The 144,179-nt window shown below is 41.0% G+C and overlaps 2 protein-coding genes and 1 long non-coding RNA gene across 5 annotated transcripts in view; 2 read left to right on the top strand and 1 right to left on the bottom strand.

Annotated features, from left to right (window-relative positions):
* F3 (coagulation factor III, tissue factor) overlaps positions 1-1,687 on the top strand; it is a 10,747-nt gene extending 9,060 nt beyond the window's left edge. Inside the window, exons 6-7 of one of the 2 annotated variants that reach the window (XR_013959910.1) lie at positions 47-294; positions 687-1,687. Coding sequence is in view for 1 of the 2 variants with exons in the window: in XM_080655670.1 (XP_080511796.1) it covers positions 687-823 (137 nt within the window). In the remaining variant the exon portion in view is untranslated. The remainder of the gene's footprint in view (positions 1-46; positions 295-686) is intronic. The other variant, XM_080655670.1, reaches the window with a different exon arrangement.
* A 36,426-nt stretch (positions 1,688-38,113) lies between these two features.
* ABCD3 (ATP binding cassette subfamily D member 3) lies at positions 38,114-124,336 on the bottom strand. Of its 2 annotated transcripts, XM_080655668.1 has the most exons (23): positions 123,907-124,336; positions 102,299-102,335; positions 92,343-92,441; positions 87,237-87,325; positions 79,573-79,642; positions 77,815-77,912; positions 77,346-77,469; positions 74,956-75,012; positions 70,319-70,461; positions 67,191-67,260; positions 64,401-64,470; positions 64,222-64,319; positions 63,745-63,836; positions 61,353-61,444; positions 61,189-61,261; positions 60,998-61,061; positions 54,467-54,544; positions 54,301-54,366; positions 54,117-54,206; positions 53,599-53,718; positions 45,278-45,382; positions 42,647-42,703; positions 38,114-39,683 (listed from the first exon to the last, which is right to left on the bottom strand). In XM_080655668.1, exons 1-23 carry the CDS (start codon positions 124,014-124,016, stop codon positions 39,606-39,608), a joined length of 1,980 nt encoding a protein of 659 aa, XP_080511794.1. In that variant the 5' UTR covers positions 124,017-124,336; the 3' UTR covers positions 38,114-39,605. The 2 variants fall into 2 exon arrangements, with proteins under 2 accessions (XP_080511794.1, XP_080511795.1); XM_080655669.1 differs by lacking the exons at positions 102,299-102,335; positions 123,907-124,336 and adding an exon at positions 95,655-95,739.
* Positions 124,337-132,155: 7,819 nt separating this feature from the next.
* On the top strand, positions 132,156-141,715 carry LOC308241963. Its single transcript, XR_013959909.1, has 3 exons — positions 132,156-132,306; positions 135,247-135,354; positions 139,002-141,715. It is a non-coding gene; the product is annotated as an uncharacterized lncRNA (long non-coding RNA).
* The last annotated feature ends 2,464 nt before the right edge of the window (positions 141,716-144,179 follow it).

Raw genomic sequence — 144,179 nt, 5'->3', positions numbered from 1 at the left:
AAAAACACTTTAAAATAAATTCTCCTCCATTTATTGACACTGACAGAAGGAAAGGACTCTCCTTCTCTCTGGTCCTGCACCCTCTGGGCCATCGTACCCACAGCCCTCACATCCATCTTCCTAAAGCCAACTCGAGTTCCGCTGCCTATGTCTTGGTGCACATCCCGATCGCTGCTTCCCAGGTCTCTTCTGTATCTGCTGAAATGCATCCTTTGAGAACCATTGTAATCGCCACCTCCACCCGGAAGCCTTCTCATTGCCCAGCCAGTTATCATCTTTCTCAGCTGAATTCTGGTAGCCCTTTTTGTGTCTCTTTGCACTGATAGTTCATCTTCTACTGTAATCATTGCCACCAAACTCAGCATTATGCACTATTTTTAGCCAATTGTTTCTAACAGTGGTTCTTACTTCAATCTATATGTACCTTCTCTAGACTATGAACATTATCCAGTTTACTAAATGGCCTACTTAAAGCTTTTGGCCTTTGTCAATTGCCCTACAACGTCTAGGGTTTGACAAATTCTTTCCTAACCAAAATGCGTTGTGGTGGAAAGAGTAGAGTAAAGAAATTTCAAATTACGCAAAAGCAGGATGGTGTAATTTGGAGTTAAGCCCTCAGTTCTGTCCACTGATAGATGGGATTCAAGCTCTCTCTACACATTGACTTGGTAACTTCTATTTTTCAGACATGTTCTTCATCATCGGAGCAGTGGTGTTCGTGGCCATCATCTTCATCATCACCCTGTCCCTGTGTCTGTACAAGTGCAGGAAGGCCAAGACAAGGCGACGTGGCAAGGAGAGCTCCCCGCTCAGTGTTGCATAAAGCACGTGACATTGGAGCTGCCAACTTCTGCAGAGTTTATACTGCACTGTGACAGAGAACTTTTAAAAGAATGGAATATATGGAAACAAAAATGAATATTTTGGAGCATGGAGACCCTTGGGCCCAAAGAAAGTTCTTTATCTGACTGTTCTCATGATTAGCATTCTGGTTTTGAGACCAGCACTAGTCACTTTGGAATGTAATGAATGGTACGGCCAATTCCAAGTTTTTTAAATTTATTTTTTAACACTATGGCACCTTTTGCACATATCATGCTTTAGACTGTATTTTCTACACTCAAGACGAAACCAGGCCATCTAAGCAAAAACAAATGAACAAATGCCTTAAAACGTCCTGGGTGGACTTTTGGAGTACTTTCAACGCGCTGACTTCAAACTATGTGGGAGAGTAAAATGGAAATTGGGTGGACTTTTCTAACATGTGTCTGTCCTTTTAAAATGTGGAGTTTAGATGTTTGTTTTTTTCTTAAGAGTTCTTTTGGAGGTTCAAAACAGTTGGCAAAACATATGCATGTGTTAAATGCAGAAGGCTTCTACTTTGCCTGACCAAGCCTGACAACTTTGGGCATATGCATTACAGTTTAGCACTTTAACTGACTTAAATGCTATTGATTAAACACTTGACAGCTAGCTATATTTTTATAAGACTACTATACAAACAAACTAAAGTTTATGATTTAAGGTACTTCAAGTTTATATGGTCAACATTGTGTATATTTGTATAATTTTTTAAAGGTTTTATATATGGGGATTTTCTATTTATAGAGGTAATATTCTGTTTGTATATATTGAGATAATTTATTTAATATAGTTTTATATAAATAAAGGTGACTGGGAATTGTGACTATTTCATTTATTATATCTTCCATTTACTATTTTTTTTTATTCTTTATTGTTTAAGTATTACATGAGTCTCCTTTTTCCCCCATTGACCTCTCCCCAGCCTCTCCCACCCCCCAACACATGCCCTCACCCCCCTAGTGTCTGTGTCCATTGGTTATGCTTATATGCATACATACAAGTCCTTTGGTTGATCTCTTACCCCCTGAGCCCCCGCCTTCCCTCATAGGTTGGACCATCTGCTCAATGCTTCTATGTCTCTGGTTCTATTTTTGTTCATCAGTTTATGTTGTTCATTCTATTCCACAAATGAGATCATGTGATATTTATCTTTCTCTGACTGGCTCGCTTGGTATAATGCTCTCCAGGTCCATCCATGCTGTTGCAAATGGTAATAATTCCTTCTTTTTTACAGCAGTGTAGTAAGAATTGTGTAGATGTACCATAGTTTTCTGATCCACTCGTCTGCTGATGGGCACTTAGGCTGTTTCCAAATCTTAGCTATTGTAAATTGTGCTGCTATGAGCATAGGAGTGCATATATCCTTTCTGATTGGTGTTTCTGTTTTCTTGGGATATATTCCTAGAAGTGGGATTACTGAGTCAAATAGAAGTTCCATTTTTAATTTTTTGAGGAAACACCATACTGTTTTTCCACAGTGGCTGCAACAGTCTGCAGTCCTACCAGCAATGCAAGAGGGTTCCTTTTTCTCCACATCCTCGCCAGCACTTGTAGTTTGTTGATTTGTTGATGATAGTCATTCTGACAGGTGTGAGATGGTACCTCATTGTTGTTTTGATTTGCATCTCCCAGATGATTAGTGACTTTGAGCATGTTTTCATATGTCTCTTGGCCTTCTGTATGTCCTCTTTCAAAAACTGTCTATTTAGGTCCATTTATTGTTTTTGATTTGGTTTTTGTATTGTCTCGACTGCAGAAACAAAGGGTCCTAAAATTCTCAATGGATTATGAAAACATTATTTTTTATATTATTTTTATTTCTCACATCAGTTTGGTGGCTGTGGGTTAACTGCAGCTCTTCTTTTTTTTTTTTAATCCTCCCCAAGGATATGTTTTTATTAACTTTAGAGAGAGAGGAAAAGAGAGTGAGAGAGAAAGAGAAACATCAATGAGAAAGAAACATTGATTGGTTGCCTCCCATACTCTCCTGGACCGAGGATCGAACCCAAAACCTAGGCATGTGCCCTGACCGGGAATCGAATTTGTTGCCCTTCAGTGCATAGGATGATGCTTCAACCAACTGAGCCACACTGGCCAGGGCTGCAGCTCTTCTTTAAAAAATTTTTTTAAATATATATATATATATATATATATTTGAGGCCCGTTGCACAAAATTCGTGCATGGAGGCGGGGCATGTCCCTCAGCCCAGCCTGCACACTCTCCAATCTGGGACCCCTCGAGGGATGTCCACAGGATTGGGCCTAAACGGGCAGTCAGACATCTCACAATCCAGGACTGCTAGCTCCCAACCGCTTGCTTGCCTGCCTGCCTGATTGCCCCTAACTGCTTCTGCCTGCCAGCCTGATCATCCCCTAACCACTCCCCTGCCAGCCTGATCAATGCCTAACTGCTCCCCTGCCGGCCTGATTGCCCCTAACTGCCCTCCCCTGCTGGCCCAATTGTCCCTAACTGCCCTCCCCTGCCAGCCTGGTCACCCCCAACTGCCCTCCCCTGCAGGCCCGGTACCCCCAACTTCCCTCCCCTGCTGGCCTGATCATCCACAATTGCCCTCCCCTGCTGGCTATCTTGTGTTCACATGGGGGTGGCCATCTTGTGTGTTGGAGTGACGGTCAATTTGTATATTACCTCTTTATTAGATAGGATATATATATATATATATATATATATATATATACACACACACACACACATATATGTATATATATTATTTCAGAGAGCAAGGATGAGGGAGAGAGAGCTAGAAACATCAATGATGAGAGAGAATCATTGATCGACTGCCTCCTGCACACCCTCTACTGAGGATTGAGCCTTGACCAGGAATCGTACCAAGACCTTCTGGTTCATAGGTCGATGCTCAACCACTGAGCCACAGTGGCCAGCTGCAGCTCCTCTTAATGTCTTGTCATTCTAAGACCCAAACTAAAGTGTAGGCTATATTTGGATCAAGGCAGAGGAAAGGCAAAAAAGCTGGTAGAAACAGGCAACCATGTCTTCAAGTTTTAAGCCGCCTCTAAAAACTTGTGCTCCAGACTGGCCCACTGCCACTTCAGCTCCCATGACACGGGCCCAAGCAGGACACATGACTACACCTGACAACACTGCCCACAGGCTCCACAAGTCACGCAACAATGGGCAGGGACGTATAGTGTTACAGGGAAGGAGAACTCAGATAATCTGCTGCAGACTTAGCGGGCGAGATTTGTTGCCATATGCATTAGTTTGAGTTGCAGATGAAGGTTGGAGAAGAGAAAGGGGAAAAAGTTCTTTGGATTATTGTCTTGAAAGAAAACTGGATAAAAAGACTATGTAAGATAGGGAGAGAGAGAAGTAGAGTGGAGTCTCTAGAATTAACTAAAAGCTCTCTGTGGGCAGGACTGGGTCAGGCTCATGTTTACTGCTCCTTGAGGGTGGCCATGCCAATGGGCTCTTAGTCATTGTGGAGTCGGGGTCATCACCGCCATCTAGAATGAAGAGACAGTGAGTCCTCCATTCAAATACAAATAAAACATAGCAGAACAGTCTTGCTCTCTCAACTCTATTGAAAGAGGATTCTAACCAGAGATGAAGAAGAGGTCCCTGGCACCTACTCGGGCCACAATGACATTTGCCTCCTGCCGGGGAAGGCCGGGCCAGCGGAGTCTAGGAAAAGCATCCAGATGGCACACCTACCTGGACGTGGTCCCACATGGAGACACTGAGCAAGCATTGAAATAAGCAAAGACTGCGTTCACTGTCCAACCATTCATAAATTTTAACTCTGTTTTGTTCCTTTGCTCTAAAGAACTAAGAGTTGGCAACAAAACTCTAAACATGATATGTTTGATATCATATGTTCTAAGGAAGAATGGGCAAAACAAACCTTTCTTTGAGGTTCCCTAAAAATGGTAGCCCAAAAGGAAAAAAAAAAAAAGGTAGACATTTTGGAGAAATTAAGGGAAACAGGCCAGTGGTTGTTCAATCGAGCTGGTTTTGTTGGTTGGTTTGCCATACTCAGTTTGTGTTAATGCTGGAGAGGATGAATCTTACACCCTTGGGCAGGGTGGGGAGGGGTGTGTGTTGTGCCAAAAAAAGAGGGGGTACATTTGCAGCAGAATCAATAGCAGAGAAGTTGGATGGGACGTGTCCTGAAAGAAGTGTGCTTTGGCCATTATCTTGAATTCTTGCTCATGTGGGGCTACCTGGGACAAAGAGCTCAGCACTTCCCCGGGGGTAGAACAAGCTCCCAGAGCCGGAGTCTGACTTGGCTTTTCCATCAGACTGCGCTTTCCCTGCCAGGAATCAGTACAGCGTTATGCAATTCTGAGGCCTCACAATCTAAGGAATTTTAATGGTCCCGCTAAAGAAAGTTCTGGCAGAGTGAAAGCAGGTCTGGGTAGTAATGAGAGGTGTCTGGCTGTTCATAGGGAAGGAATCCATTACAGGCCCGAATGAGGCCGCACTGCAATGGACGGGAAGCGTCAATGCTGCAAATGTTACCTGTCTCAGGTTACTACACCTCTGCTTATCGCTGAGAGGAAGCAGGGCCTGCTGAAATCTACACCGTACTATCAGTTGCTAGTTGGTACCCAGAAACCACCGCCATCCTGTGGGCCAAATCCTGCTGCATTACTTACCCCAGCCCTTGAAGGATCCCATAGATCTAATTGTTACCAAACTAAACTTTCATGTTTTGAACAGAGATTTTTTTTTACCATCTTAAATTATTGACCAATTTTGACTTACATATAAGAAACTAATACTTGTGGAATCCAAAGACGTTTTACCTTAGTTATAGCTGATGGCTTACAATCTAAGTACCTGTCTTGAATAAACAAAAGAACAATGATCTCTATCCATCTAATAGTAAATAAACTCATTCCTAAATGCAATTTTTACCCTTCTTAGAATATGCACATTTAGCATGTGTTATTATTCTCCAGAGGTTGCTTGAGGAGGTTTATTACTGTTATGACACGACCCTCATTCAGATGTATACAGTGGAGATTATTTTTTCCCATAGCCCATGCTTTTCAGCCGGATGTCTAGATGACTCTGGCTTTGCATTCAGCACGTTCCTTTCTCAAGGCTGTGGAAATTGGCTTAGGGGTTGGCACATGACCTAACCTCATCTAGGAAGTGTGACTCTCCGGGCTTTGTCTGGGAATATTGGAATAGTCTCTTTCTTGATGAACATAATGAAAAAACGTAGCCCCAAGAGCTGCTGGCAGTTATCTTGAGACCATAAAGAGAGCAGCCTTAACTAGAGCTGGCGCACTGGAGACCAATGCAGAGTGATTGAAAGAAACTAAGTCACCAAACTGCTGGATCAAGCCCTGCCTGAGGTTATCACTACCCATGGACTTTTCACAGGATAAAAGCCAATAATTGTTTACTCAAGCTTGATTCAGGTTTTCTTGACCTTTCTGACTTGCAATCCAAAGCACCCTAACTGATGCTGTGTAAGCATTGGCCATGGACAATAAACATAGAGGGAAAAGGTGCCTATACTAGTAATGTCAGCTTATAATATAAAGAGCTTATGTTGTAAAGTAACATTCCATTCTCAACTACTCAAAGACTTTACATGGAAGTTATTCCCTTTCCAGCATCATCAGGTTCTTCTTTTCTATTGGGTCATTCCTACAGAACACAACATACCATGTTATTTTCCCTCTTTAAAAAATTATCTTCCTTTGACCTGTAAAAGCCCTCGTCTGGGTTTTCTTCTCACCCCCTACTCCTTGGATACCATCCTCTTCTTTCTAACTCTGAATGTTGGATTACCTTAGTGCACTAACCTATTCTCTATCAATAATCCCTCTCCAGGTGATATATCCCAGCCCAGCTCTGTCACCCAGCTCTGTCATGCCACCTGTCCATACCATCTCTATGCTGATGACTCCCAAATGTCTCAGCCCCCGCCTCTTCCCTACACTCCAGGCTTACACTGTAGATCCCATTGTTTACACACTTTATGAGAATGTCTAACAGGCATCTCGGTTTTATTTTATTTTATATATATATATATATATATATATATATATATATATATATATATATATTGATTTCAGAGAGAGAGGGAGAGAGAGAAACATAAATGATGAGAGAGAATCATTGCTTGACTGCCTCCTGCACGCCTCCTACTGGAGATTGAGCCCAAGCCTGTGCCTTGACTGGGAATCAAACTGTGACCTCCTGGTTCATAGGTCGTCACTCAACCACTGAGTCACATGGCTGGGCAAGCATCTCAATTTTAAAATGACTGAAGAGAATGTATTTCTCCCAACCCCAAAACCTGTTTCTCCCCTAATGTTTCCCATTTCAAGAAAGGTTACCAGCATTGGCTCAGGCTAGCACCCTTGGTGTCATCATTGACCTCTTTTCTTCTCCATGCCACATTCAGCCCATCAGCAAATCCTGTCAGCTCTACCTTTAAAATAGATCCCAGTTCCAAAGGTCACCTCCTTCTCTGCCATTCTCAGTCAAGCTACTCTCATCTCCTACTGGATTATTGCAATAGCATCCTAGCTGGCTTCCCTATGTCTTCATTTGGTCCCTTGCAGTCTATTTTCCTTACTGCAATCAGAGTAATTCTTTGAAAATATGTAAATTATGTTTTTATGGGTACTGTTTTCAACCCTTCAAAAGGATTCCACAGGGGGGTTTATAGTGTGTCAATTTGGTTAATCTGGACCACGATTCCCAGACTCTTTTCCCTGTGTGGTTCTAGAATACAGACCAAAAGAGAAATGTGCACCAGATTTAAACAGAGTGAAGCAGCAACATTGGAAGGTTGGCATGGTTAAAGGTGAAGCTAGACTGATGCAAAGGTCCCAGCCGATTCTAGGGTGCTCTCACTCTCCCCTAATCAGTAACGGCTTTTCTTCCTGATGTCTAGCCCTGCCGACCAGTGACCCCTGCACCAGATGCAGACAGAACAGTTTTACATGGCTTTTCCACCAGGTCTTTCTCTGGGAGTCCAATGAGGGAATGACCACATTCTTCTGTGGGGATCCACCAAGGATTTGAGGAAGAGGGGGGTGGAACTGACACTGTTCTTCCTTCCATAGTCTCCCCAGCTTTCAGAGCAGAGTGCTCAGGTCCTTGGTGGCTGCCCTGGCAGTACAAGGACCAAAGACTGTTGAGCAGAGGCCAGTCCATGCATTGGAGCCACCTGCCCAGCCCTTCACCATCTGGCTCTCACTCCGTACCCCTGAGCCAAGAATCCTGATGCCCTCCCACACACAAGGCCCCTTTCTATATATATAAAAGGCTGATATGCTAAGTGTCCGTCCGACTGGTAGCTATGATGCGCACTGACCACCAGGGGGCAGATGCTCAATGCAGGATCTGCTGAGCTGCAGTGACTTGGCAGTGGCGGTTCTCAGATGATGCACCCCAAAACCAGAGAGAAGGGAGCTTGATTTCTCATGGACCACACGATTCCACCTTCGGCCATGGGTTATGTTGTTGCTGGGGCACTGTTGGCTCCAAATCTGGTTTACTGCACACTTGCATTTGTGTTCCACACCCTGTACAACAGCAACTTTGCCGAGTGCCCTCTCGCACTCAGGGACCCCTCGGGGGATGTCAGAGAGCTGGTTTCAGTCCGATCCCTATAGGCCAGGCTGAGGGACCCCACCTGCCGGAGGAAACCCGCTCACTCCGCAGACACCCTTCCAGCCACAGTGCCACCCCAGGTGAGGCCGGTCTGGGAGGGACTGCAGGAGGTTAGCTCCAGGGCGTGTCCAGCCAGTCTCACCCAGTCCCACCCCGCCAGCACCTTCTAATTAATTTCCTTTCAATATGCACAAATCTGTGCATCGGGTCACTAGTATGGAATAAGTAACAGTACATAGCCCATGAGCACAATAATTGTAACTTCCTTCATTTTTCTAACACTTGATTTAATTTTTTAAATTTAGGATCCCTTTCTACCAGGGGATAGAAACTATCCCAAGTAATTTGGAGATTCCCCTGAACATCCACTTTTTCCCTGGAGTGGTGCTCAAGTCCACCACCTCACTGCCACTGTTCCTGCACTCTATGTCCCTCCACTTCCCCTCTAACTAGACTCTCCCACCAGCTTGGGAAGTCCTTTTCTAGTCGGAGGGTGGTGGGCTGAGGTAGGAAAGCCTCACTCTTTACTTGTTGCCATTTTCTCTTTTTTCATTATTTTTATTTATTATTAAATTTTTAAATCCTTACCTGAGAATATGTTTCTCATTGATTCGAGAGAAAGAGGAAGGGAGAGGGAAGAGAAAGAGAGAAACATTGATGTCAAAGAGAAACATTGGTCACTTGCCTCCTTTATGCACCAACTGGGATCAAACCTGCAACCTGAGTGTGTGCCCTGATTGGAATCGAACTCAAGATCCTTCGGTGCATCGGATGACCAGCTGAGCCACATTGGCCAGGACTCTTTTTATTATTTTATACTAGAGGTCCGGTGCACAAAATTCGTGCAAAGGGGGGGTGTCCCTCAGCTGAGCCTGCACCCTCTCCAATCTGGGACCCCTCAAAGGATGTCCGACTGCCCGTTTAGGCCCGATCCCAGCAGTCAGACATCCCTCTCACAATCCAGGACTGCTGGCTCACAACTGCTCACCTGCCTACCTTCCTGATTGCCCCTAATCGCTTCTGCCTGCCAGCCTGATCACACCCTAACCAATCCCCTGCCAGCCTGATTGACACCTAATTGCTCCCCTCCTGGTCCAATTGCCCCTAACTGCCCTCCCCTGCCAGCCTGGTTGCTCCTAACTCTCCTCCCCTGAAGGCCTGGTCACCCCAACTGCCCTCCCCTGCTGGTGCAGTAACCCCTAACTGCCCTCCCTTGCCAGCCTGGTCACTCCCAACTGCCCTCCCCTGCCAGCCTGGTCACCCCTAACTGCTCTCCCCTGCAGGTCTGATCCTTTCCAACTGCCCTCCCCAGCTGGCCTGGTCTCCCCTAACTGCCCTTCCCTGCTGCCCTGGTCCCCCCCAACTGCCCTACCCTGCAGGCCTGTTCCCCCCCAACTGCCCTCCCCTGCAGGCCTGGGTCCCCCCCAACTGTCCTCCCCTGCAGGCCTGGTCCCCCCCAACTGTCCTCCCCTGCTGGCCTGATCACCCACAAATGCCCTCCCCTGCTGGCCATCTAGTAGCAGATATCTTGTGACCACATGGGGGTGGCCATCTTTGACCACATAGGGTCAGCAATTTTGTGTGTTGGAGTGATGGTCACTTTGCATATTACTCTTTTATTAGATAGGACTAGAGGCCCGGTGCACGAAATTTGTGCAAGGGGCGGGGGTGTCCCTCAGCCCGGCCTGCATCCTCTCCAATCTGGGACCCCTGTGGGATCGGGCCTAAACCGGCAGTCAGACAACCCCCTTGCAATCTGGGACTGCTGGCTCCTAACTGCTCACCTGCCTGCCTGCTTGATCGCCCCTAACCACTCTGCATGCTGGCCTGCTTGCCCCCAACTGCCCCCCACCCCCGCCAGCCTGATCACCCCCAACTGCCCTCCCCTCCTGGCCTGATCACCCCTAACTGCCTCTGCCTCAGCCCGGCCACCATGGCTTTGTCCGGAAGGACATCTGGAAGATCTCATGGTCTAATTAGCATATTACCCTTTTATTAATATAGATAGGATATGACATACTGCCATAACTATCACATATCTACCAGTATTACTCTATGAGAATATGTACTTCATGCGATAGGAAGGCATCTAATACATTACATTGTATACACATTGTATATGTTGTAAGAAGTAGGAAATACTGTATTCATAGCAATAATATACACCCTGTGACTTCCCTTCCTGATTTGGGAATGGTTCCCCAGATCTTTGAACGTTTCCTGGCCCCTAATGTATTTTTGTTGTCATTCAGTGTAACTTTATTTACTGTTTATTGCACATGATTTGAGGTCTTTAATTTCTAACCACCAAAGATTCAAAGGACTATTTTTTCCATGAAGTTTAACATTAACATTAGTGAATTCATGTACTCATGTGTTTTTATTGTAAACATCTGAATTATTCACATTGTCATAGATCCTGAACTCATAAGCATGGACCATGCACAGGCTGGCAGCAAGCCAGGAAGCCACTCTGCAAGCAAACAGATACTCTGCATAAGGAGAAAAGTCATAGCACAACATTTAATGTCCAACCTGAGTCACCTCAGAATGTTATATGTATTGACTTCTTAATTCATATAGTATCGGGAACTCAACTGCTTGGTTGGTGATGGGGTTGACCTGGTTTCAGGAGGATTATTCCTGAAATAATTAAGGAAAGGGGGCTCAATCTTTCTTCTTGGTTGCTTGCTCCTCCCCATCACCTTCACCTTTCTTCTTGTCCTCAGCTTCTTGGGCATCTTCTCCTTCACTTTCACCTCCTTCTTCCTCCTTTGCATCCTCAAATTCTTCCTTGGCACCTTCTTCCTCTTCCTCTCCTTCCTCTTCCTCAGACACTTCCTTCTCCTTCTCCTCCTCTTCAGCTTCTCCTTCAGAGGGGGGGTTCATTCTTAGCTTCATCTGCTTTTGCAGCCTCAATGGTCTCCTCCACCTCGATCTGTGATCTTACCACCATACTGGTGTTGTTTCTGCTCAGGCGAATTCTTCTCCAAATGTCCATGTCTCAGGCACCAATTAATGCTGGTGGTCTTAATACAGCATCTAGAAGGGTTCAGGATTCTGGAGAAGGTACTGTGTGTAAATTAATCAAGAGTCCAGAGACGAAACATAATTTTGAAAGGCATTTTGGGGGGCCAGAGGAGACTTATCTAAAGAAACCAAGTTCTCCTATCTCTCTAGACCCCTTGCTCTTTATTAACACAAATTGTCCTAAGGCAAGGTAGATATACACATCAAAGGCAAGGTTTAGTATACAGAATCCATTGTCAGAATAGGGAAACTGCCTATGGCTGTTCAGGTGTTTGGCCAGCAGGAGGCAATAACATGTAGATTGAAATGTCCTCAGGTGTCTGGCAGCAAGCAATCATTTATGCATCCTTTTCAGGTTTGGGGAAATGCCCTCAGCCATTTCCAACAGGCAATAACATATGTAATTCAGCCCTTGCTGAGTCCCCAAGTTCCATCAACCTTTTTAAAAATATATATTTTATTGATTTTTACAGAGAGGAAGAGAGAGGGATAGAGAGTTAGAAACATTGATGAGAGAGAAACATCGATCAGCTGCCCTTGACCGGAACCAAACCCGGGACCCCCCAGTCCACAGGCCAATGCTCTATCCACTGAGCCAAACCTGTTAGGGCTCCATCAACCTTTTGATGAAACTCTTGCACTTATGATGCTGGAATTAGCTTTCGGCACTCTATATCTTCTGATTGAAGCATTTAATCCATTTACAGTTATAGTGATTATTGATAGGTACATATTTATCGCCACTTCATTATTTATAACTATGTTCCTCTCTTTTTCTTTCTTTCTTTCTTTCTTTCTTTCTTTCTTTCTTTCTTTCTTTCTTTCTTTCTTTTTTTCTTTTCCTAAGAAAACCCTTTAATATTTCTTGTAATACTGGTTTGGTAGTAATGAACTCCTTTTGCTTTTTCTTGTCTGAAAAGCTGTTTATTTCACCTTCAATTTTAAAGGATAGCCTTGCCGGGTAGAGTAGTCTTGGTTGTAGGTCCTTGCTTTGCATCACTTTAAATATTACCTGCCAATTCCTTCTGCCCTTAAAAGTTTCTGTTGAAAAATTTAGCTGTTAGTCTTATGGGAGCACCCTTGTAGGCTACTATCTTTCTTTGATGCTTTTAAGATTTTCTCTTTGTATTCAACCTTTGCCATTTTAATTATGTGTCTTGGTTTGGGCCTCTTTGGGTTCATCTTGTGTGGCACTCTCTGCAATTCCGGGACTTGTATGTCTATTTTCTTTGCCAGGTCTGGAAAGGTTTTAGCCATTATTATTTTCAAATAGGTTCTTGATCCCTTATTCTTTCTTTTCTTTTTCTGGTACTCTAATGATGCAGATGTTGTTATACTTTATGTTGTCCCAGAGGTCATTTAGGCTATCCTCATTTTAAAAAAAATTTTTGTTGTTGTTTTGATTAGGTGTTTTCTTCTATTTTATCTTATAGAACGTTGATTTGATGCTCTGCTTCATCTAATCTGCTGTTGATTCCTTCTAGTGTATTCTTCGTTTCAGTTGTTGTAGGCTTCATTTCTTACAGGTTCTTTTTTTATACTGTGGGAACAATGCCAGGTCCCTGGATAGTCAAGGCCGGTGGGAGTACAGAGGCCTTGTTATAAATACACCAGAATGGCCAAAGGCGGCTCTGGGCATGTGCCTAAACGGGATGTTTAAGGACTCTGAGCCTAATAATCCTAATCAGGCCAAGATACCATGAGCAGGTGCAAAGACACACAGTGTACTGTGCCCTTCAGTAGCTAATATGATTGATGGAACTATTGGCACAAAGCCTTCTTTGTCTAAATAGTGTAAAAGTAGGTTACTGGCCAGCTAGTAGGCTGGAGTCTGGAGAGAGAGCAGCTAGGTTGGAGTATGTGAAGAAGTCTGTTAGAGAGAGCAGCTGGGCAGGGGAGACAAGAGAAGCTGCTGAGCTGGAGAGCTCAGGCATGGTTACGATGTGAGGCATTGAGTCTAGGAGACAGCATACAGCTGCTCAGATAATAGCTGCAGGTATGGAGACTGATGCTGCTTTATGGGAAACATATGTATTCATCAGCCAGTGTCCGGCTGCCTGACTGTATGGACTTAGCTGTGAGGACTGTTCTTGTCTGATGGCTATGTGGTCACTGGCTTCTGCAATAAAGATTCATTCTTATATACCCACAACCTCTCATGGCTTCTCCATCTGCCCCCCCCCCGCCGCCCCACCGAGAATTGACCTGTGTCTAGTGAGCAGAAGATAAAGGAGGAACTTGAACTAAGTTCCCAACAGTTAGTACAGTGGGCAGGGTTTGAGAAGGACCTGCCCTGGCATAGTCAGATAGGAGAATTTAGAAGAATATATGGACTCTGAGCCAGTCAGACCAGCAGAGCTGTGCAGGGCTCCTGATGGCTGCTCTGACATATGGTTTCTCTGTCCTTTTTTTATGCTTACTATCTTTTTTTGTTGAAGTTCTAAGTTCCTTGAGCACATTTATAACCAGTGTTTTGGACTCTGTATCTGGTAGGCTTGTTGCCATCATTTCATTTAGTTCTTTTTCTGGATATTTTTCCTGTTCTTTCATTTGGGACATACTTTTTGTCTCCTCGTTTTGGCTGTCTCTCTCTGTGTGTTTCTATTTATTAGATAGACCTGCTAATTCCCCAGTTTTGGTAAGGTGGCCTATATAGTAGAGACCCAGTGACCTGATCACATGAGCTGGGTACTCTAGGAGTGTCCTTTGTGTGGGTTATGTGTGCCCTCCTAGTGCAGTTGAGGCTTGATTGCTGCTTGCTTGTCAGTGGGTAGTGTTAACCCTCAGGCTAACTTACTGTGAGGATTGGCCACCACTACAGTTACACCTGCATTCACCCCAGCATGAGCTGTTGCCTGCTGAGATCCCCCTTTGGGTGTGCCACTTGTGGAGTTAATTGGGTGGTGTTCTGTTGTGGTCTGAAGCTGGCCATTGAGTGTGTTGGTTCTGAGGCCTCTTGGGATAGACTCTGTTTCAGGTCAATGTCAGACACTGCCTGTGACCACCTGAGGCTACTTATTAGGAGCTACAAAGTAATCAGTGGTTTATAGCTGCCTGTTCTCGGCAGTGATGTGTGCAATGATGTGTGATGTGTATGGGAGGGGCCATGCTGCAAACTGAGGTCAGCTGCCACCAGTACTAGGCCTTGGGCAGGTCAATAAATGACCCAAGGCACCTGAGACTTGCCACCACCTGCTAGCTACTCATAAGGCTTAGTTGCTGACAGATCCTCGAGGCAAATGCAAGTTGGGTAAGGCAAGATGTCAGGGAGCCATTAGGGTGGAGCTAATGGAACTCACCAGGCTAATACAGAATTTGGTTTGTCTATATAAGTGGATGGCTCAGCCCAGAGCTGGTAGCTGTCACTCCAGCCCTCATCCTGAAGACATACAATTAAGTTTTCCCTTTATGTTTCCAGCACCCTCCAAGCTTGACCAGAGGTTTTTTTTAAAAAAAAAGACTGCAATGCAGGCCGAGGCTGGTTGTCCCCAGAAGAGCCTTGGGTCATAAAGGAGCTGGGTAGGGTGGGGTCCCAGAGATTCACCAGACTAATGCAGGTTCAGATTTGGCCACTGGGGGAGGCCTCTACACAAGAAAAATGGCACCCTTCTGCCACACTGAGAGAGGGCTCAACCCAGGGACAATGGCAGCCATCCCTCCAACCCCTACCCGGAAGTCATGCAACTCAGCCATTCCCTGAAGGTTTCCAGCACTCTCAAGTTTAACCGGAATTTCTCTCAAGTTTTTAAAGAAAGACTAGGCTGATAACTGGTAAGTTGGGTGGGGTGGTGTCTCAGGGAGTCATCATGGAGGTCGAGTTCACCAGACTACTGTACATTCAGATTTGGCGAGTGGGGGCGGGGGGGGGGGGGGGGGGTGGTGGTGCCTGACCTAGGAAAGATGGCACCTGCCAGCCAAACAGGAGGACAGTGTTGACAGGCAGCCTTCCCTCCAGCCCCTGCACTGAAGCCACACAACTCAGTCTCTCCTTGCATGTCTCTGGTGCTCCTCTCCCATCCCTGAGCCACTGTCCCCTCCAGAGCCCAAGGTGAGTACCTGTGAGGGAGAGTTGGAGCACTGGCCTTTTAAGAAGGTGACTGGGTTTCCAGCAGCCTTCTGTCTCACCAGGACAGAGAGAGGAATCCCTGCTGATTTTCACAGCCAGATGTTATGGGGCCTTCTCTTCCCCGCACTGATGTTCCAGGCTGGGGAGCCCAGTGTGGGGTTGAGACCCCGCTCCTCAGGGGAAACCTCTGCAGGTGAGATGTCCCCCTAGATTTTCAACCTCCACACGTGGGTGTGGGGCCAGCCCGTTTTGTGTCTCTGACCCTCCTACCAGCCTCTTTGTGGTTCCCTCTTTATATGCTTAGTTATAGAACTTCTGTTCAGCTCGTCTTCAGATGGTTATCCAGGTTGACTGTTCCATAACATAGTTGTAATTTTGGTGGGGGAGACAAGTACAGCATCCACCTAGTCTGCCACCTTGACGGAAACCTCTATAAATATTTTCTCTCCATGTTCTCTTTTAAGTCTGTTATCTGTGCTCTAATCCTATCCTGAACCAGAGGAGATTCTACTTTTCTCTGCTTTCACCTGCTGTTTCTCTTCCTGAGACAACAATCACAGAACTGTGACTGACTGAATCAGAAGGATCAAGGGGAAAGAACACACCCGGGAAAAGCATAGGCAGATATTTCAAAGGATGTCATTTCACCATTCCAACTAAAGAAAAGATTTAAAATTCACTCACATTAATATGTCAATGGCTCATAATAATGAAACTCAGAAACCAAACTGAAATGTGTGGTTTCTTCTTTGGGCAGGATGCAAAGGTGGTTTCTTTCCTGCTTCTTGTCCAGGTGGATTTGAAGAATGAAGCCATGGACAAAAGGTGGTATATGGAAAGGTGGAAATTTATTGGAAACAAGTACAGACTCCCACATGGGGAGGGGGTCCCAAAGGGGTAGACCCTAAGCCCCTTTTTCCCAAGATTTATAAAGGCTGCAGTTCTTGGTCTTTTGATACTCCCTTCTTATTGGTCACTATAGCAGCTTCAAAGCTCAAACCCCACGGGGGCTCCTCTCTTTTCCTCCCCCTTCTGTGGCAGAATTCTCCATTCCCTGTGAAAATCTGTTTTCCCCTTTCTCCCTTTTGTTTCTCTGTTCCCTGTGGCTTTCCCCTGTCTTCTATGAATGGGTGTCTTCCTCTCCCCATAGGCTGTGGCACCTTTAGTTCTTTGTGAATGTATGCCTTTTGCCAGCTCCAAGTCCCCTGCCAACTGTCTCCCTCCCCCATGGACCCTCTTTATTTTGAAAACTCCCTAAACCTGCCTATTTTACCCCTAAAACTCCTTTCAATAATATTTAACCAAGAGTCATACTCTTTAAATAAAAAGAAAGAGAGAGTAATGGTGGAATTTCACTCAGCAGTTGTTGTGAGAGGGTTTGGTGGGAAGACAGAAAAGGGGTCTTCTCTTTCCTGAATCTGACCTCATGCTGTAGGGTAGGCCCCATGCCTTCCTGACACACCCACTGATCCTTCCTACACTTCACGCCATGCTTGGGTTCCCACTTGTCCACATTTTCAGTAGCCTCTTACTTTCCCTCTATGAACGGCTAAGTCATGCTCTTTCTTTGAAAGGGAAACTGTCTGCATGGTGGCAAAGATTAAATCTTGTGTGCATATCTGATTCCCTGAAGAAATTTGTTCATTTCCCTGGATACTTCCAAACCATTGCTTGGTTACATTGTTAGCTTTATCCACTGGTTCTTCGTGTGGTCCCCAGATTAGCAGCATTAGCATCACCTTAGAGCTTCTTACAGAAGCGAATTTGTGACCCTGACCTCAGACCCACTGAATTAGCAATTTGTGTGGTTTTTTCCAAGATGATTTTTTTTAGACATAATTGACATACATCACTGTCTAAGGTGTGCACATGATGGTTTGATTTACACATATTGTCAAATGATTGCCACAATAGGTTAATTTAACATCCATCATCTCATATAGATACAATAAAAAGAAAAGAACTCAGGATCTTTGATGAGAACTCAGGATCTACTCTCTCTTTCTTAACACCTTTCCTATATCATAGAGCAGTGTTCGCTATAGTCAACATGTTGTACATGGCATCCCTACTTACTTATCTTCTAACTGGAAGTTTGTACCTTTTTTTAAAAATATGTTTTTATTGATTTCAGAGAGGGAGAGATAGAAATGTCTATGATGGTAGGAGATTTTAACATCCCATTGGCATCAATGCATAGATCTTCCAGACAGGAAATGGATGAGGAAACAGCAGCCTTAAATAACACACTAGACCAGATGAATTTAATACTTTCAGAGCATGTCACCTTGAAACAGCAGAATATACATTATTTTAAAGTATCCATGGAACATATCTAGGATAGACCACATGCCCCACACTGGGAATTGAGCCAGAAACTTGGGCATGTGCCCAACCAGGAAATGAACCATGACCTCCTGGTTCATAGGTCAACATCAAACCACTGAGCCACACAGGCCGGGCAGTTTGTACCTTTTGACCATCTTCTTTCAATCTTACTTCCTACCTGCGGTAACCGCAAATCTGGTTTCTTTTTTCTTTTCTTTCTTTTTTTTTGGGGGGGGGGGTGTTTTTCACATATAAGTGAGATCATACATTATTTGTCTTTTTGTGTCTGACTTATTTCACTTACTGCTTTCAAGGTCCATCCATGTTCTTGAAAATGGTAGAATTTCCATTCCTCATCTGGAATGGATAAAGAAGATATATGAATGGCCAACAGGTACATAAAAATGTGCTGTTAGAATGGCTGTTATCAAAAAGGCAAAAGATAACAAATGCTGGTGTGGGATGTGGAGAAAAGGAAATCCTTGTGGTCTGAATCCATTCATCTTCTTTATCCATGCAGCTATCCATGGACACTTAGGTTGTTTCCATGAGTGGGTATTGTAAATAAAGCTGTTATGAATATGAGTGTGTAGTTTTCTGAGTTTGTGCTTGCATTTCCTTTCGATATATTCTGAGAAGTTGAATTGCTGGATCATATGCTAGTTCTATTTTAAATTTTCTGAGGAACCGCCATGCTGTTTTCCCAAGTGGCTGTGCCAACTTACAATCCCACCAACAGACCACAAGGATTTCCTTTTCTCCACATCCACACCAGCATTTGTTATCTTTTGCCTTTTTGATAACAGCCATTCTATCATGTGCTAGATCAGTGGTCAGCAAACTGCGGTTCGTGAGCCACATGCGGCTCTTTGGCCCCTTGAGTGTGGCTCTTCCACAATATACCACATGCGGGTGCGCACGTACAATGCGATTGAAACTTCGTGGCCCATGCACAGAAGTCGGTTTTCGGCTCTCAAAAGAAATTTCAATTGTTGTACTGTTGATATTTGGCTTTGTTGACTAATGAGTTTGCCGACCACTGTGCTAGGTGATATCTCATTGTGGTTTTAGTATGCCTTTCCTTAATCACTAGTGATATTAAGCACCTGTTTATGAATCTGTTAGCCATTCGTATATCTTTAGAAAAACATCTATTTGGATCCCTTACACATGCACATTTTTAACTGTATTTTTTTTCTTTTTTTTTTTTTTTTTTTTTGCTATTGGGTTGTATGAGTTCTTTATATATTTTGGATGTTAATCCCTTGTTGGATATATGGTTGGCAAATATTTTTTCCCATTCCATAGATTGACTTTTCAATTTGTTGATGATTTCTTTTGTTCTGCAGAAGCCTATTATTTTGATGTAGCCCCACTTATTTTTTTATCTTGTTGCTTGTGTTTTAGGTATGCTTTCCAAAAACTCATGACTAAGACCCACGTCAAGGGGCTTTTAGGAGTTTCCTTTTAGAAGTTTCATGGTTTCAGGTCTTACATTTAAGTCTTTAATCCATTTCAAGCTAATTTTTTGAGTGGTGTAAGATGGGGATCAGCCACCTGTGTCTAACAATAAGCCCTTCAAGTGATTCTAGTGTACAATAAAGTTGGAGAACCACTGGCTTAATCTATTATTTACTGCAGTCAGAGGCTGGGAGTAGCTATAGACCCAAATTCCTAGACCTTGGAGGGTCAGAATGCAGCCTTCTGTGAAATCAAAATCAAATTCAGAATACATAAAGCACAGACAAGATCTCCATCTTAGACTGCACACTCTCCAGAGGTTTGTCACATTAGGGTCTGTTAGAATTAGTCCTATTGCGAGGAACAGAAACGCAAGAGAACTTAAGCAATATTAAAGACTGTTTTCTCAGTTGTCAAGTGCACTAATTGTTCTAAAGCTCTTCAATCCCTTTTAGCCTAAATTCCACAATTATACATTATTGGAGCATCAATAATGAACAATTACAAATAACTAGTGGCCCAGTGCATAAATTTGTTCATGCACATTGAAAGGAAATTAATTAGAAGAAATATTTTAATATCGCTATTGGCCCTTTCTCTATAATAGAAGTGTCAATCAAATTCACAATCGACAATAACAGATGGAAACACACGTGTGCGATTGGCACCAGAGAGAGCATTATATGTATCATGCATGCGCAAGTCAACTTAGCCTTTTATAGATATAGAATAAATTTGCTTAATTAGACCTGCTTTCTGATTTAGCTAAACTTTTTCCAGCCCAGTGAAGCACCCCAACTTCTCTTTCAGATAATTGTCAGCAACACAGCAGTAAATATCAACACAAAGCAGATTATTATTGTAGATCACGCAGGGAGAACAAAGGGTAAAATATTTAACTGTAGCAGTGTTTGACTGTATTCTGTGCAATGAGAAAACCTGAAGTCATTTTCAAGGTCCACCATTTCTTACTTCTTTTCAGTCGGGTCAAGTTTCTAAACTTTCTAAATCTACATTTTCTGGCTAATGAAAAGAAAATAGGATTCTATTGAGTCTCCTATGTACCTACTCCAGAACTTCTGTGGGGATCAAATGAGATTAGGCAGATGCAAAGGCTTCACAGACATTTGGTTAAAGTGTGAAATGTTTGCACCTGGCTATAAAGATAGTCATGTTCCTGGGCTGAAGAAACTCCAACGAGGCTAGTCACTAGGGAGAGGAAGCCAGGTGTTGCTATGTGACATCATTACCCAGTGCCCACAGCCACCATTTCAGGGCTGGGCTGGGCTGCGGGCTGCATTTTGCGCCATGGGGTCTCGGCAGCATCAGCTGTGATTTGGTGGGATGTTGCTCTGGGGTGGTGGCGGGGCCTGTGTCTCACTTGGGGGAAGCCAAGTGTTGCTTTGTCAGTGCCAGGTCCACAGTGCCATTTCTCTGTAAATGGCCAGTGCGTGTCACCACAGTTCCTGTGTTGAGCATCTGCCCTCTGGTGGTCAGTGCATGTCATAGCGACCAGTTGGACAGTCAGACACAGCATATTAGCCTTTTATATATATACTAGAGGCCCGGTGCATGAAATTCGTGCACAGGGGGTGTGTCCCTCAGCCCAGCCTGCACTCTCTCTAATCTGGGACCCCTCAAGGGATGTCCAACTGCCCGTTTAGTAGGATCGGGCCTAAACGGGCAGTCGGAAATACCTCTCACAATCCAGGACTGCTGGCTCCCAACTGCTCGCCTGCTTGCCTTCCTGATTGCCCCTAACCACTTCTGCCTGCCAGCCTGATCACCCCCTAACCATTCCCCTGAAAGCCTGATTGATGCCTAACTGCTCCCCTGCCAGCCTGTTTGCCCCTAACTGCCCTCCCCTGCAGGCCTGGTCCCCCCCAACTGCTCTCCCCTGCAGGCCTGGGTCTCCCCCAACTGCCCTTCCCTGTAGGCCCGGTCGCCTCCAACTTCCCTCCTCTGCCAGCCTGGTCCCCCCTAACTGCCCTCTTCTGCAGGCTTGATCGCCCTCAACTGCCCTCCCTTGCAAGCCTGGTCCCTCCCAACTGCCCTCCCCTGCTGGCCATCTTGTGGTGGCCATCTTGTGTCCACATGAGGGCAGCCATCTTTGACCACATGGGGGCAGCCATCTTGTGTGTTGGAGTGATGGTCAATTTGCATATTACTCTTTTATTAGATAGGATAGAGGCCTGGTGCACAGGTGGGGGCCAGCTGGTTTACCCTGAAAGGTGTCCCGGATCAGGGTGGGGGTTCCTTTGGGGTGTGGGGTGGCCTGGGCAAGGGGCCTGTGATGGTTTGCAGGCCTGCCACGCCTCCCAGCAACCTAAGCAGAGGCCCTGGGATCTAGGATTTATTTATCTTCTATAATTGAAACTTTGTAGCCTTGAGCGGAGCCAAGCCTCCTGCTTGCTTGGTGGCCACAGCCATTTTTGTTGGGATTTATTTATCTTCTATAATTGAAACTTTGTAGCAGAGGCCAAGGCAGGCCAGGGCTATGGGAGCTTGGCTTCCTCCATCGCCGGGGGCACCCAAGCCTCCTGTTCTCTCCAGCTCCGTGGCTGCTGCCATTTTTGTTGGGATTTATTTATCTTCCATAACTAAAACTTTGTAGCCTTGAGTGGAGGCCTGGGTCCGCCAGGGTGTGCGGAAAGCTTGGCTTCCTCCATTGCCGGGAAAACCCAAGCCTCCTGCTTGCTCCGTGGCTGCAGCCATCTTGGTTGGGTTAATTTGCATACTTGCTCCTGATTGGCTGGTGGGTGTGGCTTGTGGTTGTAGCAGAGTGATAGTTAATTTGCCTATTACTCTTTTATTAGATAGGAGGACTAGTAGCCCTGCGCACGAATCCGTGAGCCAGTAGCTCTCTGCTGTCCTCCTGTAGCTCCCCCTGCCCCCAACCCGCCTCTCCCCCCTCATAGCTTGCTGCCCTGCCCCCTCCTGTAGTTTTTCACTGCCCACTTGTAGTTCGCTGCCCCACCCTTCTGCAGATCCATGATCTGGTCATTACGCCTCAAGGCATAGTGGATAATTAGCATATTCCTCTCTTATTATATAGGATAGATACATTCCCTAGGGAAAATAAAAAAAATTTAATTCAAGAATTTTGAAACTGAGAAGTTGTGATTCATCTTGAATACACAAAATTTAATAAACTTTAAAATAGGGTTCTAAAATTCCATTGCATATATGTATCACAATTATTTTACTCAATTATCTATTGATGGCCATTTGGGTTGCTTCCATATCTTGGCTACTGTAAATAATACTGCAGTGAACATAGGTATGCATATATTCTTTTGAATCAGTGTTTGGATCCTTCAAATATATACCCAAAAGTGGAATTGCTGGGTTATAAGGCAGTTCCATTTTTAACTTTTTGAAAACCCTCCATACTCAGCCACTAAGAAAAAATGAAATCTTACCATTTACAACAACATGAATGGACCTAGAGGGTATTATGCTAAGTGAAAGACAAATACCATATGATTTCACTTATCTGTGAAATCTAAAGAACAAAATAAATGAACAAATAAAATTAAAACAGACCCATAGATACAGACCAGAGGGAGGAGCTTTGGGGGGCTGGGTGAAAAAGGTGAAGGGATTAAGAAGTACATATTGGTAGCTACAAAAAAGTCACAGGGATGTGAAGTACAGCACAGGGAATATAGCCAATAATATTGTAATAACTATGTCTGGTGCCAGGTGGGTACTAGAGATATTGGGTGATCACTTTGTAAAGTATGATTGTCTAACTACTGTGCTGTACACCTGAAACTAATACAAAGTAATATTGAATTTAAACTGTAATTAAAAAATAAAATTAAAAAGAAATTTAAAAAATTTAAAGTTCTTTTTTAAAAACACAGGGTTCTAAAAAACCTTTTAAAAAGTTTCTTGACATAAATTTTTTTCAGCCATATTTTTAAAGACCACCAAACAACTATGCTCTATCTGCAAAGTAACATGTTTTCTTTGAGCATATATCAGTCCAGAGAATAAGAAATGTAACACTCAGAGGGTTAGGAAAATGTTTTTCCTTTCTTTGCATATTAACATTTGAGACTGGGAGTGTCCTTTATAACTAAGACTGTGGCGCCATCTTCAGTTCCTGCAGAGGATCCAAAACTTGACCAGAATGCTTAGCCTGGAATCACTGAACCAGAAAACCTTCTCCAAGTTGCTGCAAGGCCGCCTGTGATGGTCTCTTTAGTCCCCAGCTAGAACTCCCACCCCAGATCCTGCTTCTTAAAAGGTGTGGTCTGGGGGCTTAGCATGATGAGAGCTCGTTAGAGATGGAAATTCTCAGGCCGCACCAAGACCGCTGGAGCAGAATCGCACTGGCCAGCTGATGTGTGTGCTCAATGTGTGTGCTCACGGAGACTGGAGACACTTTGCTCTCTGTGCTTTCCCCAACCATTTAGCCCACTGGTCCTGACTTTACAAAAGCAGGGTGGGGGTTGGGGAGTGGAGAAGGAACACAGACACCAATGGATAGAACTGCACAGCCTTGATGAGAAGATGCTGGTTATTAGACTGAACTATCAGCCCGTTAATAATTCAAAACAAAGGTGAGAGAGAGCCATGGCCCTTTTGTAAATACTACACATTTCCCACAGACAATTATTTGACAACCTCTCCTCAATCCACAGCTTTGCAAAGACCAAAAGCTTTGGTGCCTCAATTCCACTGAGTCATGTGTGCTGTTTCTACCTGCCCATCTTTCCAGACTGTTCGTCATGCCTCCTGGACCTCAACTAGGAGCCTGCCTCTCTCGGATTCCCAGTGTCCTCTCCCTGCCTCATTACTGCACTCTCACAAGTCCTGCTTAAGGTCCTTAATATTGTGCAGAATAGTTCTTTACCTGCCGTGGCCCCTTTACTAGATCATAAATTCCTTAGTAAGAACAATGCTTATGCATTTGGATTCACTCATTTATTCATTAATTTATTCTAATACTTAGCAAGTACTATGTGCCAGGCATTATGGATTTGATTAAAATGCAACAGGCATAATCCCAGCTCTCTATTTGAGCTTATGCATTTATAGGGTAAAATGACAAATAAGTAATGATGATAGGAGATAAATATTATGACAGAGAAAGTAGAGGGTGTTTGGGGGAACTCATGTAGGGCCATCTAGCTTGGACTTGGAGAGGCTATCTAAAATGCCAGCTAAAGGACACAGAGTTAATCGGGCAGAGGGGGGAAAGGAAGAGGAGAGAGTACAGGAAGTGTTCAGGAAACAGGAATGCTTGCCTCATTAAACTCATGTCTTGGGCATACAATAATGCCAAAAATATGTGTGTTTGGCAAAGTTTGGCATTTTGTGTTGCCTCAAGCATCCAAAACTGAAAGCTATTTGGCAAAATGCCTTTGGCTAAAAGGAGAGTTTGGCCAATTAATTTACCTTATTTTTAAGAAAAGACACCATTTAAAATATGGGCAATATCTATATTTTTATTTAGGTTGATTGTTAATTTTTTAAAAGCATTTTCAGAGAACCAGGATGACCATATTACTGAGCTTCCCCTTCCACTCTAAGAACTAGCAAGAGAAGCTTTACCCGAGTCAACAGAGAGCTCTAAGAAAGTAAACTTCGTGAGTCTACTTTACAAAATCACTGTGAAATTGGTGCTCTAACGAATATCTCAGAATCATGGCCCAATACTTCATTTTGAGTTTTCTTAAATACATTATCCTCTTTAATGCTAAAATATGCAATCTTATGTGAAAAAATATATAAATATAGACTTCAAAAAGTCTATATGGACTTCCAGTTAAAGATGAAACATATGTTTTTTTCACTCCTTTCCAAGACCCCACTAACATGATACTAAGTAAACTTAAAAGGTTTCAATCCATAGGGACAAAGAGAAAAGGAGTGAGTAAATTAATGGACTAGAGATTTCAGTAACTAATGGACAAAGACATATAAATGTGTACATAGAAAAGGGAGCCATACTCTGTGTGCAGAGGAGGAAAGGGAGGAAGAAAGTTAATCTGCCTTCTTGGAGATTAAGGACCTGCCAGATACAGCAAAGGAGATACTCTAGAGAGACAGAGAGTCATAGGCCATGCATAGGAACAGGAATCAGAATACTGAACTTTTCAACAACAAACTGGATATAAGAGAACAAATAGAAGAGGAAAAGAACTATAAAAAACTAGTATGTGTGTATATATATGGCCCAGTGCACGGATTCGTGCACTGGGTGCACTGGTGGGGTCCCTTGGCCTAGCCTGCATCCTCTTGCAATCCGGGACCCCTCGAGGGATGTTGGAGAGCTGGTTTCACTCCAATCCCTGCAGGCCAGGCTGAGGGATCCCACTGGTGCACCAGGCCTCTAGTATGCATATAAGATCTTTGGTTAATCTCTTTGGGCCCTCCCACCTCCCCCCTTCCCTCTGAGATTCATGAGTCTGTTCCATGTTTCCATACCTGAGCATTGAGGTCTGTCCCCTAGTGGTCAGTGCATGTCATAGCTACTGGTCAAACAGTCGAACAGTCGCTTAGGCTTTTATATATATATATATATAGACTAGTCCCTCAGCCCAGCCTGCACCCTCTCCAATCTGGGACCCCACAAGGGATGTCCGAATGCCAGTTTAGGCCTGATCCCACCAGGATCGGGCCTAAACGGGCAGTCGGACATCCCTCTCACAATCCAGGACTGCCTGCCTTCCTGATTGCCCCTAACCACTTCTGCCTGCCAGCCTGATCACCCCCTAACCACTCCCCTGCCAGCCTGATTGATGCCTAACTGCTCTCCTGCCAGCCTGTTTTCCCCTAACTGCCCTCCCCTGCAGGCCTGGTCACCCCTAACTGCCCTCCCCTGCAGGCCTGGTCCCCCCCAACTGCCCTCCCCTGCAGGCCTGGTCCCCCCCAACTGCTCTCCCCTGCAGGCCTGGGTCCCCCCCAACTGCCTTTCCCTGCAGGCCTGGTCACACCCAACTTCCCTCCTCTGCTGGCTTGGTCAACCCTAACTGCCCTCCCCTGCAGGCTTGATCGCCCCCAACTGCCCTCCCTTGCAGGCCTGGTCCCTCCAAACTGCCCTCCCCTGCTGGCCATCTTGTGGTGGCCATCTTGAGTCCACATGGGGACAGGATCTTTGACCACAAGGGGGCAGACATCTTGTGTGTTGGGGTGATGGTCAATCTGCATATTACTCTTTTATTAGATAGGATAGAGGCCTAGTGCACAGGTGGGGGCCAGCTGGTTTGCCCTGAAGTGTGTCCCGGATCAGGGTGGGGGTTCCCTTGGGGCGTGGGGTGGCCTGGGCGAGGGGCCTGTGATGGTTTGCAGGCCGGCCACTCCCCCCGGCGACCCAAGCGGAGGCCCTGGTATCTGGGGTTTATTTATCTTCTACAATTGAAACTTTGTAGCCTGGAGTGGAGCCAAGCCTTCTGCTTGCTCCGAGGTGGCAGCCATTTCTGTTGGGATTCATGTATCTTCTATAATTGAAACTTTGTAGCCTTAAGCGGAGGCCTGGGCTGGCCAGGGTGTGTGGAAAGCTTGGCTTCCTCCATCGCCACGGGCAACCCTAGCCTCCTGCTCTTTCCAGCTCCATGGCTGCCGCCATTTCTGTTTGGGTTTATGTATCTTCTATCATTGAAACTTTGTAGCCTTGAGTGGAGGCCTAGGCCGGCAAGGGCAGGCGGAAAGCTTGGCTTCCTCCATTGCCAGGGAAACCCAAGCCTCCCTCCTGCTCTCTGTGGCCGTAGCCATCTTGGTTGGGTTTATTTGCATATTCTCTCCTGATTGGCTGGTGGGTGTGGCTTGTGGTGTAGCGGAGTGATGGTTAATTTGCATATTACTCTTTTATTAGATAGGATGTTAAGGGAAAATTATCTTCAGGTTAAATTCAGCATTCCAGCTAAACTCCCCACCAGGCATAACAGAATAAGGACATTTTCAGACATACAAGATTTCAAAGAATTTCCCTGCCATGTCCCCTTTCCCAGGAAGCTCTGTAGGACATGTTCCAGTAAATAAAGAAGTAAACCCCAGCAGAGGAATACATGGGGTCCAACACAAGAGAGCTCAGTGTCAGACTGATAGCTCACCTACAGAGCCCGAGTGGAGGAGGCGGACAGAAGACTGGGAAGAACATCTCTGGAAGGGAAAAGGACATGGATGTGATGGCACAACTGAAAATAATTAGGGACTTATCTGTTAAGAGATTTCTGGCAGACAGAGCAAAGTTTAGGAAAAAAAGGAAGGCAATCTGAGACTAAAGGGAAAAGATAGTAAGAATTCATACTTCTTGCCTGGCAGGTGTGGCTCAGTGGTTGAGCATCAACCTATGAATGAGGAGGTCCAGTTTGTCAGGGCACATACGTGGGTTATGGGCTCAATCTGCAGTGTGGGGCATGCAGGAGTCAGCTGATCAGTGATTCTCTCTCATCGTTGATGTTTCTCTCTCTCTTTCCCTCTCCCTTCCTCTCAGAAATCAATAAAAATATTTTTTTTAAAAGAATTCACACTTCTCTACTTGGCTGTGCAGTGAAAAATACTATTTACAGTCCCCCCTTATCCCCAGGGCATACCTTCCAGGATTCCTCCGGGGATGCCTAAAAGCACGTATAGTACCATATCATATGCAATATACGCTATATGTTTTCCTCAAGATGCATACCTTTTCCCTTAAAGGAAGGACTTGATGGCTTCTTTTTGGTATATCTGAATTGCCAGCATCGCTACTCTTGCACTTTGGGGCCATTATCAAGTAAAATAAGGGTTACTTGAATACCCCCACAATCGGTCTGATAACTGAGATAGCTACTAATTGACTAACAGTTAGATAGTTTAGAGCAGGGGTCCTCAAACTACGGCCTGCGGGCCACATGCGGCCCGCTGAGGACATTTATCTGGCCCGCCGGGTGTTTTTGCCGCCGCTGCCTGTCCTGCTTAGCAGCTGACTCGTCCCGGGCCCGCAGTGCGCATGTGTGGAATGTGCACCGCACTCTCCGACTCCCCTCCTTCTCTCTGTCTCTCGACTCCTCCTCTCAGTCTCGGGTGTGATCGGACAAGTCACGAGCTTGCCTGTGCAGAGCCTGCTGCTGCCTGCGGACTGAGGTAAGAACAAGTTAGGATTTATTTTTTTTGAAGTTAGGAGGTCTATTTTTTTTTTTATTTTGCAGTTAGTAGGGCCTTTTTTTGTGGTTAAGGGGGGGCCTTTTTTTTCTGAAGTTAGGAGGTCTCTTTTTTTTGCAGATAGGGGGCGCCTTTTTTGAAGTTAGGAGAGCCTTTTTTTTAAGTTAGGAGAGCCTTTTTTTTTAAGTTGGTTGGTTGGGGATGGTTTCTAGGGGGGTTGCATCACAGTGATAACACAAATAGTCAGCGCTCAGTGCTAATGCAAATTGTCAGTGCTCAGAGGTAATGCAAATGGTCAGCGCTCAGAGGTAATGCAAATAGTCAGTGCTCAGTGGTAATGATAATTGTAAGTGCTCAGTGTTAACACAAATGGTCAGCGCTCAGTATCAATGCAAATTGTCAGCGGTCAGTGTTATCACAAATTGTCAGCAGTCAGTGTTATCGCAAATGGTCAGTGCTCAGTGTTACCGCATGGGGGCCCCAAACTGGTAATCTGCCTAGAGCCCCATGGGAACTTAATCCAGCTCTGCAGACAGCCGAGGAGTAGGAAACCCAATTTAATTGACAGTAAGTGCATTTATATTTTGATTGCTATTCAGTTGTGTATGATGTTGTATGTTGTGTGCTGTGTAAGCCCCGGTTCACACTGTTGTGATCTCTGAGCAGTGCGAGTTCAGCCATATGCTTGTATAGCTGAACTTGCATTAGATTCGGAAGAAAAAAGGCATACGTGCCTTCTTTTTTCCTGCAGTAGAATCTGATTACATGGGTCTTCTCACCCATGCGATCAGATTCCTGTGCGAGTTCACAGATCGCGGTGCAGTTCACACAGGGTAGTGTGAACTAGAAAGGTGGTGGAGGAACCGGCTCTGTAATCGTGCTGGTTCCCGCACCGCACCAGTGTGAGCCTGAGGTAAAAGCGGAGTTCCACCATTATGGGCACTGGTGAGGCTGAAATGATGTGGACTGGCAAGGCTGCATTGATGGACACTGATCCGATTGCATTGATGGGCACTGATCAGACTGCATTGATGGGCAGTGCAGTCTATATGTCTCTATGTGAGCAAAGTTATTGCTGGTATATTGTTTTTGTAGCGCTGTATATATATATTGGTATTTTACTAATAGCAATTTGGAATTCCTAGGAAACAATGATATCAAGAAAGAGAAAAATTGACTCGGAGTGTAGGATATTCAAAGAACAGTGGACTTATGATTACTTTTTCATGCAGTACAAGGAAAGAACTGTGTGTTTGATATGCCAGAATATAGTGTCTGTGTTCAAAGAATGCAATTTGCGTCAACACTATCAAACTCAACATAAAGATAAATATGATTGTTTGGTCGGAGAAGTGAGAAAAGATAAAATATTAAAACTGAAAAATACATTGACAACTCAGCAAAATACTTTTGTGACGCAGAAGCAGCTAAATAGTTCATCACTGCAAGCGAGTTTTCAAGTTGCCAAGCTAATAGCGTGCACTGGCAGACCATTCGTGGAGGGAGAATTTGTTAAAGAATGCCTTCTTTCTGTTGCCAAAGAGATGTGTCCAGAGAAGACTGATTTATTTAGTACAGTGAGTCTTTCAGGACCTACAATTACACAAAGGATTGAAGAAATGGAAGACAATTTGCATCAGCATTTGCAAAACTCCACAAAAAAAACTTTACTATTTTTCCTTGGCACTCGACGAAAGTAATGATGTTCATGATTCTACACAACTTCTAATTTTTATTCAAGGGACGAATGACTATTTCAAAGTCACAGAATAGCTTGCTGCACTGCAAAGCATCAAAGGAACAACTACAGGAGAGGATATCTATGAAAAGGTTTGCCAAACTGTGAATGGTTTGGAGCTGGACTGGGCTAAACTAGCCAGTGTGACAACTGATGGTGCTCCTAGCATGGTGGGGTCTAAGAAAGGAGTAATTGCTTGCATTAACCAAGAGATGGACAAACATAACCATTCTCATCCAATAGCCATACACTGCCTCATCCAACAACAAGCGCTGTGTAGTAAATCACTGAAGTGGGACTCTGTTATGAAAATTGTGGTATCTTATGTTAACTTCATTAGAGCTAATGCACTAAACCACAGACAATTTCAGGAATTTCTGTCTGAGCTAAATGTTGCCTGTGAAGATGTTCTGTACCACACAGAAGTCCGTTGGCTGAGTTGAGGGAGAGTTTTGAAACATTTCTATGACTTACTTCCACAGATTACAGCTTTTCTGCTTTCAAAAAACAAAGAAGTACCAGAGCTCAATGATGCAGAATGGAAATGGCACCTTGCCTTTCTGACAGATGAAACAGAGCTACTCAACAGTTTCAATGTGCAACTTCAAGGAAAGGGGAAGCTCATCTGTGATATGCAATCACATGTGAAAGCATTTGAAGTAAAATTAGGCCTCCTCATCAAACAAGTGAAGGATGAAAATTTCTGCCATCTCCCCACAACTCAAAATCTGTTAGCGGAAAAACCATTGGTTGCATTCCCAAACAAAACGTGTGGATTCACTGGAAAAGTTGCAAAAGGAGTTCCAATTTAGATTTAAAGAGCTTCATCTCCATGAACAGGACATACAGCTTTTCCATAACCCATTTTCTATTGACATTGAAAATGTGGATACAATTTACCAAATGGAACTGGCTGAACTGCAGAATTGTGACTCTCTGAAAGACACGTTCAAGTCAAGCAGCCTTCCTAATTTCTATGCACCTCTCCCCTCTGAGACATATCCTAATCTCAGGAACCATGCACTCAAAATGGCAACCATCTTTTGCAGTACTTATGACTGTGAACAGACTTTTTCCAGAATGAAACATCTGAAATCTCCAACCAGATCTAGACTAACTGATGCACACTTGCATCACTTGTTATGACTAGCAGTGACAAATATGGAACCGGACATTGACCATCTTATTAGCCAAAAGCAGGCCCATAGTTCCCATTGAAATACTGGTAACTTCGTTGATTTAACTTTACTTGTTCTTCATTTTAAATATTGTATTTGTTCCCGTTTTGTTTTTTTACTTCAAAATAAGATATGTGCAGTGTGCATAGGAATTTGTTCATAGTTGTTGTTTTTTTAACTATAGTCCGGCCCTCCAATGGTCTGAGGGACAGTGAATTGGCCCCCTGTTTAAAAAGTTTGAGGACCCCTGGTTTAGAGTGTGAAGATGCCTGACAAACAAATGATTCAGTCCTGGGTGGGATGGAGCAGGATGGTGCAAAATTTTACCACACTATTTAGAATGACTTATGAATTGTTTATTTCTGGAACATTCCATTTACTATTTTGGACTGCTGCGGACAGTGATAACTGAAACTGTAAAAGGTGAAATGGGATAAGGGGGAACTACTGCACATTCATCAAAAAGCAAACACTTGATTGTTAATTTAAAATGATTTAACTAGAACTTATGCTGCATTCTACTGGTCGCAGAACTATGCTATAGATGGCCCAGAGATGCCCCCTCTGTATTAACCTATAATGACCCCCATGGTGTTGACTTCTTCAGTGGGCTAGGACCATTAGCCCAAAGCTTGCCAGTGCCAAACCCAAATCCTCACATACCCAACTACTTTATAGTCCAACAAAGCTTTATTTTTAGCAAATCAGAGCCCACCTGCTTTACATAGCCCACAAAATTGAATCTGACATCTGCTAACCATAGACAACCACAGCTACCCTTTGGAACAATTGCTGCTGAGCAACATTCCCTAGACACAAGCCCCTCGGATATCTCCTTTCCCCCTGGGAGTCACCTTGCCCTATTCCGCTAATGGGTAGTGTCCCATGTCACCATCTCCTTAGTTCTGTCCTGAGCCGATGACTGGGACTTCCCCTCTGATGCAGTCCTGTCCAAGTACCACCCAAATAAAGTTTGTGTTACTGCCTCTCATGATCCCAGCTCCTCCTTCTTTAAACCCCAGATCCCTGAACCTACCACAAGAAATGACAGGGGTTGCAGGTGCAAGGGGAGGAAATGTAGACCTCCCCTCCCCACAGAGGATGCTGACACCACACTATAAAGAGCATGTGGGTGGGCTATTCACAGGACTGTCCTTGGCAAACACACTTGTCACGAAGATCAATCTATATATATAAAAAGCCAGCGACCAGACCACTGAAACGACCAGAAAGAACAGTCGCTATGATGCCCACTGCGGCCAGCCAACCGGCCCGATCAGGGGTGCGGCTGGCCAGCCAACCTCCCGTGGCCCCTACCCCTGGTTGGCTTTGGCCCCAATGGGTCCCCACCCTGATTGGCCTGCAGCCCTTCCCCCCAGCCAGCCCTGCCCCTGATCACCCCCCCCACCCCAATAGGGGGCGGGGCCAGCCGGCCAACTGCCTTCAGCCCCTCCCCCTGGCTGGCCCCACCCCCAATGGGCCCCCATCACCCTGATAGGCCCTCAGCCCCTCCCCCAGCCAGCTCCACCCCCTGATTGGCCCCCCCATTCCAATCAAGGGCAGGGCCGGCCAGCCAACCACCCATGGTGCCTCCCCTAGGCTGCTGGCCCCCAATCAGTCCCCCACCCCATTTGTGGGTAGGGCTGGCTGGCCCACTGCCCATAGCCCCTCCCCATGGCCAGACCCACCCCCAACCATCCCCCACCACCCTGATCAACCTGGCCCCTTCCCCCAGCCAGCTCTGCCCCCAATCGGCCTCCCCCACACTAATCGGGGGTGGGGCTGGCCGGCCAACCTCCCCCAACCCCTCCCCTGACTGCTGACCCCTGCTTGCCCCCCCCACCCCATTTGGGGGTGGGGCCAGCCGACCCACCACCCACAGCCCCTCCCCACGGCCGGCCCTGCCCCCAATCAGCCTCCCTACCCCAATCGGGGGTGGGGCTTGCCAGCCAATTGCCCGCAGCCCCTCCCCCCAGCTGGCCCAGCCCTGATAGGGTCCCAATCAGGGTGGGCCAGCCGGCCAACCTGCCGCCATCTCCTCCTCCCGAAAGGCCCAGCCTCAATCTGCCCCGATTGGGGCCGGGCCGCTGGACCCCACCTGTGCATGAATTTGTGCACTGGGCCTTTAGACACAATAATTAACTACATTTCTATTCAGTAGCAACCATTAGAAAATGAAATGTTAAATAGATACAACTTATACTAGAATCAACAAATAGCCTAGCAATAGAGCTAATGAAAGATGCGTAAAACCTCTATACAGAACACGACAAAACATTACTGATAGAAATTAAATAAGTCTTAACTAAACAGAGGGACCTATCATGTTCAGGAATTGGAAGAATTCTGCAGTCACAAGGCACTTACGTCAATTAAATCAAGTTGGTTACTGTGTTGAAGTATTTATGTGGGTTTTTGCTATTTTTGTGTGTAATTGTTGGATCGATCTTTTTTATTATTGTCTGACTCTAGAACATTTATCTAACAAAGGATTCATATCCAGAATATATAAAAATGTTGATATCATGAGACAATTTATAAAGGGGGCTCAAAGATTTAAATAGCCACTTCAAAAAAGAGAATATACAGCCCTGGTCAGTGTGGTTCAGTTGGTTGAGCGTGGTCCCATGCATTTGAGATTGCTGGTTCAATTTCCAGTCAGGGCACATGCCTGGGTTTTGGGATTGATCCCCAGTAGGAGGTGTGCAGGAGGCAGCCAATGAATGATGTTTCTCATTATCGATGTTTCTCCCTCTCCTTCCTCTCTAAAATGGATACAAATGTTAAAAAATTTTAAATTATTTTTTAAATCTTTATTGTTGAAAGTATTACATATGTCCTTTTTCCCCCATTGAGCCCTTCTAGGCCACCCTGACCCCTGCCCCAGGACTTCACCATCCTATTGTCTATGTCCATGGGTTATGCATATATGCATACAAGCTCTTTGGTTGACCTCTTCCCGCCCACTCCTGACCTCCCTCTGAGATTTCACAGTCTGTTCCATGTTTCTATGTCTCTGGATCTATTTTGTTCAAGTTTGTTTTGTTCATTAGATTCCACATATGAGATCATGTGATATTTGTCTTTCTCTGACTGGCTTATTTCACTTAGCATAATATTCTCCAGGTCCTTCCATGCTGTCTCAAAGGGTAAGAGATCCTTCTTTTTTACTGCTGCAAAGTATTACATGGTGTAAATGTACCATAGCTTTTTTATCTACTCATCTACTGATGGGCACTTGGGCTGTTTCCATATCTTAACTATTGTAAACTGCACTGCTATGAACATAGAGGTGCATACATTCTTTCTAATTGGTATTTCGGGTTTCTTAGGATATATTCCTAGAAGTGGGATCACTGGGTCACATGGCAGTTCCACATTTAATTTTTTGAGGAAACTCCATACTCTTTTCCATAATGGCTGCACCAGTCTTTTATTCACACTAGTAGTGTACTAGGGTTCCTTTTCTCCACATAATCACCAGCACTGGTCATTTGTTGATGGTAGCCATTCTGACAGGTGTGAGGAGATACCTCATTGTCATTTTAATTTGTATCTCTCTGATGATCAGTGACTTTGAGCATTTTTTCATATGTCTCTTGGCCATCTGTATGTCCACTTTGGAGAAGTGTCTATTTAGGTCTTTCGTCCATTTTTTAACTGGATTGTCTTCTTTTTGTTAAGTTGTATGAGTTCCTTATATATTTTGGAGACTAACCCTTTATCAGATGTATCATTGGCAAATATGTTCTCTCATACAGTGGGCTCCCTTTTCATTTTGTTGATGGTTTCTTTTGCTGTGCAACAGCTTTTTGTTTTGATGTAGTCCCATTTGTTTTTCTCCTTAAGTTTCCCAACCTTTTTTTAAGAGGATATACAAATGACCAATAAACATGAAATGAGTTCAAGCTCATTACTGATCAGGGAAATGCAAAATGAAGCCAATAACTTACTGTTGATAGCTAAAAATACATGTTAAAATAAAATAAAATAAAATAAAATAAAATAAACCCACTCACAATACCAAGCATTGGCAAGGACTAGGAAGACTGGAATTCTCATGAATTTATGGTAGAGTGTAGAAACAGTACTACTTTGGAGGACAATTAGACAGTACATAACAAAGCTGAACATGTTTCATTTAAAAAATGCATGTGTGTGCACCAAAGACGTGCATAAGAACGTTTATATGGCTATTCATAATCGCTTCAAACAGAAAACCCAATATCCATCATTGGTAAGATGAATCCTGTATGGATTATCATATGATAGAGCAATAAAAGTGAAGGAACACTTGCCACATCTACCATGGATCAGTCTCAGTAAGTTGAGGGTAAGTCAAGGAAAGAAGCCATACACAAAAGTGTGTCCAGTACACATGGAGTTCAAAAATAGGCAAACTAATTTATGTGATAAAAGTCAGAATGGCTTTTAGGGGCTAATAATTGGAAAACTATCAGAGGGAGGCCTTTGAGTTGACACAGTGACTTCTTGATTTGGGGGGAGGGGTGGTAATGAGAATGTGCACTTTCTAAAAACTTATTTAGCTTAAGATTTATGGGCTTTTCAGCATAAGTATTATCCTATATAATAAAACCCTAATATGCAAATCGACTGAATGGTGAAATGACCAGTCGCTATGAAGCGCACTGACCATCAGGTGGCAGACGCTCAACGCTGGAGCTGCCCCCATCCCGCAGGCCCTTACTGGCAGTGGCGGCGGGGGATGGGGCCAGTGAGCAGGCTGTGCTAGGCCAGCCAAGGTGGGTGCCAGTGGATGCCCCCCAATTGCCCCGCTGGTCGCCCCGCAGATTGGCCCTGATCGCTGGCCAGGCCTAGGGCCCCTACCTGTGCACAAATTTCATGCACCGGGCCTCTAGTAGTACAATAAAGTGTTTGCAAATTTTGCCCGGCCAGCATGGCTCAGTGGTTGTGCGTCGACCTATGAACCAGGAGGTCACAGTTCGATTCCTGGTCAGGGCTGATGCCTGGGTTGCGGACTTGATCTCCAATGTGGGGTGTGCAGGAGGCAGCTGATGAATGATTCTCTGTCATCATTGATGTTTCTATCTCTCTCTCTCCCTCTCCCTCTCCCTTCCTCTCTGAAATCAATAAAAAATACTTATTTTTTAAAAAGTGTTTGCAAATTTTTACAAATGACTTAACTATATGTGGGGGATGAGGCAGAAATATGGGTAATAGGCATGTCTAAACTGGTTAATCAAGAAATAGCTAGCATAGTGTTTAAAAATAAAAAGTAATCACCACAAAACAATTAAAAGTTAAGAATGGTTATCCTGGTGAGTGGGAAAGGACTGCTTTTCAGTAATTTTTGGTGTTAGATATTTTTTTAAGTGACATGCATATGACATGTTTATAGGTCAACCCATTTCAATTCTTCACAAAGGAAAAATTACTGATGTAGGTAAAAATGTAAATAGTTTCCTACAACTAATGATGCTAAAGTCTGTCTGATAGAAGAAAATTGCTTTTAGGCAAATTACAGATCTAAATACTAAGTTTAAAAGTTAAAAAAATATATAAGAAAATGATAGATGCTATATCTCCAGTTTAAAGCCAAATGCTAATCATTTAGAGAGGAGGAAGGAGGTGAAGGGTGGCAGAATATGCCACCCCAAAATATGCCATCTTGGCTTGAGTTAAAGGCCCTTAAAATAAAATAAAAACAGCAGGTGAAAGAGGAGCACTCGGACTTTCCTTTTTCTTCCTGAAAACAAGAGATAAAACCCCGACAGGGAAGATGCCCTCCTGCACCAGAAGTAACATTCTTAACACCAAGGACAGGATGTTGACACTCAGAGAATTCTACACAAACCTGATTAAAAGAATTCTTACCTTTCTTTAGCATCCTCAGTTTATTTCCCACAACTGCCTTTGTTCAACCTAGTATAAAAAAAGCCTTTAGGTTCTGCCACTTCTTTGGATCTTCATATCCTCATAAGGGCTCGTTTCACATAAAACTTAAAACTTCCATGATTTTTTCCTGTTAATCTGTTTTATTTCCATTTAATTCTCAGACCCAGGAAAAACCCTGAGGGTAGAAGTAAACTTTTGCCTCCTCTGCAGCAGCAAACCCTAGGCACATTTATTCCGCTAATGCATAGCAAACAATCTTAGTTGCTTACATCCCTATTTTCTCATTATATAAAAAAGTAGAAGCTTGGTATGCAACACAGAATGATACTTAATATGCAGTGTGTAGCTCATGGATGGAAGGTTTTATTCTTTAGTTTATTCTTCAAATTAAACTTCCATTTTCCTGTGCAATTTATAAAAAATGCTCACAGGAATTACGGGAAGACAATGCTCCGTGGTCCATCACTTGGGGAACGCGATTGAAACACCTTCTGTTACTGTGCACTGTGACTCTCCAGGAGGCGCCTCCCCATGACTCAGGTGGTGAGGTGCTTTAAAATTTGTTAAATTAAAAAAGAAAGAAAATAATTTAATAGTAAGAATCCACTATAGAGGGAATTGGGAGGCAGCTATTACAAGGTTTGGGGCAATCTAGAAATCTGAACATCTCAAACTTCCCGAATGCCTTAAAATCTTTCCCAGGACTAGTAATATATTTTAAGGTCTCCTGGCTATTTGGTAGCATCTGTCAGGTACACTAAAGGTTTTAACTGGCTTTTCTAAAGGACAGATTCATTTCATTAAAATCACATCTGACACAACTTTTCAAAAAAAGAGACATTGGGTGCAAAAAGGGCTTTCTGAATGTTAATTTATTTTTGTGTTTTTTAAGTCAAGGCTGTATGAACTACCCATTATTTAGATACCAGAATAAAAAGAACAAGCAAAGGGTGTATAGAATATCTGATTTTTTAAAAAATCTGAACAGAAATTAAGTATACAAGTTTGTTAAAGAGAGTGGTAAAAACTGAATGTTATGTTTTATGGAATCAGTACATCAAGTTTTACTTTAGTAGCTGATAATTCTTATAATTAATTCTCCAACAAAACAAAACCAGTTATGGAGAAACAAGAATAAAGAATGTCCCTTTCTGAACCCCCATTTGATAAGACTGATTTAATGTCTAGCTTATTTATAATATTCAGTTTCAGGTCTCCCTGTGCAAATAACATATGTGGTCATTAATGGTGGTCTGGTAAGGTGAAATCGATTTCTCTTAGGGTAGTTCAATATAATAACCCAAATATTAAAAAGCTATGAAAAATTCATGGAAATAAAACAGTACCTAGGGAACATATTTCAACCATGTGCATAATATTTTTAAAACATTTTTTAAACATAAAATCACAGTCAAAGGCAGTGATAATGTTGCAGATAATGTTGCATATTCAGTGCGTTCGTTCATGTAGTGCATTCCTATGACTCATTTGGAGTTTCACACCATGTAACCACCACACTTCTAATGAATGGGCTTTAATGTACACAAATTCGTCCAATTCTTTTAAAAAATCTAAACATCTTTTAAGACCTTAAACTTGACATTTAAAGACTTTGTGTTTTAATATCCCAAACACACGGAAGAGTAAGTGTGAAACATAGTAACCACCTTTTGTAAGCAAGACTGGGTATACTTTTTGTAAAAACCCTTAAAACAACTCAACACTGAAGATTGAGAGGGACACATTTATGATTTGGCCAAAGGAAATTTAAATGGCTTTCCTGGAGTCAAATGTACCCCAGGACATATGCAAGGAATGAGTATAACTGTGGCAGCTAAAGAATCTGCCGCTGTATAATAAATGCTCTTATGCAATGATGCTGTACATTTTAATACACTATGATTTGTTTGCTTCCCCCCATCAGGGGCACAAGAAAATTAAACTCAAAACTATCTTGTTAGAACAGGACATGTGATGACCCCAGTTTTAAACAGGGTTCTTCATTCGAGGAAAAGACAAAGCCATGAGTCAAATTAGCTGACTTTCAATGGCTTATATCCCAAGATGAATCAGGTGACACTGATTTAAGCCCAAGTTAATTTAGGCAGTTTTTCAACCACAAGAATAAGGTCATTCTTAGTACATATTAATAATTAAACCAACATATACACAATTAGCAATATCCTACATAATATTAAATGTTTTAACAACTTGTTCTCGATTATTTTATATTTAGTTAATTTGCTGCTTGGTTTTAAAAAAGCTCAACTTTATTTTACAATGTACTTTGCATTTCTAAGTGTGTTCTGTAATTATTTCATCAAAGCAGGTACAGTTCTCTGGATTCTAAGAGCCAAACTCAACTGTATCTTCTGTTATCTGTTTAAATTCATAATTGCCTCTGCCATCCATATGCAGGTAGTACTGTGGGAAAGAAGGGGGGAAAATCCATAACTAAGAGAATTTCCTTCTTGTCAAGAATTTATGTAGTGATAATTATACAAGTAAATGATTAGAAATGATTATTTTAAGCAACTAAGCTTAAATTCTTAAAAGTTGATACACAGAAACGCATACAGCTCTCAAGGTAAGACTAAACAAGGAAGTCTATTCTTTTAAAAAATAGCAACAATATAACTCTGCTTGTAATTAAAACACTAGACTTCCTCACTATTTAAAGGAACCAAATCTATAAGCATCCCACAAATTAGAATGTTTCTACAACTCTACAACCAAGGGCCTGAGCTACCATAGGTCAAACTGCAGCAAGTGCAAGTCTGTTCAATCCGACAGCCTTTCATGCTTCTGGAATAATGTTTCCTAGGGCAGCTTGGAACCTCTAACTAAAGGCTTTCTGTTTATTTTTTATTTGCCACAGGAAGAAAAGAGTTGTCCCTATATTTCCCATCCAATGAAGAGACTCAGGACAATGGTTAATAAAACCTTCTGGTTAGTGGCTTTTTTATTGACAGAAGAGACTTCTGTTTTCCATACTTATTTCTTAGCTATTCTGGCTCTAACTTTGCTGTTCTTCCTGTCACCCCTCCTTCACATGGTACTGGCCTGATGGTTATTTTGCTACTTATCTATACATATATCCAGAAGACAAGGAGAGGTAAAACCCAAGACCTTTCATTGTCCTATTAGTTTATGAACTTCTAAGAATACACAAAGACTTGCCCTCGCTGAGTGGCTCATTTGATTGAAGCATCATACCATATACCAAAAGGTTGTGAGTTCGATTACCGATCAGGGCACATACCTAGGTTGTGGATCCAATCCCCAGTTGGAGCACATATGAAAGGCAACACATTGTCGTTTCTCTCTTTCTCTCCCCCACCCCACCCCCATCCTCTCTAACGTCAATAAACATATCCTCTGGTGAAAATAAAAAAAACAAACACAAAGGCTTGGATATATTTTAAATTGCTTTGATTTCTAGTTATTCAATCTCTCATTCAATTCATGAAAATATGGACAAATTATAATGCCATAAGATAAAAACTACCTTTTGTTGTTGTTAATCCTCACCTGAGGATATTTTTTTCCATTGATTTTTAAAAAGAGAGGGAAAAAGAGAAGGAAAGAGAGGGAGAGAGAGGAAAAGAGGGGGAGAGAGAAGAGAGAAAAACATTGATGTGAGAGAGACATTTTGATAGGTTGCCTCCCACACAAACCGACTAGGGCAAAGGATCGAACCTGTAACCCAGGTACATGCCCTTGACAGGGAATTGAACCCGGGAACCTTAGGTGCCAGGGCCAATGCTCCAACTACTGAGATACACCAGCTAGGGCAAAACTATCTTTAAAAGTCACACAGCTATACAGAATTTCACTACGCCTTATGAAGTACTTTCATATAGGCTGTTTCTTTGATCCTCAAGGTAATCTATGAGACAGGCAGGTAAGAGTCAATAACTTTATTACACAAAGGAAGCAATTGATGCCAGAAACAGTGGTGTCTGAACCCAGGTTTTCTGACTTCAGTCCCATGCTCATTTTATCATTTGTACACTGTCATCTAAACCAGTGGTCGCCAACCTTTCGGACCTCACGGTTGGCGACCACTGATCTAAACTACAGGTTCTTGCAGATAAAGATAGTATTCAGTATCCCTCGGACACTAAGCCCAGTACTTAACAACAAAAGGTGCTCAAACAGCGGTGTACTTCATAGGTTTAGATATGCTTACCATTGTCCCAACTTTTCTCAGACCCTTTCTTTTACCTAAATTTTCTGTATTTTTAGGAAGGAAAAATAAGGAAAGCAGGGAGGGGAAAGAAAAAAAAGAAGGAAATAAAATGAGCTTGGCTGGTATGGCTCAGTGGTTGAACATTACATGAACCAGGAGATCACGGTCAGGACACATGCCCCGGGTGCCAGCTCAATCCCCAGTAGTGCAGGAGGCAGCCAATCAATGATTCTCTCTCATCACTATGTTTCTATCTCTCTCTTCTTCTCCCTTCCTCTGTTAAATCAATAAAAACATATATTAAATAATAATAATAGAATGAGTTAAACTGGGTTTATTTTTAGGGTTTGATCATTTTATACTAAGAGTTGGAAAGAACTGCCTACCATCCTGAGAGTGGCACTGCTGGAATGGCAAGAATAAGATATCTGCACAGTGTAAACCTCACTAGAATATCTTACAAATTGTGGTGACTACCTAATGAATGCTACTTTATCACAGTGCAATGATACACATAGCTGACAACACTCAGTTTCCTGTTATGCTGATCTCCACTAAAAGTGTCCCTAGACTTTTTGGGATCTAATCCTTCTGAAGACTCTTTCCCCTTCTGCTAATACTGGATGGTAAGAAAAAGTTTACTTGGCCACAGCTGTGATAAAATTATGCAAATTTTAGTCAGTTATTATATAATAGTGATATCTAAAACTGGAGAACCACTAACTGGTTTTCAAATATTCATCATATATAACAAGGGATTGTTTATATATATTGTAGCTTTCAAAACTGACAATTAATTACAGTAATATTTAAGGAAATCATCTTTCATTTTATGACTGAAACGGAATCAACCTTTTCCCTTAAGGTTTATATATATAAGGGAATATACTCCAAGAAATCTCAAAGCGCCCTGACCCGTGTGGCCCGATGGTTAGAGCATCGGTCTGTGCACCGAAGGGTTTTGGGTTTGATCTCCAGTCAAGGGCATGTACCTAGGTTGCAGATTTGATTCCCGGTCCTGGTCAGGGTGCATGGGGGAGACAAGAAATTGATGTGTCTCTCTCACATTGATGTTTCTCTCTCTCTGTCTCTCTCTCTCTCCCCCTCCCTCACTTTCACTCTCTAAAAATCAATGGAAAGAATATCCTCGGGTGAGGATAAAAAGAAAAAGGAAGAAAATGTAAGAAATACAAACCTCATGGTGTTTCCAAAGAGACTTCCTATGAGACACAGTGAAGAGGGTGATGCCAACCTATTACAAGGAAATGACTTATGTTTATACCAATAACATAGATTACAATTTAAACCACTCTGTATAGTTTAAGACAGCGGTCGCCAACCTTTCGGACCTCGCGGACCACCAGTTGGCGACCGCTGGTTTAAGATATTAAGATGATGGTCTTTAGTAGCTATAGTTAAAAAATCAATGTCAAAGAGAAAATAATTACAATTGATGCCAAATGTTCAAGGTAATACAAAGCATAGGCCATCAACCACATAATAAAAATGAACAGATATCAGTAAAGTTCTTTATGGAAAAAAACAAAAACAAACTAACAGGTATTAGCATTATGTATTATTTTGTTTGGGGCAGAAAAATATATATCCTAGCACATTTTCTATTTATTGTGAAAAATACATGGAAAAAGTATAAGAATGATAGAAATCGCAAAAGGTCAAGATCAGGAAAATTAAAGCAATATAGTACTATCCAAAGTCAATTTGCTTTTTCAATACAGAGTCATCATCGTTTTTGGAAAACCCTGTTTTGGAATGTGTCTTGGAATTCATATTTTGGAAATGCAGTATTTACCAGCCCCAGAGGGTTCTGGGACAAATTCTATAATTAAACACATGAATGTTTTTATTGCAATACATGTGACAGTGACAGTGCGATAGTTAAAGGAGTTTAAGTGTCTTTTGTTAGTTCAGGCCAGGTTTGGCTACCCAGTGAGCTTGCCAGAAAATAATGAAAAATCTTTTGGTTTTAAAAAACTTACTGGATTTAGATTGCAAATAAGCTTCCACATATCTGAACTTCAGATTTAAAAAACAATACTAATTTAACTAATTGCTTTGGATCAGTGGTTTTCAACTAGGTGTTGGTGTCTGCATGTGATTTTGTCTCTTAGAGGACACTTGGCAATGTCCATAAACATTTCTGATCGTCACAACTGAGAGTGCTATTGACATTTAACAGGCAGAGGCAAAAGACACCACCAAACTGCCTATGGTGATTCCCACAACTAAGAAATTATCCAGCCCAAATTGTCAATAGAGCTTAGACTAAGAAATCATTGTTTGTATCCAGAAACTTTCCATCATGAGTTCTAAATCTTATTGTCATGTGATAAAAATCAGCGTTAAGTATATTCTGGATCACTTCAATCATGAGATTTAAGTGACTAACGTATTTACACATCTGCTGTATGAAGTGATGATATAAAGTAATATCACTTAAAACTTTAAACGTCCTAAGTTTAGCTGCCACATGGAAGGGTTCTCAAATTGGTTAGGAACTGTAGGACAAAATAAGCATATTATATATCAGTTGTCAATAAGCATTAATTTCAACAGTACAACCATTATCTGACTTCTGAAAGCTCATTTATCATTTCTCTTTTCATACTACAATAATTAAATTAGAACCTGACTTAGTGAGGCACTGTTTATAATAGAATTACTAAAGTCAAGATACAAAACAGGAGAACTGCATCTTATGTGGGAACTTAGAGGCTATGGCTAGATAAAGAAAATCACATGACAAAGTTACCAGTGAAGCACCTCTATATCACTGATCAAATAGAGACTATCTGGTTTTATGTGTAAGAGAATACCACCAACACCTCTAATACCTATGAATCTGAAAATCTACATAGACAAATGCATAAAAAATTATAAATGACCAAAACTTACTCAAAAATAGAAAACAAATCATTAAAGAAACAAAAATCAGTAGTTAAAAATCTCCCTATAAAGATGAATGTAACATATATTCTTTCATCAGTATGTCAATCGATGAAGCAAGCATTCCACCAGGCCGCTCATGGTGTCCACTCTCAGCAGCTGCCCCCCAGGACTGGGAGACTCCGGCGGGGCTGAGAGGACTGGGCGTCACTATCTTGTGGCTATGTGTGCCGCCATCTTTGTGACGCAGTGACAATTAATTTGCATATTACCCTTTTATTAGATAGGCTAAACTCCCAAAGAACAGTTACAAAATGTTAAAAGACTCTGTACTTCATTTACTTATGTAAATGCTTGTTGGATTTTGCTCCAAATTTTGTATAGATGTTCGTGATAATTTCTCACAGGAAAAAAACAACTGAGACTACTGAATAGAATGGAACCAATGTAGATAGCCCCAGAAAAGGCTTTGGTAAAATACTGCCTAGGCCAGAGGGAAAAAAATAGATAAATTAAAGTTGCCAAATGATTACTGTTACATTTTCTTGATTAAAAAACAACAACAACAACAACAAAAAAACACCACAAATCATATTTAGGTAAAGTTCATGGAACAAATTAAAAATATACCAGTTTATTAACTCTTAATATAGGGAATGAGGTAAAAGAAAAAGAAGTTTAAATATATTTTTGGTGTCATATCTAAGATGTGGCTAAAGAGAATTATATACAGAATTCATTTACTTTTTCTTGTATCTATAATCACCTTAAAATCCTTGCTATAGAGAGATATCTTCCTTTGATAGTAATTTTGTTACTTAATGACTTAGAATCTTCTCTTTGGGTAGCTATTTGGTTGGACACAGAGTAAAGCAGGAAGGAGGACATGGACCCTCACACTGCAAACCTGTCCACTTACCTCTCGACAGTGATTGTAGATGTAGCCTTCCACGTCCACACTCACTGCACTGGTGCACTCATCCAAGATGGCAAACTGGGGTTTATGATAAAATAATCTTGCCATCTGAAGCAAAAGAAATATTTTGCATAATCACCTGCAGAAGTTAATAAGCTAAAATAGATTTACTTTAAATTAAGTACACACTTACAGTCTTATAAAACAAGTATGAAAGTTATTCTAACTCAAAAAATCTATTTCCCAGAAATGAAAGCTATATAAATAAACTTAATTGTTTCTATTGTCTTCCTGAACAAAGACAGAAATGTAATGCATGGAAAATATTGTTCAGAGTAAAACAAAACTTTCAGGACTGATATGAGGTGAAGTAGAGTTTCAACTAATATTAAAGAAAGTTCTGTACACAAGATTAAAGGATACCTATTGTAATCAAATCTTAGAATTCAGACTTATAAATGGCTCAGGTACAAAAATATGTCTATCTTTAAATGTTCTGTTGCTTAAGTAATGCCCATTAATATTACATTATCAACATTAATTATTAATATTCCCACCAATAATTTTTTGTGCACCTGTTTCATCGGCTTGTTCATTTTTTAAAGCCTTTGCTAATTTTGTAAGTACAAATTAACATCAAGATTGTTATAGCTTACATTTCTTTGATTAGCAGAAATGCTGAACATTTTCTCATGTTTACTTTAGATATGTGTTTTATTTTCTGGGAATTATTTATTCTGATCCTTTGTCTAATAGATATTCCAATTCGCCATCTGCCCCTAACAATGATCTCCATGTTGCTGGACCAATGGACACTTTTCTATCCTTGCCCAATTTATCTTCTCTGCAAAAGTCAACTCAGGTAATCACTCCCTCTTTCTTAAGAAAGTGACAGTGAAACCATGACCTTAAGTTTTTTCACACTTCTTTGGCTGCTCTCTCAGTTTCTTTTCCAGCATTTCATCTTCCACTTAAGCATTATAATAGCTAAGATTTGGAAAAAGCCTAAGTGCCCATCAGCAGATGAATGGATTAAAAAACTATGGTACATCTACACAATGGAATACCAGGCTGCTGTAAAAACGAACTCTTACCATTTGCAACAGCATGGATCGACATGGAGAGCATTACACTAAGTGAAATAAGCCAGTCGGAGAAAGATAAATATCACATGATCTCACTCATTTGTGGAATATAATGAACAACATAAACTGATGAACAAAAATAGAGCCAGAGACAGAGAACCATCGAACAGACCATCAAACTTCAGAGGGAAGGCAGGGGAGGGTGGGGGTAAGAGATCAACCAAAGGACTTGTATACATGCATATAAGAGGGGAGAGTTCAAAAGGGGGGAAAGGAGACATATGTAATACTACATGTAATACTTTAAACCAATGGTCGGCAAACTCATTAGTCAACAGAGCCAAATATCAACAGTACAACGATTGAAATTTCTTTTGGGAGCCAAATTTTTTAAACTTAAACTTCTTCTAACGCCACTTCTTCAAAATAGACTCGCCCAGGCCGTGGTATTTTGTGGAAGAGCCACACTCAAGGGGCCAAAGAGCCGCATGTGGCTCACGAGCCGCAGTTTGCTGACCACTGCTTTAAACAATAAATAATTTAAAATTTAAAAAAATGTTGGGGTTCCTCCAGGCTAACTCTCTTTTTCCTATATTGTATCTCCCTAAGTGTTCTCATCAAATCTCATGATTTCAAATATTATGTACATTTGTAAACTCCCAATACATATCTCTCATTCATACTTCATCTTCTAATTTCCCGACTGATATATAAAAATTCCTATTTGATCTTTCCACTTGGATATCTCCCAGGACTCTTAGACTTTAAAAATCTAAAACTCAGATAGATTTCCTAGATTTTCCCCTTAAAATCCATTCATCCATCACTCCCAATCTTAAACATTTCAGAAAATGACACCATCAGATAGTTGCTCAAGCCAGAAAGCCGTGAGTTCTTCCTGTCCTATCTCTCCTCCTCCCTTTCACCTCCTTACACCCCTCAGTTTTAGTCTACTTGAGTAAATCCTAGTGCATGTATGGTCCCCCATCTCCACAATCATGCCTTTAGCCCAGAACACAATCATCTGACCACAAATAAATCTCCAATCCATTCTCCAGGTCACCAGAGAGGATCTCAGAAATGCAAAACAAGAATTTCACTTCTGCTTAAAACCATTTAACAATTTCCATGTCACTTAAAATAAAACTCAAATTCCTTACCGTGGCCTACATGGCCCTGCACAATCTTATTCCTACTCACTGTCTAACCTCCACATTCCAGCCAACACTGACTCCTCTTGACTATCAGAACACAAGGTCTAGTCTCAGGCTTTAGACTTAGAGGCTTAGCACCATGTCTCTTTCCTTATGTCTCAAACGTCTTACTTAGCTTTTGGCATCCTTCAAATTTCTGCTAATGTCGCCTCCTCTAACAACCCACCCTGAACCCCTCCCTGTCAACCCACATGGGTCTCTTCTATAACATCTCCGTAACGCTTCATAGATTCTGACTTGTATGTTATCTGTTTCTTTGTCTACTTCCCTAAGCTAGAATATTCACATAAGCAGAGACCCCATTTTATTTAATACTGTACACCAAACACTTTATATATAAGAAACATTAAAATAGTGGATAAATGAATGATTAAAACATATAAAACAGATTTCTTGGGGTTTATACCTATTTGTATGAGGTAAGGAAGGGGAAACAGCAAGTATAAATTATCAAGTTCAGATGTACAGAGAAAGAAAAGTTTGCTTTTTATTTATTTAATATATTTTTACTAGTGGCCTGGTGCATGAAAATTCATGCACTGGAGTGGGGGGTCCCTTAGCCCCGCCTGCCCCTTCTCACAGTCCGGGAGCCCTCAGGGGCGGGAGGCGACCTGGCAATCAGGGGAAGGCAACACCCCATCACACCTCTGCTGCTGCCACTGCCAGCAGTGTAAGCCTTGGGCGGCCCTGGTTACCTGAGCCTCGGGCGGCCCTGGGTGTCTGGGCGGCCACCATCCGAAGCTTGCCTGGGGTGGCTGGGCAGCCGCCATCCAAGGCTTGCTTGCGTCTCGGGCTGGCCCTGGGTGGCTGGGGGCCTGAGGGAACTGGGGGACTCCAGAGGCAGGCATATAGAGCAGCCAGGTGCTGCCATCTTGTGGCTGTGGGTGCCACCATTTTTGAGGGTGTGGCAGTCAATTAGCATATTCCCTCCTTGGCTGTGGGTGCCATTTTTGAGGGTTTTGCAATCAATTAGCATAATCCCTCCTTATTGGCTGTGGGCGCCGCCATTTTTGAGGGCAGGGCAGTCAATTAGCATATTCCTTCCTATTGGCTGTGGGCACCGCCATCTTTGCAACTGTGTGAGGTCAATTAGCATATTCTCTCTTTATTAGATAGGATTGTTGATAATATTATAGTACAAGTTTGCTTTTTAGATCAAAGAGACCTGAAAATTTCTTTTTGAAAGAGAAAGTTACATAACTGAAAAAAAGGGATGTGATAAAGTCAGAGGAGAAAAGGTCCAAAAACACAGATAAAGGCATTTAGCTTTTTTCAAGATGAAGGATGGCATACTCTCCATTGACAGTAGAAGTAGGAAGGTCAGGACAGCCCAGTGCAAAGTTAATTAAGAGGAGTGATTATTTGAAGGCATTGCACACCAATGCCCCTCCTCTGTGTTCTCATGGAACTTTTTGCATTCCTTCCTCACCACACTTACCACATTATGAGGAAATTTTCTCATTTATCTCTCTGCTACTATACTGTCAGCTACTTGATACCACAATACAAGACTGTAAAGTGAATAAATACAGGGTTGGGCAAAAGTAGGTTTACAGTTGTGAGTACGTGAATCACAGAGTTTATTCCTGTATTATTATTTATTATTGTATTATTTTTCCATACAAACAACTGTAAATGTACTTTTGCCCCATCCTTATGAATACTGCAGTCACACTGCTGCCTGAGCTTGATAAGCCACCCCCACCCCCACCAGCTTTAGTTTTTATTAGCTGTCTTTGCTTGGCAACCTACTTAATTGTACTACAGTTCAATTTCTTCTTCTTATCTCGCAGGACTTCTTGTGGGAATTAAATGAGATAATCTGTGTAAAGTGCTTAGCATGTTGCCTATCATCTATTAAGCATTCAATAAGAGTTAGCTGTCATTTCACTGAGCAGCTTCTCTTTTTTTTCTTTAAGAAGCAGGAGGAGCCCTAACTGGTTTGGCTCAGTGGATAGAGCAGAGCGTTGGCCTGTGGACTGAAAGGTCCCAGGTTCGATTCTGGTCAAGGGCATGTACCTTGGTTGCGGGCACATCCCCAATAGGAGGTGTGCAGGAAGCAGCTGATCGATGTTTCTCTCTCATTGATGTTTCTAACTCTCAATCCCTCTCCCTTCCTCCTGTAAGAAGCAGGAGGAGCATTATCTTGCCCAGAGTGGTGGAGTAAGGTAATAGTGTAGGAAGCCAGAGGTTGGTGGTTTTTAAACAATTACCATAAAAAATAAGAGAGGGGGCAAAAAAGGGTAAAATGATTGCCAAGCCATGCTGTGAGCCTCTGTGGGCCTGGAAACCATGGCAGTGTGGTGGCACCAATCCATACCACTCTGATTGTTTCTGCTGTGCTCAGAAGCCTATGCACAGAAATGCCAAGGCAGATGACCACTCTTGGGTTGGGATTCATGTAATATGAGGAAACAACAAGTGGGGAAGGAAGTTAAGGGGAAGAGATCATTTGTTTATTCCTTTAAGAAACACCTCCTGAATACCTATGTGCTAGGCCCCATGCCAGGCCCTGGATTATTAGGTCTGTACCAGGCAGGAAAGGAAACAGTCAAGAGAGAACTGATCAATTGTAAGAAGAGGGAGTGGTCAATATTTAAGAAATCACAGTGAGTTTGAAGGGGGATAGTTTACAATTAGGCAAAAGAAAATATTTTGTAATTAAATGGATTAAAAAGTCACTAAAATTTTTATGACAGTGGTATTGCTCGTAAGGAGATTTGGCCCTTCATAATTTTATAAATGTTCCAACTTTTCTATCATATGCATATTTTTCATAATTCACAGTAAGAAAACCCATTACTAAACAAGAACAAAAATAGTAGAGTGGGAAGGTTAACTATCAGTCAGAGAAATAAGATACGTCAACTTATAATATTAGGTGGAACAATGCTGGCTGATGCTGGCTGGGCCCAAATGGGTGCAATGAAGGGAAATGTCACTTCATTGAAAGGAAATGTCACTTGAGACATTTCTCTCAATGTCAAGGGGCAATGAGAGAAGAGAACTGGAAAGACACCCACCTGCACAACGAAGACTACAATATGTTGGTTAAGAGCAAAAGTGCTGGTGTCAGAGTCACCTGCACCTGAATCTCCGTTCTCCATTCATGAGCTATATGGGTGCTTAGGCTGGCCAAGTCTTACCCTTGCCTGTACCTTACTTCACAGGGCTGCTGGAAGGATTAAACAGGATCTGCCATTCACAATCTACTTTTCCTCATCATTTTCCCAGTGCACTTTGTTGGTAGCTATATACTGCCTTGTATTACAGTTAGCTGAGAAAATTTGGATCTCCTAACATAGGAGTGGGGAGTCTTTTTTCTGCCAAAGGCCATTTGGATATTTATAACATCATTTTCAGGTCATACAAAAGTATCGACTTAACCCTTTGTACACCATAAGTGTCTATAGACAAAATTAAATTCAAAATATCATGGCTTGTGGGGATGGTTTTGGTTAAAAATTAGCCTACTCGCCTTAGCCAGTTTGGCTCAGTGGATAGAATGTTGGCCTGCGGACTGAAGGGCCTCAGGTTCAATTCCAATTAAGGGAAAGCCCAGGTTGTGGGCTCGATCCCCAGTAGGGGATGTACAGAGGGCAACCAATCAATGATTCTCTCTTATCATTGATGTTTCTCTCTCTCTCTCTCTCTCTCTCTCACTTTCCCTTCCTCTCTGAAGTCAATAAAAATATATTTTAAAAAGCCTGCTATGTTTGGTCAAATATTTAATTAACTCACCTCTAATGCCTTGGCAGGGCCAGACCAAATGATTTCACAGGTCTTATACAGCCTGAGGGCCACACGTTCCCCACCCAAGTGCTAACTAGATTATAAAGGCAGACACTTGGCTAATACCGAGCTCTGTGGAAATTATACCATAATTAGGTTTCTTACTATTAAAATAATGGGATAATAATCTCATTTCCCTACATTTATACTAAAGTAACTTTTAGAAGTTTGTCACCAGACCTTCTATTATTCAATAATATTATTCCATTCCCTCAAATTCAAACCCTAACTCTCCTTGCCCAAAATTCCTTTGGTTCATTTGTTTTACACAAACCTTCACACTTACAAATTCGCTATTTTATCTTAGGTGGTTAAACTTTTCAAGTCTGTTCTTCCTAAAAATTATAATTTTTATAATTTATGAATGTAAATTTTTATAATTTATAAAAACTGTCTCGTCTTCACTCAACTTTTTACTTTGAAAATTTTTAATCCTACCAAATAAATGAAAGACTAGTAAAATGAATATACATACTTCACCTAACTTCATCAATGTTAATATTTGTTACATTTGCCTTTTCTTTCTCTCCACAAACCCTTTGAAAGTAGCAAAACAATATGCTCTTTTAAACTTCCGATCAATTCTCCAGACATTGGCCCCCACAGAACATACCGTGAATGGCACGGTCATACAGCAGTGCCATGGGTGAGTTTTCTCCGTTTTCCTAACAACTCTATCACTGTGAACAGGCTTTACAGGATTCCTTCCCCACACCCTTACTTGTTTGTTTTGTTTTGTTAATCCTCACCCAAGGATATTTTTCCATTGATTTTTAGAGTATGTGGAAGAGAGAAGGAAAGACAGAAATATCGATGTGAGAGAAACACATCTATTGGTTGCCTCCTGCACGTGCCCTGACCAGGGCCCAGGCCTGGGCAACGGAGGTATGTGCCCTTGATCGGAATCGAACCTGGGACCCTTCGGTCCGCAGGCTGATGCTCTATCCACTGAATCAAACTGGCTAAGGCCCCATTCCCTTACTCTGTAAGATATCCTCTCACTCGAGGCCTTGCATTCTTGTCTTCAAATAAAAACTATCCCTTCTGTACCTTTATACCACACACACAGGATTCATTAGTTATGCACATTTTTCTTTCCCTGAATTTCCATTGTGTCCATTTATAAATCTTGACTATCCTCCCAATTTCTTTGAAGTCATAGTACAGAAATTTAAATTTGTTGTTTTGACTTGTAGTTATTCCTATAGCCATCCTCTAAATTGATTCAAGAAATGCCCAATCACTTCAAATTTTCACTCCTTCAGCCCAATTTCCATTCTGAATATGGCTGGCATCTCCCTTTTCTTTTGTTTATGGTTCATTCTTCACTCTAAATTATACTCATATAGCACTAGCCAAACAAATCACAACATTAGGTTGATATTACGTTTGCATAGGATGGGTATGATTTTGGAAAAAACAACATGCAAAATCAGGGGGTAGGAGACAACAAGAAGGTAGAATATAACCTGAAGATACTGAATAAGAAATTCTGCAATAAGCCATTTCTTTTGTTGTCTTTCCTTGGCTGCACTTTTCTCTAACTTCCACAAGACTAATATTCTGGAAAGAAAAATTCCTCTGGATCTGCTCAAACTGTGATATATTCCATTAGAAAATGACTCTTTAAAAGTGATCCCTCTTAACAGAGTACTCAAAGTATCACTTTTAATATGTACTGTTCTATAGTGACGTTTGATTAGGGGTAACTTCCTTTCAAATGCTTTTTTATAGTAAGAAAACTTTAAAATCTAAATAATTTTAGGTAGTAGATACTGAGCCCTGACACAAGGATATATATAATGACCGAGGGAAAGGGCAAGAACAGAATAAAGAATAAAATTAGGGTTGATCACCTCTAATACCTTCAACTACTTCAGAGAATAGCCTGAGTAAGACGAAGAGATGTCTGTAGGGAAAAGATACTGAACGAGATCTCATAACCCAACCATAATTATTGTATATCCCAAGACCAACATCGTACAAAGTTTCCTCAACTTCTACAAAAAATGGATTAATGGTATATAATTGCATCTGCAGTTTTTTCTTTCACAGGAAAACTCAAAATTTTTCAGAATTTCAAATTTACATGCAAGTTACTTTCGAGCACCTTTATTATTATTTAAACTAATCTATACTATGAAAATTGCCATTAAAAATATAAAAGTAAAAATGTGTGCCTTGATTAATCAAACAGGTGCATTTTTGTGCAATGTCTTCAGAGTATACTTACTGCCATTCTTTGCTTCTCTCCACCACTGAGCACATCCATCCAATCCTGAACACTGTCCCAGCCTCCTTCGCGTTCAAGGATATGACCCAGCTGGACATTATCTAAGTATTCCTTCAGTACCTTTCAGAAAAATGATTAAAGATGAAATCAAGAGTAATTAATATACCAACATTCTCTATCTTGCTTTATTTTTTAAACTAAAATCGCTATAATCCTATCTATACTAATCTTGACAAAATATATCTAGCAGCTTAAGGAGGATACTATTGTACATAATTAAAGGACAAGGACAATGAGAAAATAAACAATATTGTAAACAAAGTTAAACACTCAAGAGTCAGATTTACGCAAAGTGATTAACATTTTACCTCAAGTTGAAAAGTACAATTACTATCAAAGATTTAAAAGCTCTACAGGTTGGGATTAAACTGCCTGGCATTAAAAGTACGTAACTGGTTAAGAAAAAGAACTTTCAACAGAGTATTTTCAGCAGGTCTGGGATATAAACCGTTACATACTAGGTCAGATATCCCCTTCCTTTTTTGATCTTCTCTTCCATCTGGATATATAACTTGGTCTCGAAGGGTCCCAAGGGTCATATAAGGTCTCTGATAACAGATCAAAATTCATTAGAAGTGAATTTTTAAGCAATAAGTAAAAGTATCTTTAAATTAAAGGTTACAAAATAATTCAAGGTCTTACCTGAGGAACATAAAATAACTTTCCTCTCTCAGGTTTAGTTAGACGTCCTCCAAAAAGAGGCCATAACTATAAAAGGAAAAGTGGGATGAGCAATAGTAAATTTCACAATGTGGTAGATCATATGGCAAAATAAAACTGCAAAATCTTGAGGCCAATTTGTACTTACTTCACCAAGAACACGGAAAAGTGAACTCTTCCCACATCCATTTGGACCACAAATTAGAACGTTGGCCCCAGATCGTACCTGAAAGAAAATTATGAATTTATGAATAATTTTAACAGATTTAATTTAATTAAATTAAGTAAATGAACTAGAGTGAATCTGTAAACAATGAACATTTCCTCAGAGTCCAAACGTTCTTTGCTAATGATAAGCTTTCTGTTTTATCTACAAATGTAATATCAGATAGAAGCAGTGGAGGGTATGGTTGAAAGGACCCTTCATTTTTGTTTACTTTCAAATTTTACTCACTTTTTAATTTAAAAATCATTATTGATATTATCAACTTAATCTCAACCAAATACAAAGAGCTAAAGCTTAAAAATTTGAGAATTCTTGAAAACAATCAATATGTATGTTTTTTTCTAATTTTTATTTTTCAATTATAGTTTACATTAAATATTATTTTGTATTAATTTCAGGTGTATAGCATAGTAGTTAGATAATCATATACTTTACAATGTTATTCCCCAATATTTCCAGTACCCACCTGGCACATAATTATTACAATATCATTGACTATATTTCCTATGCTATCCAATCTTTCTTAAAAAAACAATGGAATTGTACTATATATGTCCTACATTTGTTATCATTTAACAATATACAATAAATATTCTTCCAGGTCAGTATATTCAGATTCCTTCCATTCTTTTTTCTAATGCTTGCAGTGTATCCTATATTAACGATGTGTTATAATTTATTTAAATACTTAGGTTATCTGCATTTTATTTTGCTCTTTTAGGTAATAGTGCAATGAACCTCCAAGACAGTGAGCAAATTTATGCACTAGTGAAATATGTTTCTATATATCAGATTCTTAGAAATGTGTTGGATCAAAGTATATATGCATTATAACTATTTGTAAGTGCCACCAAACTGGTCTACAACAACATAAAGTTAAACAGGAATATGTAAAAAAACTGGCTAAATTCTAAGCTTGCAGTCTTGTGTTAATCAACCCTGTGAAGATTCAGAAAACCTGGGTTATAATCTAGCATATAACATTACACAGCAATGTACACAGGAGGAAGGGAGACAACTAAGGTGAAGAGAAAGGCGTTACCCGAGCTGTGGCACCTACCTTAGACATTTTTTTTTAACTGTTGAGCTTCAGGTTCCTATTATTTAATTCAATAAATATTTACTAAATTCTGTGTCAGGCTCTGTTCTAGGCAATGGAGCTACATTTAAAAAGAGAGACCAAAACCATCCCCCCAAAACAATCAAACAAAAAGCCCAAACCCTACCCTTACCAGCCTAGATTCTAGTGGGAGAGACATACAATAAGTGTGCATAATAAATAAGCTAATTAAATAATGTTAAAAAATAAGTGCTATGGAGAAAAAAATAGATCATAAGAAAATTTGGGAGTGGTGAGGGAGGTTGCATTTTTAAAGGGGTCAGGGCAGGCAACTGGGCAAATACTGAAAGAAGGAATGAATTAGGAATTTATCTAGAGGAAGATTGTTCTAGTACTGACCCTACCACAAAAGGCTGATTCAAAGGCACTGAAGCAGGAATGTACCTGTTCTATTAAAAAAGAAGAAGCGAGGCTGATTTGGCTGAAGAAAAATGAGCAGAATAGTAGTAGGAAATGAGCTCAGAGATAAGCAGTGGGGACAGGATAGTGGCAGGCAAATCCTACAGGGCATTGTAAGCCATTGAGAGGATTTTTGAAGGCTTTTGCTCTGATGGAATGGAGAACCGTTTGTATTCATAACTAGAGGCCCAGTGTACAAAATTCGTGCACTGGGGGAATAAGGGGGGGCGGGGTCCCCTCAGCCCGGCCTGTGCCTTCTTGCAGTTCAGGAGCCGGCAGGTGATCATCCCTCTCACAGTCCTGGACCCCCACACTCCTTACTGCCCGCCTGCTCACTGCTCCTTACCGCTCGGCTCACTGCTCCTTAGCGCTGCCATGGAGGTGGGAAAGGCTCCCGCCACCACCCCTGCGCTCCCCACCATGAGCCCGGCTTCTGGCTGAGCAGGATTCTCCCTGTGAGAACGCACTGACTACCAGGGGGCAGCTCCTGAGATGAGCATCTGCCCCACACCCCCGTGGTCAATGTGCATCATAGTGACTGGTCGTTCTTATCATTCCGCCATAATGGTCACTTAGGCTTTTATTATAGCAAAAAAAAAGTGACCCGAGAGAATGAATGAACAAAATGCAGCATATATATACAATAAAATATTATTTAGCCTTAAAAAGGAGTGAAATTCTGAAACATGCTCCAACTTGGATGAACTCTGAAGACATTATGAAGTGAAATAAACCAGTAACAAAAGGATCAATATTGTATTATTCTGCTTATATTAAGTACCCAAAGTAGTCTGATTCATTGAGACAGAAAGTAGAACAAAGATTACCAGGAAATGGGAGGAGTAAGAAAATGAGAAGCTAATGTTTAATGGGTAAACAGTTTCTGTCTGTTATGATGAAAAAGTTCTACAGATAGTGGTGATGATTGCATAACACTAAATGTACTGAATGCCACTGAATTGTACCCTAAAAAATGGTAAAAGCAGTTAAATTTTATGTTATGTATATTTTACCACAACAAAAACAGAGAAAGAATGAGCGTCTAAAAAAAAGGCTGAGAATTACTGGTCTACCACATAGCTGACCAAATCTTTTGCAATCAATATTAAAGAATAAACTATTCTGAATGACTTTTTCAGAGGAATGAACTGAGAAATTATTTTTAAGTAGCATTTTGATGAACTTCTTTATGTGCAATTTATTTCCTTTTCCTATAAAATGGAATATAATGACTATTCCTGACAGTACAAGGTTATTATATATAGTAATTTTACTCTTCTAGGACAATGATGCCCTCATGAGCCCCCCCGCAGTTCAGAGAGCTGTTACTTACATGATTCCCTACTACTATGCTCTGAGTAATGTCATATCTTTTTTCTACTCCTCACTGCTTATAATCTTCACTGGTATCTAATACTTCTCCATACTATTTGTTTCAATATGTCAGGAAACTATAAGACCAAGTTTGTAATTATGTAAATAATAGCTAGACTTACGGACATTCTTCAGTTACTCCTATGCTCAACTGTCTTAGATTCAGCATTAACTTTTCTTTATTCATTGGCTTTTAGTAATGTTGGGATAAAACTTCCCCTTATGACATCAGTCATGATAAGACAGTGGTAATTTTTCCATATTAAAGATTTATAAAAATGTATTTTTTTTCCTGGATTGAATTAAGACTAAAAGCTACCCTGGCTGGTGTGGCTAAATAGATAGAGGGTCAGCCCGCCCACCTAAGGGTCTTGGGCTCAATTCCCAGTCAAGGGCACATACCTGGGTTGCTGGTTCTATCCCCAGCCCCCATCAGGGTGAATGCAGGAGGCAACCAAACAATGTGTCCCTCTCACATCAATGTTTCTCTCCCTCTCTCTCTTCCACTCTCTCTAAAAATCAATGGGGGGGAGAAGAATCCTCCAGTGAGGATTAACAACAACAACAGAAAAAGACTAAAAGCCAATAATAACTTTCACTGAAAATTGAATTTGTAATAATACTTTATTAGTGAGGCTACTGGATTGACTTAATGGAGCAACAAATGCTTTGAATATTTTAATATTCCCTGAAAAATAAAACTTCTTTATAAATCCTTTCTATTAATTTACCATAATAAATCATGAAAAATATCTACCCATAAATGATTTTGGGGATTTATAGGCTTCTTATACATTATAAATGTACCTCACTGAAAGGTAAAAATTTGAGTAAGTTACAAAGTACTGCTTTAACGTCCATATTATAATTTATAAGCTATCTTAGGGTCTCTTCAATCTACATCTAGATAGATAAATATGCCTGTGCTGAGTTTTTATAGGAATAAGCTACACAATCTCTTATGTCAAATAATCTTATGTTATTTGCTTTGTGATTTGACAAACTAATCATAAAGTATAAGACATTTACTTTTGGTGGTCAAGTCTGTTTAATTTATTTTTTTATGAATAAGTCTTGTATTTTATTTAAAATATCTCTTTAAAATGTGAATATATTGCTAATCTAAGAAATGTTAATTACTTACATATCACCTAAAAATTAAGGTTTCTAAGGGTTAAGAATTCTAATTGGAAAGAAATTATGGTTTTCGTGTCATTTTGAAGGGGGAAAAAAGTGGGTTCTGAAAGTTGTAAGGTTTGTGAGGAAGGGTAATGTTTGTAAAGAGAAATGTTGAAAGGAAGTTATATAAATGACACATGCCAATAAGCCAGGATAAGTAGAATAGGGGCCAAGTCCGTTTTATTATACCTCTAACCAGGACAAAAGGAATCCTTATTTCAAGTAAGCTAGACGGGTAGAAAATAACTGGAGGTAAAAAAGAACTGAAGGATAGTTTGTTGAATAAAGGAAGGCCATGTTAAGAATAACAATGAGCCCTAGCCGGTTTGGCTCAGTGGATAGAGCGTCGGCCTGCGGACTGAAGGGTCCCAGTTTCGATTCTGGTCAAGGGCATGCACCTTGGTTGCGGGCACATCCCCAGTAGGGGGTGTGCAGGAGGCAACTGATTGATGTTTCTAACTCTCTCTCTCCCTCTCCCTTCCTCTTTGTAAAAAATCAATAAAATGTATTTTTTTTAAAAAAAAGAATAACAGTGAAAAGAATACATGGAACAGACTGACATATCTCAGAGGGGAAAAGTGAGAGGAGAATGAGAAGAGACCAACCAAACAATATATATGCATATATGCATAACCCATGGACATGGACAATAAAGTGATAAAGGTCTGGTGGGAGGCAGGGTGGAAGGGCAGGAGGGATGGGAGACATCTGCAATAGAGTCAACAATTAAGAAAACCAAATAGACAAACAAAAAGAATAAAATGGAAACACAAAAATAAAGAAGAAAAGCAAATTAAAATTCCTCTAACTTAAAATTCCTTAAGTCAGAGATGGAAGAGAAAAGAGGAATTCATTACAGTAGCTCAAAAGGACAGAAGTCAAAGAAACAGTGGAGGAGAAAAAAAAGAATCACAGAATAGATAACAGGGGGTATGAAATATAGTCACAAAGTAAAAAACTTGAACAAGTAGGGGCATAACTGGGTACTCCATTAGGATTTGCCAAATGAAACCAATATAAGAGCAAGAAAGTAGCAGCCTTTCTGAGAGTATAAAAGTGAAGTTATAAGAACTGGCTGGAAGTATATTAAATCCAAACATAAAGGCCTTAAAGGGAAGGGCTTTTGGACTAAAAGGCAAATGAGAGCTTTCGTGTGGTACTTTATGACAAAAGTGAGTAACATTACAGACCTTAATCATACTCTTACCTACTATCTGTACCTGTGCATACATAGAGTCCCAAATCCCACCCCACATGCTTAAGCCATGTGTGCATCTGTATTGTTGGATTAATTATTTCTGCATAAAGACAGAGTGAGGGAAAGTGGAAGAAAGGGCCAAGAGGATTCTTTAATGAAGAAATTGGATGACCCTTTTGATCCTTGGGGTGTGGCAGTAATGGGGCTACTGAAATCTAACAAAGATGGGGTTCTGATCTGTTTTATACCTGAAATCAAGCCTGACTAAAGTGCCTACAGCTAAATGAGAAAACACTTCTGTAATACTTGCAGGCATTCAATATTTACTAACTATATTTACATTTTCTCTATTTCCACTTGTGTTTCCTGGCTTTAAAAAATATAGTATACAATGCTCATTGTTATTTAAATAAGTTAAATTACTTAGCATAACTAACATTTTTCATTTAAAAAAGGAAGTAGAGATGTAATTAATAAATATACATTACTAAGTATAGGAAAATTGAAGACATGTAAGATTATAACAATTTAAAAACAAATCCAGTGGGTGAGCGTCAACCTATGAACCAGGAGATCACAGTTGATTCCCAGTCAGGGCACATGCCTGGCTTGTGGGCTCGAACCCCAGTGTGGGGCGTGAAAGAGGCAGCCAATCAATGATTCTTTCTCATTATTAATATTTCTATCTCTCTCACTCTTCCTTTCTCACTGAAATCAATAAAATTATCTTTAAAAGTAAAAAATAAAAACAAATACAATAATTACATACCTTATTTTGTAAATTATCAGAAAGCAGTTGAAAAGAATCCCTACACATAACACAAATTACAAAAGGCCACATACAAAGGCATATAGAGAGGAATTCTAGAGCTATGCTGTCTACTAGTTATGTGGCTACTTAAGATCAAATTTATTAAAATTAAATACAATTTAAAATTCAGTTCCTCAGTTACACTAGCCAAGGACTTAATTTGCAAAAGATTTTTTATAGTAATATCTGAAACTCTAAAGTCATCAATTAAGAAAAATAGATTTCTTGAGTATTTCAAGCACTTACTTGTTAAAGCTATGTTGTGGATTCAGAGATTAAGTCAAGCCTTAAAATTACTTTAAATATTCAACCCTTATGCATTTCACATTTTAAAGATAAGTTAAGTTTTTATACAACAATTTTAAAACTTACTTCAAAATTAAGATCTCGGATCAAGATATCTCCATTTGGCGTTGCTAAAGGAACATGATCAAATCTACAGAAGAAATTAATAAAAAAAAGGATAATTTTACATTAAACACTAAACAAGTGTAGCTGAAAGAAAAGGTACTATGTAGTTTAACAAATATTTATGGTCCTAAAAAGACTTTTTCTGTATGTACTTTATAATGTTATCAGCATTGATGATTTCTCCAGCTCCAGGTATCAAGGGAATGCTTTGTGCTCCTTCAATACCTTAAATAGAAAATAAGTATTAAAGTATCATAATCACATTGTGTATTAAAGCAAAAACTTAAATTATAAGACCTAGAACATTCATATTTACCCCTTTCTTGCTGAGAGATCATTGTGCGTTCATATTTTCCATTTTTTAAATCCTTTAATACTTGCATTAATTCTGAAATCCGAGCAGTAAAACTGAAATTAAAAAAAAAAGTTATGGTCAAATCTCCAGAGGCTATCATATCTTTTATATTATTTATTTAAGATAAAATTGACATATAACATTGTATAAGTTCCTATCTTGTTTTATTTTTTAATTCTCACCCAAGGATTTGTTTTTATTTATTTACGAGAGGCCCGGTGCACGAAAATTCATGCACTGGATGGCGGGGCGGGGGGGGGGGGGGGGCGGGGGGCGGTTGTCCCTCAGCCCGGCCTGCCCCTTCTCATAGTCTTTGAGCCCTCAGGGGATGTCCTACTGATGGCTTAGGCCCACTCCCCATGGGCCTAAGCCACAGTCTGGCCTCCCTCAGTGGGAGGCGACCAGGCCGGTCAGGGGAAGCCACCGCCCCCATCACCCCGCTGCTGCTGTCACTGCTGGCCCTCACAGCTACAGTGGCTGCCTGCCCTCCTCGGCCCTTGCAGTCACTGCGGCTTTGTCCAGAAGGATGTCTGGTCTATCCAGTCTAATTAGCATATTACCCTTTTATTAGTATAGGTTTTTTTAGAGAAAGAGGAGTGGAGGAAGGAAGGGAGGAAGAAAGGGAGGGAGGGAAACATCAATTGGTTGCCTCCCATGCATGCCCACACCCAGGATCAAACCAGCAACATTGGCAAGTGCCCTGTCTGGGAATCAAACCTGCAACCTTTTGGTGTATGGGACAATGCTCCAACCAACTGAGTCACCCATCCTGAACCACATCTTTTATTTTAAACAAACTTAACTGAAGTTTAAAATTATTATCTAGTGTAAATAAAATAACCTAAAAGAAGTCTCATTAACATAAAGTATTAGTGATAGTATGCATGTTTTACTATTATATTTCAGCAGGAAAGCAGAAACATGGGATAAAGGGAGAGGTTTCATAGGATTCCTACCTCAACAGATACTTCTTTAGTAGGTAAGTCAAGAGAGTTGTTTGCTGCTAGAAGTTTAAGGAAGTTTCTAGTAGATACTATAGAAGGACTAGTACTAGGGCATTCCCTAGGCCCTGAGTTCCTGCTATAGTGAGCTATAAAGCCTGGTATAAAGATGCCTTCTATCTGATGAAGGTATTTATTATACACTAGATGCCTGGTGCACAAAACTCATGCACTTGGGGAGGGGGGGCTGTCCTTCAGCCAGGATTGCAAGAGGGCGCAGGCCAGGCCGAGACCACAGGAGGGCTCCAGGGCGTGTCTGGCCCATCCCGATTGGCCAGACCCTAGCAGCAAGCTAACCTACCAGTTGGAGCGTCTGCCCCCTGGTGGTCAGTGCACGTCATAGCAACTGGTCAACTGGCCAACTATCTGCCCCCTGGTGGTCAGTGCACGTCATAGTGAGTGGTTGAGCAGCATTAGCATATTACGCTTTAATTGGTTGAGTGGCCAACCAGACACTTAGCATATTAGGCTTTTAGTATATAGGATATCCCAAATGGCTGCTACCAACCTGCAAACAGAAGATTTGGAAGATTCCTCTCTTATTCTAAAAGAGGGGAAAAGAGCCCAGTTGGTGTGGCTCAGTGGTTGAGCGTCGACCCAGGAATCAAGAGGTCACCAGTTCAATTCCTGCACATGCCCAGATTGCAGGCTCAATCCTCAGTATGGGGCGTGCAGGAGGCAACCAATCAGTGATTCTCTCTTATCCCTGATATTTCTATCTCCCTCTCCCTTCCTCTCTGAAATCAATAAAAAATATATATATTAAAAAATAATTAAAAGGTGTTTTAAAAAATAAAGAGGGGAAAAGATAAAATGTTCTTAATATTAGCCCTAACCGGTTTGGCTCAATGGATAGAGCATCGGCCTGTGGACTGAAGGGTCCCAGGTTCGATTCTGGTCAAGGGCATGTGCCTTGGTTGCGGGCATATCCCCAGTGGGAATGGTCTTAGGCGACCCTGCTAGCGGTTCTCAACCTGTGGGTTGCGACCCACAGGTTGAGAATCGCTGTTATAGAGCCTAAGACCATCGGAAAACACAGATATTTACATTATGATTCATAACAGTAGCAAAATTACAGTTATGAAGTAGCAACGAAAATAATTTTATGGTTGGGGGTCACCACAACATGAGGAACTGGATTAAAGGGTTGCGGCATTAGAAAGGTTGAGAACCACTGATCTAAGAGAAAACATAAAGACTTCACTATCAGAGATAAATCTTACTTAATTCTTTATCAAAACCAGGAGTAGCAGCTTCAGTTATCACTGATCTTAACCTCAACAGAGCACAATCACTAAGGATAACATATTTTTAAAAATTCTCTGCAACTGCTCAATACTAATCTTACTTACCCAGCCAATCTAGTCATTTCACGGCCAGCCAAAACTATTCGACCCAGAGCTTGAGACATCCGCAAAAGCATCCTTCCACTTTGGTAGTAATCCTTAAATAGAAATAAATATTAGTTTTCACTTACATTTCTAGGATTAAAAACTAGGTTTTCTTTTCTTCTTTTTTTAAACCTTAACCAAGGATATTTTTTCCATTCATTTTTAGAGAGAGTGGAAGGGCAGGGGAGAGACAGGTAGAGAGAAACATCGATGCGAGAGAAACACATAGATTGGCTGCCTCCTGCTCATGCCCTGACAGGGACCAGGGATCGAGCCTACAACCAAGGTATGTGCCCTTGAATTGAATCAAACCTGGGACCCTTCTGTCCAAAAGCTGACGCTCTATCCACTGAGCGAAACCGACTAGGGCAAAAACTAGGTTTTCCTTATTTTTAAATTTAAATTTTCAATGTACCATTATTATTATTACTACTTTACCTCCAGAAGTTCTGAATGTGTACTCTTGAGATGTCGAGGATGAGACAAATCTAGGAAAGGGCGGCTGACAACTAGGTAACCAACTACAGTGGCAAGATCTGAAACAAAGCAATTAAGATTTAAAATACTCCACTTTTTCCACAAATCTCATTCCACTATCTCTTTTATAGCATACGTACATTTGGCAATTATGCTATCGATGAAGCCCATAGAAAACCGAAACAAAATGAAATTATGCAGGTGCTCCACCTGGCAGAAAGCAAAAGCAAAAATATAATTATTTTCTATGTTTAAAAAACACACAAATTTACCATAAGGATAAAAGAAACTGTATAATATATTTATTCAACAAATATTTACTGAGTACAAATGATTTCTGATTATATTGTATATCACATTTCATCAAGCACAATGATGATCTCAGAGCAGGTGCCGAACGAACACTTCATGAAACCATTTCTTTACAAACAGAATGAAAATTACATAAAGGATGTTAATGTGGGATCCTTTACATGTAATAGTACAATGATATTTATTCACAAAACTATCAGATACATATATGCTTCGCTTTGTTTTGATTATTGGTTGTTAATAATCAAAACAAAAAGAACAGAAGGATGAGAGCATTTAGGTTGAACACTAGCAGTCCAGATTGGCACTCAATGCTTTACTTTAGTTGGAGACATCTGGTTTGTGATGAATGATATCACTACTCTATCTAAATTAAGACCACAAAGTCCGAGTGTGTAGCTTTAATCTGAGCATGCATTATCTCAAAATTACAATTCTAAAAATATTTTTTATCCTGCATCTTTAGTGTTCTCACATTTTTCATCTATCGGATTATTCAAGGTCCTGCATGATCTGTCACTGGGCTCTATCTTAAACCTCATCTGCTATTACTTTGCTCCTTCGACTGAGTTCCAGAAATGCAGCTTTCAAAAACATGCTCCGCCTAAGGCTTTCTTCTTGCCGTGCTCGCTGCCAGGAATAAGTCTTCCTAGATACTGATATTTTGAAACTAACACCCCCCACTTCAAATGGGTTTCTGATGAAATGCCACCTCCTCAAAAAAGATCTTGCCTTCCTAGCTAAAATACCTAATAAGCAGCCTCCATCATACTCTACCACTTTATTATATCTTTGGTCACAGAGTTCATTACCATCTGAAATCATAGAAAATATCCAGTTGTTTACATATTTATTGACTCCTCCACTAAAATGTGGCTTTCCTAAGTACTGGCTAGCTTGCTCTTACTACCTTCTGCAAAAGAACAATGGCTGGAACATTTATTCAATGAATGCTGTGTGCTACATCCAGTGCTCAATACGGAAGATACAACAATGAATAGAACAGATAAAGTTCCTGAGCTCATGGAGTTTACATTCTAATGAAACAGACAAACTAATAAACAAACCAGGTAATTATAAATTGCAATATATGCATTTAAGGACACAGATCATTAAAATGGAAAGTAAGTGGTGGAAGCCATTTCAGACAGACTAATCAGAGCAGGCAAGGCATCAATAAGATGTAAACTTTTGGGCTGAAAGGTAAAGGATAAGTATAAACAAGCCATGTGAAGAGTGGGCTGGTGAACAACAATGTCCTGGAAAATTACCTTAAATGCAATTTAGTGAGCACTATCAAAGTTGTCATGTTAAATATACATAAGGCAAAAATCCAATTTATGAAATAATTTTAAATGACAACCATTTTAATCTTCTTAAGTCACTTCAAATATGTATTAAATTTCACCAGCTTCCACTAAAATGTAAGCTCCATAAAGGCAGGATTTTGCCATCACATTCACCACTGTTAACACACTAGCACCTAGAACAGGTTCAGGCAACTAGATGGCATTCAATATCTTTTGAATAAATAATAAATAAAATTACTTGAATTCAAATTTTCCAAGTAGCAAGTAAATAAAAACTGAAATATAGTTTCCACAAGAAACAATGTTTATATTCTAAATCAAGGGCCAACAAACTATGGCCCACAGTCCAAATCCAGCCTTTATTAGAACACAGCCACACTCATTCATGTATATATAGTACCAGAGGCCCGGTGCATGAAATTCATGCACTTGGTGGGGGAGGGGGAGGGGGTTTCTCAGCCCAGCCTGCACTCTCTCTCAGTCTGGGAGCCCTCGAGGGATGTCCGACTGATGGATGTCCGACTGATGGATGTCCAACCGAAGTCAGCCGGCAGATGGACATCCCTAGGGGTCCTTAGTACTGCTGCGGAGCCCGGCTTTTGGCTAAGCGGTGCTGCCCCTGGGGGAACGCACTGACTACCAGGGGGCAGCTCCTGGGTTGAGTGTCTGCCCCTTGGTGGTCAGTGAGCATCATAGTGACCAGCCGTTCTGCCGTTTGGTCAATTTGCATGTTAGCCTTTTATTATATAGGATACTAGAGGCCCAATACACAAAATTCATGCAAGAGTAGGCCTTCCTTCCCCCAGCTGCCAGCACCGGCTTCCCTCTGGCACCCGGGACCTGGGCTTCCCTCGCAGCCCCGGCTTTGTCCAGAAGGTCATCTGGCCTAATTAGCATATTACGCTTTTATTATTATAGATTATAGATGGCTACATTTGAGTGGCAGAGTTGAATACCTTTAATAGAGACCATAAGACCTGAAAAGCCTAAACTATGTATGTATTATCTTGTTCTTTACAGAAAAAGTTTGCTGGCACCTGCTCTAAATAATCTTCACAGTATTTTCATGAATGCTAGTGAAACAAATTTTCTGTAGAAATCACTAAATAAGACTCCTATGCAACCTCTGTAAAAATATGCTGACAATTATTTTAATAAATCTACCATTTTATAATTAGGCAACTTAATAGATTGATATGATAGTTTTTATTCTCACATTGTTTAATGAAAACAATATATTTGTATTTTTACATAAGCAAAAAAAAAAAACCTTTCCCAAATACATGAGCCTCAAGCATGTTTTCTTACCAGTTTTTTGAAGACTGCATGGATTGTCTGCTTTTCTCTTTTATTCCCATCATAAAAGGCAATTTCTTCACTATTAAAAAAATAATTTAGCAATTAATTTTTATGTTAACCAAGCCTGAAAAATTGCAAAACAGTATTTTATGACTGAATATTTTTATTTAAATGAGCATTTTTGTGACTAAGAGCTTACCAAGTACATCTCAAGTAGTGGTCTGCACTTGAGACCCAGCTCCGGGCTCAGTTGATCCGAGCATAGGAATACATACCTGACTAGATCCTAGACTGGACTGCAACCATGTGTTGTATGTGCCATATGTAACTGGCTGGGAAAAGTGTGTTGAGCTAACCCTCAGAAATCAAAATGAAGAAATAAGAAATAAGAAGGAAGCTGCCATGATATACAGAAGGCAGGGCAGGGACAGCCATCATAAACTACAAATTGAGTACAGACCAAGACAGGAAGGAAAGGGGAAAACAACAGCTGGAGAAAGACAGGTAGTGATGCCATGACATACAGCCTTTGAAAGACAGAAAGGCAAACTCAGATTTCATGGCCTCACAGTGCCAGCTCCCAGGGAGCCTAGCTGCATCATTGTTCTTATTCTTGAAACCCCAACATATCCTCACAACTTGTGTTTTCTTGAGCTGGTTGGAATGGGCCCACAGGGCCACAAGGGTCTTGATTAGAAATAAAAGGGTGTGTTTACAGATGAAGAAAGGTTCAGTGTAATTAAGTAAATTTGCTAAAGTCATACAGCTAGCAAGTCAAGCAGCTGAGATTAAAAATGACCATATCTGACCCTCGTGTTTCAGTCTTTCCATTTATTCAGTATGATATAAACTTTCCCAGCAAAGCACCTCTTACAGCAAAGGGCCTCTTACAGCAAAGGAAAGTAAATATTTACATAGGAGTCCTGAAGGCACAGTTAAAACAGCCTTTAATGAACACCTAACAATTATTTCAAGTTTCTTTTCTCCCTTAATAATTTATGTGAATTACATATTCTATTCCAAAATATGCCTGTATTTCTCCATCATAAGAATAAGGCAACTTCTATTTCAACTCCTTCAAGTAAAATTAACTTTCCATAAAGACTCATCATATTTGACCTGTTTCATGGTTCCCTTGATACAATGATAGAGCCCCAACGCATCAGAAACAGAAATATAATTCTGCACCTATAGTTAGTTTTCTTACTTCCTTCAATCTCCTCTTCACATTTAAGCTGATAGAAGAAGATGGGGTAAGAATTCTACTTCCCCTGAACTGAGTCAGCTTAGACCCCCTCTAAAACCTGAAAGGATAAGACATCCTAGAGTACTGATGGCTGCCTTTCCAACATCTATTCTCATCCTCATCCTTTTTCCTAAGAGAACCCTAATTTTCTTAAAGTTACCTAACCTTTTCAGGTTATCTAAAAGGTTTGGTAATGGCCTCAACACCATCTACAGGGGGGATGAGTTTCTATGTTCTAAGCCAATCATTTTGCTGTAAATGCTTGAGGCATGACTGGCCAATGAGATGTGAAAGAAGGTCTGTAGTAGGGCTTCTGGGGAAGTTTCCTTGCTCTCATACAGCAGAAGAGATGGCTCCATTTTTGTTTCCAGACTTTTTGCAAGGGAAGAAGCTTAATGAGATTTGGAACTACTTTTGAAATCTTGTTATCACAAGAACAACCAGGCTGAAGAAAGGGGCAACATAAAAGGAGGCAGAGCAAAGAGAACATCAAGAGTCAGGAACTGCTCTACCTTACGAGTTCTTATGTGCAGTAGTAAATGTCCTTAGGTTAGAGCCCTCTGAGTCAGGGTTTTCTGTTTCTTACAATAGAAAGAATCCTAGCTGATACCATCTTTCAGTCACTTGGCAAATCACCTCTCTATGCAACCATCTATTCTCTGCCTCCCTGGAGCATAAAACCTTATTTAAAACCAGTACCATTTTAGCAATCTAAGGAAGTAAAGAAGAGGGAACTATTAAAAGAGTAATTTTGTAAATGCCTATAGGGTAATAATAAATGTTAGTACCCTAAAAATAACATAATGTTGACAGGTTATGAGAAAATTTACTGAGCACCGCTACATATCAAAAACTGTCCTGTAAACAGACTGAGGAATCTCAGAGCAAAGGGGGGAAGAGATTAACCAAAGAACTTATATGCATATATGCATTACCCATGGACACAGATAATAGAGTGGTATAGAGTGGTGGGAGAGGATTGGGATCTGGGTAAACGGGGAAAAGGGGGGGGGGGGTAGATATCTATAATGCTCTCAATAATAAATATTAAAAAATAAAATTTTAAAAAACTGTCCTATAGCCCTGGCTTGTTTGGCTCAGTGGATAGAGCATCGGTCTTCGGACTGAAGAGACCCAGGTTTGGTTCTGGTCAATGCCCTGGTTGCGGGTTCGATCCCAGAGGGGGCATGCAGGAGGCAGCTTATCAGTGATTCTCTTTCATCAATAATGTTTCTATCTCTCCCTCTCCCTTCCTCTCTGAAATCAATAAAAATGTGTTTTTTTGGGGGGAAAAACTGTCCTGTAAGCTATATATATTTCATATTTAATCTTCAAAATAGGTCTATGTTATCTACCTATTATAAACAAAAAAAAGTGAAGCTATAAACAACTTGCCAAAAGTCATTGAATATGTATAATGGATGAGTAGAAGAGGTAGATTTTGAAACTAATCAGGCTGGCTCCAAAGCTCAATACTTTTTCTCCCTATTTTGGATTTTTGTGGAAAATAGGTAGAGGCATATGCAATAAGACTGAATTACTGAGTATTACAAACACAGTCTTAAAAACATTTTGGGATAAATTGAGACAAAATTTTCTTTGAAGTATTATACGTAAATTTGAATTGTATTTTGACTATGTTTAAAGTAAAATTAACAGAAAATTAGTCAATAACATAAAGAGATGAATCAGAAGTAATACATAGTTAACTAGAAAAAAGGTTATAAAACTGATATCCTTCAAAATGTATATTTTCAAAAGAGGTAAATACACACACACCCCTAATTTCAATAACAGTGTTACTGATTTTTGAAGTCAACTTACATGATATCAATATCCATAAAAATAAATTTTTAGTACAGCTAAATACATTTAATACATTTCTCCTTACCTGTTTGTGATGAGCCGGGAATTAACATATCTATACTCTCCTTCATACTTTTGCTCAGTTATTGTCATCTTACCAATGGGTCTTCTAAGTCGAGTTAGGAACAGCCCAGAAACAAGCAAATAGGCCATCATGCTCGCTGGGCCCTATTATTATTGCAAGAGAAAGATACAAAGTTCAAGGATATCTAATAAATTTACTGAACACAACATATACAATTTCTATAATTAAGTTCTGACTTTGAAAGAAGTTGAACTTTTGATTAATTTTTTTCCTTCTTTTCTGAATAAATAAATAAATAAACACTGGACCTCTAAGCTTTTACTACTCATCTACTCCTCCTCCCACCTCTGGCAGCTCATCCCTAGCTCTCCCAAATATGCTCACCTAAGAACTCCTAATTGCAGTCAGTCATCATCACTCTTTATGGCATCTAAAACTTCCAGTGGAACTCTTCTTGATATTTACTCAAGATTCCACAATAATTCAGATCTCCTTTTTACCTTCTCTTTGAATGTTAATATTCTCTAAGGTTTCTTTCTTAGCTTTCTTCTCCCAAATTTATATCTCTAGTCCCATCACTCCTAAAAATCCAAGACATTATTTCCAAGTACTACTCATCTTCACCTCACTGCTCTATAGCGCCTCAAGCTTAGCTCCTCCAAAGAAGCTCCATCTGCCTTTCCATTCTCATACACCTTGCTTCCAGCTCTACATTTTCTAACGTGATAAGGGACCTCATCGCCCACTGACCATTCCAAGACAGAGTCTTCAAGCTGACCTTTCCAAGCTCATCACGACACTTCCCTCATTCCCATACATATATGCTATGTTCTGCCATTCTAAAATAACTGTTTCCTGAACATGCCATTCAATGAAGTTGTTCTTATGTCTGGCAAGCCTGACATTTAGGGATGTCTACTCATCCTCTTCAAAGCAGCTCAAATATCACCTCCAATTCTTCCAAGAGTAAATACTTTATTCAAACTTCTATTATTGGACTATCACTCCGCATTATAATTGCTTGAATACCTCTTTTACCAGATCATAATCCCTCCTCAGTAGTTCCTGTCTTACTCATCTTTTGATTCCTACTGCCCAGTACAATATGTGTAGAATACAGTGTATATTCAAGATTTTTAAAATTAAATACAACTGATTCAATGCATTGCAACAAATATGGGCAAAAATATAACTAAAACATAGTTTCTACCTTCAAAAAATACAGAATCAGATAAAATGTAAAAAGAACCATAAAAAATATTACAGCATAGAGACAAGAGGGAAAACATGCTATAAGAATAATTAAGTCTGGATCATGAAATAGCAAAAAGTAAGAAAAGTAGACAATAAAACTCAAATAGAAAACTGCTTTTCCCAGCTTTTTGGAAAGGAACAAAAACCACTATATAAATTATTTATGAATCAACTACAAAATATCCTAGCTAATAAAAAGGGTAATATGCAAATTAACCGTCACTCCATCACAAAGATGACAGCGACCATTGCCACAAGATGGCGGCACCCAGTCCCCTCAGCCTCGCCAGAGTCCCCCAGTCCTGGGGGGGGGCTGCCGCTGAGAGCAGGCAACGTGAGCAGCCTGGCGGAATGCTTGCTTTGTTGCCACAGCGACGGAGGGCCTCTGGGCAGCGGGCACGGAGTGGCTGGGGTGGGACGCTTGCTTCGTCACTGTGGTGATGCCCCAGCCGCGGAGGGCCTCTGGGGCACAAGGGTGCCAGCCCGCAGCCTCCATGGCTGAGTGCAGGCCCGGAGAGGAGATGGCGGGCCTGCTTCCCACGGAAGCAGTGCAGCTCCCGCGGAAGTGGCAGGCAGCCTACTGTGCGTGATATCACGCGATGGGCTACTAGTATATATATATATATATATAAAAACAGGGAATATGCTAATTAGCTGGGTGTCACAACCACTCAGGAGGCGGCTGCATCACGACCACTCAGGAGGAGCTGCGCATGCAGATGGGTGGGAGGGGACTGTGTGCCACCCCCAGCCCCAGCGACCGTGGGGAGGCTGGGGCTGGGGGCGGGCCAGAGCAGAGGCACAACACACAGGAGCACCTGCCCCCACCCCAGCAGACACAATGCAGTGGCCGGTGCTATACAGGTCAGGCGCGGGTCCCGGCCCCCCGTGGGGTGCCTCCTCGCACGGGAGTGGAGACACAACACACGGAGAGGCTGGGGCTGGGGGCTGACCAGAGTGGAGACACAACACACAGGAGCGCCTGCCCCCACCCAAGCAGACACAATGCAGCGGCTGGTGCTATACAGGTCAGGCGCAGGTCCCGGCCCCCCGTGGGGTGCCTCCTCGCATGGGAGTGGAGACACAACACACGGAGAGGCTGGGGCTGGGGGCTGACCAGAGTGAGACACAACACACAGGAGCGCCTGCCCCCACCCCAGCAGACACAACACGGTGGCCGGGGGCATGCTCTCAGCGGCTGCTGTGTGGCTTGGAGCACGCCCCCACCCCAGCCAACACAACACGGCAGCTGGTGCTACACAGGTCAGGCACGGATCCCAGCCCCCTGCAGGGTGCCTCCTCGCACGGTGGGAGGTGGGGTGCCTCCTTGCGCGATTTCAATCAGTGCTGGGCCTCTAGTATATACACATACATACATACATACATACATACATATACATACACACATACACACACACCAACTACATTATTATATGGTTACTAGAGGCCCGGTGCACAAAATCATGCACAGGTGGGGTCCCTCAGCCTGGCCAGTGATCGGGGCCAGCCAGCCAGGGGGAAGAAACATGGGATATTGGCTAGCTGCAGGACGTTGGCTGTGGGAGCACACTGACCACCAGGGGACAGCTCCTGCGTTGAGTGTCTGCCCCCTGGTGATCAGTGCACGTCATAGTAACCAGATGACTGGTCGTTCAGTTGCTTAGGCTTTTATAATATATCCTATATAATAAAAGCCTACTATGCTAAGTGTCTGGTGGTCTGTTCAACCAATCAAAGCATAATACACTAATGATATGCTAAGGCCGCTCAACCGCTCACTATGACATGCACTGACCACCAGGGGGCAGATGGTAGATCAGTCGACCAGTCACTATGACATGCACTGACCACCAGGGGGAAGATGCTCCAACTAGTAGGATAGCTTGCTGCTGGGGTCTGGCTGATCGGGACTGAGCGAGATGGGCCTGACATACCCTGGAGCCCTCCCACGGCCCATCCCAGATTGGCCAACCTCCGCATCCCTCCCCAGCCCCAATTGTGCACAGCAGGGGTTCCTCGGCCTGGCCTGCACCCTCTCACAATCTGGGACCTCTCGGGGGACGTTGGAGAGCTGGTTTCAGCCCAATACCACAGGCCAAGCTGAGGGACCCCACCAATGCACTGGTCCTCTAGTATGCATATAAGATCTTTGGTTAATCTCTTCCTGCCCTCCCCTCTTCCCTCTGAGATTCATCAGTCTGTTCCAGTTGCCATGCCTGTGTGTTGAGCATCTGCTCACTGGTGGTCAGTGCGTGTCATAGCGACTGGTCGGCTGAGGGGTGTCCCTCAGACCGGCCTGCACCCTCTCCAATCTGGGACCTCTCAGGGATCGTGCTTAAACCAGCAGTTGGATATCCCCCTTGCAATGTGGGACGACTGGCTCCTAACCACTCACCTGCCTGCCTGCCTGATCGCCCCTAACCACTCTGCCTGCCAGCCTGCTTGCCCCCAACTGCCCCCCCTTGCCAGCCTGATTGCCCCCAACTGCCCCCTCTGTCAGCATGCTCACCCTCAACAGCCCCCACTGCCAGCCTGATCGCCCCCAAATGCCCCCCCCGCCAGCCTGCTTGCTCCCAACTGCCCCCACCTGCCAGCCTCCAACTCTCCCCCCCGCCAGCTTATTTGCCTCCAACTGCCCCCCCTGCCGACCTGCTTGCCCCAACTGCCCCCCCTGCCGGCCCGATTGCCCCCAGCTGCCCCCTCCGCCAGCCTGATCACCTCCAGCTGCCCTCCCCTCCTGGCCTGATCGTCCCTAACTGCCTCTGCCTCAGCCCCGCCACCATGGCTTTGTCCGGAAGGACGTCCGGAAGGTCTCCCATAAGGTCTCCCTTTCTAATTAGCATATTACCCTTTTATTAGTATAGATAACAATAACATTACATATTAAATGACTGAAGTTAAACTTTAATAAGAATACTCAGGAAAAAATTAAAGGTCATTTTTACCAACACAAATATCAGAGACAGGGTAATTAGGCTCATGGAACAACCATTTATATTATCATAAAATATCCTTGAAAATGGTATAGCCATTCTAAAAGTATTCTTGATATTTTAACATTCAGATTTCTTATTTAAATTATTGTCTCCAAGTCTCTTTTTAGACATTACTTTGCAACAATAAGTACATGTATGTTCAATGTTAAACACTGCACTTATGGTTATCAATACCACAAAAGTTTTCCAAGCATCTGATTTAAGGAAAATTTAAGTCATATTAGGGAAAATTTTAAAGCTCTAGTATAGCATTATTTTATAATTAGACTTTATAGGTAAATCTTATAAAAACATGTTCTTGAGATATAAAATATATTCTTACAAACCATCCAGCTATTCACAATACAGCATTATAGTAATTTAAAAAAAGAATAAAAGTAAACTCACCTGAGCTCCTATTGCACTCGTTAACTTGAAGATATACAAAACTATGTCTAAAAATGGCTGTAAAATAAATTATAAGAAGGTATACATTAAAAAGAACTAGGTTACCTAGATTGATAGCTAATACAACATTAAATACAAAATGCTATTTAATATATAACATGTAATTGTTAACATGTAGAGTTCCTACTGTGTATAATGTACTGTAACAATATGTTATCAATTATTAGATAAAAGGCAGTTCTTATTTTCAAAAAATAGAAAATGGAAAAGCCTGACCAATGTCTACTGACTGGTGGGAAAAACTTTATCACTTTTCATCAACTAAGATAGCTCTACTATGGTAACTGACCATTAGTAACTAAGAAATTTCTCAAGGTAGTGCAAAGACATAAATAAAATGATCCAAGTTGTAACCCCAAATGTGCTACCAGCTTTTCTGGTTTCTATATATCTTCACCTATAAAATGAGGGGCTCTTCCTGCTCTTATTACTGTTTGATTCTATTATTTTGTCAGAACATCTATATGTTGAAATAACATAGTAAGCCTATTTATGAATATAATCTTCCGATATAAAATTAAAATTTCTAGAACTAAAACAATACATTAAGAACCTCACATAGAGACAGCTCAACTGACATGCTAAAAGTGTTTTTTGAAGTGTTTCTCAAGAAATCCAAATTGTGTTCATTCACTTAAGTTTATAGCTACCCCTTTTTAACTAATATATATATTACAAGGATCAGGGACTTGGTTTATTAATTGGCTTGTACTAATTTCTTTTTGCCTTATAAATTATCATACTTGTGAAATTCAGGTACATTTAAAAGTTGATAAAAATGACTCATAATTTAAGTCAGAGTTCAAACAATAAAATAATATTAAAAGCAGATATATTGTAATGCATAGCAATTAATTTGGTATTTTATTCTACTGCAGATGTGACAACACCTGAGCTATAGACTTGCTCAAGTGCCAAGATGTAAAGACTAGAAGTCGAAAAACTTTACATATTACCCCACACACACATATAGAACAAACTTTAAGTATGGTAATGGACTGATAAATCTCAGAGGGAAGGGGGAGACAGGAAAAGATTAACCAAAGAACTTACATGCATATATGCATAACCCATGGTCCCAGACCATAGTGTGGTAGGCCAGGGGGAGAGGGGTGGGATGGGGGTGGCGAGCAGGCGGGGAAAGAGGGGACATCTGTAATACTTCCAACAATAAAGATAAATTTAAACAATAAATAAATAAATGTGGTAATGGGTGAAAAGAAAGCTGAATTACTGAACAACATAGTTTTGTCAGAGTTCCTAGAGTCTGGAGTCAGTTAGCAAAGGCTTCTAGAGAGCAGAATAAAGACAAGGTTTGGCATGAAGTGAAAAGGTATCTTAGCAATGGGCCTATCATGAGGAGTGAATCGCTTGTGAATACATATTACTTTTCTAAGAATTGCCCATCCTCCCTCCATCCACGTGGTTGAAGCACAGCATTCCTGTTCTTACACTGTGACCAAGCCCCTTGCATATGGATATCTGGATCAACTGTTGCCAGAGGCAAAGGTACTATAGATGGTCCAGTCTGAGACAAGCTCCCACCCCAGACCAAGAGCTGTCATGTGCATCCAAGTGGGAAATGGAGCATCATCTAAAATGAAGAGGGGAGAAAATGCTGTGTAGATAGTCTCACAGGTACCCACTACATGTCCAAGTCCACAAGAGGTAATGGCCAAGAAGAGAGCTTCACGAGAAGACTAGAGCAAAAGCTAAGGGTGGTGAGATAATATGAATGAGATAAGAACTGAGGAATTAGAAGGAAAAATTGGTTAAGGCCTATCATCTGAAAGAACTTTGGCAATATTCTGGGAAGGGGGAGAAACAGTAATTAGAAAACTGAAATAAATTAGTATCTTATGAAAGTTTTTTGACTATTATTTAAATAATTTCAATTTAAATAATTCCAATTAGTATCTCCAATAGAATTAGAGATACTGAAGGAGAGAAGTAGGCAGAAGGAAGTGCTAGCCTAATGGTAATGGATGTAGAACTAGAAGCATAAATTGACTGCAGATCTCTTAACAATTGCAGAAAATAGACAGGTCAAAAGATAAAAATGTAAATTTTTGTTGTTTTACTGAAATCAGCCTGAATATTCTTATGAAATCTTTATAAGACACTAAATTCTCAGTTCTTAGCTAAAGCACATTATAAAAATAACATAAAAAATTAAATAATTATAGTTAAAACTATAACTCAAATTTTCTTATAAAAGTATTAAATATTTACAGGATGCTCTTATATGAATCAAAACAATCCTACGTAAACTTGCTGAGATTCAAAATTTAATAAATTAACAAGTAATAATAAAAAATTAAGAAACTTACCTTACTAAGATTTGAATACAGATCAACTACACTGTTACAAAACTTTTCTACATCTTGTGTAAGCAGCTGGTCTGGGTTAGCTATTCTGTTGTCCAGATTTCCCATTTTATAATATGTGAAAGCTCTAAAATAGCAATAAGAAAATGACTTTAAAACAAATGATATTTAAAAACTCACATTATACTACTTAGTTCATATTAATAGAAACAGAAAAGTTTGGAGCTGGACGAGACCCCAGAGATTGTCCTAATTTACTTTAAAGATGAAGAAACAAGTCTAGAGAAGGATGACTTGCCAATTAATGGAAGAGCCAGAATTATAGATTCTAAATACTGAGTCTTTCCCTATATGTTTCTGGGTCTATGAGCAATGTTCTTGAAAACATAGCCAACAAAAAAGAAAATCTACATCTCAACATCATAAGTATTACCGTTCAATTTAAGTATTTTAATATAAAAATATTACTTACTGGAGATACTCCTCATAGAGGTATTTAGTTAGCCTTACTCGGAAGCACAGTTTGAGCTCATTTAACCCAAACTTCAAGAAGTTATTAACCAGAGAGATCTAAAACAAACAAACACATATTACTGATTTTGCTTAATTTCTACTTACTAAATCATAATGTATTTCTCTGTCATTGGCTATGTCCCCAAATCCTATGATTTTTATAAATTAATAGTCCAAATTTATATAATTCAGTTGTTTTACTTAAAATTTACAAAGATACAAAAAGAACATGCTAAACCAAAGGCTCTATTATCCTGATATGTTAAACTTTACTTGGAACTTAAATTTTAGAGTATGTTAATATCATTAATTCTGAGAAGTCTCTTGCTACCTTTTATTTTGGTAGAAAAAAAAAGCTAAATGTGTCACTTTCCTATCTAATGTAAAGGTCTTGCTTTTAGAAGTACTGACATTTATGTGTATACTTTCTTCTTCCTACTACTAGTGTTACAACCCCAGGTAATGGAATTCTATACATGTTGCATCTGCATTTGTTTTAAAAAGTAGTATAGACCGACCAGCATGGATCAGTGGTTGAGCATCAACCTATAAACCAGGAGATCATAGTTTGATTTCCAGTCGGGGTACATGTCCAAGTTGCAAGCTTGATCCCCAGTGTGGGGCATGTAGGAGGCACCCAATAACGATTCTCTCTCATCACTGGTGTTTTCTCTCTCTCTCTCTCCTTTCCCTTCCTTTCTAAAATCAATAAAAAATATATAATTTTAAAAAAGTCTTATACCTACAGATTATTTCTAGAGTCATATTTACTACTTTTTTCCATCATTATATTAAAAGTAGAGGCCCAGTGCATGAAATTCATGCATGGGTAAGGTCCCTAGGCCTGCTGGTGATCAAGGCCAATTGGGGCCTTTGGCTGATGGCTGGGGCCTTCCTTCGTTCCATGGTAGTCAGCACACGTCATAGCAAACGATAGAACTCCCGGTTTCCCAGTGGAACTCCCGAGGGGACACTCTGCATATTAGCCTTTTATATATATAGATTAATTTTTCCATAGTTCGAGCCATATTTACATAAAATTTTTATCCAAAAAAACCCGATTTTATGCGGAATCTGTTTTTGACTGATAGCTAAGCTACTTCTCTCAGCTTTATTAAATCTGGCATATAATATAATTAATGCATTTTACAATCAAGTTCCTCCTTTTAACTCCTACATTTAAAATACTAAAATTCTTATAGTGCCAATAAAATGGAACAAAAACCAAAGCTAAGAAAATCACTTATAATATAGAATAAATACTCACCTTTATTTTTAATAAATTCAGATAATAAATTCCAGTTTAACTTAAACTATATCAGTGGTTTAAGTTACTCTAATATTGTGGCCTGAAGCAATAAATCTAAATCAGGATGACTCTGTGCCCCCCCCAACCTCAGCCCTGTGGGACATTTTTGATTCTCACACTGGGGGGATGGGGGGGGGAGGGCGATACTACTGCCATTTAGTGGGATGCTATAAATATTCAAGAAACCTTGGCTTAAAGGTTAAAAAAATCCACATATGTAGACATTCTTTTAATTTTTCAATCTAGTGTAAAGGTTTACATTGAAATGTTCTACAACAGTTATAAAACTAAATTCAAAATAGGAACTTAGTATCATAAATCTTTAAAGAAGTTAATAAGTAAATATACTTAAAGATTTTTGGAAGATGCAATTTTTTTCCCTGTATAAATTTAAAGAATTCCACTTACGAGAGGCATGGCAGCGATGAAGTTGAATAAGTATCTCTTGAAATCTTTTCTGCTACGACCAATGATACCACTGCAAACCACCACATGCAATGCATTAGTTGCAAAAGAAGCAATATTTTACATTAAGAAAACTTCTGAAAACAGCTGTAAAATTACTCTTGCAAATTTGTATTGAATCAAAAGAATAAGAAAAAAATATGCTAAATATTTTCTTACAAAAACATGTTTCCAACTTTTGAAATTTTATCATTTTAAACAGCTTTCTTGAAAATCACTCTATATAAAAGTCAACATTAAATAAGAGTAACTAGTTCTTTCCTTAGTAAAAATTTTAATTTTTTAAAAAGACTTAGGCGCCTTTAGGGTTTAGATGGCAAAACAATTAACTCTACAGACTCAGGAATGGGTTACTATGGATAAAACAAACTAATATTTGTTTTTAAAATGTTTTAACTTTCTGATTCTGCCTTGTATGAACACATAGACTAATGAGAGATCAGCAAACTCTTACTATAAAACTCTTTATTTTAAACTTTATGGGCCATAGGGTCTCTGTTGCAAACACTCACTTTTCCTATTATAAAACAAAAAATTCCAAGAATGAACTGGCGCTGTCCAAATAAAATGTTACCAGAACAGACGGCACTGGACTTTGACCTACACGTCTACTTTGCTGACCCTGAGACTAAATAACTCAGTAAATCAATACGGTTCCTCAGTCTCAAGGTCTGTTAACATACTTCAACTAAACCAGCTCCTCTTTTTTAAATCTGTTTTTGATCAATTTTACATACTTATTTGTTTGAAAGTATCCATTAAGAACTTTTAATGTAAGGGTTCCACTACTTTTTTAAAAAGTTTGAAAGCCATTAATATCATGGAAGTAAAGAATATTTGAATACTGTACATCTATGATCCAGTAAAGAGACAGAATTTATTTGATCACACACTTTCATCAAATAACATTAATACTTCAAGTATAAATAAATTTTGAAAAATACTGCACTAAATTATTTAAACCTAACTACACCCACACACACACAGACACACACACACACACAATGGGTATATGATAGAGAAATAATTTGCTTTTAATGAAGGATTAGGTGAATAATGCCAAGTTACATTAGCTGATCTTTTAGAGGGAAAAAATAATAATTCCATGGTCAAATAAATTCAGAAAACCCTGGGTTAAACAAAGCTAACAAATCTTTACCGAAGACCTTCTCAAAGCACTTAATGTATATGTGCATTGTAACTCTCTGAGAGGACTTTGTAGCATGTAGCATTTCCTCTGTCAAAACTAGCATTCCACAGAACATACTTTGGGAAATGTTACTTTAGACTGGTATAAAAATCAATAGTCCAATTTTGATACAACTACTAAAAAGTTAAAAAACTTAAGTTGAGCTAGAAAAAAGTTAAAATAGAACCACACTAAAGTGTTGTTTATAGCAATAAGAATATTAGAGACACGAAGCAATTAAGACAGAACAAAAGGTTTAGAGATTTAAAATTGTTTGAACCAAACTTTACATAAAAGCAAGTGCTTTAGTGCTGCCCAAGCTGCGAAACACACAAAATTATAAAACTTGGTAAAACACATGCCATCACTCAGCAATTGTTTACCACTGGAATAGCAGCTATAAATTTAAAAAATGGTTCCTTGAATAAAGCTTTATTTCTGCTTATTATTCCACTGCAAAAAAAAATAATAATGAACAATAATTTTATAGTAGCCCCAGTCATTATTACTTTCCATACATATAAGAATCTTATAAATAAAAAGGTAAAGATGCTACTTGTAGCCAAATGGGTGAAAGTAAAATATATGTCGATGATTACGTATAACAGCAACAAGATAAAAAGATTCACCTCCATATCATGTAATTACCACAGTTTCTTAAAGAAAAGGTGTGTCCTATTTAAAATGTGCCCACACTCCAAAGTAATTAGCCACTGCTAACAAGCCTAAAAGGTATAAAAGGATATTAAAATGAAGTACACTAAGGACCAAAACAGAAACAGATGAATCTAAACCTAATTTGGAAGACAAAGGGAAACAATAGATAAATCCATTTACAATGTAGCTTTAGTAGCAAGTTAGAGAAATGTGTAAATTTCTCAAATAATGTTCCATTTTATGAACTCACAATATTTTAAAACTTGTAATTTGACCAAATATAAAATAGTTCATATTTCTGCAACAGCAGAAACTCAAAAATATTTATTGAGGAGAAAATTAACTTTAAAATGATCATTTCACAATTGGTAAATTTGGATTAAAAGTACTGTATAAGGAAGTTCCTTATACTATTCTTGCAACATTTTTGTAAGTTTAAATTGTATCAAAATAAGCTTTTTAGAAACTCCTAAATTTTTTAAAAAAAAATTTTACAACTCATAACTAAAATTGCAACAAGATGATTACTCTACAATTAAAGGCTGGCTCAAGATACATAATAACTTTCCTCTAGCCACAATCACCAATTAATTTAATGCATCACATACTCTTAGTAAGGCATTTTCTACAGGACAGTAAGGCTTTGAGAAAATATGTATTGGCATCTATTCAATTAAAGTTGGAAATCTCTAGTTTAGAAGAGTAAATATGGATTACAAAAACCTGAAATCAAAATCTGAATAAAAGGGAAAAACTTTTAAAAATAAACTAATCTCCTGTATTATACCATGATTCTGCAGGGTTTTAATATGTAATATATGATGAATTCTACAGATATTTAATACTAGAAGCCCGGTGCATGAAATTCGTGCACGGAGTGGGGGGGTGAGTGGGGAGGGGTGTCCCTCAGCCCAGCCTGCACCCTCTTGCAATCTGGGACCCCTCAGGTAAGGTCCCTAGGCCTAGCCGGCGATCAGGGCCTATCGGGGCTTTCCTTTCCCTGGCTGTGTGGGATGCGATTGCTTGGTTGGCCAGGGCCTCCCTCTGCGGGGCGATCGCTAGCCAACCCCACACACCCGCCACAGCGTCGCTGGTCGGTGGCCTGGGCCTCCCTCTGTGGGGCGATCGATCACGGGGCTCCATGATCGATCACTATGCAGAGTAAGGACCCACCTACCCGGCCAGGTAGCCTGGGCCTCCCGCTTTGGGGCGATCGATCGCCCAGCAGAGGGAGACCCTGCCCACCTGGCCAGGGCTCTGCAATCAATCGCCGCACAGAGGGTGGCCTGGGCCTCCCTCTTTGGGATGATCACAGAGGGCCCTCCCATCGATCGTCCCGCCAGCCAGTGGCCTAGGCCTCCCTCTTTGGGGCAATCGATCGCCCTGCAGAGGGTGGCCTGGGGGGATGGCAGGGCCTCCCAACCAATCGCATTGCACTCGCCTTGGCTGGCCTGGCACAAGTGTGTGTCATAGCGTGGTCATCCAGAAGGTCGTTCTGCTGTTCAATCGTTCGGTTGATTTGCATATTACGCTTTTATTATTATAATGTTACTCAGAGTGGATGTAAGCTATATATTTTTGCCACAGGTAATAGTTGGGGAGTCTATTTTTATTAACAGATATGGCATCTAAATAATACAGCCATCAAAGAAAAGGCATAAAATTATATGTAAAAGAACATCAGTTTTCTCTACATTAAATATATAAAGAATTCCAATAAAACCGATCCTGAACATATGAACTATATTTAGGTTGAAATTCTTAGATTTGTTAGAGACACACAGACACAAAACTGACCAGACTCTGCCCACAGACACCTACAAACCTTGGAGACCAGACACTCAACAAGCCCTCAAATTAGCTTCTAACAAGATTTTTAGGCCTTCACTTTTAAATATGAATACACAGCCAAGAGTAGCAAACTGCTTGAGAAAGCCTCTAAAAAGATCAGAACAACAATCAAAGAATCATGAAGGAAACAAACAAAAAACAATGCTATAAAAATGAACATCCAAACAAAAAGATAACTCTTGGAAATAAAAATATAATGAAAATGCTCTGGATGATAAAGTTAAAAGAAACTTCCTAGAATATAGAATAAATATCCTAATATATAAAAACCCAGGATCCGTAATGTCCAAAACGACCGAAGGCTCAACCAAATGCCAGGCTGCACGTGCAGCAGGCTCAGTGGGTGGGGACTGGTGACCGGGCTAAACTGCTGACCTCTCCGGGAGAGAGAGAGGTGGGGCTGATCAGTGGCTACCACGGCTTCTGGCAAGGCCCAGAGAGAGAGAGAAGCCGCGCCTCTCTCTCTCTCTGACAGATCAGCAGTTCATCCCACTCACTAACAGCCTGGGGTGGCTACTGATCAGCCCCGGCCTCTCTGATCAGGCCTGGAGACACTGACTGGCATAGAAACCCACCAATCAGAACCAAATCTGAATGAAGTGTGAGAAGTCAATGACTGCCTAGGAGGCAGAGCTCTTGACTCTGACTGGCATAGAAACCAACCAATCAGAACCAAATCTGGGTGAAGTGTGAGGAGCCAATGGCTGCCTAGGAGGCGGAGCTTCTGACACTGACTGGCATAGAAACCGACCAATCAGAACCTAATCTGAGTGAACTGCAAAGGCAGAACCTAAGGTGGGGGCTGAGGAGGGGTTTTAAGGGTAACAGCTGTTTGGTGTAAGGTGTAAGAAAGCGGTTCAATTTTTTAATGACCAGTTTGGCAGTACAGTGCATATGGCTGGTTACCAGTCCAGATATAGGGATTATGTATTTCTGTCTGCCAAGAGCATCTCCTCCTGCTGAAAAAGGCTTTCCCCCACCTCCCCTTTTAAGCAATCCTATCCAATATAATCTATCTATACTAATAAAAGGGTAATATTCTAATTAGACTGGGCCGACCGGCCATCTTCTGGAGGTCTGACTTCCTTCCGGACAAAGCCATGGTGGTAGGGGCCAGGCAGAGGCAGTTAGGGGCGCTCAGGCCAGCAGAGGAGGGCAGTTGGGGGTGAGATCAGGCCGGCAGGGGATTAGGGGCAATCAGGCTGGCAGAGGAGGGCAGTTGGGGGCAACCAGGCCAGCAGGGTAGGGCAGTTGGGGCAAGATCAGGCTGGCAGGCGAGGGCAGTTGGGAGGGAGATCAGGCCGGCAGGGGAGGGCAGTTAGGGGCAATCAGGCAGGCAGAGGCAGTTAGGGGCGACCAGACAGGCAGAGGGGTTAGGGGCAATCAGGCAGGTGAGCAGTTAAGAGCCAGATTGCAAGAGGGATGTCCAGTTGGAGAGGGTGCAGGGTGGGCACAAATTTCGTGCACCAGGTCACTTGTTAGTAATAAAAACAGTATAGAGCCCAACCGGTGTGGCTCAGTGGTTGAGTGTCAACCCATGAACCAGGAGGTCACAGTTCAATTCCCTGGTCAAGGCACATGCCTGGGTTGCAGGCTCAGTCCCCAGTAAGGGTTGTGCAGGAGGCAGCCAATCAATGATTCTCTTATCATTGATGTTTCTCTCTCTCTCTCTTTACCTTTCCTTCCTCTCTCTGAAATCAATAAAAACATTTTAACAAAACAAACAGTATAGAAATTATAACATAATCAGATGATCAATCCAGGATGCCCAACACTCAACTAATAAGGATTCCAGAAAAGGTATAGATAAAAATGGAGAGGAAGAATGATGGAAAAGAGCCCACCTCATACCCAGTGCAATGAGGTAAAAAACAAAAACAAAACAAACAAATCATATCAATATTCAGTAAAATTCCCAAACACCAGCAGTACATCAGTAACAAATAATCATAAAAACTTCCTAAGGTTAAGAAACAGTGAGTTCTATAGAAGATAACAGGCAATACTTTCCAAATTCTGACAAAAAGTAATTTCCAACTGGGAATGTATAAATATAGCTATATTACCAATCAAGTGTTAGAGAAGATTTTATCAGATCTAAAAGGTCTCAAAAATTTATTTCCCTTGTACCTTTTCTCAGAAAAAGACTGAATTTGCCAAAATGAGAACATAAACTGAGGAAGAAGAAAACAAAAGATACAGAAAACAGGTTATTTAATGCAACAGAGAAATATGAAAGAAACTCCCAAGATCATGATAAAAGCAAATTTCAAACAAGACTGCTATTTAGTGGGCCTAAAATGTAATCCATCCTGGTTAGAGCAGGAAGACAGGAAACTAACAAGAAGCATAGGGTGGGTAGTAATAGACATAAAATCAATAGATTATGTGGTATATTTGACCATATTACAATACTGAGACGATTTTACAGTGTTGTCAATAAGCTTAAGTTGAATTAGTAAGAAATAGGCAAAAACCTAAAGCACACAAAACCTTGCAATTTCTAAATGCTAGGAAAAACAAAAAATTGTACATAAAAAAAAAAACTACCAAAATATATGCTATGTGGCTCGGCTATAAACAATAGTCAAAATCAGGTAAACAATAAATTCCAATTTAATAAAATTTTATAACGTAACAACACTGAGAGGGAAAGGATGAGCATGGGCATGGGTAACAGTGTAAAAAGCTGATTCTCATCTTCTAAAGTAGGAAATAAACACATACTTTAAAACTGAAAAATCTAGAAACAGTAACACAAGTATGACACACTGTAGGTCCAGAGATTTTTTAAAAAAAGAGATGAAACAGTAAAAAGAACAGAAAATGACTGGCTCCAGGAATGACAGTTATGACTGGGAGAAATGGTGCACAGGATTGATACGTTTGTGACTAATTCCTGCAAGGCTATCTGACATTAAGTTACGTTCACATATCATTTTTAAGTTGTTCATATATTACTTTGATTAAAACCTTTTAAAAGGCCTGGGACTGACCACAGGTTTCAGAGAGACTTGTGTTGAATATAGGAGCCTACACAATTTACACATATTTAGAGGCATGTGATTAGGGCTTTAAGCTTATGCAAAAAACCTTTATTCTCTGAGACAGCTGAGTCAGAAAACATGTACATAAAGAAGGCATTCTTCCTCTTCCAACAAATCCTCTAAGTAGTAAATCAAGGATATGAGGAGAAAAATATTTATTTCAAACTTTGGGAGCATTTAAAAAGTCTAAGTACTATCATTCCAAAAGTTATCTTAGGTTAAGTATTTAAGACATTTTCTGATAAAATATTACATACCAGCAAACAAATTATAAGAAAAGTTTTATTCTGATATTCAAATTGGTATTATGAGGAATAAATTCTTTATCAACGTATGTTTTGTTTTTAGATCCAAAATTATCAATTGCAGTAATAATTAATATGTAAAAGACTATAGTAATAAAATGTATAAACACTAACTTCAAAAACTGAAAGAAATGCCTAAGAATTGTTTTTCCTTTTAATCAACATTTTCAATGTGATTCCATAAAATGCTTTGATATTTTCCTCCAAATTATCTCATTAATTTTAGTAATCCAACGTGATGACTTTTTAAAATCCCCAATAAAGCATTTATTATACTGCATTTTAATTTTCCTCTTATTTGTCTCTAACCCTCTATAAATTGACAGCTCTGCAGGCCTGGATACAGGGAGGGTCTCTCCCGTTCATTAGTATATCCCTCTCATAGAGTTCCTGGCACATAGGAGACAATCAATAAATATCGAAGTAAATGAACAGAGACATAACTTGACTTAAGTATTTACCTAATGTAGAATATATTTCTTGCTCATTAAGATATTATTTAAATATGACTCAGATTAGTATTTCATACATATGGGAGGAAGGTGAATAGAAAAGTACCTTTCAATGAGTGTCCCATTTTGAATCATCCAAACATCACAATATGTTCGAGACACCAGCATAACAGCAATAAGCAACAAGTAACCTGTCTAAAATAAATCAGAAACAGTAAATTAAATAAATGCATTTTAGAAAGTTTAAAAAACGAACAAATATTACCTTGGTAAAGATTTTTTATTTCTAAATTCAAGGCTTTATTTTAGCTTTAATACAATTGGGAATATTTTACCTATAGGCAATTTAAAAAAAATTTTTTTAAATAAATGGAAAAGGCCTTATAGATCATTTAATTTAACTTTCTTATTCAGAATTCAAAAGTGAGTCCCAGGCAGGTTAAATGACTTGCCTTCATACAACTGGTCAGTGTCAGAAATTAGCAGTATTTCTTAAATTACCTGAATCACATGTATTATGATTATCTTGTATTTTTAATATATTACTAATAAAGAAAAATGATAATAACCGTCAATATACAATTAAACAACAAATATGGAAGACTATAATTTTACCTAAGTAGAATAAGTTTGGTTCCGTTTTTTAGGAAAATCTCTAAGAGTACTTCTGCCCTCACAGGACTTTCAATTTAGTTATTAAGGCAAAATTTACACTAAAGAAAAAGGAAGAAAACAGACCAATGTAGGTATATTTGCATCACTTCATGTGCTAAGTAACAGGATGGGAAGGCCTGGGGTAGCAAAAGAGAGTAAAGGCATTAGAAATACATTAACCATACCAAGTAAACAAAGGAAAGAATGAGGATTATGAGTAAAAAAAGATGAATGACTTAATGGAAAATAAGTGGATTAAAACCATATGAATTACAGTATAGCATATCCAGCAGAGTTTAGACAATATAACTACTGAAAGCTTGTAGGTAGAACAAAATGTTAAAGGTACTGTTTAGAAAACATTACTGAAGCAATGCTGTACAAGACAGATTATCAAGGGGGAAGAGATGAGATACCAAGTGGCTGTCTAGTAATCAATTATCTCTGTGTAAGATGAGAATCTACCCTCCAACCTCCAACACACATTCAAAGCTGACCTTAAACCTTCTAAACAGGAAGAATATGACAGTAACACAGAAGCTAAAGTCAGGGAAGCTGGTGTGTGGCAGGGGGGGACATTTGTTGAATAATGTGCTTAATTTCAAAGTTATTAAATTGAGGGGCAACTGCATCTAATATTTATGTAATTTTTGCAAAACAAATACGTACTTTAAAAGATGAAGGTACTAAAAATATAGCCCTTTAAGTGAAAGACAAGGCAGGGAGTCATACACAGAACTAGTGAATGAAGCCATAAGAAGGTGTGAAATAAAGTCTGTGATTGAGCTATGACAAATGCTACCCCAATGTTTGCTAGAAAGAAACATACCATCTTTCTACCCTATCTTACCATCTCAAAGTTGGATATTCAATTGACAGTACAACCTATTGATTTTAATAAATGTTGTCTGTACAGTTAACATTACATTTTAACTGTAATGTTAACATTTAATTCAGACCTTTCATACAGTATCAATCCTAAATTAATCACTTCAGTTATATAAAGGTAACATTAGACAAAGATAGTTTATTTATTCCTTCATTTTATGCTATGGGCTTAATTTATCCTTAAAGTAAGTATCAAGTTTACTTGTGTCACTTTAGCAAAATCTGGCTAACTTTAATTATTGACAGTCTTTATATAAAAGACTAGAGGCCCGGTGCATGAAATTCGTGCACAGGAGGGGGGTGTGTCCCTCAACCCAGCCTTCACCCTCTTCAATCTGGGACCCTTCGAGGGATGTCAAACTGCCCGTTTAAATGGGCAGTCGGACATCCCTCTCACAATCCACAACTGCTGGCTCCCAACTGCTCACCTGCCTGCCAGCCTGATCACCCCCTAACCACTCCCCTGCCAGCCTGATCAATGCCAAACTGCTCCCCTGCCGGCCCGATTGCCCCTAACTGCCCTCCCCTGCTGGCCTGGTCGCCCCTAACTGTCCTCCCCTGCAGGCCTGGTAGCCCTCAACTACCCTCCCCTGCTGGCCCGGTCACCCCTAAATGCCCTCTCTTGCCAGCCTGGTTGCCCCAAACTGACCTCCCCTGCCGACCTGATCGCCCCCAACTGCCCTCCCCTGCAGGCCTGATCGCCCACAAATGCCCTCCCCTGCAGGCCTGATCGCCCACAAATGCCCTCCCCTGCAGGCCTGATCGCCCCCAACTGCCCTCCCATGCTGGCCATCTTGTGTCCACATAAGGGCGGCCATCTTTGACCACATGAGGGCAACCATCTTGCGTGTTGGAGAGATGGTCAATTTGCATATTACCTCTTTTTATATATGATATAGTTAAAATCACCACTATTCCCATTATTAATGGGTTTGCAAACTATGACAGCAATTGAAAATCTGCACTGATATAGAATTTCTCTCACCTTCTGATATATATGAATTTCCATATATTCACATGTAGTATTTTCATTTCTCTTTTCATAAGTCAGTTAATCTATCCCTACCTCCAATCTTTTGTGATTTCTATAGGAGTTTATTTCACTTTCTTGAACTAGGGTTAAATTTGGATTTTCATAGCCTTCAAAAATGGTTCATAAAATAACTCTAGAAAAAACTGGCAGGTTGGCCAAGTTAGGCTCTTCTACCTCCTTACTAACTCGCAGAGATCTATCCAATGTCTCACAGTCATTTTGTAGTCAACAAACCCCTACTAAGTAGTTAAATAAATATATACTGTTAACTAATGAGGGGGAAAATATAAGAATCTTTCCAGAGAAGCTTGTATTTTAAATAAGAACTCTCCAAAGTCAGGTAGGTTGTAGAATAAGAAAAAAACTAACTATGCCTGAAGAGTCCTGGGAAACCTTCACAAGAAATTGAGCATTAAGCTATTTTTTTTACAACGTATTCGTTACATTTAAAAAATAACTTAATTTTTTGTTGGGGTGGGGGCCCGGGATGTCACAGAAATGAAGCCATGACAGCACACAGCCTGACTAAAACATGGCAAAGAATTTCTAAGCAGATGATATTGAAAGAAAGGTCAAAGTCAGGTTATAATTTATCCTATAAGAATAAATACCTATTTTTCAAATTAGGATTTTAACTAGTTAGGAAAGGAGAAGCAAAAAGACCAATTAAAAGATTATAATAAGCCAGTAGAAATGGAAAGAGACTAAGTTAAGAGAAACTCAAGGATTCTTGGAAAAACATTTAAAATACAAGGGAGGAAGTATATTTTAAAAGTTTCAGTGTGATCTCATTTTTATTATGTGCTCACACCAAAATAATAATAGAAGTTCTCTCTGACTGGGAAGCTAACAGGCACCAAGAAGAAAAAAATATCTATCTGCATTTTCTAATTTTTCTTCAAGGAACACATTATCTCTATCTAATAAAAAATAAACAAATGTTTTTCTTTTTTGAGTTTCATAAGGGTGGAATCACCACGACATGGAAGTGAGGGGGAAGGAGAGCTAGTCCAGTGTGATGGAGGAATGTTTGTTCTCCTTGGGAATCACAGTGTTTTTGGAGCATCTTATTATTTTCTTGCTATTAATAGATTATAAGGCAAATGCTTTTTAAAATTTGAACAATGGGACACATCGTAAGATAAATTTGGCAGAAAAGATTAAAAGGGGAGATTCTCTGAATGAAGTGAGACTAATTAAAGAACACTATGACATACAGATAAGAATATTTAGAAGAAAAATCGTCAGATCCCAGTGACAGAAAGGATTAGGTATGAGGAGAAGAAGAGTTAAAGGTGATGGTACTGATGCAGCCACTGTGGAAAACAGTATGGAGTTTCATCAAAAAATTTAAAATGGACCTCCCATTTGACCCAGTAATCCCATTTCTAGGAATATATCCCAAGGAATCAGAAATATCAATCAGAAAGGATATATGCACCCCTATGTTCATAGCAGCACAATTTACCATAGCTAAGATTTGGAAACAGCCTAAGTGCCCATCAGCAGATGAGTGGATTAAAAAACTTCAGTACATCTACACAATGGAACACTATGCTGCTGTAAAAAAGAAAGAACTCTTACCATTTGCAACAACATGGATAGACCTGGAGAGCATTATGCTAAGAGAGATAAGCCAGTCAGAGAAAGACAAATATCACATGATCTCACAAGCATCTAACAGACTGTCAAATCTCAGAGGAAAAGCAGAGGAGGGTGAGAGGGGGGGATAAGAGATCAACCAAAGGACTTGTATGCATGCATATAAGCAAAACCAAAAGACACAGACAGTAGAGGGATGAGGGCATGTGCTGGGGGTGGAAGTAGCCGGGAGAGGTCAATGGGGGAACAATGAAACAGATGTAATACTTCAAACAATAAAGAATTTAATTTTTTTTTTTTAAAGGTGATGGTATTTTTAGTTATATAAAAGGAAAATACTGGAGTGATTAAAGATGGAAAACACAGCAATATTTTATTTTTTAATCATTAAAAACACTTATCTGTAATACTTTAAACAATAAAAAAAAAATTTCAGGCCAGTAAAAAAAAAAGATACATCAAATAAAGATAATCTTGATAAAAGGGCAAAGAAAGGGATAATAAAACTTTATTCCTACAACCAGCTCACTGAAAATATTTAAAATTTCAGATATCATTTTGGTATCTTTTTAAAAAACTTGTTTAATAATTTTACTAAACAATGTCACCCCAATAAATTAAATAATTTAAAAATATATAAATAAAACATATTTAGTCAAATATGAAGCAGTAACCCTCAAACATATCCCATATCAATGTGGCTTGCTAATACCTTAATGAAATAAAATGATTTGTCTTTCTAAATTTAATCTTGTTTTCATTATAATAGAGCACCACAACTTAGGGTAGCTGCACTAATGTACTCTAGAATGTTAGATAAAATATAATAAAATAGTATTTCATAAATAAGAGAAAACTATTTTAAAACTGGCACTGAACAATAAGGATACTTATGTGACAATGATTTAAAGACAAAAATTTAGTAGTCATCATAACCCATATGGAAAACATTTCACCTGTAGTATAACAAAAGCTTTATAATCTTATTGTTCTAATTTCATGTAACCTTTAAAGTTATAATTTAGTAAGACTTACCTCTTTACAAAATGTTCTAGGGACCATGATTTTCAGAATCCGTGAGAGCCTTGAAAAAAACACTTTGTCCACCATAGCGCGCTCTTTTTTTCCTTCTTTCTATATTAAAAACAAAAACAAAAAACAAAAAACTTTTAATATAGCTATAACAAATCTACAACAAATAAGATTAAAGAACCATGTATCATCTAAGTCAATATAAACAACTATCAAGACATTAATTTGAGAAAATACAGAATTGTACTGCTCTTCATATTCAAACATGCTTTCAAGAAAATAAGATGTTACCCAAAACAATAAGCTGTGTTTGTTTTTTTATCTTGAACATGAATTTCCCTGATATCAATTGCAAGAAACTTTTAGATTCCTAAATTTATCATTTAGCATTTCTAATATGCAATTTGCCAATTCACTCTCTCTTCCTCATAAATTCAATGACAGACAAAGTTTCTTCACTCACACAGCTCATAGAGCAGGGGAAACATAAAAGTTAATAAGTAAATTGTTACAGATAGACTAGGCAGGGTCATGAGAAAATGAAGAATGATTCAGACATGATGATGAGAAAGGTCTCTTTGGGAAGGTGGCATTTAGGCTGAGATATAAACAAAGTGAAGCTATGTGATCAGCTTGGAGGGAAGAGGGTAGTGAAGCACAGGAAATACCAAGCAGAAAAACCTAGTGGTGGGAATAAAATTGGAGCAAGATGATAGTATTGCTAGAGCAAAGGAAACAAAAATGAGAAAGCTGAAGGTAGGCAAAGACCTAAAAAGGACAGAGGTTATTGTCAGTGTAGAGGGAAACCACTAAAGATACTTAAGAATAGTAATTAATCTTATTACCCTCAGACATTTATTCATTTTGACTGGTTTGCAATAATAAGGACAAAGTGATATAAACTGGGTATGGTGGAGGCTATTTATTTTATTACCCTTGGACTGTCTGGAAGAATAGGCTGGAGGAACTTCTTGGGATAAGTAAGGCAGTCCAGAAGGAACCCATCCCCTACCTAGACCCTTCCCCCATCTCCCATAATCACAGCTCAATTATTTGTTAATGACTATACTATTAATACCCAAGATACAGTAAATTCTATTAGTTAGACAAACTTTAGTATAAATAAGCTATAGTTAAATGAGCAACTATCTTGATACCCTATAGGAGGCGTCCTCAAACTACGGCCTGCGGGCCACATGCGGCCCGCCAAGGACATTTATCCGGCCAGCCGGGTGCCGCTGCCTGTCCTGCTTAGCAGCCGACTCGTCCCGGGCCCGCAGTGCGCATAGGAATTTGTTCATAGTTTTTTTTTAAAACTATAGTCCAGCCCTCCAACGGTCTGAGGGATAGTGAACTGGCCCCGTTTAAAAAGTTTGAGGACCCCTGCCCTATAGTGAATAGTTTTTGTACTAAATTAGACTAGTAATAAGCTACCATCTAAATGTCAGACACTGTGCTAAGTGCTTTATAATCCTACTAGAGGCCCGGTGCAGGAAAATTCATGCACTGGACGGGGGGGGGGGGGGGGGGGGGGGGGTGTCCCTCAGGCAGGCCTGTCCCCTCACAGTCTGAGAGCCCTCAGGAGGGGGAGGCAACCCAGTGATCAGGGGAAGGCGACGACGCCCCATCACACCTTTGCTGCTGCCACTGTTACCTGAGCCTCGGGTGGCCCTGGGTGGCTGGGCAGCTGCCATGGAGGCTTGCCTGCTCCTTGGGCCGGCCCTGGGCAGCTGAGAGTCTGAGGGGACTGGGGGACTCCGGAAGCAGGCGTGCACCTGCCATCCCGGCAGGGCTGAGGGGACTGGGCGCTGCCATCTTTGAGGGTATGGCAGTCAATTAGCATATTCCCTCCTTATTGGCTGTGGGTGTCGCCATCTTTGAGAGTGGGGCAGTCAATCAGCATATTCCCTCCTTATTGGCTGTGGGCACCGCCATCTTTGAGGGCGGGGCAATCAATTAGCATATTCCCTCCTTATTGGCTGTGGGTGCTGCCATCTTTGCGACAGCATGAGGGTCAATTAGCATATTCCCTCTTTATTAGATAGGATTAGGCACAGAATATAGTACAAAATTATAGACCAAGAAAGGAAGTCTTAAGTTTATGTTTGTAGAATTAGATCAGGAAGACTGATAAAAAGAATTGGATAAAAATCAGCCTAGAGGAGGAGAATAGGCTAGCTAAGTAAGTAGAGTAGGGCTTTTTTGTCTGTTTTATTTACTGCTGTGTCTGCATCATTTAGAACAGTGCCTTGGGCCAAGTAAATACTGAATCAATGAATGCATGTATGTGTAAGTGAAGTAGACTGGGCCTATAACTCAATAGGATGAGGTTTGCAGTCTTCAGTAAGGTTTGAAAGACCTGAACTCTATTCCAACAATTGCAGGATAGGCTGATTTTTATCCAATTCGTTTTATCAGTCTTCCTGATCTAATTCTACAAACATAAACTTAAGACTTCCTTTCTTGGTCTATAATTTTGTACTATATTCTGTGCCTAATCCTATCTAATAAAGAGGGAATATGCTAATTGACCCTCATGCTGTCGCAAAGATGGCAGCACCCACAGCCAATAAGGAGGGAATATGCTAATTGATTGCCCCGCCCTCAAAGATGGCGGTGCCCACAGCCAATAAGGAGGGAATATGCTGATTGACTGCCCCACTCTCAAAGATGGCGACACCCACAGCCAATAAGGAGGGAATATGCTAATTGACTGCCATACCCTCAAAGATGGCAGCGCCCAGTCCCCTCAGCCCTGCCGGGATGGCAGGTGCACGCCTGCTTCCGGAGTCCCCCAGTCCCCTCAGACCCTCAGCTGCCCAGGGCCGGCCCAAGGAGCAGGCAAGCCTCCATGGCAGCTGCCCAGCCACCCAGGGCCACCCGAGGCTCAGGTAACAGTGGCAGCAGCAAAGGTGTGATGGGGCGTCGCCTATTCTCCTCCTTCAACCTAAATCTTCCCTTTTACTTCACCAAACTGAAGAAAAGCACAAAGAAAAGGCAATATACACCAACTACCTTAAAAAAAAAAAAGTTAAACTTCTACTCTCAAATTTTTTCTGCTGTCACTGCCTCCCTGCTTCACCTCATCCCATCAATAACCAGTTCTCCATTGCTAACTTGAAGTGAGATAGAGTAATTCCAAAGTGAAATGGCCATCTTCTGACTTAAACAGAGCACTACCTATTTCTACATGGGTTCACAAAAATTAAATAAATAAGTAAATAAATAAATAAATATCTAGGGCAAACAATGAGGAAGGTTTAAAAAAAAATTATAAGATAGTAACACTGAAGCATTAAAACAAAAAACAGCTACCTGGTAAATAATTCCTCCTCTCTTTTTCTGTTCCTGTTGTCACTGCTCCTATTTCTTAAGCTGTCTGAAAGCCTGCCTTGATTTTCATTACATTTCAATCCATGAAGGGAACTATATACTTCTTAAAGTCCTCATAGGGTTTTCTGCAAAAAAAAAAACAAAAAACAAAAAACACCACCTGGACTGGAGGGCTGGCTCAGAAGAGCTCAAGAAATAGAGATGCTCTACCATTCTTGAACCTTAATAAAATTCATACGTGAAACCAATCTAAATGATAATACCTACAGAGACGGTACATTTTGTAAACAGTAAGCATGTGTTTTAAAGTTATAATTGACTTTCCCCACCTCTAAATTTCCCAGTATTTTTTTAAAAATACAAAAACCACTTTGATGCTATAAATTTAACATGTAAATTATAGAAAAAGCACACAAGCCATTAGATAAAGACCAGTTAAGAAGTTGAAGTAATAATGTAACCAGAAAAAAATGTATCTAATATTCAGGAGGCAACAAGGGCGTTGAGAAGTTCCTATTTATGTGTCAATCACTTGGAAAGGAGAGATGAACTAAAACTGAGTTAAAAAGACAGATGTTTGAAATAGCAAATAAAATAAAAGGCCATACAGTGCTGACAAGAGTGTAAGCATTCCTGTATGTTGCTTGGGAAAGTGTAAACCAGTGCAACTATTATGTAGCACCTATCGAATGTAAAATGTACACTGACTATAAAATGTAAAACCACCCATCAAATTTACTTTTAGGGACTTATCCTACAGATATTCCTGCACATATTCCTAAACACATAAATGAAAAACAAACCTTCACAATGTTTATAATACCGTAAAATAAAAATACCTACATGTACATCAATGAGATATTACAAACATTTTGATAAATTTATGCAATAAAAATCTACACAATTATAAAAATGGAAGCAGCTCCTATTCAGATAGCAGAATACTATAGAGCAGTTAAATTAATCTATAGCTATCAACGTAGATCTAAAAATGTGCTGGAAAAAAGGTAGAATAATACGTATAATGACTCAATTTATAAAATGTTTCAAAATGCAAAATAATTTTACCTATATTGTTTATGGAGTTATACATATCTATACCTCAAAAGTATAAAAATATACATGGGAATGCTAAATACCAATCCCAGCACACTGTTTACCTTATGTGTTTTGAATTTAACAGCATGTAAATTACAACAAAATTAAATAAAAAAGTATTTTAAAATCAAGTCACTTATCTCTATATACTATTTTCTAACTAAATTCAATCTTTTTCTCCTTCTTAAATCTTGTGTCTTACAAAAATTGTTTCAATCCACCCCATCCTACCAGATTATAACAAACTAGAGGCCTGGTGCACAAAATTCGTGCACGGAGGTGGGGGGGGGGGGGGCGTCCCTCAGCCCAGCCTGCACCCTCTCTAATCTGGGACCCCTTGAGGGATGTCCGGCAGCCCGTTTAGGGATGTCCAGTGGGATCGGGCCTAAACAGGCAGTTGGACATCCCTTTCACAATCCAGGACTGCTGGCGCCCAACTGCTCGCCTGCCTCTGCCTAATTGCCCCAACCACTTCTGCCTGCCAGCCTGATCACCCCCTAACTACTCCCCTGCCAGCCTGATCAACGCCTAACTGCTCCCCGGCTGGCCCAATTGCCCGTAACTGCCCTCACCTGCTGGCCTGGTCACCCCTAACTGCCCTCCCCTGCCAGTCTAGTTGCCCCTAACTGTCCTCCCCTGCAGGCCTGGTTGCCTCCAACTGCCCTCCCCTGCTGGCCCGGTCACCCCTAACTGCCCTCCCCTGGAGGCCTGGTCACCCCCAAATGCCCTCCCCTGCAGGTCTGGGCCCCCCCCCCAACTGTCCTCCCCTGCAGGCCTGGTCCTCCCCCAACATCCCTCCCCTGCAGGCCTGGTCCCCTCCCCCCTCAACTGCCCTCCCCTGGTGGCCTGGTCTCCCCCAACAGCCCTCCTCTGCTGGACCGGTCACCTAACTGCCCTCCCTGCTGGCCTGATTGCCCACAACTGCCCTCCCCTGCAGACCTGGTCTCCCTTAACTGCCCTCCTCTACCAGCCCGGTCACCACTAACTGCCCTCCCTGCTGGCCTGATCGCCCACAACTGCCCTCCCCTACAGGCCTGGTCCCCCCCTCAACTACCCTCTCCTGCAGGCCTGGTCCCCCCCAACTGCCCTCCCCTGCCGGCCTGGGTCCCCCCAACTGTCCTTCCCTGCAGGCCTGGTCCCCCCCAACTACTCTCCCCTGCAGGCCTGGTCAACCCCAACTGCCCTCTTCTGCTGGCCTGGTCACCCCTAACTGCCCTCCCCTGCAGGCCTGGTCCCCCCAAACTGCCCTCCCCTGCAGGCCTGGTCCTCTGCAACTGCCCTCCCCTGCAGACCTGTGTTTCCCCCCAACTGTCCTCCACTGCAGGCCTGGTCCCCCCCCCCGCCAACTGCCCTCCACTGCAGGCTTGGTCCCCCGCAACTGCCCTCCCCTGCAGGCCTGGGTCCCCCACAACTGCCCTCCCTTGTTGGCCTGGTCTCCCCCAACTGCCCTCCTCTGCCGGCCTGGTCACCCCCAACTGCCCTCCTCTGCTGACCTGGTCACCCCTAACTGCCCACAACTACCCTCCCCTGCAGGCCATCTTGTGGTGGCCATCTTGTGTCCACATGGGGGCAGCCATCTTGTGTCTTGGAGTGTCGGTCAATTTGCATATTACTCTTTTATTAGATAGGATTTCAATGAAAAAAAATCCCTTAATTGCTTTCCCTCATAAGTAACATATTCACTAAAAAAAAATTTAGAAAATTCTGATTAGCAAAAATAAGGGGCTTAGACCTACCATTTAGAGATATCAACTTAAAATTTGGCATATATACCAGATTTCATTTTAGTATATATATGTATAATGTGCATGTGTGTGCACATCCTCAATAAGTTTTACAAGTGTGGTATCAGTGTGCACAACAATTTAATCTAACCTGAATTTATCTTGCTCACACAGTACGATCAGCAAATAAGTATATGATAAAAACATTGTACAAAAAAAGAAAATTTTAAAACAAGTGAATGAATTTAGCTGTACTAACTAGTTTCGATGATGTCCTAGAACTTGCAGATATAATATGCAGGTAGTAGATATAAATAACTAAGGTTTGATATAAATCAACCATGGTTTGATTATTTAGATATAACTTAGATATGAGAGATTATGAAGATGGAGATATACCAGACCACTAGAGATAAACACATCTTGTCCCATTTTTTCAAAGCCTAGGGAAAAGATTATGTAAACTAAAGAAGAGCAATTTTGATGTCAATCTCCAGGATTTAGGAATACTTAAGAAACTCTAAGCCAGTGTGAGTTTACTAAGAATAAGTCATGTTAAACTCTTCTGATTTTCTTCTTTTTGAGGATATTATACTAGTATTTAGCTGACATATACAATGTAAACTCCATAAGGATAGGGACCTACTTTTATAACTGCTATACACCCAGAGCCAAGAACAATGTCACACATATATAAGAGAGTCAATATTTGTTGAAAGATTAATAAATTAATAAAGGAATTTGGTGTTTCTTATAAAATTATTGTGGCCTTAATGGAGAAATAAAAAACAGATTTTGCTAGTTAAATAAAGTTACAGCTGAATAAAACATAACCATAAAAAAAATTAAGAAATGTCACAGAGTAATCTCATTAGTCCTTACCTAGTCAATTCTATCAGCAATTTTTATGATGAAAGAGAAGGCCAATTAAATTTGTAGATAATACCTGCTATCTAATAGACTAGATGTTAGAATTACATTCAAAATTATACTAATAGACATATTATCTATATATATACATATATATATAATAGCCTAAGCCAGTGGTCGGCAAACTGTGGTTCATGAGCCACATGAGGCTCGTGAGCCGCGGTTTGCCGCTCTGTTGACTAATGAGTTTGCTGACCACTGTGTAAGGCATTATCCTTACCCAGAAGTTTTGACTTCAGGTTAAAGACATTAGTACATTATTAAAATGTTTTTTTAAGTGTTTTTCCCTAAGGCAGTGGTCGGCAAACTCATTAGTCAACAGAGCCGCAGTTTGCCAACCACTGGCCTAAGTGATCTTTATGACGGGACAACTGGAATGACCGGAACGATGCACACTGAGCAGGTAGTCAGGTGAGAGCAGACAGGCAGCTGAGCAGTTAGGAGCGAGCGGTCCCAGATTGCGAGAGGGATGTCCCAGATTGCAAGAGGGCGCAGGCCAGGCTGAAGGATCCCCCATCCTGCCCTGTGCGTGAATTTAGTGCACCGAGCCTCCAGTAATATATATAACAGTACATAGTGTAATATGTATAATAGTATAGATATCATATAGACAGACTAATATTATAAACCAAATAAGCTGACATTTGCAGGAAAAATTAATGTTTATTTCAAATAAATTAACTGAGTTACCATATGACCCAGCAATTCTACTCCTAGGTACTTACCCAAGAGAAATGAAAACATATGTCCACACAAAAACTTGCATATGAATGTTCATGATAGCATTATTAATCGTAGCCCAAAAATAGAAACAATCTAAATTACCCTCAACTGATAAAATGTGGTATGTCTACACAATAGAACTATTCATCAATAAAAAGGAATGAAGGACTGATACATGCAACAACACAGATGAAACTTAAAAACATCATGCTAAGTGAAAGAAGCCAGTCACAAATAGCCACATTTTTATGAAATGTCCAAAATGGGCAAATCAGTAGAAACAATAGATTAGTGGCTCTCAGGGCCCAGGAGGAGAGGATAATGAGGAGTGACTCCTAATGAGTACAGGATTTCTTTTTGGGGAGATGAAAATTTTCCAAATTTAGTGGTGATGGTATCACAACTAAAACTACTGAACTGTACACTTACATAGATGAATTTTATGGCATATAAATCATATATCAATAAAGCTGTTATTAAAAAAAAGAAATGAAGACATCAACTGACAAATACAGATGTTGAGAATCTGTCAAATGACCAGTTCATCAGAATGATACCTGAAGGTTATAATAAACTTGTAAATTCTGCCCACTGAGTATGATTTTGGCTGTGGGTTTGTCATATACGGCCTTTATTACATTGAGGTATGTTCCCTCTATTCCCAGTTTACTGAGAGTTTTTATCAGAAATGGATGCTGGATTTACCAAATGCATTTTTCTGCAACTATTGCTATGATCATGTGGTTTTTATCCTTCATTTTGTTTATGTGGTGCATTTGTTGTTCTGTGGATATTGTACCAACCTTACATCCCTGGAATAAATCTCATTTAATCATGGTGTATGATTTTTTTTTAATGTATTGCTAGAGGCAGTTCCCTAATATTTTGTTGAGGACTTTAGCATCTATGTTCATCAGGGATATTGACCTATAACTTTCTTTCTTTGTAGTGTCTTTATCTGGTTTTGGAATTAGGATGATACTGAAAACTCATAAAATGAGCATGTGAGTCTTCCCTCCTCTGTTTTATGGAATAGTTTGAGAAGGATAGGTGTTAGTTCTTCTTTTAGTGTTTGGTAAAATTCAACTGTGAAGCCATGTAGTCCAGGACTTTTGTTGGTTGGGAGTTTTTTTTATTACTGCTTCAATTTCACTAGTTGTAATCTGTCTATTCAGATTCTCTGATTCTTCCTGATTTAGTTTTGGAAGATTGTATGTTTCCAGGAATTTAACCAGTTCTTCCAGATTGTCCAATTTGTTGGCATATAGTTGTTCATAACATTTTCTTACAATCCTTTGTATTTCATTGGTGTCAGTTCTTACTTCTGCTTTTTCATTTCTGGTTTTATTTATTTGGGTCCTTTGTTTTTCTTGATGAGTCAAGTTAAATGTCTTTCAATCTTGTTTATCTTTTCAAAGAACCAGTTCTTGGTTTCATTGATCTTCTGTATTGTTTTTTTAAGAACTCTATTTCATTATTTCTGCTCTCATCTTTATTATTTATTTCCTTCTACTCACTTTCCACTGAATGTAAACAGCAGTTATGGTTAAAGAAGTAAAAGCAATTTTTGGCTAACTTTTAGCAATACATATCAAGAGATATAATAGTGCTGATATATTCCATGCTAGTCAGACCATGTCTAGTCACATTCTATTCTAAGTACAATGTCTAGAGAAACTAATCAGTATAGGTCCAGAGGAATGAATATAGAATTGAAAAAGGATCAGAAACACTTGAAAAAAATGAAGGTTGCTTAGCATGGGAGAAAAAAAGACTCAAAGGATATAACTATCTTCAAACAATATGAGAGCCTATCAGAGAAAACAGAGTAGACTTGTCCTATGTTTCTGCAAAGACAAAATAGTCCATCACTAAGTGCCCAGAGGGGGAGATTAATCTCATCATGGGCTAGAACTAATGCAGTTATGTTTGCCTCCTAGGTACTCTCCAACAAATGAACAGATTCAAGTAAGTACCAGAAGTCTATCAAGGACTCCTATTTCAGGAAGAATTCCTATAATATGTAGCAGATTGGAGGTGATATTTAACTTCTCCAATTGTAAAATGCTATGATTTTTATCTTAATTCAAAATTATATAACAAATAAGTAAATGCATAAAATTCCAAAGAGTTGATGATTTAATATTTTACCTCATTTTTCTGTAATGGTGGTTTTCCATTTTTCTTACTGCAGAGAAAAAAAAAGAAAGCACTTTATTTGCAAACTGTTCCCATCATAAAATTTGTTTTAAGATATCAAAAGAACGTACTAAATTCTCCAAATGGCTCTTCTTTCACAATATCATACATAGAATATATTAGGCATAATAGTACAGCTGCATCTTATTAAGTACTAGAGGCCTGGTGCACGAAATTCGTGCACATTGGGGGGGGAGAGGGCGCAGGGATCCCTCAGCCCGGTCTTCACCCTCTCCAATCCAGGACCCCTAGGGGAAGGTCCGACTGCCTCTTGCAATCCGGGACTACTGGCTCCTAACCACTCACCTGCCTGCCTGCCTGATCACCCCTAACCCCTCTGCCTGTCTGCCTAATAGCACCTAACCACCTCTGCCTGCCTGATTGCCCCTAACCACCTCTGCCTGTATGCCTGCCTGCCCCTAATTGCTCCCCTGCTGGCCTGATTGCCCCTAACTGCCTCTGCCTCACCCAGCACCCGGGACCCAGGATTCCCTCCTCCGGCCGACCACAGGCACCCGGGACCCAGGTTTCCCTCCCTCTGGCTGGCCACAGGCACCCAGGACCCAGGCCAGCTTCGCCCAGGCCAGCCGCAGCCACAAGGGACCGTGGGTGGGTGGCTTTGCCTAGGCCGAAGGCGCCCGGGACCACAGGGCAGGTGGCTTGTCCTTCTCCAGGGCCACAGCTGCTGGCACCCAGGACCACGGGGCAGGCGGCTTGTACCTCTCCCAGGCCAAAGCCCCATCTGCTGGCGCCTGAGACCGCGGAGCATGCGGCTTGTCCCTCTCCCAGGCTGGGCCGCAGGCGCAGCTGCTGGTGCCCGAGACCACAGGGCGTGCGGCTTGTCCCTCTCCTGGGCCGCAGGCGCAGCCGCTGGCACCCGGTTCCACGGGGCATGAGGCTTGTCCCTCTCCCAGGCCGCAGCCTGGCTGGTCCCCATTCCTCTCTCGCGAGCTCATTTGTGCCTGGCCTGTCCCCATTCCTCTCAGTGTTGAGTGTCTGAGCCATTACGGCCTGTGACGACCATTTGCATATTAGCTCTTTATTATATAGGACTAGTGGCCTGATACATGAATGAAGATTCATGCACGAATGGGCCTTCATTCCCCTGGCTGCCGGCACCACCTTCACTCTGGCCGGAGCCACCTTTCTGCCTTCCAACGCTGCCCAGAGGCCCCGAGCGGCTGGGGTGGTGCAGAACACCTGCGTCGTCACCATGGCGACGATGAAAGCATCCCACCCCGTCCCCAGCCACTCAGCGCCTGTGTATGCAAATCAACCCTCCATCTTTGTTGGGTTAATGTGCATACTCACTCCTGATTGGCTGGTGGGCGTCATGAAGGTATGGTCAATTAGCATGTTACTCTTTTATTAGGTAGATCATTTACTGAAAGTGTTTAATAAATGTTAACTACTACTATCAGATAATATATGTTGGTAAATTTACACACATGCACATATACACCTGTTTTTCAAATTCTCCCATAGAGAGGTGAAGTCTATTCTTCCATCCTTGAATCAAGACTTGGCCATGTAAACTGCTTTGGCTATGGGACATTAGCAAGTTGATGCAAGCAAGGCCGGAAAATGTCTGTGCATTGGACACTCTCTCTTGATGCTAGGAACCTTTTCCCAGCCATGTGAACAATCCCAGGTTAGTTACCTACAGGATGAGAGACCATGTGTCATTCCCATGTTACAAATGAAAAAACTGGCTTGGAAAGGAGGAAGTAGTATATCTAAGTTTCATGCTACTCAAAGTAGTTAGTCAGGCACTAACCCAGATCTAGGCCACCACCCTGAACAATATCATGACCAGGCTTAGGTTCTTTTTATAACATACTATCATAGCACCCTATGCTACGATCACATTTTAAATCTCTTGTTTAATATCTATTTCCTCCCAGTACATTAGTTCTATGAGATCAGGAGCTATTGCAGATTGGCTTCTCCAAAATATAGGTAAGGTGGTGTTTGGGGTACAATATGTTTATTGGGGCTCAACATCTGTGAAAGGAAGATGAAGAAAGCAAGTTTAGGCATAATTTAAACTGGGATGCAGGCCCAACAAAATTTCACCTAACTGGTGGGAAACTTTGACTGGCTGAAATGATCAGGTCTTTATACCTCTTCCTTGCTCAGTGTACAAATGCATGCTGCTCCAGGGAGGTCATGACCTTAGGAAGGTGGCTCTGCAACTAATGCAGATCCTAAAAAGTGGGCTGAAAAGGTTACCTGGTCTGCACTTGTCACGGCTGGACTAGACCTTCTTGAAGGGGAATCTGGGTAGCATATCTCCACACCTAATATAGGGGTCATATATTACTCAGCCCTCTATTCAACATCTAGTTGAGCTCCAAGAATCTGTAGAATAAACATTTTCAGTAATAAGATACCAGGTCACACTGAACAAGGCTAGAAAGCCAAACTTAACTACAATTTAGTAAGAGTAGATGCTCATATTTTAAAAGTGCTTAAGCTTATTATTGTTTCTAATCTCAATTGTATTACAGGATTATCTGTTTTTAAATTTTTATGAGATTGCAAACCTGTTTCAGAAATGCCATATATACATATATATTCATGCATACTCAGTTAATTATGAGCCCTCTTTTATAAGATTTTCTAAAATCCACTTTTTAAGGAATTCTTTAAATGTTTTCCATAGATGTTCTCAATTTTGAAGATACTAGCTATATAAACATATAGAGATCTAGGATAAATTAGAGCAGTACACTAGAATCCCATTTAACTGGTTATATTGTTTTCACTTGAAATGTTATGCTAAAGACTGGAGAGAATTTAATTCTAGAAACATGATCTACTGGTAGGCAGATTCAAGTCTAACAAAAATTCAGTATTTTCCTTTTCTTGATTTTTATCCTATGGAACTAAAAAGGCTCTACAACAAATAGGCATGTCTTCTACCTTTGTGTATTCCTTTTGCCTAAAGAAAAAGATCAATTTATCAGCTAAATAGATTAAAATAAAGGTATTCAACATGTTCAAAATATATGCATAGTAATGGTAAGATATCCATAATATCTGTAACAATTACTGAATATCAGTTGTCTTGTTATATTTCATGGTATAACCAATTGTAAGTATTTTAAAATCTAATTTTGGGACCATTTATATATCCAGTCTATATCAATAGCGATGCCATGTTCAGTGAGGAGCTGATAATCTATTTTCTTCTGATTCAGTAAATCACCAGACTTTCCAAAATAGAATGGCAGTCCCTGAATCAATCCTTTTCACTGTTTGCACAGCAGCCCTGCCTGAGCAGAGGCAAGGAAAAGAGAATCACTGTACCAAGACAAGATATGAAAAAACTTGGTGGATAAAGTATGAAAGAAAGGTACATAAAAAAGATACACATCAATTACATGTATTCCTGGAAAGATACGTTAATTATAAAAGTGACATGGTCAAGAACCATTCAAATGTTTATGAACTGCTTACTGTATACAAGGCATTATTCTAGATCAGTATCTTTCAAACCTTGTGGTCTCAGGTTTTTTTTCACTTGTATTATATCTAGGGCTATTTATCATATGGAAATTAAACCTCAATAATGTTTAAAGTATTTATTTCCTCATTTAAAGAAAACAGACACCTTACATATTAAGTAAAAATTTATAAAAATAGCTATTATTTTCCCAAATGAAATAATTTCGTAAGAAAAGTAGCTAGCATCTATATATATATAGCGACCAAAACACCAGAATGACCAGAATGACCAGTAGCTGACTTTATATAGATGCTACTTTTCTTATGAACAGCGAAATGGCCTGATGGGGCGCAGGCCAGCAGCCAACCTCCTGCAGCTCCTCCCCCTACCCAGCCCCACCCCAGATTGGCCTCCCCACCCCGATCAGGGGCAGGGCCAGCCAGCCAACCACTGTAGCCCCTCCTCCCAGCAGGCCCCGTCCCCAATGGGCCCCCAACACACCGATTGGCCCTCGACCCCTCCCCCCAGGCAGCTCTGCCCCTGATCGGCCCCCCCTCTGATCAGGGGTAGGGCCGACCGGCCAACCACCCATGGCCCCTCCCCCAGGCTGCTGGCCCCCAATCGGCTCCCCCACCCCAATCAGGGGCAGGGCTTACTGGCCAAATGCCTGAGGCCAATCACCCCAGCCAGCCCGACCCTGACCGGGCCCGATCAGGGAAGGCCAGCCAGCCAACCTCCGCTGTCTCCTCCTCCTGACAGGCCTGGCCCCAATCTGCCCCGATTGGGGCTGGGCCTGCCAGAACCCACCCATGCACAAATTCGTGCAATGGGCCTCTAGTTTTATATTGTGGCAAATCTCATTAATGCCTGGCTTGATAGAAGACAATGGATTCTCCTATCTGATTCTGCATTCTTTCTAGCTATTAGAATACACATAGGTATTAAAAAAACAGGAATCCTATATAATAAAGAGGTAATATGCAAATTGACCCTCACGCCATAACACTGTCAAAAGATGGCGGCATGCACAGCGGGGGCGGGGCAGTGGGGCGGGGCTGGTGGCCACTAGTGCCGCATGGCTTCTGCCAGGGTTCCTGCGGCCCTGCGGAGGCGTGGGGGTCCCAGCAGCTGCTTCGCGCAGCTTCTGCCAGGGTTTCTGTGGCCCCGCATGCATGCCGCGGGGGCGAAGCCCAGCGCCACTCTGCGCTTCCCGGACACAGGGCATCGTGGTGGCACTCCAGGACGCAGGGCCGTCCCGCAGCGTGCTGGCCACGCGGGATGGGACTCTGGGACTGGGGGTGGTCCCATGTTGTGGATATTCTTCCGTGATACTAAAATGTTGCGATGCAATCTGAAACCATATCAATGAACTTTTGTACTCTGCTACAATTAAATCCATTAGCTTATGTTACACTTTCAATGAATCTTTTACTCATGAAAAATTTTGTAACATCATGCATTAGTCACTTGGCAAATATTGATTGAATAAGCTATGAAGTAGACTTTCCCAATGTAATACATTTGTTATACAGTATTTTATAAAATTATATTTTTTAATATTGCCACTAATCTCATGAGAAAAGTCTTAAGCACTGGGAAGCTATTAAGCTCACAGTGGCAGAGAAAAGTTGTCCAAATTCTAAATTTCAACTGAAAGCCTAAATGGTAGCATTAGCAACAAATATTACCAGTTGTTTTTCCTTGAAGGCCTTAAAAGAAAATATCTGTACTATTCAAGGCTGAATAAGCACAGTGATTCAGTCATTCTCAAGTAAAAATGATGTTCCACAAAAAGGGTGGCCGAGTTCAGTTCACAGCTCAAACAACTGCACAAGTGCTTTCCCTCGAGATAACCTCTGTACTTTAGTATGCTTCAAGAACTGCTTTGTGAAAACTTATTTTTCTTTGGCAAAGACATTACAAAAAAAGTTAAAGACAAGACCAATAACAAACTATTTATAAAACATATAGGAGAGTTTTATCCAAGAAATGGAAGCTTATGTTAACATTTTTTTAAAAAATCAATTTAATTCATCATATTAACAGTCTAAAAAAGAAAGAACATATGATCATATCAACAGATACATAAAAGATCTTTGATAAAAATCCAATACCTATTCATCATAAAAACTCTCATCAAATTAGGAATAAAAAGGAACTTCCTCAATCTGGTAAAGGACATCAACAAAAACCTATAACTATCATATTAATGAAAGACTGAGACTGTAACATCTGGAATATGACAAAGATGCCGACTCTCAACACTTCTATTCAATATTGGTATTGGAGGACACATACACTACAGTAAGGTAAGTAAAAGAAATAAAAGGCATATAGAGTAGAAAGGAAGAAGCAAAACTATCTTTTTTCCCCCTTCACCTAAGGATATGTTTATTGATTTTAGAGAGGGAGAGGGAGAGGAAGGGGAGGAGAGGAGAAGGGAGGGGTAAGGGAGGGGGAGAGGTAGAAACATTATCGCAGACTTTATAAACATCTATATAGAAAATCCTAAGGAATATACAGAAAAGCTGAGTTCAATCAGGTTCCAGGATACAACATCTATACATAAATATCAACTGCATTTCTACATAAGAGCAAAGAACAATTAGTAATTGAAATTTTAAACTTACCCTTTCCAAAAGCATCAAAAATAGAATTTAGGGATAAATTCGGAGGGGGAAAAAAGATGTGCAAGATCTGCATGCTGAAAACTAAAATACATTGGCGATAAATTAAAGATTAGACAGAGATATATCATGCTCATGGATCAGAAGATTCGATATTGTTAAGATGTCAATTCTCCCCAAATTTATTTAGAAATAAAGTAAATATTTACACCCTAGCTCAGTGGTCGGCAAACTGCGGCTCACGAGCTGCAGTTTGCCACTCTGTTGACTAATGAGTTTGCCGACCACTGACCTAGACTCTCGATTCAAATAATTACAGGCTGTTGTTGTTCCTTGTGATTAAGCCCCTATCCCAGTGGTCGGCAAACTCATTAGTCAACAGAGCAGCAAACTGCCCTAGCTGGTTTTGCTCAGTGGATAGAGCGCTGGCTTGCGGACTGAAGAGTCCCGGGTTCAATTCTGGTCAAGGGCACATGACCAGGCTGTGGGCTCAATCCCCCGGAGGGGGGCGTGCAGGAGGCAGCCAATCAATGATTCTCTCTCATCGTTGATATTTCTCTCTCTCCCTCTACTTTCCTCTCTGAAATCAATAAAAAACAAATTTATTTTGTTATGTTTGACACACATGAGCATATATGTTACTTACATACATACACACACGCACACACACACACACACAACTGGGCCACAGGATGAGTCAGATCTCCTACCAATTTTCTCTCTTCAGGCTTCCATGAAATACCCCATTCAGAGTGTACCATGACATCTTATAAAGCCTTCTCATAATCTACATGTAAATTCTGTATTTTTTTTATCAGTCTGTGACAATTAAAATGGTGCATTACTCTATTGTTCTGTGTCATTTTCATATCAAATAAAAGCTTCCTTATAAGATTTCAGTTTCTTAGAAATTCTATAAAAACACTTTTTACCTGTAATTACCACTACAAAAAAAATTTTAATGGCAAAATTATTTAGTATGAGTATAAAAGTCAAAGACGATTTTCTTAATTTTAAATTACTACACTTCAATCTAAGGCAGATACTAATGCAGCAGATTTGTTTACCATGCATGTGGGTCTTTGGATGATCACTTAGCAACAATTCATATGCAAATATAGGCACAAACATTTTCAATAGTATGGTAATCAGTTACATGATCCAGAATGTGCTGATACTAATTTATTTACATATTTTTAAATTTTATTTGATTGTACAGAGAGGGAAGGGAGAGAGGGAAGGGGGAAAGGGAGGGAGGGAGGGAGGGAGGGAAAACTCAATTTGTTGTTCCACTTCTTTATGCATTCATTGGTTGCTTCTTCTATGTGCTCTGACTAGAGATTGAACCTGCAACCTTGGCATATCCAGAGGACACTCTCTCTAACCAACTGAGCTATCTATCAGCAAAATGAAAACACAAAATTAGAAAATTCTCCAAAAACTTTAGGACCATAGAGAATTCATTTTTAGATCTATTGTCTCCAGGCCCTAAAGAAACCTTCAAAGAGTTAGGGCCCATGTTCAGTATAAGAAGTTGGAAAAATAGATTTGGGATGGAAAGGTAAATTCAAACAAAGACATGCCAGTTTCAAATGGTTTTAGTAGGCCCAGGTACTGTTACCTTATTTTAAAAAAACACATACGCACAAATATTTAAGTCAGAAGCTCAGGAAAGAAGAGGAAGCTAGAGATTTGGGGAGTCATTAGGCATGGGTGAAAGCTGGTATCATAGTTCTGATGGAGTTGGCCTAGATATACACAGCTGAGGTCAATCAGGGCCCAGAGATGAAGACATGCACAAAGGCACTGGCTATGGGGATGGAAAGGAAAATATAGGAAAATAGCTAGAAATACAGGTGAGGAAATACCATAGATAAGAGCTGGGCACTAACTGAATATGGAAATAAGAGAGGAGGAGCAGAGACTTAAAAAACTATGTAAAGGTAGAGGAGGTATTAGAAACATTTAGCTCCAAACTGATGCCCTGAAAGGCACAGATCATTTTCCTAAGATCTCACAAACAATATGCACAGTGAGTGAAAAGAAGACAGTGATCCCATTAACCTTAATAAAGAATAACAGTAGCCCTGGCTTTTGTGGCTCAGTTGGTTGGAGGATTGTCCTGTACACAAAAAGCTGCAGGTTCGATCCCCAGTCAGTGCGCATGTGGAAGGCAACCTAGGGATGTTTTTCTCTCCCTTCCTTTCTCTAACATCAATTAATAATATTTTTTTTAAAAAGTAACAGTAGAAGAAGCATTAAAGGAAATAATGCTTTTCTACAATGGACTCATTGTAAAAGTGCTAAATTTCAAGTCTCAGTATGATAAATTTTAAGGGCCAGAAGACAATTTTGAATAGATTTAAAGTTCAAGAGTAGACACATTGATTTCAAAGGCATTAACATGACAATGATGTGGACATACAATGATATAACTCCTTTGAGAAACAAAAATATGAAATCTGAAATGTGAGTCTTGCATCTGTTTTTTAAGATGCTATATGAAAAATTTTAGACTGTGCTCTTTAGGAGCTCGGTTTAAGTTGTATCCTGGCTGATAAGGCTTCCAGGAACCTTTAGAAAAACTTTCCTCCTATACTGAAGGTATGTTTACTATAAGCCTCAAAATTATTCCTGTAATTTTAAATAAAATGTCCAGACCATAATCAAGTCTAGGAAACTAGACTCTATCATCACAACACAACAACAACCACAAAAAATACAAAAAATTTTTCCAAACTTTTGGAAATTGTAGTGGATTAAATAAAGAGACAAATTCCTTGTGTTCCTCCTAAAAAGAAAGGATCTATTCCCCCATCCTTGAATCTGGGCCAGGCTTGCAACTTGTTATAATCAACAGAATGTATGAAAGTGTTTCTGCTTTCACTTTCACCTCTTAGAATGCTGACCTGAGACTATAATGTGAGGCACTGGTCAAGCCTGCTGGATAAAAAGTCACTTAGATCAGAACTAAGGGACCCCAGTCACCAGCCAGCACAAACTGCTAGGTATGAACCCTCCAGTGCAGCTAATCCTCTAGCTAAATGCAGCCTCACAAGCGAACCCAGACAAAAACAGCAGAGAAACTGCCCAGACACCCAAAGAATTGAGGGGGGAAATAGCTGTTTTATGCCACTAAATCTTGGAGTTATTTGTTATGCAACTACATATAACTGACATAAAGAGATATGCTTGAGAAAAGTCATGTCAAATAAATCAAAATGTACTTTAGAATAAATCACATACATATAAAATTATGTTACCAAAAAACCTGTGGAATGCAACCAAAGCAGTGCTTATAGAGAACTTTATAGTCTTTAATGCATACATTGGGAAAGAAGGCTGAAAATTTGTAATCTACCACAGATCAGAAAAACAACAAAATAAAATGAAGTATCTACACTAATCTACACTAATAAAAGAGAAACATGCAAATTACCATCACTCCGCTACACCTAACAGCCAATCAGAGTTAGTATGCAAATTAACCTGAAAAGATGTTGGCAGCCCCGCCCCCCAGCCGCTCTGGGCCTGTGCGAGTCCAAGTTGGGCGCCAACACCTGAGGCTGGCTGCAGCCAGGGAGACCAAGAAGCCACCTGCCCCGTGATCCCAGGCTGCAGCCAACCAGAGAAGTCACCCACACCACATCCCAGGGAAGACGGAGAAGCCGCCCGCCTGCGGTCCAGGCGCCAGCACCTGCGGCTGGCTACAGCCTGGTAGACGGAGAAGCCGCCCACCCCGTAGTCCCGGGCACCAGTACCTGCGGCTGGCTGTGGCCCAGGAGACGGAGAAGCCGCCCACCCCGCGGTCCCGGGCGCCAGCACTTGCGGCTGCAGCCCAGGCGAAGCCACCTGCCCACCATCCCCTGCGGCTGCAGCCGCCTGGGCGCCTATGGCTGACCAGAGAGAGGGAAGCCCGGATCCCAGGTGCCTGTGGTCGGCTGGAGGAGGGAATCCTGGATCCCGGATGCGGGGCTGAGGAAGAGGTGGTTAGGGGCAATCAGGCTGGCAGGCAGAAGCAGTTAGGGGCAATCAGGAAGGCAGGCGAGCCGTTAGGAGCCAGCAGTTCTGGATTGTGAGAGGGATGTCCAAATGCTGGTTATCCCGAGGGGTCCCAGATTGGAGAGGGTGAAGGCCAGGCGGAGGGACACCCTTTCCTCCCCACTCCATGCACAAATTTCGTGCACTGGGCCACTAGTAAAGAATAAAAGAATACAAATAAAGCAAATAATAAAAAATAGACACTCCACAGAGGTAAAGCAAAACTAAAAGTTGGAATTTTGAAAAAAATTAATACATTTTCCAAACTCATGGAAAAACTGATCAAAATAAAAAAAGAGAGGTCAATATTAGAAATTGATCTACAGATTAGGAGCAATCCTCATCAAAACCTCAACATGCTGATTCTAAAATTTATAAAGAAGTAATACCAATGCAAATGTTGATAACTGAGGTACTTTTTATATTTTGTTTGAGTCACTGTCTTAAAATAGGGTTCCTCCAATGCATTTATAAAGTAGTGAGTGTTAGGTCTGGTCAAATAATTGTATTGATATCCCCACCCCTGGGAACTGACCTTTAGGTCACTTCACAATGGACATTTGACTTACTTAGACCACATTCCACTTGCTAAGACAATTATCTCTCCCCTCTGGAGCTTCCCAGAATATGGACCTGCACAGAGAATTCCCCACCCAGAAAAATCCCACCTAGAGCTCTTTAAAACCCTCTTGACTCCCCATCTTTGGGGGCTGGTGCCATTTTGGGGCTCAGCCCATCTGGTTTTCCAGATAGCCTAATAAATTCATAATTCTTAACCCCCTTTAGCTTCATGTGTTCCTCCTTTGGTGACCCTAACAGTGAGCATTAAATATTTACTTACTTAGAGTAAATCAATAGGTTTATAATGATACTTAAAAAGAACTCATTGGTCACCGCCAGAGGATAACAGGAAACTAATGTATTACTTTAAAAACTGGTAAAGAAGCAAATGTCTACCCTGCCTTTCCTAACTAAACTGTACCACTGGGTAACCAAATATTAGATGAAGAAAAGTTTCTTTTTATAAAAGCATTTCATCTTATAAATGAGTAAATAACAGAATTTTAAATATCTCCATTCTGTAATCCCTAATAAATTCATTGATCTAGGCATTAAACATCAATGGTTGCTAAACTCACGAAAAACAAATAACCAGACACTGATATACCTTCTGATGGAGGTTAGACCACATCAACACCTAGTAAACATTCTTGTCCAAAAACAAACAAAAAATCTGAACTTGGTCAAGTTTTTAGATCCAACTACCAATTTATAGGAAATACAGAGAATGAACAAAAATTATACAAATAGCATAACCCAGATTATTTAATCTGTAGCAGTCAAAAACCTGGTTGCTTCAATAAAATGTAAAAAGTGGTAAGGAGAGATGGCATTGGACCATGAAGATTGAGACTTCAAACAAACAAAAAATAGGCACAACTAAATTACAGTGTTTTAAGAATGTACATTTTGGGTAATAAAATTATAAACACTACTAAAATGCAATTACTATAGAAGTCAGGATAGCAGTAACTAGTTAGGGGACAGGGAAGGGGCTAAGATTGGGAAGGGGTATGTGGAAGGCTTCTAGGGTAGATGACAAAGATTTATTTCTTGACCTGAGGAGTATTTACAAGGGTATTTGTTTTGTTTGTTTGTTTGTTGTTGTTTAAAAAGTTATTAAATTATGTGTTTTATGCAGTTTCCTGTATTTGTAGTATAATATACAATAAAAAGGTCTAAAAATCTTAAGAGTATTATACCATGACTATGTATTTTAATACTAATTTACAACAGTAACATTTTAACAGTTAACTTCATTTTGAATTTAATGTAAGACTTTTTAAACCCCTGAATAATTCTTGATTGTTCTTTTGAATGTAAGTCCATCGGATAAAAATGCTTTATTCTGACTTTTACCTCCCATATGGCTATTTCAAACTTAAAAGTCTTAGAATCAGGTACCATTTTTACCTGATTCCTCACTGGTAAAATGAAAATAATAAAATAACTATCTCAAAAAACTGTTGTGAGGAATAAATGTTAACTATTTAGAACAATGCTTAAAATATAATAAGTGCTCAATAAATGGTTAATAGTATTGTCTTCAGCTTCCTGTCCTTGCAGTCTCTTCTCAAATCTTAACTCCAGTAATTCCATGACTTTGCTCATGCTGTTTTCCCTATCTAGGATGACTTTTACCCCTTAGCAACACCATTTATTGAAGAGACTGTCTTTACTCTATTGTATGCCCTTGCCTCCATTGTCTAATATTATTTAAGTATAATGGCTTGTCAAATTCTAGGTTCTCTGTTCTGATCCCTTGATCTATATGTCTGTTCAAGTGCCCATAGGTAGATGAACGGATTAAAAAACTGTGGTACATTTACATCAAGGAAGACTATGCAGCAGTATAAAAGAAGGATCTCTAACCCTTTGAGACATCATGGAGGGACCTGGAGAGTATTATACTAAGCAAAATAAGCCAGTCAGAGAAAGACAAGTATCATATGATCTCACTTATATGTGGAATCTAATGAACAAAATAAACTGATGAACAAAACAGGCCCAGCGACATTGACATATTTCAGAGGGAAGGGAGGTTGGGGGTGGAGGGGGTTAGGGGGTAGTAAGAGATTAACCAAAGAACTTATATGCATACATGCATAGTCCATGGGCAAACCAACAGTGTAGGGAAGGCCTGGGGAGGGGGTGGGAGCAGAGTAGAGGGGGTCACCAGTGGGGATAAAAGGGGACATGTGTAATACTTTCAACGTTAAAGATAAATTTTTATAAAAATTTTAGTCTTTCTCACTAAAGTAACATAACCTTATAGGACCATATTTTTTCCTTCTGAGGAAATAGCATGTCATGCTGCTTACTTCCTAGGTTAATGAAAGTATACAAATGTTTTAAACAGTGACATATAGACACAACATCCTGATTAAATGACTAAATTATTATTTACCAAAAGACACTGCCTCATTCCACATAGCATATTTATTTTCAATGGCAACAGATAACTTCTTAAGCATAGAGTAAATCATACAATCTATGTTTATGGGTAGTATTGTGGTACCATTATAGTAATATCTGAGATTGCTGTATCTATACAGATATCAAAATAACTGGTTATGCTTTGATGACCTTTATTTTCAATGTTATAGTTTATTAATTTAATTGCATTAATTCAGGACTGCTAATCTAGCAAGAGATAACAAATGCATGTTTCAAAAAACCAACTTTAAGCATACTCACTATAGTTTACCTAATAAGGCTTCAAGTTATCTCAATAAAAAAAAATAATCCCGCCCTGACCGGTTTGGCTCAGTGGATAGAGAGTCGACCTATGGACTGAAAGGTCCCAGGTTCGATTCCTGTCAAGGGCATGTACCTTGGTTGCCGGCACATCCCCAGTAGGGGGTGTGCAGGAGGCAGCTGATCGATGTTTCTCTCTCATCAATGTTTCTAACTCTCTATCCCTCTCCCTTCATCTCTGTAAAAAAAAGCAATAAGATATATTAAAAAAATAGATAAATAATCCCATTAAAGCACAAACTTCAGTTATCCAAAGCATCTTAATCCTATATAATGGAAGACTATGTTCTTGACAGAGATGCCTAAACACAAAGTGATTTCCTTATATATAAAAAAAAATTTATAATGAAAGCCATGTTCTTAAACAAAGGCCTGATGCCTAAATTTTTTGTAGAAATGACTACAAATGCCACTTTTAAACAACTCTAATGTTCCATTAAATTAATTAAAAAAAAACACAATAGAGAAATATAGTACCAGTTTATAATAAACTTAATTTGGCATATATAATTCTAAAGAAAATTACAAAGAACCTGTCTTTCTTCTTCATAATTCCAGCTTATACTTTATTGAGACAGCTTATATTTTATTCATCAGATCATGGATTAGTTTGATGTTAATCCGAGAAAAAAATTACAACTTATTTATCTAAATTGATAGCATGGCATAGGTACTTAGAAGAAAATGGTAAATTCTAGGAGCAAAAATTAACTCACCAAAGTCATGTCTGATCAAACTCATTCTCTTCTATGAAGGAAATCATGAAAATCTGTAAACCTAGTTTATTATGCTACAAAGCACTTGATGATGGACCAATTGGGGATTCTCCACCTTTTCCAGGTAAAAAGAGACCAACGCCACATTCAGCTCCAGGGTCTCATCTTCACAGTTCAGTAACCTAGAGGGGGAAAAAAGGCCCTTCCTTCCGTACTGACTCCAGCAGAAATATCCCAAAGGAGGATTCTGACTGGCCCAATATAGATCAGATGCCTTGCCCTATGGTCAGAGTGCTAGGTCATTAGCAAAATAAAATGTGTGAAAAGGTGCAAGGTAGTTTTTAAAGCTGAGAACCAATATAATACCCAGAGGGTGTCAATTAATAGACAAGTTACAGTGGTGTAAAAACTCTGTTCTATACTTAATTTATTGGGAAAAGAGAGAAGGAATAGTACTAATTAAGTGTGTCAGATTTTTTAAAAAATTAGAGGAAGGAAGTGATGTGCCCAAACAAAGAAAAGTATAAATACCTGCACCTAAGTTTAAAAAAATAAATAAATAAATTGAAGAGGGGAAAGGAAGGGAAAGCAATTGTGTAAGGTAAATATGAGTGAAGAATATTATTTGTCATAAAAATGAATGTAACCTCACCTATTCTAACAAAATCTTAGGATCTACAAAGCAGGTTCCACTCTGTCAGTCAGACTACATTTAGAATAAAGAAAGAATATCATATTCAGGAAGCAGCAACTGAAAAAAATACAGAGGCCTGAAACCATGTCACATAAAAGTAACTTAAATACTATCCAGTTATAAGAGTAAATGATTCTGTCAATTCAAAAGGCTTCTGTAGAGAGATGTTCATGGGCACATTTGGTAGTGAGAAGTGCTAAGGAAAAGGAAAGCCAGGCAAGTGGGAAGAGTACATGTGTGGAGGATGCTATTTTAAACTGAGTAGCAATGGAAGGTCTCACTGTGAGATGTCTCATAAAAGACTGGAAAGAGGGAGGGAGTAAGCAGTGTGGATATCTAGCAAAGAGCATTCCAGGCAGGGGAACAGCAAGTACAAAAGCCCTGAAACAAAATGCCTGGCCAATGATGCTAATGTGCCCAAAACTGAGAAGTGTGATTAATTAAACAATCTATACCTACTTCCCCCATCACACACAGCGAGCGACACAGTTTGAGAAGTCTGCATCTGGATCATACTTGCCATTAACTGGTTTCTGTATACCCTTGCTTTTTCTGACAAATCCTTTAAGGCCTGCTTCACCTATGGCTGCTTAAGCATCTCCTTTTTATTCTGAGGATCCAAATGGGGCCAGGGTCTGCCCCTGTAAGACCTACTCTCAGTTCATCCTAAGGGTCTCATGCAGCTACAGCCCCTCACTGGACTCATGCCTACATTTGCAAAACATTCAGTGGGCCTGTGAAACTGAGAAAGGTGAAACCAGCCCCTTCCAGAGCTTGATTTGAAAGGAGATCTCAGGATGAAAGTATTCAGGAAAGTTGTTGTGAGGTTGATGGGGAGAAAAGTACAAGGGGCATAAACTAGAGATATGAGAACATTCAAGCAGTATAGAAAAGGCCCAGCAACAGGCCACAAGGCTGAGGCTTAGAGAAAAATAGTGAACAAATTTCCAAAAGTGGGAATGTCTAAAGAGCTTGTAAATAAAAGGAAGTCTCCATTTTAAGCTGTTCATTATGGTGATAAAATCCCTGCCACCATTCCCAAATTTTCAATAAAACTCTACTACAAATACCTGCTTTGTGGCTGATGCTGTAAAGGAATGAAGGCAGATTCCAAAAAGATAGGCTCAAGAGATAAGATGTAAATGGGATCTAAAATAGAGCAGAAGTGAAGTAGGCATGTCTAAGAGAAATACAAGCTCCCTGAAACGCCTCTGAGATATTTGAAGGAGGAGACTGTGTTCCCATCATCTACAGAATGGAGCTTTGAAAAGGATGAAGGATCACCCCATGAGCTGGTAGACTTGGCTGCACCCTGATAACTGACACCCAGTCAAGCAATCTATATATATAAAAGGCTAAGTGTACATCCAACCAGTAGTTATGATGCGCACTGACCACCAGGAGGCAGACACTCAATGCAGGAGCTACCATGACGTGCACTGGCCATTTAAAAATAAACGGCATCACAGACCTGGCGCCGACAAACCAACACTCAGCTTCCCCCAAGTGGGACACAGGCCCCACCACCACCCCGGAGCAACATCCCACCAAATCGCAGCCAACACTGCCAAGACCCCATGGTGCAAAATGCGGCCCACAACCCAGCTCAGCCCAGAAACAGTTGCTGTGGACCGTGGACCGGGTAATGACGTCACATAGCAATGCCAGGCCTCCTCTCCCTAGCGACTAGCCTCCTTGGAGTTTCTTCAGCCCAGGACACGACTTGCTTTATAGCCAGGTGCAAACATTTTACAATTTAACCAAATGTTTGTGAAGCATTTTCCCATGCCTCATCTCATTTGATCCTCACAGAAGTGAATCCTATTTTCTTTTCATTAGCCGGAAAACAGAGATTTAGAAAGTTTAGAAACTTGACCTGACTGAAAAGAAGTAAGAAATGGTGGAACTTGAAAATGACTGCAGGTTTTCTCACTGCACAGAATACAGTCAAACACTGCTACAGATAAATATTTTACCCTTTGTCCTCCCTGCATGATCTATAATAATAATCTGCTTTTCGTGTTGATATTTACTGCTGTGTTGCTGACAATTACCTGAAAGAGAAGTTGGGGTGCTTCATTGGGCTGGAAAAAGTTTAGTTAAATCAGAAAGCAGGTCTAATTAAGCAAGTTTATTTTATATACATATATAAAAGGCTAAGTTGACTCGCGCATGTGTGATATATATAAAGCTCTCCCTGGCGCCAATCGTACACGTGTGTTTCCATCTGTCATTGTTGATCGTGAATTTGGTTGACACTTATATTATAGAGAAAGGGCAAGTGGCAATATTAAAATATTTCTTCTAATTAATTTAGTTTCAATGTGCACGAATCCATGCACTGGGTCACTAGTTAACAGATAAAACAAGAAATGTACTTAAATTCATGCTTCAGAAGGTTAACAAGGGGGTGATCATCATTTAAATTATCAAGAGTTGTTAAATAATACTTCATGGAAGGGGTGGCCCTGACCTCATCCTTAAATGGTAAGAGTTGAAGAGCAGAGGATACAGAGAGAGATATTCCAGGTATGGCTAACGTGGTGAATAAAGCTCCAAAGCCAGGAATGAGTTTGGCCTGTTTGGAGAACATTGCAGAAACTGGCCTATTTGGAACAGACACTGCCCATTGGCAGGCAGTGGCATATAAGATTAGCCAGGTAAGATGAGATCAGATGGAGGAAGACTCTGAAATCCAGGACAAGAAATCTGAACTTTAATGAGCATTCATAAGAAGGAAAAGAACTGCTTTGTTTTGTTTTGTTTTGTTTTGTTTTGTTTTGTTTTGTTTTTGAAAATCGTAAAATACTTTGGCAATGTAGACTGGTCCTTTCCCTGCCTTCTAAAATTAGCCCACTGATTTCCCACTACCCAGCTCATATTACACTACCCTAGGTACACATTAATCACTTCTGTGAAGATAATGTCTCTACTCACGTTTGTACTGGCCTCAGGGCTCCAACTGCCTTTCAAACAATTACCTTCACCAGGTCTTCACCTATCCTACATCATTGGTCCAGCCTATAAACACTTATTGTCCATGACATGTGCAAACAAAGAATTTAAATATTACTCAATCCATGCCCTCAAGAAACTCAGAGTCTGATGTAGGCAGAAGCCAATAAAATGAACTAATACAGCCCTAGCCTGTTTGACTCAATGGATAGAGTGTTGGCCTGTGAACTGAAAGGTCCCAGGTTCAATTCTAGTCAAGGGCACATGCCCAGGTTGCGGGCTTGATCCCCAGTAAGGGCATGCAGGAGGCAGCCAATCAATGATTCTTTATCATCATTGATGTTTCTATCTCTCTCTCCCTCTCCCTTCTTCTCTGAAATCAATAAAAATATTTTTTAAAAATGAACTAATACAATACAGAGTGGTAACTACTGGAGTAGAGGAATGCCTAAAGTATCCTGAGAGCTGAGGACAGTAACATCAGTTTGGAGATCAGGAAAAGATAGAGAACACTTAAGAGAAAGTGTTGTCTGAACTGAGTCTTGAAGGAAAAGAAACGTCAAAGGGTGGGGAGTAGACCTGGAGATGACAGTGATTACCATCGACTGCAAAGGCTGGGCAGAAACAGACATACTCAAAGATTTTTAATCCCATATGCATAAATGGTAAAAGTCATCAAGTACCACACCATGAACACCATTCTCTCATGCTAAGAACTTTGTATTTTAGCATAGCAAAGTTTCAATTAAAAAAAAATCACATTTGTTTCTTAAAAAGTGGGACACGGATTGAAAGGACACCACAAAACTTTTTCTCTTCCTAACATAACATACAACAAAAATCTGATGTAGGCTGCTATAACGTTCAATTTATCTCCTGTTATCCATTTCTATCTCCAAACTAGGCATAGCACACATCCTTCAGAAATAAAACCTCCCCTAACTTCCCAAACACATTAATCTTTCCTTTCTCAGAACTTCTAAGGAATATCTGTCTGCAGTGCACTGTGTCAGCACCTTACATTTTTGCCTAATTTACATTTAAATTTCTTCTCCCTAACAAGTACATAAGCTCCCCGAGAAAAAAAAAGTCTTCTTTTTTTTAATGTTTGTGTAATACACACACACACACACACACACACACACACACACACACACACACACCTACCTTTCTTCATCCCGTAGCACCTAGCAGAGTAATGTAACATTCTAAAACAGATAATGCCTTTGAACTGAATACATGGTCTCCTTTATCCATGAGTAAAAATATTCTATTATTCCCCATAAATGAGGAACAAAATAAGATGTATAATTAGGCAAAACTGAGAAAAAAATTAGTACAGTGACAGCAGGGAATGTATACAAGGGAATTTTCTGGGAAGAATAAATTGTTCTAATTTATGATAGGTGTGTGCTACACTGTGGTGCCCATATATTTTATATATAAGTAAAAGTGCTCAAAGTCACTAGTCATCAGAGAGATGCAAATTAAAATGACAATGAGGTTTTACCTCACACCTGTCAAAATGGCTACCATCGTAGAAAACAGTATGGAGTTTCATCAAAGAATTAAATAGGAACTGCCATTTGACCCAGTGATCCCACTTCTAGGAATACAGCCTAAGAAACCAGAAACACCAATCAGAAAGAATGTATGCACTCCTATGTTCATAGCAGCAATTTACAACAGCTAAGATATGCTGACAGCCCAAGTACCCATCAGTAGATGAGTGGATAAAAAAGCTATGGTACATTTATACCATGGAATACTATACAGCAGTAAAAAAAAAAAAAAAAAAGGATCTCTTTCCCTTTGAGGCAGCATGGAGGGACCTGTAGAGTATTATGCTTAGCCAGATAAGCCAGTCAGAGAAAGACAAGTATTACATGATCTCACTCATATGAGATAAACAAAATAAACTGATTAACAAAACAGATCCAGAGCCAGGCTGGTGTTAACTCAGTGGTTGAGCGCCAACCTATTAACCAGGAGTTATGGTTAGATTCCTGGTCAGGGCACATGCTGGGGTTGTGACCTCCATCCCCAGTAGGGGGTGTGAAGGAGGCAGATGATTCTCATCATTGATGTTTCTATCTCTCCCTCTTCTTTCCCCTCTGAAATCAATAAAAATTAAAATTAAAAAAAAAATAGATCCAGAGATATAGAAACATGGAACAAACTGTTAAATATCAGAGAGACGGGGGGAGGGAAGAGATCAACCAAATAACTTGTATGCATATATATGCATAATCCATGGACACACACAGATAATGGTGTGGCGAAGGCCTGGGGCAGGGGCAAGGCGGGGAGGGGTGCTGAAAGGGGTCAATGGGGAAAAGGGGGGACATATGTAATACTTTCAACAATAAAGATTTTTTTAAAAAAGAAATATATATAACTAAGATCTGTACATTCAATATATGCAAATTTTACCTAAAAACATATGAAAGTAAGGGATGGGGTGCACAGAGCTATAGATGAAACAAGACTTGAAGAATGTTGATGATACTTCTTGGGTAAAGCGTAGAGGGTTTCATTATATTATTCTGCATCTACTTTTCAAAAATGTAATGTGTGAAAATTTCTGTAATAAAAAGTCATATATGTATATATAATTTAAATGGATGAAAAAACTGCATTAACAAAACTAAAAAGTAACTCAGAACATTAAGTTAATTGTTCTCTTAATATTTGAAATAATGTGATATTGTAACTTTTAAAGTGGTTTTACTGGCTCTATGATTCTAAGAAATACCTTCTAAGGAAAACCTACTGTTGATAGCACAGACAAAAAAAAAAAAAAAAAAAAAGTTGAGAGGCCACAGGTTCCTTAGGCACCATATAGTAACATTAACTAGCCCTATTACCAAATATTCTCAAAAAAGCCAGTACACTTTAAAGTTAGAACTTTCTAATCTTCAAACTGTGATGCCAAAAGACAGCGACTAAAAAGGCATTCGTAAGATTTTGGAAGTACAGCATCTACAACGACAGACTCAACACCATTCTTAATAGTTTTAAAATAATTCAGTAATTTCACCTCAGTAATTTAAACTTTAAGCATAATTATAGGTTCATACTTTGCATTCTGTTCTCACAAATCAGTTTCTGAAAAAAGAATCTTGATCCTCACCTAAAACAAACAACACCTGCAGAGCCAAGGGGAGGGAACCTTGCTTTCCGGGTGAAACGCCAGGGCATTCACTGGCCAACTCCAAGGTGACACCACTTTAGAAAGCAATTCTGCCAAGAGGATCCCGATAGTTCACAGAAACCATTCTCGCAACTTTCAACAGCAACTACTAAGGAATCGTGCCAAACCTCGTCGGAGTGAACAGGCTCCAGCCTGGCAAGTCCAATCCCACCCTCAAACACACACACACGTCCACAAAGCAAATCCACCGTGTGGCAGAAGATGAGATGGCAAAACTAGAACACGCCCAAAAGTTGGTAACAGAAAGGAGGTAGTCTGGGGACAGACACACTGGTTTGCTAGCGGGCGCAGAATATACACTCCCGGGGGCAGAGTAAGGGATCGGCCAGGCCGTCAGGGGCGCAGGGAGCGCGGAGGACGCCGGCACCGCGGGCACAGCCGGACGCCCTGACATTGGAGCCTGGCAGCGGCCGCGGCCAGCGCTCTCTCCGCCTGACCCCGCGGGGCAAAGGGACCGGTCTGCCCGCCGCCGGGCGGGGCGGGACAGACGCGCGGGAGCGTCCGCTCGGTCTCGGGAAAGCGGCGCGGCCACGGGCCTTCTTACCCGTGCAGGCCGAGGGCGCGGCGCCGCTTGTGGAGCAGGCAGAGCAGCAGGAACGCGGCCCCCGCCAGCGAGGAGTTTCGCGCCGTCAGGTACTTGCTGAAGGCCGCCATGGCACCGCGGGAACGTGCAGCCGAGCAAGGGGACGCGGCGGTGATTGCCTTAGTGCAGGAAGCGCGGGGGAAACTGGGAGGGGTGGAGCGCGGAGGGAGGGCGGGGCCGGCCGCGCAGGACCGCCCCCTGGCGCGCGCCGCCGCTCCGGAGCCCACCTCGGACTTTGGCACCGCGGGAGCGCGCGCGGGCACCGCGGAGGCCGGAACCGTCCCGGGCGCTCTCTGCGCACGCGCGGACCCCCGCAGAGTCGCCGGGAACGCGGGTGTGGAGAAACCACCGAGCTTCCCGCGGTGCCTCCTGACTCCTCCGTCGCTGTTCCTGCCCCACCCCTCCTCCCACCTCCGCGCACGCACACACACACCCAGGCTTTCACAAGAACTGGAAAAGCGAGCCGGGCCTGTGCCGGGGATTTCGTGGGATCTGCCACTCCACCCCCGGTGATGGGCCGTTACCACCCTCTTAAAGGAGCCCTGGAAGAAGGGAATGGCCCTATCACAGAGCATTTACATAAAACGGGGGGCTCGGTCATCATTTACATAAAAACAACTGTCGGGAACTCCGAAGTGTAAGGAGATGGGGAAAGAATGACTACAAATCCAAAACCTTTTTCCAAGCCTGTGTTTTCCAAACCATGGATTATAATTTCTAGGGGACTGTGAAATCAGTTTGGCAGATCGAGACCAGTACTTTTTTGTGTTTTAATAAAATCTGAAGAATCGAACACGATATAAAATCTCAGAATGCATCGCGGGTAAAGGAGTTCTTTGAAATTTTTATTCCAGTCTTTTGTATCTGTGTGTCCCAAGTAGCAATATAAGATGCATTTCTTTACGTGGGTCTGATCAAACAAAAAGTTTAAGAAACACTGTTCTTTGCAAAGAAGCATTCAGAAATAACAATCGTGCATTGTGTTAAACTGGCCTTACTCTCAGGACCCGAAGAGCATTCCTGATTACAGCATTCTTCTCCTGCCCGGCCCAAATGATGCAGAAATTGTGATTCCTAGCGTTTAGACTGGCATGTGTACAGTATCTTAGTGAGTTCCTCTCTTCAGTTGAGAAAACTGAAGAAAAGCAAGTGTGTCATTCAGAAAACGAGTACATAAAACCTTGCATAATATGCATGCATATTAAAGTAGTCTGTGTGTTGAAGTAGCCCTCATTAAAATAGCCCACAAAATGTTGGTTTCAGTACAAGTGGGTAGTTGCCTAATACAGATGACAAGAATCGCAAGGACCAGATACCTATACTAATGGTGTATCTGTGTGTATAGGGATGTTCAACAGTCCACATTTCAATGAACTAGAGCTTCTACTAAATTCTTCATTTGCCATGTATATATTTCATCACCTCATTTAACAATTGTGATTAGGTAAACCTGGCACAGTGGATACAAGGATGAACAGATTATAATCCCTATTTTGCAGAGGTGGTGGAGGTGAAAAACATGGGGAAAATTATCAATATGGTAAGTGCCACATTAGCTGAAACCGGTTTGGCTCAGTGGATAGAGCGTCAGCCTCCAGACTGAAAGGTCCCGGGTTCGATTCCGGTCAAGGGCACATACCTTGGTTGTGGGCACATCCCCAGTAGGGGGTGTGCAGGAGGCAGCTGATTGATGTTTCTCTCTCATCTCATCGATGTTTCTAACTCTCTCTCTCTCTCCCTTCCTCTCTGTAAAAAATCAATAAAATATATTTTTAAAAAAAAAGGTATAAGCAAGGCACAAAAGAGTAAATGCTTAGTTTTTCTAAATCTAGAGCCTTTGATTAAGGCTTGACACAGAAGATAATTTTGTAGCTGAATCTTAAAGACCAGGGAAGTGTTAGGTTTGATCAAGCAACTGAATTGATACCCCTCCCCCAGGAACTGGCTTTTCAGGTCATTTCACTATGGACATTCCCTTTACTGAGACCACATTTCACTTGTGGTGACCACATTCCATTATCTCCCCTCTGGGTATGCATAAAGAAGTCTCTGCCCAGAAAAAAAGCCCACCAGCCCTGACCGGTGTGGCTCAGTGGATAGAGTGTCGGCCTACGGACTGAAGGGTCCCGGGTTCGATTCCGGTCAAGGGCATGTACCTTGGTTGCGGGGATATCCCCAGTAGGGAGTGTGCAGGAGGCAGCTGATCGATGTCTCTCTCTCATCGATGTTTCTAACTCTCTTTCCCTCTCCCTTCCTCTCTGTAAAAAAAAAAAAAAATCAATAAAATATATTAAAAAAAAAAAAAAAAGCCCACCAAAAGTCCTTTAAAAGCTGCTGACTCCTGTCACTGGGTGCTGGAGCCATCCAGGCTCAGCCACCTGATGTGCAGATGATTGAAGAAATTTGTAATCCCTCACCATTCTGGCCTCATGCGTTCCTCCTTCGGTGACCTAACAAGAAGAAGTTGCTCAGAAGGACAAAAGGGAAAATTACTACTTGAGTAATAAATTGCTTAGTAATGTAAACGTTTTAGGAACCTTGGGAGAAAGTGACTGAATGAATCATTTTAGAGTCTGTAGCAGTGAAGGAATAGCATGCAAGGTTAGTCCAAAATGTCTGGCCCGCCCAGCCTATGTGGCTCAGTAGTTGAGTATCAACCCATGAAACAGGTCACCATTCGATTCCTGGTCAGGGCACATGCCTGCATTGATGGTTTGATCCCTCTATACAGGAAACAGCAGATCAATGATTCTCTCCCATCTTTGATGTTTCTTTCACTCTTTCCCTCTCTCTTTCTCTCTCTGAAATCAATAAGAACATTTTTTTTTAAATGTAGTCTGTATAGGAAATAGACTATATTTCAGAGGGATGATATATTTAGGAAGTAGACTGTAGTTCAGAGGAAAGATAAGGATTCACTGGGCAAGATATTCCAAAAGGTTCCCTTGATCAAGAAGCATGGGTGATTCTAAAAAAAATGAAATTAGATAATATGAGCTCAAATAATTTTAGCTGTTCATAAAGCCCATCAGATAAAGATCTCCAGAGCCAAACCTATAACCCAACAAAGTTAGGTGTATTAACTTGCAGCAAAGGACACCACACAGCAGCAGAACTGTGGGCATGTCTCCAAAAAAGGGAAGAAATGGGGGTCATTATCCTATCTAATAAAAGAATAATACGCAAATTGACCATCACTCCCACATACAAGATGGCTGCCCCCATGTGGTCAAAGATGGTTGCCCCCATGTGGACACAGAATGGCCGCCACAAGATGGCCAGCAGGGGAGGGCAGTTAGGGGTGACCCAGCTGGCTGAGGAGGGCAGTTGGGGGCAACCAGGCCTTCAGGGGAGGACAGTTGGGGATGACCAGGCCTGCAGGTGAGGACAGTTAGGGGCAACCAGGCCTGCAGGGAAGGGCAGTTGGGGGCAACCAGGTCGGCAGGGGAGGGCAGTTAGGGGTGACCAGGCTGGCAAGGAGAGGTAGTTAGGGGTTACCGGGCCTGCAGGGGTGGACAGTTAGGGGTGACCAGGGAGGGCAGTTAGGGGCAATCGGGCCAGCAGGGGAGCAGTTAGGCATCGATCAGGCTGGCAGGGGAGTGGTTGGGGGTGATCAGGCTGGCAGGCCGAAGTGGTTAGGGGCAATCAGGCAGGCAGGCAGGCGAGCGGTTGGGAGCCAGCAGTCCTGGATTGTGAGAGGGATGTCCAACTGCCCTCGAGGGGTCCCAGATTGGAGAGGGTGCAGGCTGGGCTGAGGGACACACACCTAGCCCCCTGTGCACGAATTTCATGCAGCGGGCCTCTAGTAGTATTAGGGGAAGGGGAGAGTTTAAGTAGGATCTATGTGAAACTGTACTTAAGAGACTCAGATCTGTATGTAAATGGGTTAGTATCAGACCTCAGTTGACAAGCAGACTCAGGGTTCTATTTCCTTGGAAACATAAATTTAAGATTAATGTAGAATATTGTGTCCTAGAGTCCTTATCTGAACCTATGCACTCATTTTATATTGAGGCTGCTTCTCTAAGTGAAAGTGATTTGGATAGTTTACATCTCCCAGGCAAGAAAGGAATGCTCTGTTCACCCTAATATGAGTTCCAAACAACCACGTTCTGATAACCTATGTTTTTAGAGAACAAGTTTTCTAAGCATTGTCCTTTGATAATTAACCAAAGCAATTTTTCTGGCTCACAGTTTATAATACTGAATAATTAAGAAAAAATATTTTATCAGTAGATCTCCAGGAGCTCTGACTTTTATAGAGTTTGACCTATTGAGAATAAGGAGAAGGTCATATGGAGTTAGGGACTCTAAGAAAACCTCGTAAGAGATGTTGTGTTAGCCAGCCTCCAACACTGTCCTCAGCAATCCTTGCTTCCTGACATTCACGCCCATGTGTAATCTCTCTCACATCAGAGCTGGTCTGTGTGACCAAAAGAATAATATGTGTCTTCTGAGACCAGATCATAAAATGCCTTTGGCTTCCACCTTGGTCTTTTTGCTTCCTTACTCTTGGGGAAGCCAGCTGCCACAGAGAACACTCAAACAGCCTGGAGGAGAATTGAGGACTCCTCCCCTCCCCCCAAGAGACAGCACTGCTTGCCAGCCTTGGAAATAGGTCTTCCATCCCCAGTCAAGCCTCAGACTGCCGCCTCAGGAGCAGCCCTGAGCCAGCTGGCGCCACCAAGATGCTCCTAAATTCCTGACTCACAGAAACTGTGGAAGATAATAAATATTTATCATTGTTTTAAGCCAAGCATGTCAAACCCAAGGACTAACACGGGCCAAATAAACAAGGTTTAAGTTTATATGGGCCGCAAAAAAAAAACACCAAAAGCTTCAATTTTCATAGAAACGTAGGTTTATTTCGATAGAGACATGCTGAGTACAAAGGGCTGAAACCAATGAGTAATCGTTAACATAAAATAATAGAACATTTTAATAAAAATTAATATTTTTTCTTGAACATTAACTTACCAGACACTGAATAACTGCACAAAGTAATAAGTGTAATGCATATAAACCTATAAGCGAAATATTTCCTATTGAGCACACCAAACAAGTCAGTCCAAGACTAATGACGTGGCAATCGGCTGCTAAAATATTCGCTGCCAGTATTAGTGGTGAGACATGGTGCGCCTGTGCGTAAGGCGCGTAAGGGAAATGCAATGATTATAGTAATCAGTCATTAACGAATATTGTAGTTATTAATAATTATGTGTAACAGGATATTGTAAAAATTAAGTTACGAAATTTTTATTAAAACGATTCTTACATACCGCTATATTGGCTACGCCTCAAAAATATTCGCGGGCCACGAGTTTGACATGCTTGTTTTAAGCCATTACATTTTGGGGTAATTTTTTATGCAGCTGATGTAATCTGGGCCACACCTTGAAAAATAGATAGAAGAAAGGGGCTTTAGATATAATGAGAGCAAAGTGGTATGGATGGAGGTTCAAGGAAGAGTGTGAAATAGGACAGTTGAAATGTTTAATGGAGGTCAATATTTAATGGAGTTAATTATTTAATGTTTAATTCAAGTTCAGGGTTGAATAGTAACCTCAGCTTCTATTTAAGGAAGACCATGTTAGTGGCAGTGTGTAGGATGGATGGAATGAGGAAACATCAAGCACAGAGAACAGTTTGAACACTCTTGAAATAATCTAGGTAAGAGGTTGTGATCATCTGAGTCAGGGCAAAACAGAGCAAACAAGAAGAAAGGACTTTGGGTTCAAATGGATGGGGTGGGTTAGACTGTTATTTAGTTGGAAGAAAAAACTTAAATGGACTCTGAGATTTCCTGGTGGGGTGCCTGAGAGGATGATAACATTTACCTGAGAACAGGAGCAGAGAAGTCCTGTGTGCTTATCAAGGAAGGCAATAATATGCAAATGAATAAATTCCTCACTAGTTCCTCATCACCAATACCAACTCCAGGATGTTTGGCATCTTACATAAAGGCAGTTATGATATAAGCTCTGCCTACCTCCTTGAATCCTGTCTTGGCACTCCTCCCCTCCAATAGATGTTTTCTACCTCTGCCCCAGGAGACAAAAGCACACTGCTATTCCCCTCTGTTGTCTTCCCTTGACTATGCTATTCCTTCTACCTAAAATACCAATCTCTTCCTGCCCTACCATCCTCACTCTCAACTCAGCTCATCCTTTAATAGGAGGCACTGATGGTCTCCTACTCCAAACTGTGTTTTCTGACCATTTCTACCTACCCTCCACCTCCTGGCAAGTCAATCACTTCCTCCTTTGTACTACTTCTGATTCATATATAATTCTATCCTATATAATAAAAGGCTAATATGCAAATCGACCAAATGGCAAAACAACCAGTCGCTATGATGCACACTGAACACCAGGGGGCAGACGCTTAACACAGGGGGAGTGCCACTCAGCCAGAAGCTAGGCTCATGGCTGGCGAGCCAGACCAGTGGCAGGAGCCTCTCCCACCTTCGTGGCAGCACTAAGGATGTCTAATTGCTGGCTTAGGCCCACTCCCTGGGTGGAGCGGGCCTAAGCCATCAGTCAGACATCACCTGAGGGTTCCCGGGCTGTGAGAGGGTGCAGGCCGGGCAGAGCCTCCCACCCCCCCTGCCACCGAGTGCACAAATTTCGTGCGTCAGGCCTCTAGTTAATGTATAATAGGGTGTCTGGAGAGGCATGTCATTGCTCTGACAAAGTAAACACATAAGTCACCAGGAACATACCATCTTTGCTTAGAAAGGAGTCACTTGAGAAGCTCCTCTTACTGATACAAATGGAAGAAGAGTTAGGTACCCATTGCACCAGGGAAAGTATGTAATAAGACATCCTGACAAAACAATTCCTATTAGCCCTATTAGCCCAAACCCGTACAGGGAATGTTTGCCCAGGAGAGCCTCTGAGAGGAAAGAGATTTTGATCTCAACCTCTTTCTTGTCCAGGTTTACCATGATTAGAACCGCTCTGATGACTGAGATAGTCCTGTCTCACTAGCACAGGGTCCTAAAGAGAAACGCTTCAGGAGGAATAGAAATCTGGGCTAATGAACTAGTTCAACAGCAGAGCCTCATGGCCACAGGTAGAGCTAAGTTATGAAAGCCATCCCAATTCAGTCACCTAGGAACTACCCATGTTTTGGGGGGACAGTGTCCCAGCATAGAGAAGCTTTGGGAGTCCGTGCTTCAGCCTGGTGCATTGGGGCAGTGGAACAAGGGTGCTTGGGACTGACAGAGCCAACTTGCAATGGCAACACCAGCTAGCAGCCAAAGATTTTTAATAGCCAAAAAGCCAGTCACCAAACTACTCAGAAACCTCAATTCCCTCTCTTATCTGCAAACAAATCTAATAACCTCTTTGGGCTGAGTTAGCTCCTATCGGTTTTGGTGAACTAGGTGAAAGAGGCAACACCAAGAGCAAAATACTGGATTTCCTAATAAGGGAATTAATTGGGCAATTCATTGGAAAAAATAAATAATCTGAAATGTTATGCGACTTTTACCCCAGACCAGAGGTCCTCAAAATTTTTAAACAGGGGGCCAGTTCACTGTCCCTCAGACCATTGGAGGGCCGGACTATAGTTTAAAAAAAAAACTATGAACAAATTCCTATGCGCACTGCGGCCCGGGACGAGTCGGCTGCTAAGCAGGACAGGCAGCGGCACCCGGCGGGCTGGATAAATGTCCTCGGCGGGCCGCATGTGGCCTGCAGGCCGTAGTTTGAGGACCCCTGCCCCAGACTAATGAAGCAGATCATACTGATTAAAAATGTATGTGCACACTTGTGTCTTTATAGTAGCTATATCCTCAGGCCCTGTACCATGCTAGCACATAGCAGGCACTCAGTGGAGGAAGGGAGAGGGAGAAAGAGAGAGAAACATCGACGAGAGAACAACACCAATTGGCTGCCTCCTGCATGCCCCATACTGGGGATCCAGCCTACAACCTGGGCATGTGCCCTGACCTGGAATCAAACTAGCATCCTTTCCGTGTATGGGACAACACCCAACCAACTGAGCCACACCAGCCAGGGCTGTCTAATAATTCTTGATTGTGCACTCATGATCTTTGATTGTGTGGAACAATTTTTAAAGCCTAAATCTAGCACTGATTAAAAAGAAAATTACTACCAAGATTTAGGTATCCAACTGACGTAGTTTATTTATTTATACCTTGGTATCTAGTCTCACATTTACTTTGTTTCTTTTCTGTGAAACAGATACCAGAAGATGATTATTTAAGTGATAATGATAGCTATGAGAGGGAAGCTATAAAGAGACAAACAAAAGAGGAAGATTTCAGGGCTGAAATGGACCTTGACATCCAGACCAATGGCCTTATTTACAGATGAAGATAGATCACAGGGAGAGGTGAGTTCGGAGGTGAAGCGACTTGGCCAATATTTTGTGACTAATTAATGGTGGAAATAGTATTACCTTTCCTATTCCATCACCTGTTTCTATACTTTCCCACTTCTTTCCTCTATAATATAGTTACATTAAGATAGACCCATTCTGAATAGTAATGTGATCAGTGTTGGTACTCACTGGATTTAGATATTTCTATTTAAAATTATTAAATTCAGGCTTTAATAATCAAAACAGGGTTATTTAAAATTAAATTTTATTTTTTAAAATATATTTTATTGATTTTTTTACAGAGAGGAAGGGAGAGGGAGAGAGAGTGAGAAACATCAATGAGAGAGAAACATCAATCAGCTGCCTCCTGCACCACCTCCCCCATCCCGCCCCACTGGGGATGTGCCCGCAACCAAGGTACATGCCCTTTACCGGAATCGAACCTGGGACCCCTGAGTCCACAGGCCAATGCTCTATCCACCAAGCCAAACTGGTCAGGGCTAAAATTAAATTTTAAATGACACCATAGATAAATAATGAGTTCCATTAAACAATTTTATTTAAGATTATTTCCTGCAGGATTATTTGAAATTACAAAATAATGGAAACTAATCAAACATAGGACATAATTGTAAAATCTTTGGTAAAGGCGCAGAATGAATTCTATACAGCTGTAAAAAAATAATAGAGACCTCTATGAACTGAAATGAAATAATTTCAGAAGGAATCATTAAGTTACAAAAAGCAGACACGTTTATATAGAATGCTACCTTTTAAGTACAAAAGAAGGGAAAACAAGGATATCCTATATAATAAAAGGCTAATATACAAATCGACCAAACGGTGGAACCACCGGTCGCTATGATGTGCACTGACCAACAGTGGGCAGATGCTCAAAGAAGGAGCTGCCCCCTGGTGGTCAGTGCGCTCCCACAGGGGTGCACTGCTCAGCCAGAAGTCGGGCTCACAGCTGGTGTGTGCAGCGGCGGTGGCGGGAGGCTCTCCTGCCTCCATGGCAGCGCTAAGGATCTCCGACTGCTGGCTTAGGCCTGCTCCCCACAGGCCTAAGCCATCAATCGGACATCGCCTGAGGGCTCCTGGACTGCGAGAGGGCCATGGGGAGTGGGCCTAAGCCATCAGTTGGACATCTCCTGAGGGCTCCCAGACTGCAAGAGGGTGCAGGCCAGGCTGAGGGACCCCCAAGTGCATGATTTTCGTGCACTGGGCCCCTAGTATATACATATTTTCTTATCATTGTAAAAGAAACACTAAAGGAGAAAACAGATAACTATGAATTAGTGGTATATGGGGGTGGCAGGAAACCAGATGGAAGGGATGTGAAGGGAGTATCACTTCTCTGAGAATTTTTTTTTTTTTTTGCATAATTCTTACTCTTGAAGTATATTTATGTTTTACATATGAAATTAAATTCAACCACTAAGAACAAAGGGGGAAATGAAAAACTGAAAGGAAAACAAAACAAATGAACCTAATTGTATTTCAGATGAAACCATAACCCAAACTGGGAGAAGCGGGGGCAGGTAGGGGGGCGCAACAATAAGAAAAGAGCTAAGGAAGGAAGGAAAGATGGAAGGAAGCCAAGTAAATGATGAACAAATATTTGACTACTCAGTCTTGGCAAGGTGAAGAATAAGAACGAATTACAAATGAACCCTGAGCTCATGTTAGAAATGTCTTTATTGTAGTATTATGGGCAAAGTGATTCTGAAGCTATTTTAGAATATATTATAGGATTGAGCAAATGTATTGATGTTGCTGGTAACTACAGATCTCAGGAAGGTAGAAGGGACATAGAAATACGTAATGGAAGAAGAAAAAAAAAGGAATCCGAGGGGATGGATTGGAATTGGAGTTCTCATGTGTGAATTTATGAAATCTAAAACATATATAGATAGTGTGTGTATGCATATATAAAGTTCATGTATATAAGTACACTAGAGGCCCGGTGCATGAAAATTCATGCACTGGAGGGGTGGGGTCCCTCAGCCTGGTCTGCCCCCTCTCACAGTCCGGGAGCCCTCAGGGGCGGGAAGCAACCCGGCGATCAGGGGAAGGAGACGCCCCATCACACCTCTGCTGCTGCCACTGCCGGCAGCGCAAGCCTCGGCCGGCTCTGGTTACCTGAACCTTGGGCAGCCCTGGGTGGCCCTGGGCGGCTGGGCAGCCACCATCTGAGGCTTGCCTGCGCCTCGGGCCAGCCCTGGGTGGCTGGGGGGCTGAGGGGACTGGGGGACTCTGGAGGAGCGCCTGCCACCCCAGCAGGGCTGAGGGGACTGGGCACCACCATCTTGTGGCTGTGGGAGCCACCATATTTGAGGGCGGGGCAGTCAATTAGCATATTTCCTCCTTATTAGATAGGATATGTTTATGTATTTGCAGGTATTGGTGAGGAATAAACTTTCCTCTACCTTCCAGGTTCTTTTGCCTGGTCTAATTAAATCTGCATCTGACAGATTAACAAGAGAAAATTACCAAATTTAAATACATATGTATGTATGTATGTATATATGTATAAGAAAGTCAGAAATCCTATATATACATGAGAGGTTCATAGATAGAAAGAAAAATGAGTTTGTATGACATTCTGAACTAAGGATGAGGTAAGGCACTTTGGGGCTTTAGAGGGGAGGAAGGTCATTTCCAGGACAATAAGAAGAGAGGTATTCCATAATTAGTAGTTTTCCCTGCCATAGAGATAGGTTGGTAAGTTTATCTCTGATCATCTCTTATGGGCAATGTCCCTAATTTAAATTCTTCTTGGTAGTTGAGGGAGGGGGGTGGACAGAAGCTTCTCTTGAGCCCATAGTTGCCTTTAGCTCGAAATAATCCACAAACCACAGAGGCACATCTTGGGGTCATTTATTCTGAACCCCTACACTATATATAATTGTATATCTGTATAATATATTTCTTAATTTTGTCCACTGAAAGGGACAAGAAGCAAAGATACTTTGGTACCTAGATCTTGATCTTTAACACCATTCTTCACTGACAAACCAGAGCTCCTCAAAAAACATCTAATTCCATGGATGGAGCAGGGTAAGTATAAGATGAGCCTAGAACATCTAGTTATTCCAGAAAATATGGAGATGATTTAAAAAATTATGTCACATGAACACAAGAGCCATCTAGAAGATACTCCTTTTGCCCCAAAATGGGATAATTTAGGCACCAAAATAAATACAGTAATTGAAGAACTAGAAATTAATAACTTAATACCTATAATAAATAAATAATGCAGAAGAGAGAGCTCTTGATACAGTGGAATGCTAAGGGCCAAATGGTAAATGTGTAGGAATACACAAGTGGAAAATTATCATTTTGCAACAATCATAGTAAGGATTAAGTCAGACAAGAATTACCAATGGATGTTAAATCTAGGAGGAAATTTTCGTAAGAAACAGGATATTTTCATAATCCTAAATTATCCCCCCATAGACCAACAATTAGTTACAACAGAGAGAAAATAGTAATTTTACAGTGAACAAAATGAAAATCGTCTTGACTGGGCAGTCCAAATTAATATCATCAATGTGGGATAGATAGACATCTCATTTCTGTAAATGAGCTCCTCTAAAAAGGATATATCTCTTATGCAGTATTCTGGTCTAGAAGGCATAATGTGAATCTAATCATGAGGAAACTCAGAACCTATATAAGGAACATTTAAAAAGGGCGGGTACTGTATTTGTCAAAAATGTCAATGTCATAAAGACAAAGAAAGGCTTTAGAAATACTCTAGATTAAAGGAAGCTAAAGAGAGGTGACAATTAAAAGCAATAGCTAACCCTAAACTGGATTTTGTATTGAGGGAGGGGAGAGTAAGAGACTTTGTTAGGCCATTATTGGGTTAATAACGGACAAAATCGGAATATGATTGGTAGATTAGAGTATTATATTGATGTTATATTACTGAAATTGATAAATATACTGTGGTTATATTAGACCATATCCATATTCTAAGAAATACACACTGAACTTTTAGGAGTAAAGGGCCATAATTTTGGAGTAAAAGGCCTTAAAATGGTTCAGGGGAAAACACACCCATATACATATACAAAAAGAGAAAGCACACACACACAAATGATAAAGCAAAGGTTAAATATTTCTAATAGATAAATCTGGATAAAGAGTATGAGTGTTTTGTGCTATTTTAATTTTTGTAACTTTTTGTAAATTTGAAATTCATTCAAAAGAATAAGTTTTTTAAGAAGAAAAAAATTAAATATTAATTCAGGAATATCCATAGCAACCTTATTCATAACAGCCTAAAACTGGATACCCCAGTATCCATCAATAAGAGAGTGATTAAACAGATTGTGGTATATCCCTACAATGGAATACTATCCTATATAATAAAAGAGTAATATGCAAATTGACAGTCACTCCAACACACAAGATGGCCGCCCCAATGTGGTCAAAGATGGCTGCTCCATTATGGACACAAGATGGTTGCTACAAGATGGCCTGCAAGGGAGGGCAGTTGGGGGGGACCAGGTCTGCAGGGGAGGGCAGTTAGGGGTGACCGGGCTGGCAGAGGAGGGCAGTTGGGAGTGACCAGGCCTGTAAGAGAGGGAAGTTGGGGGGGGGGGGGGAACCAGGCCTGCAAGGGAGGGCAGTTGGGAGGGACCAGGCCTGCAAGGGAGGGCAGTTGGGGGCAATCAGGCCTGCAAGGGAGGGAAGTTAGAGGTGACCGGGCTGGCAGAGGAGAGCAGTTGGGGGTGACAAGGCCTGCAGGGGAGGTCAGTTGTGGGGGACCCAGGCCTGCAGGGGAGGGCAGTTGGGGGTGACCGGGCTGGCAGAGGAGGGCAGTTGGGAGGGACCAGGCCTGCAAGAGAGGGAAGTTGGGGCAGAGGGGGGGAATAGGCCTGCAAGGGAGGGCAGTTGGGAAGGACCAGGCCTGCAAGGGAGGGCAGTTGGGAGGGACCAGGCCTGCAAGGGAGGGCAGTTATGGGCAACCAGGCCTGTAGGGGAGGGCAATTAGGGTTGACCAAGCTGGCAGGGGAGGGCAGTTAGGGACAATTGGGCCTGCAGGGGAGGGCAGTTGGGGGCAATCAGGCCTGCAGGGGAGGGCAGTTAGGGGTGACCAGGCTTGCAGAGGAGAGCAGTTGGGGGCAACAAAGACTGCAGGGGAGGTCAGTTGGGGGGGACCCAGGCCTGCAGGGGAGGGCAGTTGAGGGGTGGACCCAGGCCTGCAAGGGAGGGCAGTTGGGGGGGGACCAGGCCTGTAGGGGAGGACAGTTAGAGGCAACCAGGCCTATAGGGGAGGGCAGTTAGGGGTATCCAGGCTGGCAGGGGAGGGCAGTTAGGGGCAATTGGGCCAGCAGGGGTGGGCAGTTAGGGGTGACCAGGCCAGCAGGGAAGGGCAGTTAGGAGGACTAGGCCTGTGGGGGAGGGCAGGTAGAGATAATCGGGCTGACAGGGGAGCAGTTAGGCATCGATCAGGCTGGCAGGCAGAAGTGGTTAGGGGCAATCAGGCAGGCAGGCAGGTAAGGGGTTGAGAGCCAGCAGTCCTGGATTGTGAGAGGGATGTCCGACTGCCCATTTAGGCCAGATCCTGGACATCCCTCGAGGGGTCCCAGATTGGAGAGGCTGCAGGTTGGGCTGAGGGACACACACCCCCGTGCATGAATTTTGTGCACCAGGCCTCTAGTTCAACAATAAAAAGGAAGAACTATTGATAAGTACAGCAATATGGATGAATATCAGAAACAGTGAAAGATATGTGTATGCATACACACACATGCACACACACAAAAACATCCTTGATTAAATGAAGTACAAGAACAGGCAAAATAAATTTATGATAGAAGTCAGAAAGTGACTGCATTTTAAAGTGGGGTAAAATTGGCTGGAAGATAGCATGAGGGAACTTTTGGGGGTGATGAAATGTTCTATATTTTGCTTGTGTGATGGTTTCATGAGATTTATTAATGTTAAAATATTCTTAAAATAAATGTACAATTGTGAGATGTATAATTAATTTCAAAACATAAACCAGTTTGTAACACAGAAAGATGAATATATTGCTACACTTCCTGGAAGGACTTCTAAATTTTGCTACTTGGGGTTTTGTTTCATACCTGTAAGGAGTGGCACATCTTCATAGAATTGGGGCCTGTTTGGGCAACATTTTGTGCTGGGCATGTTGTCCCAGTCTGCCCATGCTGGGCACCCACTAGGGCTGCGACTACACACGTTAGCAAGTTCCACCCACTTCAGGCATTTATCTTTAACAGGATATGGGGTTCATTTTATTCAAGTGATAAAAGGATTAGTTAGAAAACTAAACTCCACCCTGGAAATAATGTGAGTTTAAATATCTGTGCCTATTTCCAGTACTCACAGCTAGAGTCATGGTTTAGTTTTAGAGCTGCAGCAGCTAGTCTAGATGCTGGTGAAGCTTCCTCCAGGAGGTGGGAGCGTGATGTCCTGCTCTGGTCCTGTGGCAGCTCTGTCTTCCATCGGGCTGCCACTGTGGGTTCTTCCTCCGCCTTTCTGGCTTCAGAGTGCCACACTATTCCAGTCGTGGGGTCGTTTCATGACTAGTATACAAATTCCAGAGTTTCTTTTTCTTTTCTGTTCCTCAAACTTCAGTTTCAAGGGCACAAATTTTATCAATGATTCTTTTAGTGGTGTCGAGTATTGTGCTTCTAATTGCTACTCCTTAAATCTTTGCAAAACAGGGACTTCCATAAGAAAACCTGATGCCTTGTGTCTGAGCTTCTCTACAAATTCCTAGTAACCTCCTGCTACAGCCAGAGGGGAGAGAAATAAAAATCATGTGGATTGAGACCCCCCTCAGCACACAAATGCCTCTTGATCTACAGCTATAGCAGCTGAAGTCAAAGCAACCGACTTGCCTACCACCTTGTGGGTGTTTTACAAGTTTTCCACTTCACACTCACCCACATTTGGGTTGCAGATTGATCCGAGTACGTGCCTTTGGACGAAACACCAGGAAGCAGAAAGAACAGTGGGCTGGGAGGCTTGAGTCTGAATTTCACCTCAAGTTTTGTCATAAATAACTGGTTGGCCTTAATATCTGATTCTCAGCTTTCTTATATGTGAAATGAAAGGGTCAATACTAGTTACTTCTGAGAACAGGACTTGGAACCATTAGCTGCTGGGAGATATGTCCAGAATTAAAGGTCTGACACTGGGGCAGACAAGGACAAGCCAGTGGAGATCAAAAGAATCACCGAAGGAGACAAGCTCTGACATATTGACACATACAAATGACTGAGAGAGAACTGTTTTTCATATTATACCTTTTCTACCATTAAACAAAAATGTACATGTATTACTTTTTACATTTTTAAAATACCAAAAATTTTGAAATAGAAAAGTTTTGGGTAAGTTGATTCCTAATATCACTTAGTCCTTAGAAATATTATTGAAAATGTTACCATATGTGTCAGGCCAGTGGAAGGAGTTCACCCAAAGGGGCTGTGGTGGTGAACACTTGACTCCATGCATTTAGTAAAACCCACTAGATTGTATACCACAAAGAGCAAACTTTACTGCAGGCAGCTTTAAAAAAATAAATCAGGACATCAGGGAATCCCAAGATGAAGCGCAGATTGACTATGACGAATGCATCTAACTGTATGAAAAATGTCTAACAAAACTGCACGCGAGTGGGGAAGAGCTGACCTAGGTAATCTGGGAAAGCATGCTGTACTGTAAACTGTAATGCCAAAGACAAAAAGAACCGACAAAAGCACTGCACTCTACCTGGTAATTGTTTCCCACAAGAATACAAGTCAGCAAGTCTGATACTGCTTTCTGAGTACATCGGGGTTGAACAAATAAGTGCATAAATTGTAGATAACAGAAGTGATGTTTCTCATTGTCAGAGGAAGTAAGATAACAAATAAGCAAAGGAGGGAAGGCTAGAATAAACGGTGTGGAGTTGGAGGAGTCAAGGATATCAGCATGAACTCATATAGACAGAGAGCTAGATAGGCAGGCAGAGAGATGATACAGAATAAAAAGAGCTCTTATTGGCCAAACTTGGATCAATTTGAGCAACAAAATTAATGACAATAACATTCGAATATAACCCAAAGAATAAAATAAGTATCTGTTAGTACATACTGATACAAAGAAATGATTGAGTAAATAAATGGTAGAGGAGGGAAAACTCTTCCTTACAGAAAAATTCCAAAACTTCAAATAACAAATGTAGACAGAATGAGGGCAATAGAAAAACCACCACTTGAACTCCATAGTAATAATTATTGTGGACAAGATTCAAGGGTGAATGATAAGATTAGTGGGTGAAACTTTAAAGAGAGACAGAATAGAAGCATAACCCCAAACTATCTCACCCAAAATATTTGTTAAATGCTTTTGTGGTTTTTTAAAAAATGTCCACAAGTCCTTTGATACTTCTCCCTCCAGGAGATGTAATTTATTTTTCCAGCCCTTGAGTGTTATTAACTGGACTTAGTAACTGCTTCTAGTGAATAAAGTATAAAAAGAGTAAAAATACTAATTTTACAGTTGAGAAAGCTGGCAGACAGCACCTTAACCAAGCAATCAAGGTCACCACCTCCAGTAATAAGCTGACTAGTACATGCTGACCTCGTGTTTCCCTGATATGATGCAATGAGAAGGGCACTTCATCTCTATGGTTTTCTAAAAAATAAAAATAAAAAAATCCATACCCCCAGTCTAAACATGAGAAAACATCAGACAAGTTCTGGTCCCAAACTGAGGGACATTCCATGAAATATCCGACAGTGCTCTTCAAAAGTGTCAATTAATGAAAAACAAGGGAAAACTGAATGCGACACAGATTGGAGGAGACTAAGAAAATCTGATGACTGAATGCAATGTGGTATCTTACTAAATCCTTAAGTGGGAAAATGGGTGAAATTCAACTAAAGTCTGTAGTTTAGTTAATAATGCTGTAGCCATGTCAATTTTTTTAGGTTTGATAAGTGTAATAGATAATGTAATAACATTAGGGGAAGCTGAGTGTAAAATGTGTAAGAGTTCTGTAATATCTTTGTAACTTATATGTAAACCTAGATTGTTTCAAAATAAAAAGTTTAGGAAAATGTTACAATAAAATGCATTCAGGCCCTAACCAGTTTGGCTCAGTGGATAGAGCGTAGGCCTGCGGACTCAAGGGTCCCAGGTTCGATTCCGGTCAAGGGCATGTACCTTGGTTGCGGGCACATCCCCAGTAGGGAGTGTGCAGGAGGCAGCTGATCGATGTTTCTAACTCTCTATCCCTCTCCCTTCCTCTTTGTAAAAAATCAATTAAATATATTTTAAAAAATGCATTCAGTATCACAAAAAATAAGATGCATGACTAAGCAATAGCCTTATTGTTGAATCAGAAATTACTTAAGAAACTAGCATAAATAAATAAATCCTAAAAAGATTTAAATAAAAAGAAATATGGACAACTCTTGTCTTTTTTCTTGAAATACTGACCAACAGCATCTCAGACCTATCAACAAAGCCTGGGCACATAGCTTGCACATCATGTAGGCTAGAACTCATTATTTTGTCATTAGCTTGCTTTTTATATCTCTAAAGGAACCTCAAGAGATCATATTATCAAGGTTGGGGAGCACTTTGTTCCTACCCAGGCCCATAGACCATAAAAAAAAATCATTAGCATTAGTACAAAGCAACTTAATGCCACTTTGGTTGTTAGTTTTAGAGTGTTTTTTTTTCTTCCCAGAAATAGAAATGTGTGACATTATATTCATGTGATTTTAAAATTAAGAAGAGTTTACTTAAAATTGTTTCATAAATATAAAAAAAAAATCTATACACATTAGAAAGTTATGGAATGAAAAAAAGAGAGAGGAAGGGTCCTGAAAAGGAGCTGCCTGACACTCCCAGGTGGCGTTGCGTGCCTGGCTAACCCCCTTCAGGTGACCTAGAGAATGAGGTTGAATGGGGTGTTTAAGTGAAGCCACCCTGAATGAGAAGCACCTGAGAGGAACTGCAGTCTGTGTCCTAGTAGAGGATGAGTATTCCAGTTCAGTAGTGAGGTGTTGCTGCCAGGTCCTAGGGTGAGAATGGAAAAACAATATAATAACTAAAGCTTCCATGTGTAATAGCATTTCTCACTTTATTCTCACACTAGCCCTGAAAGGTGGGTACTATCATTATTGTCCTTTTATAACTGGGAAAGCTGATGCTCAGGCACATTAAGGAACTAGCCCCAAGTCCCACAGCTGGTAACTGGGGAAGCCAGGACTGGAACCTGGATCTGTATGACCTCAGAGTTTGAGCTTATAACCACAACACAGAAAGAGTCTAAAGTTGAGCAGACACAAGGAACCAAGAAGAAAAAGAAAGGACAGGCAGGAATAATGTGAGAGAGTTTAGCATTTGCCCCAAGTACTGAATTCACTTTTAATGGCTGCTGGGATTGGTTTCCTGATTTAAAAAACCAACATTGGAGCAAACAAGGAAATAACATGGAGACAAAGACAAAATGTTCTTTCTCTCTCCCCTCCCCCCTCCTCTGCCCACAGGCATGTGGGGGATGGGAGGGAGAGAGAGAGAGAGAGAGAGAGAGAGAGAGAGAGAGAGAGAGAGAGAGAGAGATCTTAGACTCACAGAGCAAGTGGAATTAGAGCCACCAAATATAACCACACACACCTACAGCAGCAGTTCTGTTTCCTGTACATTCTTCCAGGGCCAACTCTGCCTGGCTCTCTCCTGTGCAGGCTGAACTCAGCAGAGCACGGCTGGTAGGATAGTGACTGGGAGCTTTTTCACCACAATAGAAGTGGTTTGTTGCTCTCATGTCTACCAGCTAGTGATCCTGAGATAAATTTGTCTCCTGAGAAGTCTTCTGTGACTCTCTATTAGGTAGGGCCTCTGTTGTGTGTTATGATAGCACCCACAGTTCTCCACAGCATGCTTTACTGTAATGATTAACTCAGCATTTGAATGAATGTATCTGAACTGTGCCTTTCTCACTTCTACCTAAGGTCCATAAAGACAATGATTTATTTTTCTTTTTTTAACATTGTATCTCCAGTGTTCAGGACAATACTTGCCACATAAAAATACTCAATATTTGTTTATTAAATAGGGTGCCACATGAGCATTAGCACCCTGTTTAATCAGTGCTAGCAGAGGCCTATTCAAACTTCTGTAATGTTACAATATAGAATTAGCACCCAGCCCTGAACACCAGCCTAACAGGTTGGAGTTCTAACCACCCCCTCACCCTACTTTTTACTAGGTCCCTTCTCCGGGTCTAGATCCTACTTTCCTCTAAAAATGGGCTAGGTCATGCTGACTAGGACTGATGTCTCTGAAACTGGATCTTGATCTTGAAGACAAGCCAGCTCAGAGTCTTCAGCTTTGTCCTCTGCCCCTGCTGTCCTGTGTATAATTCTTTCTTGGCCTCATCTCCACCTGATAACCATTTTCCTCCAGGGAGCTCCCATTGCCTCACAGTCAGAGCATAGCAATTATGAGTCACATAGATGCTAAGGAGCCAGAGCAGTATACTATTGTGCTAGATACTCTCCATTTTAAACAATAGCATCAATGTTTTAGGTTAATTTATTATTTCTCTTTCTTCTTTTTGATAGATCTACAGTCTTATATGAAGAACACTAGTGGTAGTTTATGTCTTAGGTTTCAGGTAAAACTATGATGGAATTGATATCACTCAAGGATGCTAATGGAAATTTGTGTGTGTGTGTTCCGTATTTTAGGGAAATTTGTTTTTCATTTGAAAAAAAAAAAGAATTGTAGTGGATGCAAATGGGGAAAAGGTGGTGGGGGGTGGTTTGACTGGAGGACAGAGTTAGATCCACTTGCCATCTTTTCACACTTTGCTCTGTGCCCTGAGATCTTGATTTTATCAACAG

This window comes from Plecotus auritus (assembly GCF_963455305.1).
Source record: "Plecotus auritus genome assembly, chromosome: 2".
NCBI classification, from domain to species: Eukaryota; Metazoa; Chordata; class Mammalia; order Chiroptera; family Vespertilionidae; genus Plecotus; species Plecotus auritus.
This window is presented reverse-complemented; position numbering and strand designations above follow the sequence as displayed.

Coding starts and splice junctions, on each gene's coding strand:
- ABCD3 (XM_080655668.1), bottom strand. CDS start 124,016: ATGGCGGCCTTCAGCAAGTACCTGACGGCGCGAAACTCCTCGCTGGCG. Junction 64,320..64,400: donor CGATAGCATAATTGCCAAAT/GTACGTATGCTA, acceptor GCTTTGTTTCAG/ATCTTGCCACTGTAGTTGGT. Junction 54,207..54,300: donor AGTTATTTTATGTTCCTCAG/GTAAGACCTTGA, acceptor ATCTGTTATCAG/AGACCTTATATGACCCTTGG.